This window comes from Myodes glareolus, chromosome 6, assembly GCF_982192425.1.
Source record: "Myodes glareolus chromosome 6, mMyoGla1.1, whole genome shotgun sequence".
NCBI lineage: Eukaryota > Metazoa > Chordata > Mammalia > Rodentia > Cricetidae > Myodes > Myodes glareolus.
Genome location: NC_142031.1, coordinates 42,137,654 through 42,281,832, shown reverse-complemented (window position 1 = coordinate 42,281,832; position 144,179 = coordinate 42,137,654). Strand labels below are relative to the sequence as shown.

The following is a 144,179-nucleotide window of genomic DNA, read 5'->3' as shown; positions in this document are numbered from 1 at the left end:
TGCTTATGCTTGGCAGAAAGTCAAAGTCAGAGCCCAAGATGCAAGGTTGGGTTTCTTGCCTCCACAATGCAGGCAAAGCATACTAATCAAGGCTGGAAGATGAAAACGGAGCCAATCCACAGAGTCCAGGGAACCGGGTCACATCTTGATTTTATAATCCCCTGGAGGTCTTGCTGTCCTTACCTGATAATCTGGGGCTGTGTAGATCCAGTGTTATCTGTGGGCCAACAGCATCAGCACCTCCTGGGAGCTCTCAGAAATGCAGATTCTGGAACCCCACGCCTACTTAGGCAGAATCTGCATTGCACAAGCTCTCTGGGGAATTGGTGTTAACTACTCAAGCTGAAAAAGCAATGGCCAGATTGATTTTATGGCCTGGAGAATCGGTTTTTAACAACCTAATATTCAGTAAAGTCGGAGAACAACTGTTCCAGGAAACAACAGGAAAAAACTTGCTCTGGGCTTTGTACTCTGGCCTCAGGACTCACAATCATCATGCCTCCCTTTGCTCATTATCTCCCTGAGGTAGGTTTCCAGCTCCACCTTTAGCCTGATTAGGGCCTCAAGCAGTCACAGTTATAGTACTAGTCCAAAGATTTGCTATTTTTTTTTGACAGACCATGAATATTAGAATTGTACAATTTCCATATCAGTGTAAGAAGCAAATAACAAAGCAAAGGGATTACAAAATGAACTGTACCCTTTCTCCAAGTTTCATGCATGAACATTTGGCACAACATCTAGTACATTATGTGAGTCCATTAGCATACCACAGAAGTGAATTGAATATTGATAATGTATAATATTTCTTAATTGATACAAATGCTTTCAGGCTGGTCATATCATAAGAGCAAACTACACAATTATGACTTGATGCTTCTGGTCTCAAATGGTGGGGCTCAGAGAAGATGAAATGAGTTGTATTCTAAAGCAGGTAAACCCTTGGTTCTAGGAGAGACACATAACATTTTTTGGACATAATGGCATCCAAGAAATATTCATTGAATCAAATATGTTCTGTTATGCATAAAATAGATTTATTTTATGGTGTCTTTTTTTCTGAGATAGGCTTCTAGAAATACTTGCTGGCTTTGGGCACAGCTGGTTTTCCATTCAAAGTTGGTCAGATCCCATCCAGAAAAGTTGAGATGTGTAACCACGTAGGTGAGTGGTATTGTCTACTTCCTCAAATGTATGTGTATGTCCTTCTGTCTCTCTGGTATTTATATCACAAGGTCTTTTGTAGTCCATAATGAGAGCGATATGAGATTTAAGTGACTGTGTTCTCTTCTATAAACACAATCTGAAATCAGAATTAGAAAGTTAACACTTCACAAGGCACAGAGATACCTAGTGATTGTGTAAAATGAGTAACAGCAAAACCAGTCCGAGTGGCGTGTCACAAGTCACTCTTCAGTTAATCTCTAGATGATATTCAGGGCCAGATGCCCTAAAAGATTCTAAAATGGGTATATTTGAAGGGAAAATCCTGAAAATAAAGAGTGGAACTCTGAGTGGGGAAATGGGAAAGAAGTGAAATTTAGAAAATTAGTAAATGAAATGGGGAGGAAAATGATCTTCATGAGTCTGTGTTTGCAAGCTTCTGTATGGCTAAGCAAATTGCTATAGCCAAGAAAAATTTTTGTAGGGCTGGAAAGATGGCTCAGTGGTTAAAGGTCCTGGCTCCTCTTCCAGCACCCACATGGTGGCTCACAACTATCCGTAATGGGATCTGATTCCCTCTTTTGGTATGCAGACAAACAAGCAGACAAAGCAATCACATACATTAAATAAATAAACAAATCTATGAAAAAGAAAGAAAAGGTAATAATCTTTGTCTCTGTATATATAATGGGTTTTTATTTAGTCCTAAAAAAGAACTGTGATGTTCTAAAGTCCTAGAAAATGAAGCCTGTGATCTGCAGCAGCACAGATGAGCCTAGAAGACCTTGATGTGAATATCATTGGTTAATAAAGAAGCTGTTTTGGGCCTATAGCAGGGCAGAACAGAGGAAGGCGGAGGGGGTGGGGGAACTAAGCTGAATGCTGGGAGAAAGAAGGCAGACTAGAGAGACACCGTGTAGCCCAGCCAAGACAAAAGCTCGGGACAGAACTTTACCTGATAAGCAACAGCCACGTGGCGATACACAGATTAATGGAGATAGGCTAGTTTAGGATATAAGAGTTAGCCAGAAATACGCTTACACTATTGGCCAAACAGTATTGCAAATCATTTGGTTTCTGTGTTATTATTTTGGGGCTGAATAGCTGGGAACAAACAGTCCCATACAACACCTTGTAAGTGAAATAAACCAGGCTCAGAAAGACGGACACTGTAAATTCTGTCTAGACACTGTAAATTCTCACTTCAACTGAAAATGTCAACGCATAGAGAGACAGAATAAAACAGTGGGTACCAATCAGAGTTCAATTCCCTGGAAACAGGACACACATGGAGGTTCACATCCATCTGTAATTCCATTCAGTGCCCTCTTCTGGTCTCTGTGTGCACCAGGTACTCACATGATACACAGATATGAATGCAGGCAAAACACTCATACATACATACACATAAAATACATTTTTCTAAAACGCAAAAGAGAGAAAAATGGCTTTCCCTCCCATGGTAGTCATCAACTGCCTTCAGTTAGGGGAGGGGCCTTGCGAGCCCTCTCCCCATCCGTGCTGGAATGCTGGCTCACCTGATCTACTGTGAGCTCCTGAGTCCAGAAGCCGGGTGATATCCAAAGGACAGCATGGCAGAGCACTCGTCCCCATCCTCTAGCTCTTACACTCTTTCCAGCCCCTCTGCCACAATGTGCCCTGTGCCTTGGAGAGCCTGGTATAGATGCCCCCTTTGAGGGTTGAGCCCACATGAGCCCTAATTCTCCCACTTTGACCAGTTAGGAAGGAGTCTCTGCATTGATTTTTTTCACTGAAAACGAAGCTTCTCTAACCAAGACTTGGCGGGAGGCGGAGGATGGGGGGAAGAGGCACTAACCTATGACTATCAATATAAGTGTTGGATGCAGGTTGACAAGTGACCAATTAGCAAAACAACAATAGTTGATTCCCCCAAGGTGTATGACCTCCCCAGCCATGACCTTTTGCGGCTACAGCAGGAGGCATGAATTCCTTCCTGTGAAGCAGCCCTCAAGTGTTTGGTGTCTGAGACAGAGTTCACTATATAGAAGGAGTTGCCTTGTACCTCAGCCTTCCACATGCTAGAACGATAGGAGTTCGCCACCACACCCAGCTGGGAGGAATAACTTTCATGGTCATAAAGCCCAGAAGGGTAATTATGATTGACAACAACTATTTGTGTATTTCAAAACATGCTAGGATTTTGCAGTTCAATAGGCAGAAATTGAACATTCCTAGCACAAAGAAATGCTAAGTGTTTTCAAGTGGAAGGCATACCAGTTACCTGGATCAGCTCATACACTGTCTGTATGTATGTATGGAAACGTCACACTTTACCCTCTATATGTAAAGTTATTATGACCTTGATGAGCAAAACTTGATGCATAAAAATAAGACACATAGTTCTTTATAAGTCAAGGTCTCATGAATGCCAAGCTGGTTTTAATCTTGCTACATAGGTGAGGATGGTCTTGAACTTCTGACCCTGCCAAGCTGACTTTGATCTTGCTACATAGATGAGGATGGCCTTGAACTTCTGGCCCTAAGTGCTACAGTTATAGGCATGGGCCACCAGGTCCAATTTATATTATGCTAGGAATCTAACTGGGGGACTTGAGCATGCTAGATAAGGTCTTACCCACTGAGCTATGTCCCAAGTCCTGTGAAGACACTTTACATGTTAAAGATATATTCCTGTCCTATCTGTACCCAAAGAGGTCCGGTCACCTGCCCTACCCTCCTTGTCCAGTACACAGTGATACCCTAACTGTTTCCAGCCAGTCTTCCAAACACTGAACGCTGGCTATTTGGCTACCTTCCTGCTACTGACTGGTAGCCAGCTCCTAATCTTTAATTTCTCTGTTGGCCTTCTATGAGTTTTTAATAATTAAACTTAAAACTTCTGGTGTGGAACTTTTGAGAGAAAAAAAAGTTAAGTTTCATGCAAACCGAAGCTGTTTGATGTGTTTAGGACCATGACTGTTCACTTTACACGTCATCTTGACTGGACCAGAAGTAAGGTCAGTTAGGGTTTGGCCTTCATGAAAGTCAGGCTTCCAAGAGGGACAGTGACCCAAGAAGAAAGTCACTTCACAAGATCCAGGAGTCTGGTGGGATGGGCCCAACTCCACAGGCACCTAAGGAGACAGCTAAGCTGCTAAGGCCCTTATAACCATTTGGTGTCAGACACTAGCCTGAGTGTCACTGTGAAAATATATTTTCAATGAGAGTAGTATTTATAGCAGAATGTCTTAAGCAAGCCAGATTAACTATGATATGTTTAAGCTCCATGCAGTGGACGGTCCTGAAGGACTGAGGCTCCTTTTCTTTCCTAAAGAAAAGCCTCAATTTGACCGTAACATCAACTCCTCCTTGAGTTTCATCTCATTCTGCACCTTGCAGGCTTACTAGCCTTAATCATGAAGGTGGGGTGGAGTGGGGGTGGAGGGTGGGGGTGATGTGAATCACCAGATAAGAGGATAGCCACAAAAACTGGACAACCTGAATTCAATCCCCAGAAATAATATAAAAAGTCAAATGAGGTGGGGGCAGTTCTAGAATTCTAGCTCTCCTAAGGAGATATGGGAGGCAGGAAAAAGAGAATCACCCACAAGCTTGTAGGCCAGTTCATGGGCCACTTATTCTGTAGTATAATGTATATCAGAAGAAACAAAGAGAGACCCTGTCTTAAAAAGGTGGAAGGTTAACGTCTACTCCTGAATGTTGCCCTGTGACCACAGATCATGGTACTTGTGTGTCCACACTCATGCATATATGTGCACATATAAAATAAAACCAGCCTAGATGTCCATAAACAGAGGTACAGATAGTAAAAATGTAGCATACATTACAATGGGATTTTATTCAGCTGTAGAGAAAAATGAAAAATTCAGGAAGATGGATAGATCTAGACAGTATAGTATAAACAAGGTGATCTTAACTCAAAACAAACAAACAAACTCATTCTCCTCCCATGTAAAACCTATCCTATAGTGTATATACATAAGCAGAGGTAATCATAAATAAAGTTTAAAATTCTAGAGAGGAGACCAAGAGAAGGTAGTAACAGCTGATGAGAAAGGATGGGGTAGGCCCAAGGATACATAGGACAAGGAAAAGGGAAAGAGACCAGGGACAAACAGGAGGCCCATCGAGAGTGGGAAGGGGTAGGAGATGGGGGAAGGAGAACCACTATAATTTTGTTCAAAAATGTCATAATGATATAAAACTCATTATATGCTAATCAAAAATAAATGCTAAAAAATAATAATCTTGGGAAACAATTATCTAAAACCACGCACATGAGCGCATGTGTACACACACACTCTCACACCATCACCACCCACGAATCCAGCTCTCTCCAGCATCCATACTCAGCGTGCCCATAAGGAATGTAGTAAGAAGGGGAGTTATGATGCATGAGTTGTGCCCTCTCACCCTCTTGGAGACAATACTCTGAATTGAGTCTCCCTGCTGGCGAAAGAGGAGACAACCTGGTACAGTCACCCTGAAGGAGCCCATGAGCAGGCACTGAGGTACAGCAGAAGCCTGCAGGGCAGACTGTGTGAACAGTAGCATCAGGGACAACTGCCTTCTCGGTGCCTCTGTGCCCTAAACCAAAGAAATACATAAAGAAATATATACATAAATAAATATATACATAACCACAAACAGGACTGACTCTATCTTCAGAGTCACAGGAAGTGCCTAGAAGCACAACACTGTCAAACACACTATATATGAATGTTCATATTAGTATCCATAATATCCTGTTAGTAGGGCTTTCTTTTTTTTCACTTGGGTAAAGATTCTTACATGTGTGTAATGTATCCTGATTATATTTATTGACTCATTCCCCACTCTGGCTCCTCCCACCTCCTCTAACATCTCCTATCTCCCTCCCAACTTCATCTCTTTCTCTTTCTTTTTAGAATCCACAAGTCCTCACTGCTGCTCATATGCTCTACATGTGTACTCATCTCTGGGGCATGGAAACTTTCTGATGGCCACAGCCACCAAAGAAATGGTACTGCCTTCCTCAACCTCCATCAGCGACCATTCGCTCCCCTGCTACAGGTGGGACCTCGGGAGTTCTTCCCCCTCCATGTCTGAAATTTTGACTGGGTTGATCTTGTGCAGTCTTGTGCAGATAGCCATGGCAGCTGTAAGCTCATACGTGTAATGGCCATGTCATGGAATGCTTGTGGTACTTTCTAGCACTACTTATGTATGCTGGTTAGATTTGTCTGCCCTTAAACTGAGACCGGTACTGCTGCAGAAAACCAAGCTACCTACGAGCGTATCTCAAAGCTGCCTGTGTTGTTGAAGAAGAGCTTATGAAGTTGACGAGAAGTCGAGAATTAAATTCTCTCTCTCAACCCCCCTAATGCATGTATCAAACTAATGTTTTTTCCTTGTGATTTCTCAGAGACTTGAAAACAACTGTGTTTTGTGGATCACCAAGAGACTCCAAGACTAAAACAGACAGGGTTTCTCAAGCCTATTCGTCCATGGGAATTGTAGAAGGAAGTGGTTTATGGCTGGGTTATGGTCCTTGAGATTCACCAGGAGGAGGACTGACTTCTAAAAGTTGTCCTCTGACTTCCACAGGCATTCAGTGGCATGCACATCAACATGAAGTGTGCATGCAAATACACACACAAATAAATGTTTTTAAAAAGAGATTCTTTTCTTGTTATCCTCCTGCTCCGCTTCTTTAGCTTCTTTTGCTTGGAGAACCAGTCCTTTAGTCTGAGAGTCCCTTTGTGACCTGTCCCTCTCTCTGCAGCTGGATCTCCCACAATCTCTGTTCAGTTGCTGTGCTTCTGCAGCAAGTTTGCCATGTCTGGAGACCAGGGCTGCCTTTCGCAAACAGGAAGTTTTAGTGGCTTGGTTGTGTCTCTGAACACCTGTTTAGATATCCGTTTTGGTGTGTATGACAAAGGGCTGTTGGTTCTGTGAGAGCCTTACAGCTCTAGAAGCTTCTTCCACACTAAGATGCAGGCATAGGACCGGGGTTTTACATTTCAAGGGCTTTTCCTCAAGTTCCCCTCTTCTGGTTAGTTAATCATATGCTTTGGTTATACAAAAGATCAATTACAGATTCCTCCTTTAGCAACCAAAGAGAAATATAAAACAAATGACAACAACCAAAATTTGCGGCTAAGAATGGAGCCCAGTTGACAGAGTGATAGCCTAGCAGGCCTGAAACTTTAGTTTCAAGCCCTGGCATGGCATTAACCAGGCACGGTGGCACACACCTGTAATTCTGTAATTCTAGGACTATAGATGTGGAGGTGGGAAAGAACCAAACAGAAAAGTAAAAGGCCCCCGCAACCCCCAGCACACATTGAGAAACACCCAGATGCCAGTGCAGACTGGTGTGCCGTGGCCAGGGCTGATGAGGAGTTTCGATTGGCTGTGAATACCAGCAGACATTCCTCCATTTGCCATGAGTTCCGGTGCTTCACACTTTCCTCCCAGAGAGGTTTTCTCCCTTAAGAGCCCTTAGCAGCCTTTGACATCTGCCCTCCTGGTCAGGCAGGGGGCTTTCACAGCTCTCAGGGATGTGGGAGGCCAGCACTGTGGGTGAAAAGACCCTTCTTTTGCCTTCTTTTCAGTTCTAAAAGTAGAGCTTTCCTATTCAGTTCTAAAAGTAGAGCAGTTTCCAGCCTCCAAACTAGCCAAGAGTGGTGACTATCCAGGAAAGGGCCAAGGGCGGTGACTATCCAGGATACCACCCTCAGCCTCTCTCTGTTCTCACTTCCCCAGCTCTGCGTGTCCTCCTAGGACAAACTTGAAAATAAAGCAGCGTCCTCTAGCTCCACCCAGGAGCAGTGGCCACAGCCCCACCCTCAGGCATTCCAGAAAACGCGTCCCAGGCTCTGTTAAAGGAAAGGAGCCAAAGTAGTGCTGAGGGTCAGGTGACTGTCACCACACTGAAAACACAGCTTCTAAGCCAATCAGGAGAGTGGATGAGCCGCACACATTTCCTGCTTCTGAGCTGAAAGAAAGCTGTCTTCCAGGCAACAAGGGGAGTCGAGGAGCTGCAGACTGCTAAGGACAGCAAGGGGTGGTGCTGTGTGTGCAAGATCAGTGCTAAGTATAGTCTATGTTTCTCTCTACAGACCAGAGGCTGTCCGCGTCAGCTCAGCCTTCCGTTGGCCACTTCTCTCTGAATGTGGCTGGTACTGAGGTGCTGAGCATGGGGACACAACTGACCTTTACTGAACTCTTTCTCTTCCTGGACATTCTCAATCCTCAGTGTTACAGAAGGGTGGAGGCCCCAGATTCTCATTCCAGAGCAAGTCCAGCCAATACCCTTCGTGCTAGTCATGCATTTATATCATCAAATATTTAATGAGCGTCTACTAAGTGACAGGTGGTGGATGAAAGCCTGGAACCTCCATGTCATCTGCTCCTTTATCTTGCCGGAACAGGATGTGGGCCATACCACGAGACAACTCTGACGCAAAGGGAGGTTTGATCCCCAGTATCACATAAACCAGGTGGTGCAGGGTGCAATCCTAGCTCTCTGAAAGTAGAAGTAGAAAGATCTGAAGTTCAAGGTAATCAGCAGCTATATAGTGAATTCAAGATCAGCCTGAGTATGTGAATGAGACTCTAATAATGTGTGTGTGTGTGTGTGTGTATGAGAGAGGGAGAGGCACACAGAACATACACACACACACACACACACACACACACACACACACACACACACTGTCCAGGGAGTTTGAAATCACCTTTGGGCAGGAAAGAGAGGACAATCATATGTCATGAATTTCTCTAGCCTAGCCATTGTTTCCCAAGCTACACCAACCAGGAAAAAGTCAGTGGTACAGGTTATCCCCACCAGAGTTCTCAGTGATGGACAGCTACCATTTGCCTTTTAAAAATGTTATTTTATTTTGCATATATAAGTGTTTTGCCTGCATGTATGTCTGTGCACCACATGCCGGCCTGGTACCCACAGAGGCCAAAAGAGGTCATTTGTTCCTCTGGGACTGGGGTGACAGATGGTTGTGAACTGCCATGTGGGTGCTGAAAATTGAGTCCCAGACCTCTGGAAGAGCAGCCAGTTCTCTTAACCACTGAGCCATCTCTCTAGCCCTGTCACAGTCTGCCATAGTCATCATCTCACGATTTCCCTGTAGGAGCATGCCTCTCCTTCACCCTTTGTATGTGGTCATGAGAGGGCTGGAATCAATGGGCCCTCCCCTTCCCTCGTTCAAAATACACACATAACCCAAGCTAGGTCTGTTTCCCTCTCTATGGAATCTTTGAAGAGATTGTCCACTAGTTCCTGCTTCCTAGAGTTCTGCAAACCTGACCTGGTTCCTGTACTTCCTATTTAGCATTGGTATCTAATTCCTGTTACTATAGTAATTGTTTGCAACAAAATAATTTATAAAGGAAAATGGTGTGCTAAGCTCACAGTTCTGAAGGTTCAAGAGCATGGCACCAGTGTCTGCTCGGTTCCTTTGAGGTCATTGTGCTGATAAGAGAGCATGCAAGAGGGTGATGTCATGATGCCAGACAGAAACCAGACAATATCTCAAAGGTCAGGCTGAGACTTCTATAGTAATTCACTCTTATGGGAAATAACTCCCTTACTCTTGTCTGAGAGCAATGCCAATGACAATTTAAAATTCCCTTGCTACTTGGGGCTGGAGAGATGGCTCATTAGTTAAGAGCCCTGGTTGTTCTTCAAAAGTAGAGTATCTTGGGTTCAATTCCAGGCACCCATATGGAGGCCCGCAACCATCTATAACTCCATTTCTAGGGGATCTGATGTCTTCTTCTGACCTCCTTGGGCACTACATGCAGACAGTACATAGACCTACTAATGTGGAATTCCCCTCTGTATGTTGTGAATATCATTGGTTAATAAAGGAACTGCTTTAGGCCTATAGCAGAGCTATAGGGGAACAGAGCTAGGTGGAGAAAACTAAATGGAATGCTGGGAGAAAGGAGGTGGAGTCGAAGAGAAGTCATGGAACCGCTGCCAGAGACAGACATGCTGAAGCTTTGTTGGTAGGCCACGACCTCATGGTGATGCACAGATTAATGGAGATGGGTTAAATTAAGATGTAAGAGTTAGCAAATAATAAGCTAGAGCTAATGGGCCAAGCAGTGATTTAAATAATATAATTTCTGGGTGATATTTTGGGGCTGAGCAGCCAGGAACCAACAAGAGGCTTCCTACAACAACCTACACCCAGGCACACACATACATAAAATAAAAGTAAATAAATGAAATGTTTTTAGAGGACATTTAAAAGTCCCACCTGTTATAATCTGCTGGCCTGATCTGTCACCTGGGTACCCTGTCCCTTTAAGAGACAAGCTGCTACCACTCCCAACCTACACACCCCCAGGCAAGCAGATTTCCTGCCTCCTCTCTTCCCTTGCTCTCTCTCTCTCTTTATGTCTGTCCTGAGGAAAGAAGCGGTAACTACTGCCTCTCCCCCCACCCTTACCCTCTCTCTTTCTCTCTCTCTACCTCTCTCTGTTCTCCCCCCCTTTTTTCCACTCCACCTTTCCTTTTCCCTCCATAACTAAATAAACTCTATACCCAAACTCTCTGCATATTTATGAATGATAACACCATCATTTCAGTCACACCACGCTGGGAGCTGGGCTTCCAACTCAGGAGTCCTGGAGAAAGCATGTTACAGCCAAGCCATGGTGCTTTCCCTTTAATTCTGTGAGGGCTCCAGATCCTTGCAACAGCCTTTGAAAATTCTTGGTCTAAAAATGGTATGAGTTGGTTTATGTGGCTCACCACAGGAGAGTCTTGACTAACATGAAGCCTTACAGAAAATTACCCCAGAATACCGTAACTATCACTAGCCACAGAACTAGGATCCCCCTGAAAGAAAGTCCTATTGTTCCCTGTTTGTAATCACCTCCTCCAGCTTGCCAGAAGACATGGGGACCCTGACAAGATAGTGCTGTGTCAGATTGAAAGGATTAAGAAGCATCTAGATTAGTGAGTGCACTCCCTGGTATTTCCAGAAATAAATCACAAAAGGGGAAATCTCTCTGTGAATGTGGGTGGTACCACCTTACAAACTGGGTTCCATGACTGAAAAAAAGAGGAAAACCGAAAAGTCAGTGGTGTCGGCATCATCTGGCTGCTGCCTGCCACCAGGATGGGATCTGCTCTGTCCTCCCTGCTGTGATGGACCACATCTTTCCTCTCTTAGACTCCTCGTGGGCATTTGAGGAGATTGCTCAGTGGGTAGGAACACTCACTGGGCAAGTGCAACACCAGAGTTTGGGTCCCAGAACCCACAGAAAATAGCTTATGTAGCTACATGCACACCAATAATCCCAGCATCCCAGGGAGAGAAATAGGAGAACCACTGAGGCTTCCTGGTTGCTATCCTAGCTCCAGGTTCAGTGAGAGACTGAGTCTCAAGGGAATAATAAGATGGAGTGAGATAGAGCAGGACACCAGATATCCTCTGACCTCTGTACACCCACATACATATACATGAAGGTTAAAAAAAGAAATAGGTGTAACTTAGTTGCTGTTCTGTGATTTTAACAAAAAAAAAAAAAACCAAGGCAACTTATAGAAGGAAGTTTATTTGGTCTTATAGCTTCTGAGAGCTAGAGTACCTTACCATCATGGCAGGAAGCAAGGTACCGGGCAAGCAGGCATGGCACATGGCACTGCAGCAGGAGCTGAGAGCTTCCATCTTCACCCACAAGCAAGGGGCAGAAAGAAAGACTAGAAATGACATGGGCTTTTAAAAACTCAGTGCCTGCCCCCAGTAACATATCATCCAACAAGGCCGCACCTCCTAATCCTTTCCAATCAGTTCTACCAAGCATTCAGCTATATTAGCCTGTGGGGTGCCTGGAGGTTCTGGCCAGAGTAAGCCCTCTCCCAAAAAGGCCACACAGGACACACCACACACTAATTACTCCAGCATCAGACTGTGACAACGTGTGGAATGTTGTCAAGCAGGGAATCTCATCAAAAACTCAGTGTCTAAAGTATTTATTGGAAGCTGGTCCTATAGGTACCCACTGTCTGCACATAACATAAATTAAGGTTTCCAGAATGAAAGCAGATGTGAACTACATTGCCTAGCACCATAATCATCAAGACCATTCTCAACAGTTAGGGAATTTTGGAGGGAACTTTCCTAAAATTAACCAAGGACCAACTTTGAAAGAAAGCCTTTGCAAGGCCTGGTGTGCCAACACTTTTACGCAGATGAATGTTCTGTCTCCCTTTTGCCCTTACAATTATTTGTTTCCTGTGGACTGGGTTTTGCTTAGCCATCCCTGGAGAATGGTATATTCGCTATTTTTGTCAATTTAAAACAAACTAGAGTAACCTGATGTTGGTGGTACCTACCTTTAATCCCGGTACTCGGGAGGTAGAGCCTTGCAGATCTCTATGAGTTAAAGGCCAGCCTGGTCTACAAGAGCAAGCTCCGGGACAGCCAAGGCTTAACAGAGAAACCCTGTCTTGAAAAAAATAACAACAAAACAAAAAACTAGAGTCACCTGGGAACCCTCAATTGAAGGAGTGCCTACATTAGATTTACTTGCGGGCATGTCTAAGGAGATTTGTCTTGGTTGGTGAATGATGTAGGAGGATTATGTCCACCATGGACAGTGCCACCTCTGGAAAGATGGTCCTGGGTTTTATAAGAAGATGTGCTGAGCAAGGCATGGAAAGCAAGCCAGTAAGTAGTGTTCCTCTTTCCTCTGTGGCCCCTGCTTCCGTTCCTGTCTCCAGGTTTCTGCCTTGAGTTCCTGCCTTGGCTTCCCTCAGTGATGGACTATAGAGTGTAAAATGAAACAGATCCTTTCCTCCTTGTGCTGATTTTCATAGGAATGACACCCATAGCCTCATGTGTTTGATTGCTTGGCCCAAAGAGAGTGACACTATTAGGAGGCATGACCTTGTTGAAGTAAATGTGGCCTTGTTGAAGGAAGTGTGTCACTGTGGGGGTGGGCTTTGAGGTCTCATATATGCTCAAGCTATGCCCAGTACGATCTCTCCTCCTACCTGTGGATCAAAATGTACAACTCTCAGCTCCTTCTCCAGCACCATGTCTGCTTGCATTGTACCATGTTTCTTGCCATGACATTAAGAACAAACCTCTGAAACTTTAAACCAGCCTCAATTAAATGCTTTCTTTCATAAGAGTTGTCGTGGTCATGGTATCTCTTCACAGCAATAGATACCCAAATTAAGACAGTTCCTTTTTGTCAGTTTTTTATCTCAGCAACAGACAGCATACTAGAACAAACAGTACAATCTACTTCTCTTCTCTGTATTCCCCATGAGTTCAAAGTTCCATCTATAGGTAGCTTGAGTGGTGGCTATATTTGCTGTCATTGCTCTTCCTGGCAACAAGATGACTTCACAAGTAGTGCTGTGTACCTTGAGATTTGCCACACTGGGCTGTTCCTCTACTGTGATTTCACTGCCTCAGCACTAACTCCCCATCCTCTCAGTGGCAATAGTTTATCATTTCTTATCTATTTGCTATAATAGTCTATAGACACTTCTCTCATTATATTTGACTGCTCAAAGGTAGTTTATGCTTTATTTGCACTTCTCCCCGCACCCATCGAGTTTAAAAACTAATGAAGTCCTCTAGCTACCTCTAAATGTTCATACTTTTGGAATATCATTACACAATTACAGGTTTCACTAACCTATTCCCAGTGTTGCCTACGGTAAGTCTCTGCAGCTTAGACCCAAGTGTTTTTAATTATTATTATTTTATTTTTAGGAGTGTGTGTATATGTGTGTGCACGTGCGTATGTGCACGTGTGTGTGTGCGCATGTGCAACTCTTATAAAGGAAAATATTTAATTGGGTGACTTACAGTTCAGAGGTACGGGGCAGGCGGACATGGTGCTGGAGAGGTAGCTGAAAGCTCTTCATCCTACATAGGCAACAGGATGTGAACTATCTCACTGGGTGTGATTTGAGCACATAGGAGAGCTCAAAACCTGCCTCCACAGTGACACACTTCCTCCAACAAGATCACACCTCCTAACAGTGTCACTCCCTTTTGGGGCCGTTTTCTTTCAAAACACCACAAGTGCTTAACTGTTAATAGGAGAGCTGCTTGTTGGTTTCCCAGCCACTCAGACTTCTGAAATAATCACACCAAAACTGTATTAATTAAATCACAGCTTGTCTCATTAGCTCTAGCTTCTTATTGGCTAACTCTTACATATGAATTTAACCCATTTATATTAATCTGTGTATTGCCACCTGGCAGTGGCTTACTGGTAAAGTTCTGGCATTTGTCTCTGGTGGGGCTCCATGGCTTCTCCCTGACTCCGCCTTCTTTCTCCCAGCATTCAGTTTAGTGTGCCCCCCCAACAACACCTAGCTCTACTCTACCCTATCAGGCCAAGACAGTTTCTTTATTAACCAATAGTATTCACAGCATACAGAAGGGAATCCCACATCACTTAACTTTGTCTACAGTTCCAGAACCTGAGCTCTTTATGTGTGATACTTCTAGTCTTTGTAAATAAACTCTCTTCCTCTTTTTAAGAAAAATTATTTGTTTTTATTTTATGTGCTTTGGTGTTCTTCCTACATGTATGACTGTGTGAGGGTCCAGATCCCCTGAAACTGGAGTTATAGGCAGCTGTGAGGTGCCATGTGGGTGTTGGGAATTGAATCCTGGTCCTCTGGGAGAGTAGCCAATGCCCTTAACCTTTGAGGCATCTCTTCAGCCCCCATTAACTCACTTTCTTAGTTTTTTTGCCTTTGTTTTCTTTTAAGGCAAGTTATCCTGAGACCCCCTTGTGTATTTCTTGTTCAAACCTAGAACAAGTGATTTCTCCAAGAAATTTTTTTTACTTTGAGAGAAAATTGATATTTAGCAATACCACATAGGTTTTTAAAGTACTTAATCTTAGTCAGGCAGTAGTGACCCATACTTTTAATCCCAGTGCTTGAGAGGCAGAGGCAGGCAGATCTCTGTGAGTTTGAGGCCAGGCTGGTCTACAGAGTGAGTTATGGGACAACCAGGACTACATAGAAAAACCCTGTCTATAGGGCTACATAGAGAAACCCTGTTTCTACATAGAGAAACACTGCATAGACTTACCTTTGCATTAATAAAAATATAAAAGTTTAAATTATTTTCACAAATATACTTTCCTCAGCCCAATTTCATATTCCGCTCCTCCTCTCCTTCCTTTCTGCACATACATGCAGTTGCATTTTAAGTTCCATTTACATGCTGCTCTCAAGCCCTACATCCAGTTCTGATCTCTCCTCACTTTCCTTACTTGCTATTCCAGGAGACTACAGCTCTAAAACACTTCAGCCACCACCTTGACCATCAGCCTTCCTGAGACGAAGTGCAATCATGTCTTGTGAAAGTCCTTATTTTCTCACGCTGTTGCGCAGTGTTGTACACGGCTTAGAAGGGCATGCCAGTTGAGTGCAGGGAAGAGATCTTTGGTTCTCTGAGAATAGATGGGATGCTATAGGCTTAGCTGCTGACTGAGTGAGAGACTATTAAAGGCAGAAGACTCAGGGGAAGAGGAGCAGATCAAAGCTCCTTGGCCTCCTGCAATGCAGCCCCCTGCCCCTGGGACCCAGTTATGGAGGCCCAGCACCTGCCTTAAGGAAATCACAGTCTTAGAGGAAGCAGGTAATTAAACAGGTGAGCCAATACCTTATGGTAAGTGCTTGCTAGAGATGAGCAGGGTTGTCTGGAAGCCAAGAAAGGAGCTGCCACTGGTAGGTGGGACCTGAGGCAAGGAAGCCTTCTGGAAAGATGCCCTGAGAGCTCCGCTTTATTTTTAACCTAAACCTATGTGGGAAATGCGAGTTCAGAGTAAAAAGTCAGAATGAGTTAAGAAAAGATGCTGAAGGTAAATAAAAACACCTACAGAAAGCGTTCCGCCTTTTGCTAAATTGGAGGGAGTTAAGAAAGCAATCAAACATCATACTCCCTTGTATTCAGAGCTATCCTGGACTTGCCTGAAAATACTGAAAGAGAGTTATGCGGAATTCACACCCTGCAAAGAACGCAGGAACAAGTGGATCCATGGTCCTGGTCTTTAGAGGAGCTGGCTTCAACCCCCCAGGCTATTGACAAGTTACTAGAACATTGAAAACCTTGAAAGATCCTCCTGTTGGGGTGTGCCTTTGCACCCTATTTTACTTCATCATATCTTTTTATAAACGTTGTATAAGGGGTACAGAATACCTAAGGAAATACACGGTGGGGTTTTTCTTCAAGTACCAATGTCTCTGTTTTATGCCGCCAAGGATGAGAATATTTCCTGAGATGAAATCCCAGTCCCTAACCAGTCAGCTGCACTGTAAGCATATAAATTTTGTTAAAGAATGAATGTATGAAACAAGGGCTATGGGTGCAGTTCTGACTTTGGTCTCTAGCAATATGGACTAGCACAAATACGCCCCACCCCCATCCCCCAACACACACACACACACACACACACACACACACATACACACACACACACACACACACACACACACACACAGGAAAGCGTGGCCTGAGGTTGGCAGATGACACCAAACACTGCCTGCTAGAACCTCTGAGGAGCAAGCTGAGAGAAGCTGTGCTATGAGCTAGGGGACTGTGGGAAAACATTAGTGTTTGTAGCAGAGAAAGAAAGGGAACTTCAAAAAGTAGAGAGAAACCGTCCAGAGTCCTTCGCAGAAGGCTCAGTTTCTTGTGCAAAGTGAGTACAAGCTTAAGATAGAAAACCTGAACATTTGTACTCTTCTTTCAGTACCAGATTTACAGAGCGGAACAAAGGCGAGGGTTGGGGGGTGGGGCAGGGAACAAAGGGAGGGAGAAAGGAAGAAAAAGAGAGAGGGAGGGGAGGAAGGAAGGAAGGGAAGAAGGGAGGAAGAGACAGAGAGACAGACCCAAAGAGCCCGTGGCAGCTGCATATGCTGGCAGAGCCCAAAAGCAAAATAAAAAACAAAACAAAGATTCACAATTTATCCCCCACACTAGATATATCACTGAGTAGATTTGCAGTCCTTCCAGACAGTAATCTTTGGGTCAACAAACAATACACATATCAGGAAATTATCTCCTCCCAGCCTCCGACCAGGGCAACCTCTAGAAGCTGTTTTTAAAAGATCGTTGATGAGTAATTGGCTAGGTGGCTCTAGAGGCAAAGGCGCCTCCTTTGACTACGCTGTGACGGGGCCTGTGTCAAGGGACAGTTCACTGTGTGTTGGCACAGACTGTCTGGCTGAACTATAGATTTAGACTTACTAGTTTCCCAGAAGAGGAAAGGGCAGTTCCGAGTGTTTAAAGTTGCTGGTGTCCAGCATAGGTCAGTGGAGAGTTTTCTGGCAGCCCTTCCTAGTACCCAGAGACTGAAAGACATCTCTGGTTACAGTTCCTAAGGCCCAGCACACAAACAATACCCTATGGCTGAACAAACAACCAAAGGTCAACACAGGAAATGAAATACCACAAAGGTTTTGCTCTGGTCAGAAGCCTCCAACACAAACAGAAAGAGAAGAAAAGGCAAGATGACACAGAGACAGGATCTTTACCTGTGCTGAGGTAGCTGCCAGCACAGAGACAGACACTATTCAATATCTAATTTAATGTGTGAACTGTTTTGTCCTGCACCGCTCTCTCTGTCTCTCTTTACGATGTCTCTACCAGAGGCTGGACTTGGGGCTGGGAGTTTCTCTGATGGCCTCTTGAACGTTGGGCTTGTCTTAGTTTGTGTGATTACATTTCTTTACTTCTTTCTCTTCGTCTGGAACTGCCTTTTCTCCTCTAGCTTTTATTGTTCCTTTTTTTCTATTTATGTTTCCCTTTTTATTTATTTATTTTTATCTGCTGATCTAATACTAATGGATACTCTTACTCAGCTTTTTTTTTTTCTGATTTCTACACTTAGCCACAATTTATTTATTTATTTAGTTATTTTGGAGACGGGGTCTCTCTACATAATCCTGGAGCTTATTATGTAAATTAGATTTACCCTGAACTCACAGAACTTCCTCTGCCTCCTGAGTGCTGGGATTAAAGGTGTGTGCCACCATGCCAGGCACTATTACTGTATTTTCATGGTAGGCCTAGCCACTAGTTATGGTTGCTTTTGAAGTTAGTTTTTCTGTTCTCGGAGTGGTGCAGGAGAGTGTGCCTGATGCCTGAGCTCATGGTCTCCAGGCTTAGCTACTGAGCTACATTTTCAGTTCAGTAAGGAAAGTTTATACTTCCGTCCTACGTCAGCCTAATCCCACTTGAACACTGAAACTATTTCAACTGAGAGAATGCAGGTGATCAAAACTTTCAACAAAAACCATGCAGCCAGATGTGCATGCCTCATTGCAGAAATGCAAGAAAACTGAAACTTAAAGCAACGTGATTCCTCCAAAAATGAGTAGCTCCATAGCAATGAGACTGAATTAGATAGAATCCCTAAGATTGAAAAAGAATAATTATAGGAAATTTCAACACAATAAGGGAACAAATTGACGGGCCATGGTGGCAAATGTCTTTAATTCCAGCACCTGGGAGGCAGAGGCAGAAAGATCTCTTTGAGTTCAAGGCCAGCCTACTCTACAAAGTAAGTTCCAGGACATCCAGGGCTACACAGGGAAACCTTGTCTCAAAAAACCAATCCCCGCAAAAATAAAAGAACAAAAGGGAAATGAGTTAATTCCTGAATGAATTCAAAGAGATTATAAATAAAAATATAGGGGACATAAGGAAACCAGAACAGAATATGAAAGAGAATTTTAATAAAGAGATGAGAAATAATGAAAAAAATCAAACAGATTTTAGAACAAAAACCTCAGTATGTCACAAAAAATTGAAATAAAAATAATCTAAACTCAATGGAAAACCTTCATAATAGACTGGTTCAAGAGAAGTACAGATAGACTATACAGTAATAAGAAAGCATGAACAGTGACTGGAAACGTGGGTGACTGACTAAGGGTGCTTGCTCTTCTTCCAGAGGACACTGGTATGGTGCCCAACATTTGCGATAGGCAGCTCACAACCCCTGTAACTCCTGTTCCAGGACAGTTTCGTTTTGTTTTTGTTTTTGTCTTTTGGGGGTTTGTTTTGGTTGGTTGGTTTGGTTTTTTCGAGACAGGGTTTCTCTGAATAGCAGCCCTGGCTGTCCTGGAGCTTGCTTTGTAGACCAAGTTGGCCTTAAACTCAAAGAGATCCATCTCCCTCTGCTCCCAAGTGCTGGGATTAAAGGCGTGCACCACCACAACCTGGCTCTATGGGGCTCATTTTATGAATCATTGGCATAAAAGAACAAGAAATATAACCTAAAAGCAAAGAAAACAATTTCAATAAAATTTTCTGAGTCTAGGGAAAGTGATGGCTATCCAAACATAGGAGGAATGTTGAATGCTGAAACCGATAAAACCAGAAAAGAATGTCCCCATGTCATACTACAGTTAAGATAGTAAAAACATAGAGAATGTTGAAAACTTCAAGAGAGCATCAAGTCACATATAAAGACAAATCCAGAAAAAAAATAGTAGATTGATAAAAAACTAAACAAAACAAACAACAACCAAACAATGTAAAATCCAGGAGAGCCAAGGAATGGTAGGAAAAGTGTATTTCAGTCTCTAAAAGACAGTAACTGCTGACCCAGATTACCTTATCCAGAAGAACTACCCTTTATAATTGAAGGAGAAATAAATTAAAAACTTACCATGATAAATACAAACTAAAGGACTTCGTGACCCTTAAGCCAGTGCTACAGATGGTACTTGAAGAAATACCACACACTAAAGAAAAAGATAAGCACATCCACAAAGCCAAAAGAAATAATGAACTCACTGGAATGGTAAATAAGCAAACGAGGAATAGGAGAGTGATGAACATCACAGAAACAGCAAAATGCTAGACTCAGACAGCTTCCAATGACACTTCTGAGCATTAAAGGTCTCAGTTCTCCAATAAAAATCCATAACAGATTGGATTTAAGACAGAGCTTTTTGTTTTGATTTTTGGTTGCTTTTTTGTTAAAAATTTTTTTAGATTGGGTTTCTTTGTCTGACCTTGGCTGTCCTAGAACTAGCTCTATAGACCAGGCTGGCTTCAAACTCACAGAGATCTGCCTGCCTCTTTCTCCTTGAGTGCTCAGATTAAAGGCATATGCCATAACTGTCTAGCTAAAATGGACCTTTTTTTAAAAAAATGCCTATAAGAAACACACATCCACAGCAGAGATGAACTAGTGTTCAGGGTGAAGGGACAGAAGCAGTCAAGCAAATGAAAATGAAGGGTAAACAGATGCAGCTGCTCGCATGTCTGACAAGATGGGCATCAAGTCAAAATTAGTCACCCAAGAGAAGGAAAGTTGCTAAACATTGATTAAGGGGCCATCCCATTATATATTATAATAAAAAACATGTGAGCCAAGCATCAACACTACCAGTTTCACAGAGTAAATACACTGGAAATAAATGCACATACTGAACTCAACACATTAATAGTAAATAACTTCACTATCCCTGTTGCATCAATAGATAGGCCGCTCAGACAAAAATCAGCAAAGAAATAGCAAGGTTACATGACATTTTTGACAAAATCGACTCAACAGAACATACATTCTTCTCAGTAGCCCATAGGTTTCTCTAAGATAGATGACATTTTAGGACACAAAACAAGTTATGATGAACATAAGAAAATTAAATAACAATGTCTTCTGTTTATTATGGAATGAAAACTCTAAATCAACAGCAAGAGAAACCACCAAAACTCAAAATAATATTGTTATGAATATTTGTGTAGATAAATATTTATACTTCTGGAATATTTACATAGCGAAAGAATGATTGGATTATATAATAATTCTATATTTAACATTTTTGAGAAGTAATCAAATTGTTTCCCAAAGTTTTCATGTCCTCAGCTGTGTATAAGGCTGAGTTTAATTTGTCGTTTTGATTTTCTGTTAACTTGTTCTGATATCTATATGATCAATTTTACAATTTTGGTTCCCATTTTATCAACAGTTTATGTAAATTGTGAACATTCTGTGTGATGTTTCTTTTTCTAGAGGTTGCTTGTTAGTTTGATCCAGCTAGGGAATTTGGTTCTCTGAGACTGTTAGAGATTCTGAGGCCAATTTAGCTCCCCTTGCCCTTACTGCTATCTGAAGTCCACAGGGGTCTCAGCAAAGCCGAGGTACTCATCAGAGCTGCAGCCCTGTACATGACCCGCACTTCCAGCTTCTCAGTGCAATGAGATTTAGTGCTCTTTTAGTGATTTTCTTGCCTCCGTGTGCTTGGAGCTTTGATCCCGGACTTGCTGGCTTAGGAATCAATACACACTTGGGTAGACTGGTAGGGCTCACCATCCGCCTCGATTCTCAGGGTTTGTCATTTTGCTGCTCTCTTAGCCTTCCAGTCCTGGCTCCCAGACTAGCCCTTAGCTCTACATTCTGTTTCTGCTGCCTCTTGAGACTCTAAAAATCTCTCTGAACTACAGTTTCCTGTGGCCTCTAGATTCTCCCTCCTAATTCATCAAGGGTCCGGAGGAAGAACACAATGGAGATGGTTACCTTGATGTAACGACTTTCTTTTTCTTCGTTTTTATTCCGTCAAGTCCTGGGTGCCTTGGTTCTTGCCTGTTGACTTCAAAGAATTGTTGCTGCAGCCGTTTGAGTATAATTGGATGGTCACAGTCGGTAAGAGGTTTGCTCTAGAGCCAGCTACTCTGTCAGAGCTGCAAGCAGTAGCCCGACAGGTGATGATTTAACGAAGCTCCAGCGCATACACAATGCCGTTAGCTTTCTGCCTGGCTCGCTTACGGAGCCACATGCTGTGTGAGGATTTGATCCTCTCAACATTTTTGTCTTGTTTTGAACCACTGTGGAGTGCTTGCTCTTGGAGGTTGCCAGCATTTGGTATTTATTTAGATGGAATAAATCTTTTTAGTGTAAGAACATAGCTCTTTCTCCTAAGTTGCCTCTGACGGTTCTAACAGTATTACCTCATTGTCAGTTCTTTAGACACAAAGCTTGAGGATGGACTCTCGAATGCCAAAAAGAGGGTTAATCAGATGATCCTGTGATATTTTAAGAGGTTATTATGTAAACGAAAACAGCAAAGCCCCAATCATTTCATTCCATTCTTACAGAGCACTAACACTGGCTGTACTGATGACCCTTGTTTGAGAAATACTCTGTCTACACAGTATTTGGCATATAAAGTGATGCTTGGCACTTATGTTACTTAAATTTTTTAAGAATAAAAAAAATTATGTGTTTACCTGTGTCTGTGAGACATATGTGTCCAGGTGTCCTGTCCATAAGACAGAAGAGGGCACTGGATTTTCTGGAGCTGGGGTTAGAAGGTACCTGCTTGTTGCCCAGTGTAGGTGCCAAGAACTGAACCCAGGTCCTCTGCAAGAGCAGCAAGCACTCTTAACAACTGAGTGTTGCTTATTACTACCTAGATGTTTTGATTTTTCTGATAATAAAACCGTGTCAACCTTTCCTATATAGAAAAGAGAAGTAACACTGTAGAAATATGGAGGAGGAGAACATCCCTGATACAAGTGACCACTGAGACAGCCGGGAACAAGTGGCCTCAGCGTACACCTGATGGAAGCGAACTCTCAGAATCCTGGTGTAAGGGATCAGAAAGGATGTCTAGTAAGACACCAGCAGTACACTGTGAGGGTCAAAGACGAGAGGCAGATGGTCTCTGAGCGCACAGCAAGTCACTTGGCAGTTCCAGGGCTGGTACTCTCCATGGTACCTCCATTTCTTCCTGAAGGAATGAATTGCCCCTTCATCTCTTCAGGTGAAAACTGAAAGCGATGAAGATCTGGGCAGTTTTCTAGGACACACTCAGAGCTGTGCACATTTCAGTATTTGTGATATTTCAAGGAGACCCAGCACCTGGCTGCAATCGTGTTGTTGCAGCTGTGTGTAGTGTTTTTTTTTTCTTATATATACAGACCTACAAATCTCCCACCTAAAGAGCATTTAAGAGGAGAAGAGTGGATAGCACATTTTGGCCCAGGACTTAACTGGACTGTGTAAATTCGGGAGTTGACAGTTCAGTTATTCTTCCGTTGTCAGTGACAAGAGACAGAGTTCTATAGTGCCACCCTCAGTGAGTAGCTCCCTTAATCTTTTCCAGACCTCAACTCAGGCAAACACAGGATTTATGACTTTAACACAGGAAAGAACTTTGGAACCAGCCGTGGAAAGCAGAATTGGGGTTCTCAATGAAGAGTTGTATTTTAGGTGTCCTCGTGGTGACTGCTTAGAGAATTCTTGAAACTTTCTGGGATATTGTAGCTCAATTGGTCTCTGAGGGACTTGTCCCTTCTCTACCTTTGTTCCCCTTTTCCATAACTGAGATTATAGGGCGGTACCAGAGATGCCTTGGATGAGATTACAGTCTGATAGCATGAAACCAGGAAGCACTAGCATTGCACAAAGAGTTTATGACATGGCGTTTTCCAGTTAATGGGTTTTCTGGTGGGATGCCTAGAACATTGTAAGTTTATAGCTGGGGAGGGAGAGAGGTCACAAATGATTGCTAAATGTGCTAGAATTCTTGTTTCCAGAGTGACTAGAGGTCACAACCAACACTCTGAAGTGCGGGGCACAACTACTCATGTTGGATGTGGTAGACTGCATGAGTGTCATGGTCCTCTCCCTGGCTGTAATAGCACTCGTTGTAAAAGTGCGCATCACGCAGCAGTGAGGCATCGTGGTGTGTGGAAGGTGCTCTTCTTCCTTACTGCTAGGACTTGTGTGAGACATTTAATTCGCTGCTAAGGTGCAATCAAAAAGCAGAGATTTGAACTATGTCTATGTGGCTTTGCATGTGTGGCAGGAGTGCCCCATTCCATGTCTGTTGTTGTGAGAACATGCTGGAGGAAGCTCACTCCTTTGAGGATGAGAGATGAGCAGGTAGACTTAGACCCATATTGTTGTGGAACACAGACCCAGCTCACATGCAGAACACCCAAGGAAGGATACACTTTACTGGTAAGCCACAGAGTTCCAGGGCGGAGAGTCAGATCAAACCGATGAAATAATTATGACAATTGTGACAATAGCAAAGACAGTGAGTCCCAAGGTAAAACCAATCCGTGTGAGTAGGAAGGTAAGAAGAAGCAGTCATGCTCAAATAGAGGAGCATGTGTCAGATGGATATACAAGAGTCAGGGGTGGGCATCTGAGTCAATCTCTTACAGTGAGTTTAACTTGGGGGGTCTTTTCTCCTTAATTACACCGACCTCTGAGAGCACTTGGTCTGCACGGAGAGCCTGCCTACATTGAACCTTCCTGTGGCTGGTGTCCAGTTCTGGCTAGTGTCCACAGTGAAGGCTTGCAGCCCACAATCAAGCCACAAGCAGCTGAGATGAACTCCTGACATCAGGAATAATTCTCTAGTACATCATAAAATGAAAACTTAGACATTGGGGAGGGTGTCAGTGTGGATACTAGCAACACTTCAATGGGAAAGATCTCTGGTTAAAGCTACACACATAAATAAATTTTAAATATATCAAAAAAGAATTGCACAGAACCCACACTATGAATTCCAAACTACACATCTACGCAACTTTAGTATGCATTAATGTATCCCAAGGAATGTGCAAAAGCACACATTCCAGCTGGGTGTGGTGGTGCACACCTATATTCCAAGCTTTATGTATGTGGGGGCAACAGGACCAGGAGTTCAAGTTCATCTTCTTTCAAGTTTGAAGCCACCCTGGGCTGCCGGAAAAATCCTTAGAATGCCACTGCACTTGTGAGTAAGTCAGGCTAGGACAACACATTGATAAGTGCTTTGTTATTTGAAAGGCCAGCTCCTCTTCCACAGGCTCTAAATGCCTCTTACACACACTCACACATGCACTCACACACTATGGTGCCCATTTTTAAAGACCAGTCTTGAACTTAAAATTGTCTTACCTCAGCTTCTCAGGTGCTATGATATGAGCAGACTATCACATCCAGCTACCAAGTATCCATTTGAGGGTTGAAACAACTCACCCCAAAATAGACTCCATTAAATTTGAACCTCCTGAATTACGGTTTGCAACTTCACCATCCAAATAACTTTTCAAGATTTCTTGTTTTTGTTTTTGTTTGTTTGTTTTTCAAGACAGGGTATCTCTGTAGCTTTGGGGCTTGTTCTGGAGCTCACTCTGTAGACCAGGCTGGCTTCGAACTCACAGAGATCTGCCTTCTGGGATTAAAGGCATGCGCCACCACTGCCTGGCTTAATAAGAAAGAAGCACTGGGCTGAAGACATCATGTACTTGGGACCCAGGTCAGGGAGGATTCAAGCCAAATCTGACCCAAAAGCCTCCTCTCTGAATGCTAGCTTGCACAGTACTGGAGAGAGCTATTGAAGTTGCCAAGGGAGGGCTAGCCTACTCCTGCCACTTTCTTAAGTCCACTCCAGGGTATCCAATACCCTCTTCTGGTCCCTACAGACTCTTGCACGCATATGGTGAACATAAACTTATGTAGACAGTCACACATATGTATAAATAAATAAATACACTTAAAAGACTTAGGAGTGAGGTTGTATTGTAGGAGGCCGCTTGTCTGTTCCCAGACTCCCAAAATAATCACTCAGAAACCATATTATTTGCAATACTGTTTGGTCAATAGCTTAAGCATATTTCTAGCTAACTCGTATCTTAAATTAACCCATCTCCATTAATCTGTGTATTGCAATGTGACTGTGGCTTACCAGATAAAGTCCCCGCTTCTGTCTCCGATGGGGCTACATGGCTTCTCTCTATTCTGCCTCCTTTCTCCCAGCACAGTTTCATTATTAACCAGATGGTATCCACAGCATACTGAGGGGAATCCCACACCAAGGTTGGATGACTTTGTGTGTTACACTGTAAACTGTTGTACACTTTGCACCTCACACTGGCACTGTGGCAGGCCTCTAATTGTTTCATACCTCACCAGTTCCTGCTATTGTATTTTCTTCTTTCTTATTATCCAGGGCCATTTTCGTGAAAGTATATGATGTACTTTGAGCATGTCCCCACCCCCACTTCCCTCCCCTTTTCAGTTGATACATTTTTTTAAACTTTTTAAAGTAACTATTCACACAAAAGTGGAGTGTAATCTCATTGTGTGTTTTTTATTCTCCTTCTTCTCCTCTTCCTACTCCTCCTTTCCTTTGAGCCAGGGTCTCATAACCACAGCTCTGACTGTCCAAGGACTCCCTGTGTAGACCAGGCTCCATGCCCAGCTGTGTGTGTTGCTCCTAAAGAGTTCATGCTACTCCACCATCTACAATATTTCTCAAAAAAAAAGACATAGTGGCACATGCATTTTTTTATTGATTCTTTGGGAATTTCACATCATGTACTCCAATCCCACTCGTTTCCCAGTCCCTTTGTATCTGTCCTTCACCCTTATAGCGTACCCCCAAAGGAAAACTAAAAAAGAAATAGTAAAAAAAAATAAGAATAAGAATACTAATTAAAAAACAAACAAAATATAACAAAAAGCAAACAAGAAAAAAGAAGCACTTCACTCCTCCGTCTTTCCCTGTCTCTCTATTACCTCTTCATTCATCTTGGTGACATTGGGAGCTTTTGTGTATCATGCAGTATACCTTTTTGACCACACAGCTTTATTTTCAAATGTTCATTGTTTAATATGTGGTTGGTCAGGATCAAGGCCTCTGGTTTCTGGTATCCCATCTATACTGGGCCCTCACCAGTCCTCTCAGACATCTTATAGTTGTCCTGAGTCATGGAGATCCTGTAGCTATGATTCTATAGGACCAGTTTCTTCACATGCACCAGCAGGGGTAGATGTTGGGGAGTGATCTGGATGTATGTCTGTGGCTGCTGGGTTATTCTGACTGGGTTGCTGGGACCACACAGCACTCAAAAAGCAGAGGCAAGAGAATCTCTGTGAGTTCGAGGCCAGTTTGGTCTGTATAGTCAGTTCCAATACAGTCAGGGCTATGTAGTAGGAACCTGTCTCAAGAAATTAAAAACAAAAAAGATTTGCATCCTTGATAAACTCTTTGAAGAATCATTTTACAAAACATATGCAATGTCCAACAAATACACCAAAAGGTGCTCAAAATCATTATCACTGAAGAAGTGCAAGTCAAACCCACAGTGAGGGAGTTGAAGAGATGACTCTTTGGTTAAGAGCACTTGCTGCTCTTCCAGAGAACCAGTTTCAATTCTCAACACCTATATGATAGTTCACAACTGTCTGTAACTCTAGCCTCAGCATTCCTATGTCCTCTTTGGCCTCCAAGGATACCAGGTACACACATGATGCACAGAAATACAGGTAGTCAAAACACCCATTCACATAAACATAATTGAAAATAAGTCTTTTTTTTTTTTGCAGTGTATTTTCATCATGGTTTCCCTTCTTCTCCTCCCAGATCCTCCCTCTACCTCCTCACCCTTTCTATACCTTCTCTCTCTCTCTTTAGAAAACAAACAGGCAAATAAAACAAACAAGAATAAAACTATTTTTAATCCTTGGTAATCAGATAGGGTGCAGCATTTTACCTCAGTTTTCTTATATCTTTTGAGAGTTTCTTTGTGTCCAAGTATGTGACCAGTTTTGGAGAAAGTCCCATGAGCTGCTGAAAAGAAGGTATATTCTTTTGTGTTTGGGCAAACTGTTTACACACACACACACGCACACACACACATGCACGTGCTAGGTCCATTGGATTTTATGATGCTATTTATCACCAACAATTCTCTGTTCAGTTTTTGTATGGATGATCTGTGTATTGAGAAGAAGGGAATATTGAAGTCATTCACTACCACTGTGTGGGCATCTATCTATATGTGAATTTAGCTGTAATAGTGTTTCTTTTATGAAAGTAGATGCCCTTGTGCTTGATGCATAAATGTTAAAAATTGTAATATCCTCTTGGTGGATTTTTTCTTAGATGAGTATGTAGTGTCCTTCCCTATCTCTTCTGAGTTTTGGTGAGAAATCTATTTTGTCAGATATTAAGATGGCTACACTGGCTCGTTTCTTGAGTTTATTTGTTTGGAATATCTTTTCCTTCCTCTTACCTTGAGGTGATGTCTATCCTTGGATGCAACAGAAGGATGGATCCTGCTTTTCTAATCCAGTCTGTTAGCCTTTATCTTTTCATTGGGGAACTGAGTCCATTAATATAGAGAGTTATCCATTAGCCATTTTTATTGGTTCCTGTTATTTTGTTGTTATGGTGTGGGTTTTCCCCCATATTTTGATTTGCTGGTCTAGTATTATTTATTTCTTTTGTTTTCTTGGGTGTGGTTCCTTCTAGAGCCTTCTGTAGAGCTAGGTTGGTACATAGTTATTGCTTAAATTTGGTTTTATTCATCTATTGAGATGAAAGTTTTTCTGGATAAACTAGTCTGGTCTGAGGTCTTGAAGAGTTTTAGAACACCTGTCCAGGCACTTCTTGCTTTTAGAGTCTCCATTGAGAAGCCAGGTGTTACTCTAATGAGTCTGCCTTTATGTGTTACTTGATCTTTACGCTTTGCAGCTTTTAATAGTCTTTCTTTGTTCTGTACCTTACTGTTTTGATTATTATGTGTTGTTGGAATTTTTTTCTGGTCCAGACTATTTGGTATTCTGTACACTTCTTGTATCTTGACAGACTCCTTCTTCTTTAGGTTAGGAAATTTTCTTCTATGATTTTGTTAAACATATTGTCTGTACCTTTGACCTGAGACGCTTCTCCTTTCTCTATAATAATTATTTGTAAATTTGGTATTTCTATAATGTCCCAGACTTCCTGGCTGTTTTGTGATCCAGATTTTTTTTTTTTAGATTTGTTTTCTTTGACTGAGGTATTCAATTCTTCTACCTTGTTTTAATGCCTGAGATTCTCTCTCCTGTGTCTTGTATTTTGTTGGTGAAGTCTCTCTGAGGTTTGTGTTTGGCTTTCTAACTTTTTCATTTTCATTTTTATCTTGGTTTGGGTTTTCTTTTATGATTCTACTCATACTTTTATGTCTTGAGTTGTTTTCATTATTTCATTCCATTATTTGTATTTTCACAGACTTCATTAAGGGACTTATCCATCCACACCCTGTTTAAGGTCCTGAAACATACTAATGTTCTTGAACATATCTTGACGTCATCGTCTCATGTTTCCGCTATACTGCATTTCTCAGGGCCTATTATGGTAGGGCTACTGGGTTCTGGTGGAGCCATACTGTCTTGGCTGTTAATTATTGCATTTTTGTGCTGGTGTCTAGGCATTCAGGGTAAGAATAATTGAGGTGATTCGAAGTGTTAGTATCTGGCCTTGTTTTTGTAGCGTACATGTTCCACTCCTTGGTCTCTGTGGCTCTCTCTGGATCTTAGGAAGGTGCAGTGGGTGTGGCTTGCCTTGTAAGGAGTGCTTCTGAGTCCCTGGCCGGTGTGGCCCCTAAGTTGTCATGTATATAGTATTTGTCAAGGTTTACTTGCCTTCGAAGAAAAAACATAGTGAGATACTATGTCATATACGCTACAATGACTCAAATTAAAAAGATGAACAATGACCAAACACTGGTAAGGATAAGAACTGCTGGAACAGTCACACACCACTAGGAATATGGTACATGGTACAGCCACTTTAGAAAAATGATTGCCAGATTATCACAAACATAAACATACATTTACATATGAACCAACATTCTATCTGGGTACTTAACAAAGAGAAATGCAAATTTCTTTCTCTACAAATCCTAGTATGTGAGTACTTATAATAGTTATATCACAAATGTGCATCTATAAGTTATTGGAAAAATAAACATGACTCATCTGTAATGGAACGCCACCTAAGAGTAGAAAGAAATGAATTATTACTACATACAACAGACATGGGTTCAAAATATTGAGCAAGAGAAGCTACATAGTAAAGTATATGCTCTGTGATTAATTTATTAAAGATTCTAGAAATTTTACATTAGTCAGTTGTGACAGGAAACAGTCATTGATTATATGGGAGGAGGGTAGAAGGAAAATCTGACCAAAAGAACTTTACCCAGCCCTGAATGCTTTTAATCCCAGCATTCAGGAGGCAGAGGTAGGCAGAGGTAAGTGAAACTCTCCAAGTTTAAAGCCAGCCTGCTGATCTACATAGTAGAGACTTCATCTCAAAGAAAAGAAAAAAAGAAAAGAAAGAAGTTGACCACAGGGTGCCTGAAGACACACTTGGGATTGCTGTGTATCATTTAAAACATTTATTACATTTTTTAACTTATTTAATGCATGTATGTGTGTGTGCATGTGTGTATGTATGCACAAGTGCAGAGCCATGCATATGGAGGTCAGAGGAAAACTTGCAGAAATCTGTTTTTTTGTTTGTTTGTTTGTTTTTTGTTTTTGTTTTTTTGGTTTTTTTTTTCCTGCCACGTGGTCCCATGGACCAAATTCAGGCTTGGGCCTTATCTGCTGAGCCATTTTATCAATCCCAAATTCTCTGTATTTTTTTTGGGGGGGGGGGGTTGTTTCAAGACAAGGTTTCTCTGTAGCTTTGGTGCCTGACCTGAAACTAGCTCTTGTACATGAGGCTGGCCTCGAACTCACAGAGATCCGCCTGTCTCTGCCTCCCGAGTGCTGGGAGTAAAGGCATGCGCCACCATCTTGACTGTAGTGTGTGCTACCGAAATTCACAGAGGTGTTTACTTTCAACAGTTACAGTATAATGTACTGCGTTGACTTTAGCAGCACCAGTTACAGTTTCCCCTCCACTCTCAGGAGAGGAACTCTGTGCTTATTTGGAGTGGCAGTGTGCTTCCCTTGCAGCTTGGGGTGGCCGTTGGGAATGGTCTGATCATTGACATGCAAATACGAATTCCCTCACTGGGCTTCTATTCTTGGAAAAGAGCAAATTTAGTTAGCCATGTGCTCTTGGCCTTTCCCTTTTCCTTACCAGAAGTAAAGAATTGGTGCTGGAGTTGCCATCCAGAGATGGTGAGGTGGCAAGCAGGATGCCATGCAGGAAGGAGGGGAAAGAAGGATTACAGGTCCATATCGTTGTGGGACTGTTGTGCTGTGGAGAACAATAAACCCCCTACTTAGTCACTGCTTGAAAGGCTCTTGTTATTTATACCCAGACATGATGTCAAAGACTCAGACTCCTCTCTCTCCTTTGAAGGACTGAGTCTGCAGTTTCTGAGTCTCAGATCCATCTCACGGACCCTCTAGACAAAGCTTGTTTCCAATCTTAATCGTTCAGAGCAGCCCTGGCTCAGGCCACTTCAGAGCCAGGCGCCTTTTCCTGACCTGGCCTCCCTGACCAGCTGTCATGCCTAGTCCCCGCTTCCTTTCACTTCCCCAAGACACTCAGACTCAGGTTCAATGCCTCTATCTATCACTATGATGTGCTCTCCTGTCCGAAAGCTGGCAGGCTTCCTCTCCTGCCCTTCAAGCTATTAGTCCAGTCAGCTGCTTCTGAGTCATGACTGTTTTCTTTTTCCAAAGTGGAAAGATTTGCTTGTCATTTTCCTGAGTAAAGGAAATGATCCTTATTAGCCTTTTCCATCACTGTTCTTTTATGGCTCTTTTTTTTTTAAATCCATCTGAGCACTTATCCTTGTTTTTATAAATAAATAAAGCATAGTCATTAGTGTATGTCTCCCTACCTGGACAGTTAAGCTTCAGAAGAACAAGGACTGCAACTATTGTGGTCACATTCTTATTAATTACTGCATTCAGGTGCCATGAGATACTCCATAACTTCTCAAGAAACAAATCCATGAACAAAACATGTACATAATTTACAGATAACAAGCAGACTCCCAATTAATTAGCATACATTAATAGCCTTTTCTGTGCCATGATCACTTTGTGAAAAATTTAGAAAATCATTAAGACTCTTTTCAACAATATATGCAGCAGCTAATTTAAAATAGGCTGTTACAAGTTGCTAAGAATCATTTTTTATATGATGCTAATTTTCTGGCAACTCCCTCAAATCATGTATTCTAATCTATCACTTGTGGTTTCTGAGTGAATAACTGCTCAACTTGTTTGAGATTTTTCTTTTTTCTTTCTGTATGTTTCAAAATAATTTATTCTCCAGGGATGTCTCCTAATCTCTGAATTCAAAATGGAAAGCAGGGCTGTTCCTGTGTCCTCAGACATCTAGAATATTGCTTCCAGCTTCCTCCAGCAGGAGCAACAGCACTCTCTTTTTAGCCACTTGTTTCTTTCCTTTCCAACCTGGAGTATTTATTTATAATTTATTTATAATATAAATATTTATTAAATGCTTACTAGCCACCTGAGCTTTGTTAGGCACGTCAAAATTCATCCATGCGCAAATGATCAAAGACCTCGCATACAAGCAGATTACACAGGCAACACAGATGAAAAATAGTATTATAGCATTTATTGACTGAGAGAAATAAAGCGCAAAAAAAACAGGCAGTAAGGTCCTAAGGGCTTCTGTTTTAAATAAGGTGGATAGGAGACCTAATTGGGAAGGTAATAAAACTTTGAAGAAAGTGAAAGAACACATCTGCTGGTATCCAGATGTTATGTACTGAACTATGCCCCACCCCCAATCTGTATGTTGTAATCCTAGCCAATAGAATCCCAGAATATAATTTGGAGATAAAAAATCTTCCAGGAGGTGATTAGTTAAAATGAAGCCCCTGTGTGGAACTCTAATCCAGTATAGCTGAAGTCCTTCCAAGAATAAAAAGAAAGTCTGGAGAAATTTCTAAGTGTTTAAAACCATGTATGACTCTTGCATTGGGCAGTAATTTGGTTTTCAGCATTCACATCAAACAGCTCAGAAACCCCTGTAACTCCAGCTCCAAGGGATCCTATGCCTTCTTCTGGCCTCTACAGGCACTGCATTCATATGTACAAACCTATACTCAGAGACCCACATATACACATAATTAAAAATAATTAAAGTAAAAAAATTACATTAAAATTATTAATTTTTTCAAACAATATATAGTTTTATGATTTTTTCCACTTCACTCCCCTCCCTACTCACCCAGCTTCACGATTTTTCTTGATAACACAAAAACAAATATTAGTGGGCAGAGGCAACCAAAAATCAAAGCAGACAAGCAAGCTGAAAAAGAAAAATTCACCAAAACAAAACAAAACAACATGTGTTTTGCCTAACCAACTAACTACTCGTAGGCATGGGGTCCGCCCTGGAGTGTGGTTGATATACTCAGTGAGACTCCACTGAGAAAATGCCTTTCCTTTCCCAAGCAGAAAAGAGCTTCAAGCTAGGGGTGGGACTTTGTGTCCACTTTCCCTTGTTAGTCCTGGGTCCTGGGATGTCTCCTGGTTTGAGCCTGTGCAGGTCTTTTGCTTGCTGTCAGTTTCTGTGAGTCCATATATGCAACAGAGCCACAAATGTTATAACAGTAGCCAACCACTTTTTGATTGGATTTTAGACCCATCAAAGTGACAAAGTGTTTCAGAGAGGAAGGACTGAGTTCCAAAGTCGAAGAGAGCTGGGATGAAAACAAGACTCTCCTTCAGATCCATCAAAAACAGGCCCAGTCTGAGCAATTTGGGTGGAGTTGAGGGGTACTAGCCGGGCAGTGTGTGTGAGATGGGAGAAGAAAGACAGAGTGTTTAGAGATTTGTTGCACAGACAAGCAAAGGAATGTGTTAAGAACTAAAGGGAGAAGTGAGTTTACATAAACAGCGGCTGAGAAGAATTTGAGAATCTTTGTGTGCAGATGGACACCAGTGTACACAAGCTGACAGCATCTTTAAAAATCCTCTTCCCGGCTCCTTGACTGCTGTTCTGAATACACTGCGAAAGGATGCAACTTCTTACTATCCCACACACCTGCTCCGAAATCTGCAGGATGTTCTCAACTGCATTAAGAGAATTTTAGCTGCTTTAGTTAAACGTTCAAACCTTTTCCACTTTGGCCGTTTGTAGTTCTATTTCTCCTGAGGGCAGTGCAAAGTATGCCAACCCAATCAGAAATAAAGTCACGTTTCTGTGACTATGGACCTTGGGCAGATCACTTAAGAGCGCCAGGCCTGGGTCCCTCATTTATAACGAGGTAAAAGGCGTTTATGGTGCACTGGGTTATCTGTTCTACAGGTCACTGTCATCTCTATCAAAGCTGTTATTGTAATTCTTAGTACCGTGCCGGCCACTAATTGGACAACTCCTGAACTCTCTTCTCTTCCATCCACTTCTACGGGCACCCGACCTGTGCGGTCACTTCCCCCACCCCTCTTCTTTCAAAACAGATACGGCTTGGGAAGAGCAAAAGCATCTGTCCCTTTAAGGTCGGCCGCCTCCCGGCCACCTGGGACTCACTCCCACTCTCCCTTTCACTGGGGACCGTCCTCTTCACAGTCAGAATCGGCCACGTACTAAGTGCCGCTTCCAACCAATCAAGATGCAGTTATCTCGGGCCTTTGAGGGGCATGCACTTGCACCAATGATCTCCAAGCCTTCTCCAGCGCCTCACTCTGGGAGGCGGGTCCAATCACAGGACGGGCCAATCTGTTCCAGAGAAGGCATTCGGGAACCGGAAAAGCTCACCAATCAGTTAAGAGAACTCTGGGGAGGGACATTTCTCATTGGTCATCGCTTCCGGAAAAGGGCAGGGCTTCCACGCCCAAAACTACAATTTGATTGGTAGGCATGATGTTGACAACTGGGAATGCGCCCGCCTAGCTCGGAGTGGCAGGGCGCGCGGCCAATCGCAGAGCAGAAGCGCGGACCGCTCGCTCAATGGGCGATGTCCGCACAAGGCTGTCACTCAGGTGGCGGTGGCTGAGACGTGGCCGGGCAGCCCTGCTGCTGCGGCGCGAAGTCGGGAGGCGGCGGGGTCCGGGGCGCGCGTTCGTGGTGCTCCGAGTGGCGGGACAGGCGGTCGCCGACGGCCGGGTCTCCATGCCCGCGCGTGGGGCGGGCCGCTGATGGAGCGCGCCACCCGGGCCGGGCCGCGCGCGCTGTTGCTGCTGCTGCTGCTGCTGCTGGGCTGCGCGACGGGGATCTTGGCGGCCACGCGCGCCCGCAGCCTGCCCGCGCCCACGGCGGACGCGGCGTTCGGCTTGGGGGCAGCGGCCGCCCCGACTTCGGCCGCGCGGGTGCCTGCGGTGGCTACGGCTGAAGTGACCGTGGAGGACGCCGAGGCGCTGCCGGCCGCCGCTGGCGAACATGAGTCACGCGCGACCGAGCCCGACGACGACGTGGAGCTGCGGCCGCGCGGCAGGTGAGAGGTTGCGGACCGGGATCCGGGTGCCTCTCACATGGATGCGAGTGACTGCGGACAAGCAAAAAGCCGCCGCGACACCTTCCTGCGTCGTTCAGAGTGCCTGTTTGGTCTTGGCTGTGGGAGGGCAACAGCATCCTCAGAGGAGGATGAGGGATGCTTGGAGAACCCAACACCCGGCTTAGAGAGGAAAGCCCACTTCCTCGCTTTCATTGTTTCCGGGTTTGACCATCCTTCTGGTCCTTTCTACACTCTCACTCCCAAATATGTGACTCGTTCTATTCCAGCGCCTTTGCGACAGCTGTTTAGAGAAAGGACTTTGAAAAGAGATGTCTACATGTAGCCTTCAAATACAAATACGTTGTGGCTCCTAGTCAAGAGTTTTGATTTTCCGTTTCTCTAATTGAGATCTGCTGGAACACCTGCATCAGAATTGCCTGGGGGCTGCTGGTTTAATGGACAGTTTTCTTGGCTCCGCCCCGGTTTCACTGAACCAGACCTTTTCTGGGTAAAAACCTGAAAACTGCATGTTGAACAAGCTCCCCCATCTGCTCTTGAACACACTAAAGTTTAAGCGCTCTGGTTAGGTTCTTGTATACCGGCAGTTCTTTGATAGTTACAGGGGGTAACTAGCATAGTTTATTTCAGTTGGGTTTCTTAGCCTTATAAGCATACAAATTCAAGAGACGAATTTTGAAACAATTTTCAAAGTCTACATGGAATGTAAAACACTTTAATGATAAAGTATTTTCAGACAGCACATGTGGAGAAAGTGGCACTATTTAACAAAAGGAGTGATAAAAGCATTAGGTAAAGCAAGACAGGAGAACCATATCTAAATTAGAAAGTATTTTAAGTTTATAACGTAGTAATTACTAAGTTCTGATAAGTATCAGAACCTTGAACTATGTACCCAGCGACTACTAGAAATAACCCGAGTCCTAAGATTATCCAAAAACATTTGGATAAACATCATGGAGCTGCTGTAAATTACAAGTAGTAATTTACCAGAATAAATTGCAAGAAATAGAGTGAACTATTTTTTTTTTCCTGAGAACACACACCCACAGCAGCAGGGCCTTACTAAACTCATCAGAGCCCAAGATTCACTGGCGGTCCCGAGGTTGAGCAGGTAGCCCTTGGTAGGAGTGTGCAGTCCAGTGGTCAGGGAGAAGCCGTGAAATTGAGTGTTATGGGTGATCCAAGGCTTTTGTGGTTTTCACTGTGTAGGGAGAAGGGGTGAGGTAGGTTCGCAGGCAAGAAATTGCTGGGACAGGGTTGGAAATGGGTAGAATGCAGACAGTAGTGCACTTCAGGCAGCAAGAGGCATGGGGGCTGGAAATTATGCTGAGATCATTTGTCATACGTGTGTGTGCGTGCGTGCTTGCGTGCATGCGTGTGTGTGTGTGTGCGCGCGCGCGCACGCACCTGTGCCTACCTTAACAATATTGCTTGAAAACATGTTGTTAGACCTCCAGAGTCAGGCACCACCCAACCTACTGACTAAGCCATCTATATTGTAAAAGACCTTGTGATTAAATGCACATTAGTTTGAGAAATATTATCTTGACTGGCAGGCCTGAGCAAAAGTTATGCTGAAACCTTTCTCTAATAACAGGGTTTACTGAACCCTGAGGTAAGGATACTAAAAGAACATCCTTGCTAGCCCCATAATGGCTCCCACAATCAAGCTATGTCTTTCCTTGCTCTCCCTCTCTGTCCTTTCCCCATCTTGACCATCCCATTCCCTCATGTTCTCCTCCTCCCTCCCTTTCTATTCTCCCTCTTCCTTCTACTTTCCTTTCCCCCTCCCAATTTTATAGTGGGTGAGTAGATGGGGGCGAGGGAACACCTGCATAGGACCAACTAGGCCCCCTGAATGTGGGTGACAGTTGTTTGCCTGGAGCAGACTGTGGAACCCTTGACAGTGGAACCAGGATTTATCTCTAGTACTTGAACTGGCGTTTTGGAGCCCATTCTCTTTGGAGGGTGCCTTACTCAGCCTAAATATTGGAGGGAGGGCCTTGGTCCTGCCTCAAAATGATGTGTCAGACTATGTTGACTCTCCATGAGAAGCCTTGCCTTCTCTGAGGAATGAATGGGGGCAGGGGTGAGGGGAAGGTTGGGAGAAAACGAAGAGAGGAGGGCATGGGAACTGGGATAGGCATGTACAATGAGAAAAGATTGGTTTTTTTTAAATAAAAATAAAATTAATTAATTAATTAATTAAAAAAAGAAAATGAAAGGAATAAAGGTGGCTCTTTATTTGAGGTGGCTCTTGCTTAGAATTAATTGCAGCACCTGGGAGGCAGAGGTGGGAGGACTGCTGTGAGTTCTGGATTACAGAATGCAGGACCACTTTCTTCCTTACTCAGAAACAAGGGTGAAACTAGAAGAAATCCTCCTGGAAGAGAGTATGTGATCTCTGGCCGATAGGACTGCACAGTAGTGTGAAGTTAGCATAGTGTAAATGGGTGAGAAGCCACGGGTGAGTTGGATCAGCTGGAGGTACATATTCAAAGTTAAAGAAAAGGTTTTTTCTAAGTGCTATTTACAAGTTAAAAATAAAAAAAGTCTGAAGACATCAGTTCCATAATAATAATAGAATGATATCCTGTTTGTTTCAAGGGGAGGGTTGGAGGGACAGAGCTAAGTTAACCAAGCGTTGATTGCAGACAGCTGTGAAGAACTCTGGCACTTGCAGAACAGGGGGAGGTGAGGAATCAAGGGCTGTGTTTTTGTGTCTTGTCTTTTGATGCATAGCAAGACGGGACCTATTGAGATTCATTTTCCCCTTTGATAGGCATTCATCGTCTTTACCCAGTGGCACGCGATATGTTCAGCCTGCATCTCAGGCATGTGACTTACTGAATCAATATTCCTGTTTCCCAAAAATGTAAACTTGTTTTTCTATTTTCTAGTAGCAGTCTCCCAAAGTTTTCTTCTAAGCTTTAGACTGATAAATGATATGCCCCCCAGAGAGAGAGAGCGAGATAGAGAGAGAGTTGGGAAGATCATCTCAATCACACACTTAACTGTTGGGCTTTAAGGATACTGGCAGAGTTTATATTACCAGCTCTAATTCTAACCTGTAACGAATTGCCAAGTGTTACTTGGTCCCTGCAGTGGGTTGGGCCTACACTGTTGCTTAGTTCCTGCAGTGGGTTGGGCCTGCAGAGAGTTACTTGGTTCCTGCAGGGGTTTGGTCATTTCACACCAAAGACATTCTGACATTGTAAGGAACTAATTTAATCTTGATTGTCACACTCATTGCAAAATGTATTTCCTTTTGCGTTGCTTGTTCTCCCTACTTCCTAACACAAGTATTACTGAACTTAACATTTCTTCCTGGTGTCTCTGTACACTGTTCACCTGCTAAGGGAAGTTTTTGGATTAAATGAGATAACATCAAATATTTTGCAAATGTAAGATGATTTAATTCCTCTTTATTTCTCTTTTGACTCTGTCTTTTCCTAGACTGACTGGATAAGAAGCAAAGGTGCAGAAATCTGGCCTTCCTTAGATTTTCAAATTCACAGTCATAGTATTTTGTTTGTTGTTTTAAATCCCCTTTAGGTCATTAATAAACAGTATCTCTGACTACTGTGTTGAAAGAGAACATTGTCAATCATGTAGGCCTGTCAATGTTCACTTTCCCACTCCAGACTCTGGACATTAACCAAAATCACATTTAAAGAAGTTTACATGTAACTTGTCAAACAAGTTGTAAGCCAAACTAAACATGCTTTGGACCAATACATGGACTGTCTTTTCTCTCTACAATTGCCTTCAACTTCAATGATGCCTAGTACTCTGTGACAGGTAGGTACTAGGCTAGTCTTCATTTGAACCCAGCTCTGTGTGTTCATTTTACAAAAGGGACCTGTCTGTCAGTTGCTTTGAACAGTAGATAGAACTTGGCTCTTCGGCACCAATTGCCTGAGGTCCCCACCTGCCTCTTTCCTTTTCTTTTTAGTGAAAGTGGCTGTTTATATAAATTGTTCTAAAACGCTTTGAGGGACCCTGGGTGTAGCTCCTTAATAGACAAATACTTAATGTGAGTGAGGTCCAGGGCTTAATCGGGAACATCAAAAGCAAGAGGGCAAACAAACAAACAAGTTTGTGGGGTGAATGTAAGGGGAGGAAATTAGATATGCCGTGTTTTTAAATCCCTGTTCTATTTGTGAGTAACCATTTTGAGTAAAATTGCTTACTTGTATAAATTAGAGATACGTTTTTATTTTCCTCAAGTAGCCCAGGCTGATTTTGAACTCATGATCCTCTGGCCTCCACGAGCTAAATGCTGGGTTGTTTCGTTGTTGTTGATGTTTAGACAGAGTGTTATAATATAGCCCAGGCTGGCCTCAAGTTTATGATCCTCCAGATTCCCTTGTGCTAGGATTATAGGCATGAAGCATCATATCTTGCCTAGAAAAAGTTTCTGCCTTCAAAAGAACTCTCTGCTACTCTTGTGTTACATGTAGATTTGCTTAAGCGTCCTCAAGGTCTAGCTGATATATAAAAACATTTAAGCATAGTTGTTTTAGGTATTATATTTGTTTATTAGAAGTCTAACTGTTCTTATGATATGTTTAAATATAGAAAGCTTGATTGGAAGGTTCACTTAGTACAGGAGGACTAAGGACTCATCTAGTCAGTATTAATTTGGTTTTTTTTTTGTATGAAAACACATGTTTCTTTTACTGAATGTATGTGTTAGTGGAAGATTCTTGGTCCTATCGAAGATATATACATACATGTATATATGTTTTTCCAGTCGAATCATATTATTAGGTTTGTAAAGTATATTCACTAGAAGAAGAGAAATAGAAAATATTAAAGTAAGCAGGGTGCTTGTTTGTTTTCTAGACAGGGTTTCTCTGTGTAACAGTCCTGACTATCCTGGAACTCACTCTATAGACCAGGCTGGCCTTGAACTCACAGAGATCTGCCTGCCTCTGCTTCCCAAGTGCTGAGAGTAAAGGCATGTACCACTACCACTAGGCAGAAAGTAAATAGTTGCTAATATGTAAATGATTTAATCCAGATAATGCTTTCTGTCACCTGCTGGGAAGTCTGTAGGAGTTAAGACTCCTTTGAGATGACTTTATGAAGGAGTTTAGCGTCTACCAGAATCCAGCAAACTTAACTGTCAGTAGACAGATGGTCTGAGCAGCTTAAGTCAGAGTCAAGGGTTCTTTAAAATTAAGTCAGACCCAGCGCAGTCTGTGTATTCATTTAGCCTGAAGTCATTTCTTCTAAATTGAGGACATAATCAGAATGGTTACAAGATAAATGACACTTTGATGACATTTCCTGAAACAGGAAGGAAGGAAGGAAGGGAGGGAAGGAGGGAGGGAGGGAAGGAGGGAAGGAAGGAAGGAGGAAGGAAGAAAGGAGGGAAGGAAGGAAGGAAGAGAAAAAGCGCATATTACAGTAACATAACAGTCATTTGGGCAGATTTGGAGCTGATAAACTAACAAGTGGGAAAACTGTATTCCCCAGCCCTGTCCTAAACTTAATTATGAGTGGTTCTAGGCAAGTTCCATTTCTTTGCATCTTTCTCAACCTCTCTGTCTTTTTGATGTGGGTAATGTCTTTACATCATGTAATTAATTTGTATAATAAATATTTCCTTATTTTGCTAGGCTAGGCACTGCCAGGCACTGAGAGTGGAGAGAGCTCAGAATCTGGCAGAAATAACTTTGTTTACAGAATTAACCAAATTGTAGTCGATAGGCATCCTTATAATGGCATTAGACTGAAGAGAATGGAAAGGTCACTGTCATATTATCAAATCCTTGAATATAAGAAGTGTCAGGGTAGGAGCTGGAGAGGTGTCTCTGGTTGAGAACACTTGCTGCTCTTGCAGAGGACCCAAGTTTGGTTTCAGCACCTATATAGTGGCTCACAACCATCTATTACCCCAGTTACAGGTGATCTTGTATCCTCTTTTGAGCTCCACGGGCACCAGGCATACACATGGTACACATACATACTTGCAAGTAAAACACTCATACACATAAAATAATACATCTTTCAAAGAAACATCAAGGGCCAGAGAAATAGTTCAGTGGACAAAATGATTTCCATGAAGCCCAATGACTTCATCTGATCACCGGAATCCAGGTGACTGGCATATCTATAATCCCAACTCTCCTATGTCAAGATGGGAGGCAGACAGGAGAGTCATTAGATACTTGCAGGTCAGCTAGTCTGGGATACACAGTGTCTTGGCAGAAACAAAGGAGACCCTGCTCCAAAAGTAAGAGGGAAGGAAAGACCTGACTCCCCCAAACTGTGATATCCATATGCATACATGCATGCATTTACACATACACACATGCGTGCATGTGTGTGCATGCACATGCAAATAATAATAAATAAAATTTTAATTTTAAAAAAGAAATTCTCTTGGTCAGAATAGGCAATGGAATCACACAAGCAAGGGCACAGTGGGGGGTTTACAGTGATTTTAGCAGGACTTTTAAGCCTGAGTTCCCAGATCACTGTGAATCTATATAGGGGATCTTTGAGATCCGGTGTAAATCCATGGACTATAGATTTTTTAAAATAATGGAATGGAATGAAATATTTCATAAGGAAAACACTAATTAAAAAGTCAAGCCAGGTGTGGTGACACATACCTGTAATCCCAGCAGCACTTAGAGACAGAAGGACCAGGTCTTCAGGGTTATCCTCTGCTACATACACAGTGTATCTGAGGTCTTCAGGGCCATCCTCTGCTACATACACAGTGTATCTGAGGCTATAAAACATCCTGTCTCAACAAACAAACACAAAAGAGTGAACTTTGTGCTTTGAGCTCAAATTATGTCAAACCTTCGATAATACTTCTTTTTTTCCAGAAACCATGCCTATTTAGGCTAGTTTTAAATATTTCCTTTAAAGCTGGGGCAATGTAGGTTACCAAGATGGGTCAGCAGATGAAGGAGCTTGCCACCAACCCTAGTAACATGATCTCTATCCCTAGGACCCACTTGGGAAATGAGAGAACCAACTCCTCTACGTTGTTCTCTGACATCCACATTTCAGGTTGTGGCACATGTATGCTCCCCCATACAAACAAAATAAATGTAAAAACATTATTGGAGTATTAAGCACTTGGCAAATGAAATGTTTGAAGACTGAGTGAAAATTGAATAAACGAAGGAACCTGTTGAAAAGGCTGGAAACCCCTGGAGGGGGGTGTTGTCACAGGTTGAGAGGTGTGAGGAGAAGGGATTAATTCCGCAGCAGAGACAGAAAATGAGGTTGGCAAAGTACACAGGCGCTAATTTGTGAAAGTGTTCTGTCCCTTACAAAGCAGTGGGCACAGCAGAGGTTAGTCCGAGCTCTACTGTGGACTCAGACTCATCAGAAAAGGGAAGAAATGGTCCTGAGGCCAGAAAATATGTCAGGTTTTTACAATGTTTTGATGAAAATGATCTTAATGTCAAAAGGGTGAGAGAATAGGTAGGGGTGAGGTCTATATTACATGTTAGGGTATAGTGTAAAGAGAGGAAGAAGAGGGAGGGAAAACTGGGTGAAAGGTTTAATTTTCCGTATGTGACATCCTGATAAAGGGTAGAACCTACCTGCTGAGTTGTCATAAAACAGATGGTGAACCGCAAATACCACATAGGTTTGTTCAGGGCTGTCATTTTCCCAAGAGAGAAAACTGGGCCTTGGCTTTTCAGGAAGAGCATGCAGTACAAACAGAGAAAGTGCCTGCTGGGAAGAGATGTGGGAATGGCAGGGGAGAGTCTGTGGGAAGCAGAGGCCCCTGTGGGACACTTGTAAAGGGGGTAGATCACCGAAACCCTTCCTGCAGTAGCTGGAAAGGGTTGGAGTGGTGCTTGCTGGGAACCCGAACAGATGCTCTGCTACACTAAGGACCTAGGGCTTGCAGAAGTAGTTGCAGATCATGTTCTAATGAGTCGTGAATTCTTTGCTATAAATTGAGACTGCTTTTTCGTTCTCAGCTGTCCAGACCCCAATAATCATATAGAAACTGTATTAATTACAATATCGTTTGGCCAATAGCTTAGGCATATTCCTAGCTAGCTCTTACATCTTAAATTAACCCATTTGTATTATTTTATTTTTTACCGTAAGGTTTGTGGTTTGCCGGTAAGGTTCTTGCATCTTTCTCCTTCAGCAGCTACATGGTGTCTCCCTAACTTCGCCTTCTTTCTCCCTGCATTCAGTTTAGTTTTTCCTCCTACCTATATTCTGCCCTGCCATAGACCAAAGCAGCTTCATTATTAACCAATGGTAGTAAAACATATTCCTAGCATACAGAGGAGAATCCCACATCACTTTTCCTTTTCTGTTGCAAATCAGTTGGCACAGTCGAGCTTAGCATGAAATTCACCCGGGATGTCATGATTCATTGTCTTGTGAACCTTTAATAGTTTGTAATAATTTTATGATCAGACAATTTGGGTTATATTGAGCTAAGTGAAATAGCTCTACTTTATCTATTAAAAAAAGGCAAGTGGATAAGGTACTTGCTGCTCAAAACTCCTTCCCCCTCCCCAAGCAAACTAACTAGACTAGAGGGAATTGGTAAGCTCTGGGTTCCAAAAGAGATTCTGTCTCAATGAATAAAGTAGAGCTGCAGGAAAAATAGCTCAGCATTCAAGAATACTTGTTACTCTTCCAGAGGACCCAATTTGGTTCCCAGCACCTATGTCAGGCAGCTCACAATTGCCAGTAACTCCAGCTCCAGGGGATCCAACACCTTCTTTTGACTCCACAAGCACCTGCAAACATGACCAGCACATGCAAAATGTACAGATGCACATACTACATATAAATGAAAATAAAAGGTTTGTGGGGGCCAGAAAGAGGGGAAGGAAGTCTGGGTCTCTGTATATTGGCTGGCCTGGAACTCACGATGTAGATCTGGCTGATCTGGAACACAACAGAAATCTGACTGCCTCCCAAGTGCTAGGATTAAAGGCATGCACCACCAGCCCAGCTAAAAATAAATCTTGTTTTAAAAACAAACAAAAAAAAACCTTTAAATAAAATTGAGTGAAACTGAGGAAGTCACCAGCTGTCCCCATTAGGCATGAAATACATATACATTGCAAAATAAATACATAAATAAAAAATTATAAAAACCCCAACTGAGTGAACTTTGAGGAGATTCAAGGCAGAGCCATGGAGATGTGTACCAGGTCTGACTTCCAGGCCCTACCTGTGAATTCTTTGATCCTTGAATAAGTTCAGGGTTTTCATCTTGTTTGAAATAGCGCCTTTCTGCTGGCCCTCTTTTCATCTCTGTTCTGGTGCCTGTGGCACCTCTGTCCTTTTGTTATTCCTGTACCTCTTTGGTTTTCAGCAAAGTCTGGCTTCATGCTGCTTTCCCAGTCAGTGGTGGTGAGCATCCATCTCTGTCAGTAATTAGGAGAGCTTCTCGGGTCTGCATTGTCCTGCTTGTGCTGCTGATTCCCGCTATGGCACGAGGGACCCTCCCTTGAGATGCTATAGGAAGGAGCCAAAGTGAACACTCTTAGTCTGTTCCTGCCAACTTGTCATACACCCTGGCCTGTAACACGAGAGCTAGAGGATTTTATAGCATTTGTTTTGTTTTATTTTTCTAACACTCGGCAGAGCTGGGGGTGAGAATCTCTTGACCTCAGGCCAGTTCCAGCAACAGGTAGAAAGTTTAAAAGGAATTGGGCTTGTCTTTTTCTTTGGTTTGTCAACTAAAGTTATGTGACAAAATTTTTATTTTCACAAATAAGATAAAGGGTTACTACTTTAAAGCCCAAAACAAGAAAAGTAATGAATAATTTGGCAATTTATATTATGTATGTGTTTTTTTTTTAAGACAGGGTTTACGGGGGCTGGAGAGATGGCTCAATGGTTAAGAGCATTGCCTGCTCTTCCAAGGGTCCTGAGTTCAATTCTCAGCAACCACATGGTGGCTCACAACAATCTGTAATGAGGTCTTGTGCCCTCTTCTGGCCTGCAGACATATACACAGACAGAATATTGTATACATAATAAATAAATATAAATAATAATAATAATAAAGACAGGGTTTTACTATGTAGTCCAGGCTGGCCTTAAATTTGCTATGTTGCCCAGGCTGGCTTGCTGGAGATCCTTCTGTCTCCTGAGTGCTGGGATCGTGGGGTTTACCACAACACCTCACAAATTGTGCTTTGAGAGACTTCAAATGAGTTTATATGAACTTATTTCCTTGATTAACTTATAGCTTTACTTTGTGCATATTGTACATCAAATGCAATGCAAGGAGCGCAATTGTGCCTTCTAATCCTAACCAGGAACATAGAGATGCATATTTGGAATCTGTGTGGTCTTTTTTTTTTTTTTTTTTTTTTTTTTTTTTTCCTTTGAGACAGGGTTTCTCTGTAGCTTTGGAGCCTGTCCTGGAACTAGCTCTCGTAGACCAGTCTGTCCTCGAACTCACAGATTCTCCTACCTCTGCCTCCTGAATTAAAGGCTGGGATTAAAGGCGTACGCCACCACCACTTGGCCTATGTGGTCTTTTAAAAAGATGTGAATTTTTATTTGTTGTTTGTTTTGTATGTATATTTTTTCTCCTGCTATGTGTGCTTCAGCACACACATTTGAAGATCAGTGGACAACCTTCAGGAGTTAACTCTCCATGTCTACCAAGGAATCAAACTCAGGCTGTTGCACCTTTACCAGCTGAGTCCTCACCCCTGACTCCTGTGTGGTCATTAAAGCAGGAAAATAAGCCCAGCAAATTCCTGGTGTTTAACTAGGAGTTGAAAGCAGTTCAGATGAAACCCGTGTTCATCCCTTTCTTTCATCCAGTGTGAAATTTGCAGTCTGCTGTGTTTCTGGGATGTATGTCCCATGCAAAGAAAGATAATAACAGTAAGAAAAATTATACTGTTTGAGGGATTCTCAGGGTAGTCTTGACTTTGGACATGTCAACTTTGATATGCCAAGAAGCCTGCTAGGGAACTTTATGATAGTATTCAGACATGCGTGTCCTGACCTCAGGGGAGAGGCCTAGAGCCAGAGACAGAAATTTTGGAATTTCCAGCACAGAGGTGTGTTTAAAGCTGTGAGACTGGCTGAGATCACCAAGATAGTTAAACAGAGGAGAGACTATTTTAAGAGGCAAGAAAGATGAAGAGGAACCAGAAAATGGAACTGAGAAAGAAGATCATAGAATTAAGTGAAAAAAATAATTGTTATATTTTTTATTTTCAAAATTAAAATATAATTACATAATCTCCCTATTCCCTTTCCTCCCTTCAATCATTCTCACTTACCTCCCTTCTCTCAAATTCATGGCCTTTTTTCTTTAATTGTTCGTTCTCTCTCTCTCTTAAATATATACATATATTTAAGATACAACCTGTTCAGCTCATATAAAGTTACTTCTGTGTTTCAGGACTGACCACTTGGTGCTAGATAATCAATTGCGAGGGGTGGGGGAGCCCCTTTCCCTAAGGAAGACTTTCTCCCACTCCCAGTATTTCCTAGAGCTGCTAGTTTTTTATTTAGGGTTGAGGCCCTATGAGCTTTCGCCCTTCCAAAGTTACCATGTCCATTGATGTTGTTATTGTTCAGGTCTTGTTTGGACAGCCATCTTAATGAAAATTCAGGGATGTAGCTTCTCCGACACTTCTAGGAGACACAGTCTCACAGCAAACTTCCTGTTCCTCTTATTCTTACAAACTTTCCACTCCCTCTTCTGAAAGGATCCCTGAGCCTTAGGAGTTATGCTGTAGATGTAGTAGTTGGGACTGAGTACCACATGATCTCATAATCTCTTGTCTTCTGCATTTAATTGGTTGTGGTATTTTGCAGTAGTCTCTGTCTGTTTCAGGGAAAAGAATATTAGAAAAATATCTAGGAATGGTGTTTGAGCCTAGTCTACATAATGACATCCTGGACAGCCAGGGCGTGTGCTGTCCCCCCTCCCCGTCTCTGTCTCTGTCTCTGTCCCTGTCTCTCTGTCTCTCTCTCTCTCAATCTGTGTGTGTGTGTGTGTATGGATGGATGGATGGATGGATGGATGGATGGGCTGGCTCCGGAAAAATAAATAAATAAGTGCATAAATCAGGAAAATATGGTATCTTAGAAGCTACATAAAGAGTATGTTTCCCAGCCAGGTGGTGGTGGCACACGCTTTTAATCCCAGCACTGTACTCAGGAGGCAGAGGCAGGCAGATCTCTGTGAGTTCTGGTCTACAAGAGCTAGTTCCAGGACACGTTCCAAAGCTATAGAGAAACTCTGTTTCGATATGTTTCCCAAAGTGCAAGAGTCTACTTGGCTGTAAGTATTTGTCATTGCGAAGGTCAGTAGTGACTCCAGAGAGAACTGCTTTGGTACATGGGAGTTTTGTTATAGAAAGGCACATGAAAGGAATGAGGCTAGAAGTAAGAGTGCTTAGTATTTAGACTCTCAGGGTTTTTCAAGAGGGGCCTATGAGACAAGGTCTTTCTGTGTAGCCCAAGTTGGCCTGAAGGTCTTAATTTTTCTGCCTCAACCTCCCAGATGCTGAGAACATCTACCAGGACTAGCTGGTTCTGATTTTACATTGGGAATTATAGGAGATTGGAATCCTATTCTTGTGCGTTCAGGCTGCCTTAGACTGGGAGGCTAGAAACAACAGAAATGTTTTTCTCACAGTTGTGAACAAGAGAGAGAGGTGAGGGCAAGATGGTAGTAAGGGTTGTAGGGTCAGTGACTTACACCTTCTGGCGGGGTTAGAGGTTTGTCAGAATCAAAGAAGAGGGAGTGAACAGTAAAGAGAAGACCTGGGCCTGCGGTGAGATGCCTGAAATGTGGTCTTGAAAAACTCAGGGATCTGACGGGAGAGGCTGACGCAAGGTAGACCCAGTAAAATCCCAGAGAACTGAGCAGAAGAAATGTCGGATAGTGAGTCCCCAGCAGCTAAACTCTAGAAGAAATAAGGGTCAGTGCAGGACCATAGAAGGGGTGATGGATGGAACAGTCTGATCCCAAGAATTTTGAGGGAGAAGGAGGAAATGAGCCAGAAGTAGCAAGGAGATAAAAAAACCTGGTAGTCAAAAGTTGTGGTAGGAGGATGTCTTCTCTTCAGTAGGGAATCAGTGTTCTTAGGGAATCAGCCCTGGGGAAGCAGAGACAGAAGACCCCTGGGATACACACACATACACACACACACCAAGTTTGCAAGTTTGGGGAGGAATGTGTTGTAAATGGATCTCTGGAGGTGGGGAAAAAGAAGAGGAGAGAACAGCCAGGGATGTTGAGATCTTCATGGTGATGAGGATGTGGAGGAAGGGAGACCTCGGAATTGAGGGCTTTTCATGGGAGACTTGAGCAGATAGAGGCCGTGGTGAAGTTAGTGTCTTGCTGCAGAGACAGATAGGTGACAGGACCTTAAAGACTGAGGGACAGTGGTCTCCCCTCTTCTTACTGATGGGATTACTTTCCTTTCATGTGAGAGGGTAAGTGCGCATTGTCTTAGATTGCTTTCCAAAGTTTGTTCTCTTTATTTTTCATTTACAGATCCTTAGTAATTATCAGCACTTTAGATGGAAGAATTGCTGCCCTGGATGCTGAGAATCACGGTAAAAAGCAGTGGGATTTGGACGTGGGCTCTGGTTCCTTGGTTTCATCTAGCCTCAGCAAGCCAGAGGTAAGAAACTCAAGTTGTGGTGAGAATCATTGGTGTGTCTCCTTGTGACGCTTGAGCTCAGAGCCTTTGCCTGGGTTAGAGATGTCAAGCAGTCACTGCACATTTCTGTAAAATGGTGTGAATGATAGCACCCATTTCTTAGGATTGCTGCAGGCATTCAATGTGTTAGTCTTAGAAGTAACCAAAGAACTGTGTCTGCTATATCCATATAGCATGTTACCTGGTTGGTCACATGATCAATAATTGAGATTTTCTAGTTAGAAATCCATGCTACAGAACCCTGTGCTTTGTTACTCTCTACATTTTTTTCTTAAGTGTTGTACATCCTAATTCTTTTTTTTTTATATGCTCCAAATCAGGTCACTTAAAAATATATATAATTAGAGTGGGGAGGCGGATGGAGAGAGAGGACCCAGGCACACAGGCACACACATGCCATATTGCACACATGGAGTGGAAGTTCTCTCCTTCCACTGTGGGTTCCAGGGATGGAACTCCAGTTGTCAGGCCTATATTGCAAACACTTCTACCCACTGAGCCAGCCCGAAATGCACCACATTTCATCTAATTTTATCAATAGAAAATGTGTACTTCCTAGTTCTGAGCTCTGTAATATAGAGAGCAACAAACAGATTTAGATCATGCTTCCCCAACTGCTCCAGCTCCCCCCCTTACTGGGTTAGTTCCCCATCAGTGAGGAACTGCCCAGGGGGTGGTGCCATGGGGAGGATTAGAGGAGAGAAGTTTATTTTCCAGTATTTAATCTTGACTCCGGGTTTCTCCTTCTGAGCTGTTGTTTAAGTCATCTTGAGTAAGTCCGTCTTTAGAGTCGTGGCAGCTGACATGCAATCAGTTGCCTGTTAAATGCTCTCAGTCTCCTCCCACATCGAGTCATTCCTGACTGTGGACACCCCCACCGTAATCTTTCCTTTCAAAAGCTTCCTAGCTGGTATCAAGTTGAGAAGAGACAGAAGCTGACATGAGGGCCTTAAGAATGACCCTACTAACACTGATGGAGCTTTGTGATCGGAACTTGCTACCAGCCTCCTTTCTGTGAGTCATCCTAGTGGCTGTTATATCCTAGTGTAAATACAGTGCTTAGTCACATAAGAGGCGGGTTAGTGAAGTGGGCAGGAAGAATCGGCATGGACATATGGGACATGTCTTCCCAGTGACAATAAATAGATGTGTGACTCCACCTGGATCCTCCTGTGTTGGATGCTTGGTTTCTCTCAGCTCTGTCTGTTTGCCATATATGGCCAGACACAGGTGCACAACTGTAATCTCTGAATTCCAAAGACTGAAGCAGGAGAATAATGATTTCTATACCAGCGTGGGTCATACAGTGAGAACCAGTCTCAAAAGACACAGATAAAGCTGGGCACATGGTGCATGTCATCAACCCAAGCACTTGAGGCAGGACTGGGGAGAAATGAGGGTTCAAGATCATTTTTGGCTACATAGTGACTTCAAAGTCAGCTTGGATTCCATGAACCCTTGTGTAAAAAAAAAAAAAAAAAAAAAAAAAAAAAGACAAAAAGAAGCTTGTATAAGCTGGCAAGGTAAAGTGCTTGCTGTGTAACTGTGAGTACTTGGGATCCCCCAGCACCCAGGTGATAGTTGTATGTAATGATAAAATCTTATAATCCCAGTGCTGGGGAAGTGAAGACTGGAGGACCCCAGACTTTCTGGTCAGCTACTTTGGCTGAATCAGTGACTGAAGAAGATACTCAAGGTTGGCCTCTGGCCTCCACTTGCACATGCCCACATGTGTATACCCCCCAGCATCCCAGGTACATACATGCACATAACCCATATGCACACACACTATTTTTTCATTAAAAGTACAAATTCATTACTTATTATCATGCTAGGTTCAGATCTCATTGCATTCTGGCTTGTTCTGATGACATGAACTCTTTCTATTCCAAAGGGTCTATAAACTAGTGTGTTGTTTTATTGTTTAGTGTGTTTTATTGTGTAGTGTATTGCTTTATTGCTGTTTTGACTATGTCAGTGAAATTCCTGGTGTACAAAGGAGAGTGATAGCTCCACTAGGAGCAAATATTTTGTATCATATTTAGAAATTACATGTGGCAGGAAGGCTGAGGTGTCATGGGTTACACATCTCATTTGCACTCTTTCCTGTTTACAAGGCACCTACAAAACTTCCTCAAAAGAATGTCAATACGAAACCAACCTACAACTGTGCCTCTGAGTGTATATTAGGGTGACTGGGGAGCCTGGATTCACTCTGGGGGCTTTAACAGATTACACTCACTATTTTTTGGACAGCCAGTAGCTGACATGTGTTTTAACTTTTCAGAAGGACCTCCTGATATGAAATCTGATTTGCTTTTCCTCTGGTAATTTAAATATAGGCTCAACCTTTAAAAAGTGTGGAGATCTAGCTATGATGCCTCACTGATTGTCCTAAAGTTTTATTTTAATAAATAATAATTTGTTCTGTAGGAAAATTTTTTTGAGGTCTCTGGGCACTTTTGGGCCACACAAACCTAAATAGACTAGAACTGCCAAGGTGGCTTAGTTGGTAAAGGGACTTGCTGCTAAGCCTGAGGACCTGGCTTTGATCCAAACCCATATGGTGAAAGAGAAAACCTCAAGTTGTCCTCTGTCCTCCACCACCCTCATGCCATGGCATGTGCATGCACACACAGACACACGCACTTTAAATGAATGTAAGTAAAAAACAAAGTTTCAGTTGATGGGTTGGGCATGGTGGCACACACTTTTCTTCAATCCTAGCACTCAGGAAACAGAAGCAAGTAAGAAATCTGTGAGTTCAGAGCTAGCCTGGTCTACATAATGAGTTCCAGGCCAGCCAGGGCTACATAATGAGATCCTGTCTCAATCACTCAATTAACCAACCAAACAAATTTTAATAGACTAAATGTTTTTGAGCTCTTATTTCTCTGTGTCTTGGGGCACTTCTATAACTACCCAGTGAGTCCTTACTTTTATTGAAGATGCCTTTATGAAGAATGTTCCAAATATGTATATGTACATATGTGCAATTGACTTGAGCTTACTTAGATGACTATTTTTATCTTTTTTTACCTAGATTTTTACCTTTTTACTTAGACTTTAGACATATCATATTGTTTTCTGTTTTTGCACTTTGCCCCCCTCTTTCCTCCTAAGAAGAACAAGCAACTCTATTGTTAGTCTATACTTGTTAGAATTCAGAGTTTTACTTTATTTTAGACATGATTTTTCCCAGGTGACGAGCCTTTCTGCTTCAAACAGGTGCATAAACAGACAGAGACATAAACAGACAGCAATGACATGGTGCTCTTGGGGAAGAGACGGTGTTTTACCAACCCTCCTTCACCCTGTCTGGCACAGGGGCTTCCTGCCGCTGCCATCACAGTACTGGATTACAGGCATGCACCACCACACTGCTTGGGTGGAATACCTTTGAGAAGATGCACCTAGAGTTGAGCATGGTGGCACACACCTATAATCCAAGTACTTGATAATCCCAGCTCTTAAGAGGCTGAGGCAGGAGGATAATGAGTTTGAAACCAGCATGATTGAGATCTGTCACAAACATCATGAAACACCAAGATAAATAATGCATCTTTCATAGTTACTAATTATGATTTATTCAGAAATCATCCATAGAAACTGAATATTATTTTATTAGAACTCAGTTAGGATAGGTGGTGCATGTCTGTTATCTCAGATTTTGGTTCAAGGCCAACCCCAGCTGCAAAGTGAGACACTGTCTTAACCTCCACCCCATTTCCCCTCAGAAAAAGAAGACAACCTGCTCTTCTCTCTCTCCCCCTTTCTTTCCCCCCTCTTCCCCCCCACCATGTAATGCTGGAGATTGAACTTAGGTCTTGTGCTAGCTGGCTTTTTGTCAGCTTGATACAAACCTAGATATATCTGAGAAGCAGGAACCACAGTTTTGAAAATACATCCATAAGATGGTCTATAGGCAAACCTGTAGGCACTTTCTTAGTAATTGATATGGGAGGACTCAGCCCATTGTGGGTGGTACCACGTCTAAGCAAGTGGTCCTAAGCAAGCCAGTAAAAAGTGTTCTTTGTGTCCTGTGCTTCAGCCCTGCCTACATGTCCCACCAGTAATGGAGTATGATCTGAGAGTTGAAATAAACTTCTCCAAGTTGTTTTTGATAATGGTGATTCATCATAGCAATGGGGAAATAACTAAGACAAGCCTTATGAACTCTAGGCAAGAGCTCTACTACTGAGTCCTTTGCAATCTCTGAAAGATTGCCTAGTTTAGGGCTAGAGAGAGAGCTCAGCAGTTAGAACACTTGCTGCTCTTGCAGAGGGACCAGGGTTTGGTTCCTAACACCAGCATAGCAGCTCACAGCCATTTGTAACGCTAGTTCCAGGATATCTGTCACCCTTTCCTGGTTTCCATGGGCAACAGGCACACATACATACATGCAAATATTCATACACTTAAAATAAAAATAAACAAATCTTTGAAGATTGTCTAATTCATCTAAAAGTTGACAAGTTCTTTAAAAAGATTGATTGATTGATTTTGTGTATGTGTATTGAGAGAGAGAGAGAAAGAGACAGAAGATAGGCAGAGAGAGAGAGAGAGAGAGAGAGAGAGAGAGAGAGAAATAGACACAGGATCTCACTCTGCTGGCCTGGAACATAGTATTCCAGGCTGCCCGCCACTTCTTCTCAGTCTTCCCAGTCTTGGGGTTACAGGCATGCACCCATGTCCCTGACCCACATTTATTTTGATTTGAACATTAAAAGGTGCTTTTCAAATGACCTAAGTCATCAGCTATGAAGTTCATTTTGAAGAGTTAATTATGCAGCAAGCCAATATCTAAATGCTTAATTGCTTTTAATTATAGAAATGAAACTGTTTTCATTTAATTTTTATTAAGCTCTTAGTGTGGCTGAAAGCAATTCTGTGAACTAAACTAATTTATTCTAGCACACATGCTGCCAAATGAGAAATTGAGATTACCTTCCAGATATTGTTTAGGAAACGGGCTTTTCCTGTGTATTGCTTTTCTAAATGTCAATTAGTCAGGGTGAAAACAGAATCGGTTATTAGAATCGCTGTTCTTTCATCAAGAGTGAGACAGGTATGCTTAAATAGATATTGTACTCATTTTCCTTGTGACATTTTATCGGTCTGTTCTTGAGATTAATTCACAATTTTGAAGATAATAAACACCAAATCATTTCTAGAGTGTTTTATCTCTACATTTTAGTTTTTGATTTTTACCAGCGGTAGTGTGTGTGTGTGTGTGTGTGTGTGTGTGTGTGTGTGTGTGTGAGAGAGAGAGAGAGAGAGAGAGAGAGAGAGAGAGAGATGTGGGGAGGTCACATGGCCACAGCACTAGTGTAGAGGTAGAGTCAGTTCTCTCCGTTCACTTTTATATGGGTTCCAGGCTTGAAGTCTGGTTGTCAGGCTTGCCGGGCAGTTGTTTTCCCTGCCGAGCCCTTCCCTGGGCTCCTTTTCTACATTTTCTTTTGAGCATGTAACTTTGGGTGTGTCCTAATAACTGGATGTGCCCCAGAAGTTCTCATAACCCCTCCTGCTGGACTTCCAGCTCTTGTTAGCTTTGAAGCCTCTCCATCATCTGGGAGGCACAACCTCTAGGAATTCCTTAGCAATCTTATTTTTATTTCCCTATCATAGTGATTTTGGTGTGTAAGGGGAAGTAAAGACAGTATTTCTATAATATAATAATAATTTCTATAATACATAATAATAATACAATACATCTATCTGTCTGTCTATCTGTCTATCTATCTACTTATCTATTGGTTTTTTGAGACAGGGTTTCTCTGTGTAACATCCCTGGCTGTCCTGGAACTCATCCTGTAGACCAGGCTAGCCTTGAACTGAGAGATCTGCTTACCTCTGGCTCCCAAGAGCTGGAATTAAAGGTGTGTGCCTCCACTGCATTCTTGGGGCTTCTTCCTATTAAGTCACAAATTCTAAAGTGGCAGTGTTGTCAATGGTTCATTTTAGTTAAGTAAGAGTTGCCACTTTTGGTTGAGGATATAGCTTAGTTGGTAAAGTGCAAAAGTCCCCGGGTTCAGTCACCACCTCTGCATAAACAGGTGTGGTGGCACAGGCCTGTGATCTCAGCAGTCTAAAGATGGAAGCAGGAGGATCAAAGTTCAGTATCATCTTTGACCACATAGGGGGCTCAAGGCCAGTCTAGGCTGCATGAGACCCTGTCTCAAAATTTTTAAAAGTTACCATTTTATGTCCTATGCATAGCACATCATCTTTAAAGAATTGAAATATTAGAAATATAACTTCTCGGTTCCAGAGAGATGGCTCAGTGGAATGCTCTTCTGGAGGACCTAGGTTTGAGTCCCAGAACTAACATCACAGCCATCTGTAACTCAAGGAAGTTTAGAGCTTTGTCTGTTGCTGTGGAGCCAGAGCAGCCCAAAGGCTTGCTGCAGTTCCTTTCTTCTTTTCAATATTTCATACAGTTTCAAATACATTGCACCTGTAATCCCAGCATGGGACAGGGGGCGCTCAGGCAGAAAGACTGCTGTGAGTTCAAGGCAAGCCAGCTACATAAGAAAAACTTGTCTCTAGATAAATAAATATTTCAGTCTTCTTGTTTATTCTTTTCCCTCTTTCCAAAATCATGTAGCCTTTTAAAAAGATATCCCAAGGGTTATGAATATATCTGTGTATATGAATATAGTATATTGAGTGCAGTAACTGCCGAAGACAGGATAGAGCAGTAAGAGGACATAGAGCAAGCATGGCTGCTCACCAGGTCTGGTGGTCAGAGAAGGCGTCTCAGAATTAAATGATGAAGAGAAACTGCTCAGCAGAAGGGTAGAAAGGGGAGGGAAAGGACTGCCCTGGAAGAGGAATGAGGGTTATGGTGGTGAGGGCTGTAACATGCTTAGGAGACCAAAACAATTGAAGTAACAGTAAGGGAGAGCAACAGAGATGAGTTTATGAGTGGGGTGGGTACGCTAGGTCTAGCAAATTACCTGAGGTCCAAGTACTAACTGGACCTGCTTAGCTTCTGAGATCAGATGAGATCTTGGTATTCAGAGTTGTGTGAATGTAGACTGTTAGGCCTTTGTGTTTCATCTGGAACTTAAGGGAACCACTGAAGGAATTTAGGTGAGAAAGTAATTTAATTGGAGAGGAAGGACTAGACCAAGCTCAGAAGCAAGCTGGACCAGTTGAGGTTACACTAGATGAGGACGGTAATTTGGACTCTTGTGACAATGATAGAAATTGATTGGTGAATTCATGAGAAGTTTAAAGAGGGGCCTTTTATGAACGCACAGGCCAAAAGGGGATTTAGTAGGGAATTAAGAAGAGAAGTAGAGCTGGGAGTGTGGTGTATTTCTGTGGTCCTAGCCTTTCAGAGGCAATAGTAAGAAAATCCAGGAATCAAGGTTAGCCTGGGTACCCTAGTGAAACCATGTCTCTAAAAGGAAGAACAGGAGAAGGGAAGGGAAGAAAGGACTGAGTTACGTAGTTCACTTGCAGGGTACTTGCTGAGTTCTCATAGCAGTAATACCCCTCTCCTTATAAGATGCTAAGGAAGCGTTTGACTGTACCGGTCTTATACTCCCAGGGGTGAGCTCAGAGCTGCACACAGAGCAGTGTTAGTGTCCTGGGAACCAAGAGCATTGGTTGCATTGAGGAGAACAAGAACATCAGCAAGACCAGACTTTTAGAATCCAGTTTCTTAAAATTGAGATGGAGATCTGGAGAGATAACAATATTTCAGAGATAGGCTGGTTTTATGGTTTTACAGATTTTTCTGCATTCCTTCCAATTTCTCTACTGCTACTTGGTGCTAATACATATTGTTTTAAACTTTATTTTTTTATATTTTTTGAACTGGTCTCATGTATTCCAGGCAGCCTTGAACTCAGTGTGCTGATGAAGAAAGCCTTGAACACCTAATCCTGCTGCCTCTACTTCCTGAATGGTGGGATTACCCAGTTTTCTGCAGCCCTGGGGACAGAACCCATGCTGGGAAAGCATTCTACCAATTGAACTATATTCTCATCCCCTACTTTAAATACTTTAAATATAAATATTTCACAACTAGAAATAGCTGGCGAATCATTGCCAAATGCCTCTCTTGTAGACAGCCCCTGATTCATGAATCTCTAGAATTCTCTCAGCAAAAAGAGTATCAAAAATCCTTTCCATTTTGATTGTAGAGGATTTTGGAAAGCTTGAAGAGGAGACGTGAGCAAGCCTATTTATTAGATAGCCAAAGTGAAACATTCATCAGTAATTTAGGGACCAAGAGAGGTCTATCTTTCTAAAATAGTTGTGGGAGGGCTGGCAGGATGGCTCAACTGGTAAAGAGATCTGAACACCAAGCCTGACGCCCTGAGCTTGATTCCTGGAGTCCACATAGTAGAAGAGACCTGGTTCCTACAGGTTGACTTCTGACCTCATTCATGGTGGCACATATATCCCCTTACACTAAACATTGATTTTTTTAGATAAATAAAGTAGTTGTGGAGTAATTACAGAAATTACCTGAAATAAGTCAGGTAAGGAATGTAAAACATCGAAGTGTCAGTTTTTATCCGTGGTCTCCCAGCGAGTGTGTAGTGATGTGAGGGACTTGAGGAGTGAGACTGGGTGAGGTGCAGAACATTCTGTCGTGAGCCCTGGCTTCAGGTGAAGCAAGCGGTGTGACCAGTAAAGCAGTTGCTCTGGGTAAGCAGAGTGTCCAGCTTAGTGCTTTGGATGAGTGCCATCTACCAGTCTGCCCCTTTCAGTATTAATGAGTTCTCAGTCTTTGTTGTTACTATAGAGTGCTATAGATGCCCCTGTCGTGGTGGGGGTGGGCAGGAGTGTGTTCCCCTGTGGTAGGTGCTCCAAGGTAACGGTCTTTCCCAGCTGTTTCCATTGCTCTCTCTGTTGGTTCCTCCTTGTTGAAACAGCATGTGATAGTTTTCATCCTTACCCCACTTCCTCTTCACCTTTTCCTTCTTCATTCTTTCTCTACCAAGCTGCATCTGGAACCTGACTTCTGTAACTGCCCCAGTCAGTGTATTTCCTTTTGGGTTACAGAGTAGACTGGTACCAGTAAGTCCCAGGAGCCATTTTCAATTTTTAGTCATGCTGTGCATGAATTACTACTGGATACTATTTTGAAGATTTGGTGATGGTTAATGTCTCAGTCACTTACTGACAATTAGCTGTGTATGCACATCTGGCTTCCAAAGCAGGGTGAATGGAAATTCATTATAGAAAAAAAAATAGCTGATAAGTACAGAATAAGCAATAGAATTAGAAATCACTATTTTATTTTGTTTAGTTGAGTAATAGAATCATCAACCAGTACTAGAATGAAAAACTGATGCGACATTTTTAAGTGGGGAAAGTTAGCTGACTTCCTAGAACTCACTGGTTGGTAACAACTTTACCAAAAGTGGAGTAGGCAAATGTTGTTCACCCTATAGCGTGACATAACCCAGGAGTCACCATGCTTTTTATGTGAAGGTCCAGATAGTAAATATCTTAGGCACGGGGGAACACATGGCCTCTGTTGCTATTATGATGATTAGTGTAAATGTAGTGAATGTAGTGGAGCTCAGGAGCAACCATGGATAATATGCCAGTGAAAGAATATATAACTGGGTTATGATAAGACTTTCCTTAATGAAACTGATTGGGCAAGACTCAGCTTGCGCAGTTCACAGACTCCTCACATTATAGAAAATAAACCAGTTATGAAATACGTGTTCCAGGAAATGCATAGGTTAAAAGAAGAAGCTAAAGAATGTGGGAAGTTCTGACTGTGGGACCTTCAAAAGTACATGGAATATTTTCTCGAAAAAGGAGTAATAGAAAGAGGGTTCGGGAGCTACTCTGGCAGAGGACCCAGGTTCAGTCCCCAGCACTCACATGGTGCCACACAACTGTCTGTCACTCCAAGGCCAGGGGTTCCGATGTCCTCTTCTACGTCATCAGCCACCAAGCACACATGTGGTACATAGACACATGTTCAGGTAAAATGCCCATAAATGTAGAGTAAAATGGAAAATATTTTTTTTTTTTTAAATTTTCAGGAAAAGAGGATTGAAAGAGGCTCTTACTGGAGTGTGGGGACTCAGGTAGGATGTAGAAATATGGGATTCCTCATGGTAAAGTTTATCTTTGGGACAGTCTGGGAAATGTGAATCCTGATGCTTTTATGAACTTCCTGACAGAGTACCAGTAATTACTGGAAACTAATGCATGCGGGTTGAAATTTTTCACAGTAAGTTTGCATTGAATACTTGGCCACATAGAAAACAAGGAAGAACTAAGTAAGAAACAGTCCTAGGCAGCTGGATTTTTTTTTTTTTCTGGTGTTCATTTTAATGTTTTTTTCTCTCTCTCTTCTTCAACCAAGGTTCCTTTTCCCAGGGACAGTCAGAGTTCTTATGTCCTCCATAGTCTTTTAGACAGCAGTTCTGGCTACATGTGTACCTGTGTGTGCTTAGCGTTATGTTCAGTAACAGAAGTCAGATTACTTTGCTCAGCTGTTAATTCTTGGTAATTACTTAGAAAAAGACTCTAGATCTTTTCTGAGCTTGCTAGCCAATGTGACAGATCTTTTGTTTTAAAATTATGAACAGGGGAAAACAAATAGAGGAAATAAATACAAAGCAGCAAGGATTTAAATGACCAAAGGGAAATGCAGGTCCCATAATTAGCTTGATCTGCAGAGCGGCGGATCGAAACAGATAGTTGCTCACGGTGACAGATGGGTGGAATGCGCTTGTGCATCAGCTGGCACCGCAACCTACATTTTTTTCCATCAAGAGGTTCAGAGCTGACTATCGGAGTGACTCATTCCTTTGCTTAGAGGATGAGGTAATGCTATTGTGAGGGGTGATGTCATCTCTACCTGAACTGCATGCATATAGATCTGCTCAGGCTCTCCAGGAAAAGCACCATCTGCTTTCATATCCACAGCCTGAAAGGCTTTGAAGAGATTGGTGCAAAGGTCACCAGCCTCAAGTATGACTCATAGGGAGCCAATCAGCAAAGAGCGGGTACTGAAAAATAAACTTCTACAATCATAATCCAGAAGTGTGACAGAATGATTCAATACTGAATCCCAATTCCTCCGTCTTATGCTTTGTGTTGGCTGAGTTACCACTGTTGAGGGTTTAACTCCTAAAATAAAGCCATTTTCTCACTGTGGTCAGTTATCTCAAACCATCTTTATTGTTTAAAACATTTGTTTTAACTGGAGATTAATTTTCTGTTGCTTTGGAGATGCTTAGGTCGTTTTTGAATTTCAGTTCGCATTAGTTTGACAGCTGCCTTTTGCTGTTAGGAGCCTGTGCATTCATTCCCTAAGAACCAGCTGCTACTGTAGGGAAGAGAGTTGCTAGTGGGAGAAACGTGCCAAAGGAGATGCTCACTGCTGGTGGCAGACCCGGTGATTCTTCCTTTGGTGCCAGTGGTCCCCCAACCCCTTTGAATTTACTGGAATCTGAATCTGCCATTCTGTTGTGTAGAATGTCAAATTCCTAACATAGAATGGAAGGTAAACAGCAGTAAATACTTGATTTTTTAAGTTGTATCTTAAAATGGCATAGTATCTACATATTATATTGCATCGCATCTTTATCACAGCAAAAATTTGTTTTAATGACAACTTTAAGTCAGACATTCTAGAAATATAAAGTTAATTGTTTTAAGTACAATATGATGTTATCAAGAAATATAAGGAAAAGGGCTGGAGAAATGGCTCAGTGGTTAAGAGCACTGAGTGTTCTTCTAGAGGACCTGGGCTCAATTCTCAGCAGCTCACAACTGCCTGTAATTCACACATGTAATGCACAGATATATACGCAGGCAAGAAACCAATACACATAAAATACATAAAGTTTAAGAGAAAGAGAGAGAAATAGATATAAGGAAGCAGAGAATAAATAGTAATTTTAAACTAAGTAATATCAGGTGGCATATTCCAATGTCTTTGGAGAGCTTATTAAAAAAAATAAGGTATTAGCTAGATATGATGGCACATGCCTGGTAATCACAGCACTTGGAAAACATGCAGAAGAGTTTGCTCTAAGTTTGAGGCCAGCCTGGGCTACATAGTGAGTTCTAGGGCAGCCTGGGCTACAATATGAAAACTGTTTCAAAACTACAACAGAAAAACCATGTAAATATCCTTGTCAAAATTTCTGCCTAGAATTAACACTGATAATTCTTATCTGATCTAAACTTTACTTTCATGATTACAAAATGATACTGTTACCAAATTCCAACCTTCCTGTTTTTATTTTTCATTAGTACTTATTTTTTTATTGGTCTGAATTCAGGAATTCCTCTTTTTTTTAAATAGCATTTACTTTATAATAGTCACTGGATACAAACAAATTGTAAACATTTCTATGCCTGGTAAACAGTTTTGAGAACATAATAGAGTCTTGGCTTTAGTTCCCAGAGGAAGTGAAGCACAGGGCTGAGACTGATACAGTCCAGTGGCAGAGCACTCACCTAATGTGCTAGAGGCACTGGGTCACTCCTATCCCAGCAAAAGTGGATACAAAGGGAGCTAGAGAGAACTCAGTGTACTAGGTGGTGATGGCGCAGGCCTTTGATCCCAGCTCTCGGGAGACAGAGGCAGGAGGATCTCTGTGAGTTCAAGGCCAGCCTGGACAGCCAGGGCTATACTGTAAAACTCTGTCTCAAAAATAAAAGATAAATAAATAAAGCGCTGACTGCTCTTGCAAAAGGCCTGAGTTCAGGTTCAGGTGCCCCATGGAAACTCACAACTGTCTGTAACTCCAGCTCCAAGGGGTCCAACACCCTCTTCTGACCAACATGGCACTGAATATACGTGGTATACACACACACACAGGCAAAACACATAAAATGAATAAATCTTAAGAAAACAGATATGAAAGCAGAGGAGCTGGAGAGTAGGGCACTAGCCCATTGCCTGGGTGCCTGAGACCTTTGTTTCAGTCCCTAGCATCTAAAAAAAAGTACAGTCTATAGGATGGAAAATTGTCTGTCTACAAGTGTCCACTGCCGGTATTTTCTTAGATTTTGAAACAGATCAGTGATACCAGGTAGAAGGCCAGGTAAGGTTTTAGTGGGCAGGTGTGTAAGGTGTTTTGGGGAGAAATACACGCTGCCAATGAATTGGTGAATGGTAACAGGATTGGTAATTGTTTAAGTAACCATGCCAGATTTCTGCCCACCACAGGGAAAGGGACAGAGACAAGTGACAGAAAGGTTGCTAGAGGTCACACAGGACTTTGTCCTCTACAGTACTTCAAGTCCTTAGGATTTGGGGTCTTTACTAAGAAGATAATAAAGAGCCATTGAAGATTTTTCAATATTGTCATAACAAGCTTAATGGGGCCAGAGTGATTAATCTAAAAGATATATCTGCTTAGACTGAAGGAAAGGGTATTATAATAGCTCAGGTCAGACGCAGTAAGGATCTGAACTACATACAGTATGAAAGCAGTGAATTAGGACACTGTCTCCACCTGTCTTTCAGACCCCCAAAGTTTAAGGCAGAGATTCGGGAAGCATAAGAGTGAGTTTAATGCCAACCTAGAACTACTGAAAGCGAGCCTGCTACTTCAGAAACAAGGGCATCCAGGAGAATTCTGTGTTAAAGCAGTGAGACTGGTTTGTTTGAAGGGTTTGTTTGCTGTCTGTAACTCTTTCATATTCTCTCTTCCCAAAGTTTTAAGCCTGATTGATCAAGATAGGAATTGTGTCATTAATTGGAATTGGTGACATTTTATTTTTAATGCCAGCAGGTGAATGCCATGAAAATCTGTACTAAAATTCCTAACACATTCATGGCCAGAGACCTTGGATCATGCCCCGATTTCCTTTCTTCTGCTCATGCTGCCCAGCGAAGCCACCACTGAAACCTCCCTGTTTCCACTGTTCTGACAACTTCCTCACTTCCTTCAGTGCTAAGTAGTCTTTGTCTTGTGCCTGCTAGCTGTGCCTCCACTGTTGTCCCCAGCCTGTGCACTTTCTTCCTGGTGCCTCACTAGTGACCAGGTCATTTCTACCCAGAGACTTTTGCAAGTATGTTCGCCACATGTCAACATGATCCTCTATCTCATGTTGTGAGCTTTGCCCTGCTGTTATTAACATTCCCAGCAGGATCTGCCATGAGTGCTTTATTGACGTTTCCTTCTCACTCAACCCACATTTTCCTCTGCCCCTTTATCTTTAATTCTACGTTCCCCATAATGATCTCTGTTACCAACATACTATATATCATTTACTTATGATGTTTTTGTCCCTAGACACCAGAATTCAAGCTCCATATGGCAGTGATTTTTGTTTGTCTGCTTGCCTTTCCTGGGTCGTTCATCAAGATTTTGTTTAACTGGGTGTGGTGGCCCACACCTTTAATCCCAACACTTTGAGGAGACAGAGGCAGGTGAATCTCAAGGCCAGCCGGTCTGCAAAGAGAGTTCCAGGACAGCCAGGGCAACAAGGATAAACCCTGTCTCAAAAAACAAACAAATAAAATAATAGATTTTGTTTAAAGAAGGAAGGGTGGCTGCACATATAAAACATTTAGGAGGCCTGGTTATGAGCCGTCCAACTCAGCAGATTTGAGAAAGTAAATGAAGAGAATTTACCCTGATTGATTAGCATCCCTCACCCTATCTATGTTCCTTTGATCGGACTGTAAGAACATAGGTTTAAAATTAATGCATGTTCTACTAGAAAATCATACCATTCCATATTAATGCCTACAAAAATAAACACCTTTTTTTTCTTACTTCACTGGATCCCCAGGCTCTTTTGGCAACCTACTCATCAGAATGAAACTTTCTTGACCTGTAGCAGAGTTTGAGAAAAACCCTTACTGGACTGCCAGGCCAGGGGACTGCAGGCCTGCGAAGTGATGGGCAGCTCTTTCCCGTTACTTCTGGTTGATAGATTGTGTCTTATGTGTTGCTCAGAACCCTAGACCTTAGTTACCACTCTTCAGATTTGAGGATTTTAAGAGTCAGCTTTTGTTTTAGGTGTTTGGGAATAAGATGATAATTCCTTCCCTGGACGGAGACCTCTTCCAATGGGACCGTGACCGAGAGAGCATGGAGACCGTTCCTTTCACTGTGGAGTCCCTTCTCGAATCGTCATATAAATTTGGAGACGATGTCGTTTTGGTTGGAGGAAAATCTCTTACTACGTATGGACTCAGTGCATATAGTGGAAAGGTGAGTAACAATGCATGTGTGTGGGGTGTTGGAAGAAACAGAGTTTCACTGTGTAGTTAACTGGCCTAAGCTTGCTGTATAGACCAGGCTGGCCTCGAACTCGCCAAGATTTCCAGTTGGCAGTACTAGGCATTTTATAGTGTGATTTTTTTTAAATATTTGTAATATTCCTAAGTATCATGCGTTATATTCACATCTTTACAGGTGAAGAACCCTTAAAAGAGTAATAATAATTCTGATGATCAGAGTAATTGCTGCTTGTTTATCTGGTTCAGTCCCTATAAAATTACCTGAGGAGAAAGCCAGTACCCACAGAACAGATAAGGAATTGAGACTTTAGCAGATTCGGAAGCTCCAAGGTCAGAGTTGCCTTAGAACAGACTGATGGCAAAGTCATTAGTGACCTAGATTCTCTCCAGCAAGAGCTCTAGCATAAATTCAGAATCAGCCTGCCTCTGAGATCAGGTGTGTAAGGTAAATCCATTGTTAGAAGTAATTAATTTAAACCGTCATTTTTAAAACCCACCTTAAGCCCTGGGTATATAAACATTTTCTGTGTAGATTTACACTCAGAAAAGGAAGGATGAGGATGTGACTTTTTAGGTCGCCACAGCTCAGCAGTTCCTCATCCAGGTGCTGGGCCCGTCACTCACCTCTTGGACATGCTTCTGTGTGGGGGCTGAGGAGTCCCTGCTATCCAGGCTGGCCACTGTAGCTTTAGTCTGCAGTCTTCTTTTATGCGAGTTTCTCTTTTTTTCTTAAGCCTAAAGGTATTAGAAAAGGTTCAGATTTTTCAAAACTGTATACTTAATGCTAGATGGAAATATTGAGACTGATTGGATTTTTTTTTTCAGCTCATCTGGAATTTTTGTAATGACATTTTTGCAAAGATACCATTTGTTATTCATTTCTTCTTGTATATCCCATGAATATATATATTCATGTATATATTCTTCTTGTATATTCCCCCAAAATAGGGCTCCAATTATATAAATCCTAAAATCAACTGAAATAAATACTGTTGGAACTTTCATGGTTCTAAAAAACTCATTTCAGAATTTAGTAATCTAACTGATGCTCGTTACTTAGGTACTTCTTTTGTACTTTTAAATTACTTTTTAAAAATTATAAACATGGTGGTGCTTGCCTTTAGTTCCAGCGTTAGGGAGGCAGAGGCAGGCAATCTCTGAGTTTAAGGTCAGCCTGCAAAGCAAGTTCTAGGATAGCCAGGGCTAGTACACAGAGAAACCTTGTCTCAAAACAAACAAACAAACAAAAAACCAGAAAGAGATCTTGTTCTGGGCATAGTAACACACACCTTAATCCCAGTATCTAGGAGGCAGGGGCAGGTGGATCTCTGTGAATTCAAAACCAGCTTTAGCTACATGAGCCAGTTCTAGGCCAGCCAGGGCTACAGAGAGGTGTGCATGTATGTTGCTTCCTTGATTCGTTTTATATCTGTTTTCAGCTGAGGTATATCTGTTCTGCCTTGGGGTGTCGCCGATGGGATAGCGATGAAATGGAAGAAGAGGAGGACATCTTACTTCTGCAACGCACGCAGAAGACGGTGCGAGCTGTTGGGCCGCGCAGTGGCAGTGAGAAGTGGGTATCAGAATATCAGTAAAGGCATTATGTAGAAGTTTGGTAGCTGGGCATGGTAGCACACACCTTTAATCCCAACACAGGCAGGTAGATCTCCGAGTTCCAGCTATGCAGGGAAACGCTGGGAGATGTCTGGAAGGAAGACTTCTTTAAAGTCAACATTTCTCACAAACTTTCCTTTGTAGAGTTTCTGTGAAGTATTTGTTAACCTAAAAGGACAAAGTACTTTTAAGAGAAATAAATGCCTTCCTGTGTTAATCCCAAAGATGCAAGGAGAAAGACCCAACCCAAATCATCGTGGCACAATTAATTAAAGCAAGCTTTTTTATTTGTATATACAGACTGTCTCCCCCTAAGGTGGGGTTCAAGAAGTCTGCATTGGACTTAAGAAAGACAAGATTTTTATAGCTCAGGGGTAAGGGGGTTTCCAAATGGGGAGTTTGGTGTACAAAATAGGTGGGGTTACAGGAGCAGAACATAAACATAACAAGTTAGTCAAAATGACCTCCTGAAACAAAGACATGATTGCAAAGTGGTAATAACAAGGTAGCCATAACAATAGATCATCATAACAAGGTAGTCATAGCAACTTTGAAAAAGAGGTAGGGTTGCAAGATGGTTATAAAAACTTTAGAGAAAAAAAAACTTTAGAAACAAAGACATGGTTGCCATTTCCTGGGAGAGGCACTACAGAACCATTTATAGTTGAGGTTACAGGTAAGGGATAGCCCAATCCTTGAGAAACATAGTTAATCATTAACAGGAATGGACCTAGTTTGTTTTTACTATAAGATGGCTTTTGAGCCTAAGATGGAGGCAGGCTAGTTTTATTGCTTATATGTTGACATATGATATCAAGCAGCTTCACATTGTGTGCTTCAAGGTGTAGTACCCTGGAGTGCTGTGGAGTGAATGTATTTTGGCTTGGTCTTAGGTCAGTGACACTTGTCATAGTAAAATGAATGAGAAAAATTTCATGGCAAGAAGCTCTTAAGACAAAGTTAATTTGTACTATTTGAATGTCTACTGGGTAGTTTCATAGTTTGTCTCATTAGCCCTATTTTATTTTACTTATCTTCATTTTTGTAATGCTGAGAATCCAACCCAGCTCTTTGCACATGCTAGGCAATGTCCCATCACTGAGTTGCAGTCCCAGCTTCTAGTTTTATAAGAATCATTTACTCTGCTTTCTTTAAAAGTACTAGCCATTCATTTGATGTAATACTTTTTGTTTCTCCAAATAATGAACCCCTTATGTAGTTTCTCCACTAAAATATTCAAATGTTAGCTGTGCTGATCCTTTGTCATGCCCAGACTTTTTCAGCCTGATACACTAAGCTCTGAGTGTCTGTGTAGTTAAAAAAAAAAAAAAAAAAAAATTTTGGATCCCATATTGATCTTCTGAAGACTTGCAGATTTTGTCATCTGATGAAATAGAATTCAGGTGTCTCTCCTGAAATTTGTTTTTTCAAACCTGATTTAAGAATGCATTTCTTCTTTCTGTTTTTATGGCCTGTGACTAGAGCTTTGCATTTCGTGCTGCTCTTTATCCTGCTGAGACTGTTAAATCTGAGAGCTCAGTGGGAGCTCGGCCACCCGGGAGCGGAAGTGCAGCTTAGCAGATTTGTGAGTTACCAGAACTGGAAGAGTGTGGGGTTCTAAACTCTGGACTCCTTAACAGTGTGTGACTTCTAGGCTCTATGTTCCTGAAACATGAACATATATGTATATGTATTTATACATATATGTATACATATGTGTGTGTGCATTACTAAATTTCAGAATTCTTATGTAGACCATTTTCTTTCTAAGTGACATACCATGATAGTTAAGTCAATAGCTAGGTAGCTTTCCTGTTTCATAACTGTAGAGGAAACGTTGCTGCTTTATGGATAAGAATACGGACCTAGGACAGAGCGAATGACCACCCTATTTTGGTTAATAGAGATCTGACAGTAGACTTTAGGTGACTGAAAAAGGTGAAGTTGTTCTGCAAGGTTATCTTTTCATTAGAATCTAAAATTGATGCACATACCTTGCCTTTTATATTGTTTGTTTGTTTTATTGCACTTGAATGTAATGTGCTCAGGTAATTAAGAAATTAAGGCAGACTGCATGTCACTTGATTTTAAGCTGGTTTTGTTGTGCTCTATGTGATGTGTTAAATTTTGAGAGAACATCTGGCCTTAGGTGGTTCCAGTCCACAATCTCAGAATGGTTGTTTACAAAGGATCAGCCATGGTTCTTTCATGCCCTCTTGTGGTGGAAATCAGCATTGCGTGCCTTTCCAAAAAGTTATGGTGACTTCTCTCATCACAAAATCGTTTTGTTTTCTTCTTCAGTCTAAAAACAGTGCGTATTATTTGGTCCGTTTGTTAAAATATAAGATTCTAAAACACACCTTTGTAAATTTAAGGTGGAATTTCAGTGTTGGCCACTTTGAACTTCGGTATATTCCAGACATGGAAACTAGAGCCGGATTTATTGAAAGCACCTTTAAACCCGGTGGAAACAAAGAAGACTCTAAAATTATTTCAGATGTGGAAGAACAAGAAGGTTCCATGCTGGACACGGTGATAAAGGTCTCCGTTGCTGATTGGAAGGTCATTGCGTTTAATAAGAAGGGAGGCCACCTGGAATGGGAGTATCAGGTATTGAGACCCCGGACTCGGTAACTGTGACCCCCCAGTCCCTGTTTGATCAAACACTTTGCTAAGGAGGTAACTTTGGATCCTCAACTCTTCTCTACTTTAAAACTGTGATTTTAAGAGACATTTTGTGGAGCCGGCAAGGTGGTTCAATGAGTAATTACTTGCTGTGCAAGCATGAGAACCCACGTTCACATCCCTAGCACCAGAATGAAAAGCCAGGCCTGCAGATCCAGGTCAGTAACTAGCTCTGGGAAGGCAAAAAAGGGGCAGATGGATGGAGCTCGCTGGAGCTCGCTGGAGCTCACTGGAGCTCACTGGCTGGCCATCCATCCTAGCCTAAACAGTTAGTTCCTGGAGTTGGTGAGAGACGCTGTATCAGAGTAAGATGGGGGAGCTGAGAAGCAGGGGCTCAGTGGATAAGAGCGGTTGCTGCTCTTACAGAGGACACACGTGAGATCTCTAGCACCCATGTGGCTACTCACAACTGCCTATAACTCCATTTGTTAGATCCAACACCTCTGACCCAAATCCAGCCACAGATCCCAGGGTTGCATGTGGTGCACAAACACTTATACACGCACAACACCCATGTTCATAAAATAGGAATAAATAAATAAAAGCGGCTGAAGAAGACAGCCAGCATCAACATCTAGCTTCCACATGCATGTGCATACTCACACCACACATACAGAAAGAAATAATAAATAAGTAACCAACATTTACAAGTTGGAACCTCTTAAATACCGCTTTTGTTACCGTTTTCCCCTCTTGTCTAGTTCTGCACTCCAATCGCATCTGCCTGGTTGGTCAGGGATGGCAAAGTCATCCCCATCAGTCTGTTTGATGACACAAGTTACACGGCTAATGAAGAAGTTTTGGGAGATGACGAAGACATTGTAGAGGCTGCTCGAGGAGCCACAGAGAACAGCGTGTACTTAGGTGGGTAGATGTGGCTGGTGAATGGTCCACTGATGCCTAGAGCCCAGAGCACTTCATTTCGGAGCCTTCCTTAACATCTCTGCCTTGATTTGTACTCCTGAAATTTTTCCACCTGTCCAGTTCTGCAGTCTTAATTAGTATAGTGTATTCTGCAACTTACGTTAGAAATGCGTAGAAATGCTCTACTATGTAGATATAAAATCCTTCCCTCGCATCTGTATAGGTTTGCTCCCCTTACAGGCTGTAATTTGCTTATTTCATGGCATCTTTATAGCTTTCCTGAGAAACAGAAACAAAGTTCTTTGCTTCTGGACTACTGAGCTTGTCATATAAATACATTTTGAAGTTTTTGCATATGTTTGGACTAGTTTGAGTTTTAAGTTGTCACAAAATTATATAAACTCTGTGGCACCCATACCTCAATCCAGTCTCCATGAAAAACTGTAATCTGAATGTGTTTGGCAACATGAATAAATCAAATATATATTTAAATAATATATCCATGTAAGTAAAGAATGCCCTCCTTTTTTGTAAAATAAAATAACATACATGTGTTGCAATAGCAGTTAGCCAATCTGCTAGTCATGGCCCAGGAATTACAGCTGTTTGCATAACTTCCCTTACAGAGACAGTCATTTCATCTCTTTGAAACACAGGGAGTTTTGTTTGTTTGTTTGTTTTAATATTTTGGTTAGAATGGTTTTCTGTTATTGAAAAGGTCTATTTATTTCGTGAGGAACATTATAGAGGCCTTATAGTAGCCATATATTTGTAAAACAATGTAGTAGATCTTTAAATGGCCAGCTCTCAAATAATGACACAGGACTTCTTATTAAGTATGAAAGCTTGGTCTTAGCTTAGGCTTGTTCCCAACTAGGTTTTGAAACTTAAATTAACCCATTTATATTATTATATGTTCTGGCATGTGGTTTATTACCTCTCCTCTATATTGTGCATCCCATTTCCTCTGTGTCTGGCTGGAGAATCTCTTACACTTCATCTTCCTCCCAGAGTTCCCCTCTCTCCCTGGAAGTTCCATCTGTCCTCTCCCTCCTGACTGTTGGCCATTCAACTCTTTATTAAACCAATCAGAAGGTTCCCTGGCAAAGACATCTTCCCTGTGTACAGAAAGATCATCCACAACCTAACAGTGTAGAGGCCTTATGTATCTTGGTTTTTGTTGAGTCAGATGTAAATGCTTTGAACATCTTTCTTCTCTGGAAAGAACTGTGTAGTAGGCAAAGAAGTAAGTAGAATTCATCTAAGTGCCATAAGTCAAAGTGAACTTTTAAGAACACCGTCTCATGACTGATGTGTTTTTGTTGTTGACCCAGGGATGTACAGAGGCCAGCTTTACCTGCAGTCATCCGTCAGAGTCTCAGAAAAGTTCCCTACAAGCCCAAAGGCCTTGGAGTCTGTCAATAGCGAAAATGCAATTATTCCTCTGCCGACGATCAAATGGAAGCCCTTAATCCGTAAGTCACCTAGAAACTTTACAAATACCACTGAAGTGTCTAGGTAAGCCATGTGTGGTAGCACACACCTGCAACCTCCCAGCGTTTGGAAGGTGGAAGCAGGAGGTTCAGAGGAGTTCAGGGTCCTGTTTATCTGCCAAGTGAGTCTGAGGTCAGTCTGGGTTACAAGAGACCCTATCTCAAGAAAAGAACAAGCACACCTTTAATCCAAGCACTTGGGGGGCAGAAGCAGTTCAAGCTCTGAGTTTGAGGCCAGCCTGGTCTGCACAGTGAGTTCCAGCCAATCAGGGCTACACAGTCAGACCCTGTCTCCAAAACAAACAATAATAGCTTTTAGAAAAAGAAAGAAAGAAAAGTATATGCCAGGTGGTGGTGGTGCAGAGGTAGGCAGATCTCTGAGTTTGAGACCAGCCTAGTTTACAGAGCAAATTTGAGGACAGCCAGGACTATGCAGTAAGACCCTGTCTCAGAAAAAAAAAAAAAAAAAAAGAATAAGTGAAAAAGTTACATGATTATCACATCATATTTTTGTGAAAAATAAATGAATTGAAGTACTGGGATAATCCTTTAGTTTAATTTTTTCACATGTTTTGTTTGTTTGTTTTTTTACTGTAAATGTTATATTTGAATTACTTTTTTAAAAACTTTTAGTTTAATTTTATTATGGGAAATGCATGCCCTGGGCACATGAGTCCCCATGTGCTGTGGACAGCTGTGGAGTAATTCTATGCCTACACTTTCATATAGGTTCCAAGATCAGACTCAAATTTGAGGCGTCTATGGAAATGCCTCTACCCAGTTAACTGACCTGCTGATTAAGTGATTTTTTTTTGTATGACTTTCTGCATCTATTGTTTTAAGATATGATCTGTGTTGCCTAGGTTCATCTCCAACTCCTGAGCTCAGATACCTCCTTCTCTCCAAGAGCTTGCACTGCAGGTGTGGGCCATCTTCCTAGTTTTGTGCTCTATGTCGGACTACTTAATTCTCAGCAGCAAGGATGTTGGGCTCTTTGACCTGTGTTCTTGAACTAAGCTGTAGATGAACATCAGCTAAGCGAGTAAATGAGCCTAGGCTTCCATTAAAGTCACTTGGTTAATTGTTTACATCCTTTTTAGATTCTCCTTCTAGGACTCCCGTCTTGGTTGGGTCTGATGAGTTTGACAAATGCCTAAGTAATGATAAGTTTTCCCATGAAGAATACAGTAATGGTGCACTTTCCATCCTACAGTATCCATATGGTAAGTGTCATTACTCAATTGTCTCATTCGGTTACTTGAAATTAATTAGTAGAATTCAGATGAAGGTAAGTTGATTGACACATAGAAAAATAAAACAATAAATCTAGGAGGCAATAAGCAGTACAAGCTTCACAGCTAGACTGTAAGGGTTTCAGGACAGTCAGGGCTACACAGAGAACCCCTGTCTTGAAAAAAAAAGATGGGTAGGACTATTATACTTGTCTTAACAGGAAAACCCTTTTGATTGCTCTCTCAGACAATGGTTACTATCTGCCGTATTACAAGAGAGAGAGGAATAAACGGAGCACACAGATCACAGTCAGATTCCTGGAGAACCCACACTACGGCAAGAGCATCCGCAAGAAGGACCCCGTCCTCCTTCTGCACTGGTGGAAGGAAATATTTGGAACGATATTGCTTTGCATCGTAGCCACAACCTTTATTGTGCGCAGGCTTTTCCATCCTCAGCCCCACAGGGTAAGATGCTCTTTCAACAATGTGCTTCAAAGTATCTGCTATATAGAAAGCTCACGGTAGGAGAGGTTAATGTATTCTGATTTTACAATAGGATCACTTATGCTTATATAGTCGTCCATTAGCCAAGAAGGTACATTCTGGGAAATGTGTCACTGTGCAAAGGTACTAGAGTGTACTTCCACTCTAAACGGCCAAGGCTGTTGCATGCTAGACATTATGACAGAGCCTGCTACTGCTAGGCTGCAGTCTTACACCGTGTGTGCTTACAACACAGTGTTAAGTGTCTGTGCATCTGAAATAGATAATGCCCAATTAAAAAAGCATACTAGCCACAATTGGTTTTTAACTCTATTCTATTACGGGAGGGCTGGAGAGGTGGTTCCCTGGTTAGGAGCACTTGCTGCTCTTGTGTGCCCACATCAGACAGCTCTCAACTGCCTGTAACTCCAACTACAGGGGATCTGACAGCCTCTTCTGTTCTCCATATTCTGGCATAGAGTCATATACACACATACACATATATAAAATTAAAATGTTTTTCAGTTATTATAATAATATGTGTAGAGCATACTGTTGGCTGTGTACTGTGGAGGCCTGAATGGCTGTGATGCGAGGCATGGCTGCACCCATGTCTGCTTCCTTGTCTGCACTTGGTCCTCTGGCCTTTGCACTTTGGCTTTCATTCCTGAAACTCACAAAGCCGGCCTTGACCAGAGCTCTAGATGATCCTTTGTTGACACAGTGGACAGTTTTGGAAAACTGTCCCCAGCCGAGCCTCTGTGATGACACTTTTGGATGCTTCTCTTTGACTTTTCTTGTCTGACTTACTTGGCGCCAAGCATCTTAGAGACCCTCCAAATCCCACCCACCTCCCTCTTTTTTGTTTTTATAGAAAGGGGCTTACCCCGTAACCCATGTTGAACAGAACTGACGGTAGTCTGCCTGCGTCAACTTCCTGGTTTGCTCCCAGATCCAAATCGTTTCTCTGGAGCAACTGTCTAGCTAGAACTATACAATTAGCTCAAATGAGCCATACCTCACACTGTGCTCGTCCGTCCCTCCCGTCCCATCCCACCCCCAGCCTGTCTCGCTGGCATTTTCTGTCTCAGACCACGGTGTTCTGCTCTCTCACCTGCTCTCTGTTCTCTCCTGCACCAGTCACCAGTTCTGTCAAGGTCTTCTTCCTAAATACCTTCAGTTTTCATTTCCTCGGTACAGATAACCATTACTCGCTCATCTTCTGATCGCTGAAATATCCTCTAACTGGGCCCATGCCTCTCGTCCACTCCCTGTCTACAAGCCATTCTCCATCCCCACTCCATTTTAACTCATTTCCTAGCACTCTAATAACTGACTTCACGTTTTTGATAGAATAAAGTTCGTCCTTCAAAAACGCAAGGGTTCTCAGTGAGTCATGCCCCACCTGCTCTGTACTCAACTTTCCCCACACCTGGATCCTTAGATTCCTGAGTTAGGTTCTCTGCTTATGTCAGAAACACCCTCAGGCTGAAGAGATGGCTCAGAAGTTAAGGGCGCTGGCTGCTCTTCCAGAGATCCTGAGTTCACTTCCCAGCAAACAGTCACATGGTGGCTCACAATCATCTATAACATGATCTGATATCCTCTTCTGGTATGCAGGCGTACATGCAGACATAATACATTTACATAATTAATAAATAAATACACCCTCTTCCCCTTGCTAATACATTTAATAGAGACTGTCTTGTTTCTCTCTGCTTGCAGATGACATTCTGGAACAAGTTAGTTACTTGTCCAGCTCTCCAGTCCCTTACGTAGCACCTAGCAAGACAAGAATTAGTTATAGAACAGATGAGCCCTGATTATCTCTGCTAATATTTAATATTCTCTAGAAAGTCTTTCTGAGGTTGGTAAAGAGACATTGCCAAGTTCAATTTCCTGTTGTCAGAATATTTTTAAAAGCATCTACAAGGGGTGGAGAGATGGCTCAGAGGTGAAGATCACTTCTCTTGACGAGGACTCAGGTTCAGTTCCCAGTACCCACAGAGCATCTCACAGCCATCTGTAATCGTATTTCTAGGGTATCTGACATGCTCTTCTGGCCAGCGTGGGCAGTTGCACACATATATACATAGGGTGCATACACGTACATGGAGGCAAACATTCATACACATAAAATAAAATATTTTCAAAAAGAGTAAAGAAGCAAAAATCCATTTACTGACAATAGGGCTGGCAATGGGAATGTGAGCCTATTGAGATACAGTAAAGGGAATTGCTTTCTTGTGTATATGCTTTTCATTTTTTCCCAGCGCTGTTTGTTTTTCAGTGTTATCTCTTGAACTGAGATGATCAGCTGACTGCCGTTCAGCTTTGTAGTAACAGTAAGTAACTGCTTTCTACCTTTTCAGCAAAGGAAGGAGTCTGAAACTCAATGTCAGACTGAAAACAAATACGATTCTGCGAGTGCTGATGCCAGTGACAGTAGCTGGAGCGACGTTAAACACTCTGGCTACGTGTCCCGGTGAGTGTCTCGGGAAATGATGCGTACAAATAGCCTCTGGTGTGTCAACTGTGAGTTCAGATCCCAGCTCTGTCATCCTCCAACTGAGACGCTAGCAAAATGAGACTTAGTTATGTCTTATATCACGTATGAGATGTCACTCTTTAGAAGATAGGAAGGTGGTACCATCAGTCCTGGAACTGTTGAGGGCTTTTGCATTTGAGGAGGTGAATTTGTACTGAGTTCTTTGACTTGCTATTTTTGGGAATTCAGATGATTGCTCTTCCTTCTCTGTGAAGGTAATTGGCCCAGGGAGGGTTGGCCTCGATTATGTCTTCTTCTTAGCTGGTCTCTGAACAGCTGAGGCAACTACTAAATTAACGTGTGTGCAAGTCATAGCTTACTTCATAAGAACGACTCCTTAGAACAGCTGAGTCTCCATCCGTGGGATGCATTCATTAATCCTCACAGTAACTCAGCAGACATTTGATAGACCTTTGATTTGCCAGCTAGTATCCAGATTCTAGAAAGACAAAAAGAAACAAAAGTTTTTGCCCACATTTATGGTCCCCATACTGCAGCCATGCTGAGACACATGAGCTTCATTGTAACTGCAAAAGAAAGTATTCTCTACACTATGTCGACAGTGTAATGGAGCAGTTAAACAGCTGAGATCAGAAGGAAGGAGGGTGAGGTTTCATTAAGTGCAAAGAAGCAGCTATCCAGGAGAGTGCATGGCCGTAACAAGAAGCCTCAACCTGAGAGAGCACGATGCACAGCATAGGCCGGACCCCATCTCCTGTGTTCTCATTACAGTACACAGAATACACAGCTTAGAATTTATGGCATTAATTCCAGCATGGGGAACACAACTCAAATGTGAACTGGTTTTAGAGTGAGAAATACAATCATGAGACACACTTTCCCCTCTGAATCTGAAGAAACTGAAGAGAGCCAGTCATGGTGGCTCATGGCAGTAATTCAGACAGTAGGGAGGCTGGAGCACGAGGACTGCCGTGAGGCACCACGGGGAGGCTGCAGGTGACAGTGACAGGCACAGGTGACTGACAGTGGGGAACTGAACCACCCTGGACACTGCGGTGGGTGTACTGACTGGTGAGGCCACCCTACCAGAGTCAGCTTTCGTACCTACTCAGAGTTCCAGCTAACAGTGTACTTAAAGGTAATGAGATCAATTAACTTTCCTAAGAAAAAATTTACAAGCAATGAAATAGCATGAAAGAGCATCTTTAGCAGAGTCAGAAATGCCGAAGAAAACAAAAGCTTAGAGAATGGAGAAGGTAAGAGTGTGATCGCTGATGGAAAGTATCGAACAGATTGCTGGTACAGTTACTGTAAGGACAAGTGATGGCCAACTAAGCAAAGCATTTATTATTTATGTGTGTGGAATTTATAAGTATGTATGTGTGGTTGCTTATTTATGCACACAGGTGAACCTAGAATACGGCTAGTAAAATTCAAGCTGTGCTTTTTGTGAAAAACATTCTGAGAGTTTACAGAGTTCACGCATTTATGTATGATGATACAATATTGAAGTGTTTCTGTTTCATATTGAAATATTATAACATTTAAAACTACTTCAAACTTTTAAAATTTTGTATGTATTTCTTTAAAGATATCTAACAGATTTTGAGCCAATTCAGTGCATGGGTCGTGGTGGCTTTGGAGTTGTCTTTGAAGCTAAAAACAAAGTAGATGATTGCAATTATGCTATCAAGAGGATCCGTCTCCCCAATAGGTAATGAATGATGCATTTAGTAAATTGGATCTCATCTCATAGGCAAAATGTCTTCCTTGTGCTCCGTAGTCACAATGTAGCTTCTTCTTCCAACTTTGTGGTTCTAAATGCTGCCAAGTCACAAGTGGTCTTAAAGCTGTGAGCTGTAGATCTGTGGATTGTTTTAAAGTGTGGTTTTTAGACGGAGAGAGATGACGTGGAGGGTAACACACTGGCTGCACAAGCATGAAGACAGAGTTCGGATCCCACCACCCAAATAAAGAGCTGGGCATCCTGCACACACCTGTAACCCCAGTGCCAAATAGGATGGACACAGAAGGGGTGCTGAGGCTTCCTGGTTTCTAACCTAGATTTAAGAAAGAAGAAGAAAAGAAAAGAAAACAAAGCAAGCTCGAGGTTCGGAAAGACCCTGCCATAACAGGGATATGATGGAGAGTGAGAGTGATAAAGGAGGTGCCCAGCGCCTTCCTCTGGCCTTTGTGTGACCATGCACACACATGAGCATTTACCGCCATCACACAACATACGTACACAGACATATATGTGAATTCTTAAGATTTCCCCACAGGCAAGTCTAAGAACTGTAGTCACAGCATTTCAGAATATTTTTGCTATAATGTATTGGTTGGCTTTTCACTAATATAACAAGAAACCAGATAATTTCACTTTAGAGCTGCTCGTTTGGGATCGTTGTTCCTGGGGTGTCAGTTGATGAGTTGGCCTGTGACAAGGGAGAGAACGTGTGGTGGGGAAAACAGCTTACAGTTCACCTCATGGCTAGGAAGAAAGGAGGAGACTTGAACTCAGCAGATCCCCTTCAATGGCACACCCCCAGTGGGCCATAGCATAAAGTTGCCATCACCTCCCTGTGGCTCCAGGGATGTTCCATATCCAAACTACAGCTTCTGGCTTACCACTATTAAAACAAGAGCTGTCCTGGACCTGGCGGTACATGCCTATAACCCCAGTACTCAAGAGGCTGAGGTGGGAGGGTCCTGTTTCTCACTGCTGTAACAAATGCCTGACAAGGCAGCTTAAGAAGGGAGGGTTTCTTTTGCCTCAGTCCGGGAGCACAGGGAATGGACGCTGCTGCAGTCGGGGAGCACAGGGAAATGGACGTTGCTGCTGCTGCAGTCGGGGAGCGCAGGGAGATGGACGCTGCTGCTGTAGTCGGGGAGCACAGGGAGATGGACGCTGCTGCTGCAGTCAGGGAACACGGAGATGGACGCTGCTGCTGCAGTTGGGGAGCACAGGGAGATGCACGCTGTTGCAGTCGGGGAGCACAGGGAGATGGACGCTGCTGCTGCAGTCGGGGAGCACAGGGAGATCAACGCTGCTGCTCAACTTCCATCCTTTTTTCTGTCTGACAGTTGACAGGTCTGTCTGTCTCTACATAGATCATCCCGCACTGCATGTCTGGTGACTTGCATCTCCTAGGTGACTCTTTGCTCTCATGAACCAACAGACATTTAAGAGTCACTAGTGATTTTCATTTGGCTAAGTAAGTTTATTTACATGAGGAAGTAGGTTTGTCTGTAGCCATTATTTCCAGAAAGGCACAAAAACAAAACAAAACACTAAAATCCACTTTCTGTTTTGTTTGTAATTTAGTACTTAATATGTACCTAAGGCTAACTCATACTCTTCATTTTATATTCGGTGACTTCTATTGTATACTTCAGTTTTCACCATTGGACATCAAATACTTCAGATACGGACAAACTGTCCCATTTTCTGTGTTTCAGGGAATTGGCACGGGAGAAGGTGATGCGTGAAGTCAAGGCCCTGGCTAAGCTGGAACACCCAGGCATTGTGAGGTATTTCAATGCCTGGCTGGAAACACCGCCAGAGAAGTGGCAAGAGAAGATGGATGAAATCTGGCTAAAAGACGAAAGGTAACTCGGTTAGACTTATGTGTCTCCTAGGCTGGTGCTTTGCTGTGAACATGGTGTCATTTAGTAGCCTGGAAAAGAAAGTGGTAGCATCTGTCCTATGACATCAGGTTATTTCTTGCTGCTTGTTAAGTGCCTGAGATTTTATTTTAGCTTTCTCAACATGCTTTTTCTTAGTGTGAATAATATTCAAGGGACCGACAATGACTTTTCTCAATATAAAATGCTTCTGTGTTTATCCATTTTTCCCTTTTTTTTTTAATGAGGTTTTTCTCTTGGCAGTTGACAGTTTATAACTCCATCTTAAGTAGGTTTGGGCGATTTCAGGTGTTTTTTTTATTATTGATTTTTTTATTGAACTGAACATTTTTTTCTGCTCCCCTCCCTGCCTCTCCACTCCCCTTCAACCCCTCCCAAGGTCCCCATGCTCCCAATTTACTTAGGAGATCTTGTCTTTTTCTACTTCCCACGTAGATTAGATCTATGTAAGTCTCTCTTAGGGTCCTCATTGTTGTCTAGATTCTCTGGGATTGTGACTTGTAGAATGGTATTCTTTGCTTTATGTTTAAAAACCACTTATGAGTGAGTAATATGATAATTGTCTTACTGTGTCTGGGTTACCTCACTCAAAATGATGTTTTCTGGCTCTGTTCATTTGCCTGCAAGATTAAAGATGTCATTTTTTTCTGCTGTGTAGTACTCCATTGTATAAATGTACCACATTTTCCTTATCCATTCTTTGGTTGAGGGGCACTTAGGTTATTTCCAGGTTCTGGCTCTGACAAACAAAGCTGCATAAAAATAGTTGAGCACAGTCCTTGTGGCACGATTGAGCATCCTTTGGATATATACCCAAAAATGGTATTATTGGGTCTTGAGTAAGGTTGTTTCCTAATTTTCTGAGAAATTGCCACACAGACATCAAAATGAGCTGTACCAGCTTGTATTCCCAACAGCAATGCAGAAGTGTTCCCTTTTCCCCACAACCTCTCCAGCATAAGTTGTTATCAGTGTTTTTTGATTGTGGCCACTCTTACAGGTGTAAGATGGAATCTCAGAGTTGTTTTGATTTGCATTTCTCTGATGACTAAGGATGTTGAACATTTCCTTAAGTATCTTTCAGCCATTTTAGATTCCTCTGTTGAGAGTTCTCTGTTTAGGTCTGTACTCCATTTTTTTTTATTATTGGATTATTTGTTCTTTTGATGACCAGTTTCTTGTGTTCTTTGTATATTTTGGAGATCAGATCTCTGTCTGATGTGGGGTTGGTGAAGATCTTTTCTCATTCTGTAGGCTGTCATTTTGTCTTGTTGACCATGTCCTTTGCTTTAAAGAAGCTTTTCAGTTTCAGGAGATCCCATTTATTAATTGTTTCTCTCAGTGTCTGTGCTGCTGGGGTCATATTTAGGAAGTGGTCTCCTGTGCCAATGCATTCAAGTGTACTTCCCACTTTCTTTTCTATAAGGTTCAGTGTAGCTGGCTTTATGTTGAGGTCTTTGATTCATTTGGTCTTGAGTTTTGTGCATGGTGATAGATATAGATCTATTTTCTTTCTTCTACATGTTGATATCCAGTTATGCCAGCACAATTTGTTAAATATGCTTTCTTTTTTCTATTTGATATTTTTAGCTTCTTTGTCAGAAATCAGTTGTTCGAAAGTGTGTGTATTAATATCCAGGTCTTCAATTCAGTTCCATTGGTCCTCCTGTCTGTTTTTATGCCAATACCAGACTGTTTTCAGTACTGTAGCTCTGTAGTAGAGTTTGAAGTCAGGGTTTGTGTTGCCTCCAGAAATTCTTTTACTGTACAGGATTGTTTTGGCTATCCTAGATTTTTTTGCTTTTCCATTGAAGTTGAGTACCATTCTTTCAAGTTCTGTGAAGAATTTTGCTGGGATTTTGATGGGAATTGCATTGAATTTGTAGATTGGTTTTGGTAAAATTGACATTTTTACTGTGTTAATTCTGCCTACCCAAGAGCATGGGAGATCTTTCCACTTTCTGGTGTCTTCAATTTCTTTCTTCAAAGATTTAAAGTTCTTCTCATACAAGTCTTCCACTTGTTTGGTTAGAGTTACTCAGAGATATTTTATTTTATTTATGGCTACTGTGAAGGGTGATATTTCAATCATTTTTTCTCAGCCCATTTATCATATGAGGGCTACTGAATTTTTTTAGTTGATTTTGTATCCTGCTACAATACTGAAAGTGTTTGTGAGTTGTAGAAGTTCCTTGGTAGAATTTTTGGGATCACTTATGTAAACTATCATATATATCATCAGCAAATAGTGAGAGTTTGACTTCTTTTCCGATTTGTATCCCCTTGATCTCCTTTTGGTGTCTTATTTCTCTAGCCAGGACCTCAAGAACTATATTGAATAGATATGAAGAGAGTGGACAACCTTGTCTTGTTCCTGATTTCAGTGGAATCGCTGGGAGTTTCTCTCCATTTAGTTTGATGTTGACTGTTAGCTTGCTGTATTTTGCCTTTATTGTGTTTAGGTATTTTCCTTGTATTCCTGCTCTCTCCAAGACCTTTATCATGAAGGGATGTTGTATTTTGTCGAAAGCTGTTTCAGCATCTAATGTGGTTTTTATTTTTCAGTTTGTTTATATGGTGGATTACATTGACAGATTTGCGTATGTTGAACCATCCCTGCATCTCTGGAATGAAGCCTACTTGATCATGGTGGATAATGGTTCTGATATGTTCTTGGATTCGATTTGCCAGTATTTTATTTAGTATTTTTACATCCATGTTCATGAGTGAGATTGGTCTGTAATTCTCTTTCTTAGTAATGTCTTTCTGTGGTTTGGGTATCAGGGTAATTGTGGCCTCATAAAAAGTGTTTGGCAATGTTCCTTCTGTTTCTATTGTGTGGAACAATTTGAGGACTATTGGTATTAGTTCTTCTTTGAAAGTCTTGTAGAATTCTGAGCTGAAACCATCTGGTCCTGGGCCTTTTTTGGTTGGGGGACTTTTGATGACTGTTTCTATTTCTTCAGCAGTTATAAGTCTGTTTGATTTGCTTAAGTGGTCTTGATTTAGTTTTGGTAAGTGATATTTATCCAGAAAGTTGTCCATTTCCTTTAGGTTTTCCAATTTTGTGGAGTACAGGTTTTCGAAATATGGCCTGATGATTCTCTGTATTTCCTCCGTGTCTGTTGTTATATCCCCCTTTTCATTTCTGATTTTGTTAATTTAGATATTCTCTCTCTGCCTTTTGATTAGTTTGGATAAAGATTTGTCTATTTTGTTGATTTTTCTCAAAGAACCAACTTTTTGTCTCGTTGATTCTTTGTATTGTTTTCTTTGCTTCTATTTTATTGATTTCAGCTGTCAGTTTGATTATTTCCTGATGTCTAGTTCTCTTGGATGAGTTTTCTTCTTTTTGTTCTAAAGTTTTTAAATGTTCTGTTTATTCACTAGTGTGGGATTTTTCCAGCTTCTTTTTGTTTCCAGCTTCTTTATGTAGGCATTTAGTGCTATGAACTTCCCTCTTAACACTGCTTTCATTGTGTCCCATAAATTTGGGTATGTTGTATAGTCATTTTCATTGAATTTTAGAAAGTCTTTACTTTCTCCCTTTATTTCTTCCTTGACCCATTGATGATTCAGGTGAGCATTGTTTAGTTTCCATGTGTTTGTGAGCTTTCTGGAATTAGTATTGCTGTTGAATTCTAATTTTAAGCCATGGTGATCTCATAAAGTACATCGGGTTATTCCAATTTTTTTTGTATCTGTTGAGGTTTGTTTTGTTACTGAGTATGTGGTCAATTTTTGAAAAGGTTCCATGAGGTGCTGAGAAGAAGGTATATTCTTTTATGTTTGGATGGGATAGTCTACAGATGTCTGTTAAGTCCATTTGAGTCATAACATCTGTTAGTTTCCTTATTTCTCTGTTAATTTTTTTGTCTGACCGACCTGTCCAGTGGTGAGAGGGGAGCGTTGAAGTCTCTCACTATTAGTGTGTGGGGTTTAATGTATGATTTAAGCTTTAGAAGTATTTCTTTTACATGGGGTGCACTTGTATTTGGGGCATAGATGTTCAGTATTGAGATTTTCTCTCGATGGATTTTTTCCTGTGATCAATATGAAATGACCTTGTCTCTTTTCACTGATTTTAGCTTGACAGCTTGACATCTGTTTTGTTAGATATTAGGATGGCTGCACCCGTTTGTTTTTTAGGTCCATTTGATTGGTATATTTTTTCCTAACCCTTTAAGATGATGATGTCTTTGAGGCTGAGATGTGTTTCTTATATGCAGAAGAAGGATACATTCTGTTTTCATATCCAATCTGTTAGCCTGTGCCTTTTCATAGGTGAGTTGAATCCATTTACATTAAGGGATATTAATGACCAGTGATTGCTAACTCCTGTTAATTTAGTTTTCATTGTTAGTGATGTTATTGTGTGTGTTTTTCCCTTCTTTGGGATTTGCTGCTATGAGACCATCAGTTGTCTGCGTTTTTGTGTAGCCAACTTCCTTGGGTTGGGATTTTTCTTCTAATATTTTGTGTAGGGCTGGGTTTGTGGCTAGGTATTGGTTAAACTGGTTTTGTCATGGAATATCTTTTTTTATTATTATTTATATAGTGTTCTGGGCACGAGATCTCATCATAGGTGGGTGTGAGCCATCATGTGGCTACTGGGAATTGAACTCAGGAGCTCCAGAACAACAGTCAGTTCTCTTAACCTCTGAGCCATCTCTCCAGCCCCATGGAATATGTTTTTTGTCCTTCTATGGTAATTTAAAGTTTTTCTGGGTATAATAGTCGGTGTTGTTGGGGTTTCTGTCCTGCCCGGTTCCCGCAGTTGTTAAGTCTCAAAGAAATCACACAGAGTTCTACATTAGTTATAAACTGATTGGCCCATTAGCTCAGTGTTACATGTGCAGGCCTGCTTTTTGGGGTTTTCTGTCCTGCCCAGTTCCCCATAGTTGTTAGATACCAAAGAAAATCAATCACACAGGAGATCTCTATAAATTATAAAGCTGATTGGCCCATTAGCTCTAGTTTCTTACTAGCTCTTATGACTTATATTAACCCATTATTCTGATCTATGTTAGCCATGTGGCTCAGTACCTTTTTCAGTGGGGCAGATCACATCCTGCTGCTTCAGTGATCTGGGCAGGAGTGGGAGGAATCAACTTCCTCCTCCCCAGAATTCTCCTGCTCTCCTTGCATCATTTCTACTTCCTGTCTGGTTTTCCCACCCACACCTCCTGCCTGGCCAATCAGCGTTTATTTAAAACATGATTGACAATACAGACAATTCTCCCACACAACTTCCCCCTCTTTTTTTTTTTTTAAAAAAAGGAAAATATCCATAGTCCATTTGTTATAGTATAGGTGGGTCAACCAGACAGGAAGTAGAGGCAGGGCAATGAGAACAGGAGAAGGCTAGGAAGGAGGAAACTCCCTCCGCCATTCCTGCCCAGACCACAGAGAAGCAAGATGTAACCTGCCCCACTGGAAAAGGTACTGAGCCACATGGCTAACACAGACAAGAATTATGGGTTACCGTAAGATATAAGAATTAGTTAATAAGAAGACTGAGCTAATGGGCCAATCAGTTTATAACCTAATGTAGACTCTGTGTGATTTTCTTTGGGGCTTGCCAACTTGTTGGGGTACCGGGAGGAACAGAAACCCCAACAAGCAGGCCCCTTCATGTTACAGCTCAGGCTTCTTATTAACTTTTTTTAAAAATATTTATTATTTATTTATTTATTTATTTATTATGTATGCGATATTCTGTCTGTGTGTATGTCTACAGGCCAGAAGAGGGCACCAGACCTCATTACAGATGGTTGTGAGCCACCATGTGGTTGCCGGGAATTGAACTCAGGACCTTTGGAAGAGCAGGCAATGCTCTTAACAAGCAATGCTCTTAACCACTTAGCCATCTCTCCAGCCCCTTCTTATTAACTCTTATGACTTATATTAACCCATTATTCTTGTCTGTTGTATGGAGAGAGGGCTGCATCCCACCGCCCAGCTAGCTTAGCACCCAAAATAATCACACAGAGAATGTATTAATTAAATCACTGCCTAGCCATTAGCTCTAGCCTCCTATTGACTAATTCTCACATCTTGATTAATTCATCTCCATTAATGTGTATCGCCATTTGACTGTGGCTTACCAGCATGAGTCTAACCCGTGTCTGTCTTGGGCAGGAGAACCATGGTGTCTGCTTGTCTCTGCTTTCTTCGTTCCAGAATTCTGTTCTGTCTTCCCTGCCTACCTGAGTTCTGCCCTATCAACTAGGCCAAGGCAGTTTTTTTAGTAACCAATGAAAGCAACACAAATACAGAAGGGCCTCCTACACCACTTGTCTATGTTAGCCATATGGCTCGGTACCTCATTTGGTGAGGCAGTCACATCTTGCTTCTTCTGTGGCTGGATCAGGACTGCAGAAAAAGCTTTCCTCTCCCCAGAATTCTCCTGTTCTTGCTGCCCCCGCCTATACTTCCTGCCTGGCTACTGGCCAATCAGCATTTTATTAAAATACAATTGACAAAGTACAAACCATTGTCCCATAGCAGTAGTCTGGGCTGGCATCCGTAGGCTCTTAATGTCTGCATAACGTTTGACCACAACCTTCTGGTTTTCATTGTCTCCAATGAGAAGTCAGGTGTAATTCTGATAGGTCTGCCTTTATATGTTACTTGGCCTTTTTCCTTTACAGTTCTTGATATTCTTTCTTTATTCTGTATATTTAGTGTTTTAATTATTATGTGGCAAGGGAACTTTTTTTTGGATCCAGTCTATTTGGTGTTCTGTAAGCTTCTTGTATCTTCATAGGCATATCTTTCTTTAGATTGGGAAAGTTTTCTTCTATGATTTTTGTTAAATATATTTTCTGTGCTTTTGAGTTGAACTTCTTCTCCTTCTATACTTATTATTCTTAGGTTTGGTCTTTTCATGGTATCCCATATTTCCTGGATATTTTGTTAGAGTTAATGTTTTCTTTGATTGATGAGTCTATTTCCTCTATTGTATCTTCAGTGCTTGAGATTCTCTCTTCTCTCTCCTGTATTCTGCTGTTTATGTTTGCATTTGTGGTTCCTGACCGTTTTCTCATGACTTCTGTTTCTATAATTCCCTTGGCTTGTGTTTTCTTTATTGTCTTTATTTCAGTTTTCAAGTCTTGAATAGTTTCTTTCATATGTTTGATTGCTTTTTCTTGGTCTTCTTTAAGGGATTTGGTGAAGTCTTCCAATTTTTTGTTTGTCTTTTCTCCATTTCTTTGAGCGAATTTCTCATTTCTTCTTTAAGAGTCTCAGACATCTCCTGAAGTTATTTTTTAGGTCATTTTCTTCTGGTTCGTCCATATTTGGTTGTTCAAGTCTTGCTATTGTAGGGTCTCTGTCTTTTACTGGTGTCATCTTGCTCTTTGTGGTGTTGCATATATTCTTACCTTGTCTACTCATCTTTTCCTCTAGTTAGGGTGGTTGGGTCTGTGACTCTGGTGATTAATCTTCTAGGTGCCAATGGATCCAAGGTTCAGATGGTTGCTCCTTGTGGTGCAGTCAGTGCCAGGGTTCCAGTTACCCCATTGTTCACTCCATGTTCCTGGAGGTCACTCAGCGCTCCTGGGCTTTGCTCTGCTCCTGAGGAGTTTGCTGTCTCAGGCCTGCTCTGGTCTAGATTGCCAGCTCAGACCTGTTTCTATAAATGTCCCTGGTCTGGATCAGCTCCTGTGAAGGTCCCTGACTTGGGGCCAGTCCTGCAAAGGTCTCTGGCTCTATCTTCTCCCTCAGAGGTCTCAGACTCGGGTGCTCCCAGACCCGTAGAGGTCTTGGCTCAGACCTACTCCCTCAGAGGTCCCAGACTCATACCTGGACCCACAGAGGTTTCTGGTTCCTGCCTACTCCCTCGGAGGTCCCAGACCAACGCCCAGACCTGCAGAGGTCCTGTCTCAGACCTACTCCCTCAGAGGTCCCAGACTCATGCCCAGACCTGCAGAGGTCTTGGCTCAGGCCTAGTTCCTTGGAGGTCCCAGACTTACACCCAGACCCACAGGGGTCCTGGCTCAGGTCTACTCTCTAGAAGGTCCAGATTCACTCCTGGACATGAGGCAATCTCTCGCTTAGGACCACTTGCTCGGCAGTTGCTCCCCTGTACCTGCTCCTGTAGAGTTTGTTGTCTCAGGTCTGCTCCGTCCCAGGCCACTGGCTCAGTCCTGCCTCTGCAAATGTCCCTGTTCTGGATCTGTTCCCACTCTGTGGAGCTTGCCATTGTCTCAGGCCTGCTCTGTCCTAGGTCGCTGGCTCAATCCTGCTCCAGCAGGATTTCAGGGTTTTTGATTTTAGTTTGTTGTTTTTCAACATACAGTTTGTCTATGTTACTCTGACTGAACGTCCTGAAAGTCTCTGTAGACCAGACTGGCCTCCAACTCAGAAATCCACCTGCCTCTGCCTCCTAAGTGCTGGGATTAAAGGCCTGCACAACCACTGCCTGGATGGCTGTTTCAGTTTTTGAGAGTTTATATGCTTAGGTAGCCTGCAAATACCTCCATATGATGTGTTGTAGGAAGGAAACCCCTCAAAAGCCACGGTGAAGTATAGCAAAGCAACACACCTGCAGAGCATTCAGTCCCTGGAGGTGTCTTGTTATGTAATGCCTGTTATAGACTCCAGGATGAAGGGAAGTGGCCTCTTATCAAAGCATGTGAGCTGCTGTAGGTTGCACAGGGACTTCAGAATTGTGACCATCAGGAAACCCTGATGGTGTTGCTCTGCTATTGTACATTTTTGTGCAAAAGACTGACACACAGACAACTATTTTGAGTATATAATTAAGCTCTGAGGGCTGGAGAGATGGCTCAGCGGTTAAGAGCACTTGCTGCTCTTGCAGGGAACTTTGGTTCAGTTCCCAGCCCCCACATCAGGAGGCTCACAACTGCCTGAGGCTCACAAATGCCTGTAACTCCAGTTCAAGGGAATCCAGTGCTCTCTTCTGGCCTCTGCAGGCACAGCACACATGAGTTGAACATGCAGACATGAAGGTACACACACAAATACACAGTTTAAAACAAAATTAAGCTTTCAAATAAAAATTTTGTAAAGAAATAGATGGGGTAAGATGTTCTTGTCCTACATGGCAGGTTTTATTTCCCGTATGTGTTTTGGTAAGTATATTATTAATACTTAAAACATTTAAAACTAATGTACAGATCTCATAACTTAATGCATATTCATTTAGTTCTTTGTATTTCTCCCACTTTTAGCACAGACTGGCCGCTCAGCTCTCCTAGCCCAATGGATGCACCATCCGTTAAGATCCGCAGAATGGATCCTTTCTCTACAAAAGAACATATTGAAGTCATAGCTCCTTCACCTCAAAGAAGTCGGTCTTTCTCAGTGGGCATTTCCTGTGGCCAGACAAGTTCCTCTGAGAGCCAGTTCTCCCCACTGGAGTTCTCAGGAACAGACTGTGGTGACAACAGCGAGTCAGTGGATGCTGCCCACCACCTCCAGGACAGTTGCCTGACAGAGTGTGACGTGGAAGATGGTACTGTGGACGGCAATGATGAGGGGCACTCCTTTGAACTTTGTCCTTCTGAAGCTTCTCCCTACACAAGGTCAAGGGAGGGAACGTCCTCTTCCATAGTGTTTGAAGACTCTGGCTGTGACAATGCGTCCAGTAAGGAAGACCCCAGAACGCGGCCGCACAATGGCAGCCACTATGTTAATAAGCTAACTGAGTTCAAGTGCTCTGGCAGCAGATCCTCTTCCGAAGCCACTTTATCTACCTCTCCTACCAGACCTACCACTCTAAGTTTAGACTTCACCAAGAACACTGTGGACCAGCTCCAGCCCAGCTCCCCGAAGGTGTACCTGTACATTCAGATGCAGCTGTGCAGAAAGGAGAACCTTAAAGACTGGATGAACCGACGCTGCAGCATGGAGGAGAGGGGCCACAGTGTGTGTCTGCACATCTTTCTGCAGATTGCAGAGGCCGTGGAGTTTCTGCACAGCAAGGGACTCATGCACAGGGACCTCAAGGTGTGTAGTCAGAGAACGTTACACCAGGTCCGGGGTGTGACATCTGTGGTTCAGAGCAGGATTACAATTGTCAGTCTTTAACCAAAGCACTGGCATAGTGGAGTAACGTAAAAACTTCAGAGAACTGCAGTCCAGGAAGGAAACACGAGAGGAAGAGGTCTCATGTTTGGAAGGTTCAAACCGTGCATTTTCCCTTATAGCCCGTTCATTTCTGTGTTTCCAGTAGTCTTGATAGGGAAGAGTCTCCAACTAAAGTCCACTATGAGCAGTTATGCTACATAATTCCTGTGCTTAAAAAATATTTTTATGGGGCTGGAGAGATGGCTCAGCGATTAAGAGCACTGGCTGCTCTTCCAGAAGTCCTAAGTTTAATTCCCACATGGTAGCTCACAACCATCTGAATGAGATTTGGTGCCCTCTTCTGGCGTCCAAGCATACATGCAGGCATAACACTGTATACATAATTAATAAAGATTTATTTTTAAAAAAAAGGAAATAATACTTCTACATCACCTGGCAGTGGTGGCACATACCTTTAATATCAGTACTTGGAAGGCAGAGGCAGGTGGATCTCTTGAGTTGGAGGCCAACCTGGTCTGCAGAGTGAGTTTCAGGACAGCCAAGGCCACACAGAGAAATCCTATCTAGAAAAAAAAACATATATATGTATGTGTGTGTGTGTGTGTGTGTGTGTGTGTAAGTGTGTATATATTTAGTTCATTATTATGTTTTTATTTAATTACAGTTATTTAGAGTGCACACTCTTATGTATGCTTGGTATATGTGTGAAGGCTAAAGGAGAATTTATGAGAGTCAGTTCTCTTCTTTCACTGTGTGGACACCAGGGATTGAACTCAAGTTGTCAATCTTGGCAGCAAGCACCTTTATCCGCTATGAGGCATCTTTTTAGCCTCAAACTTGTTATGGCTTTGAATAGCCTTGACACAGGTACCCCTGGGTCTCTACAGCACATGGTGAGAGAGCCTGAGTGGAAAGGGAGATGAGTCTGCTCACTACCCAGCTCTGATTTGGGGCAGCAGAGTCCATGTTTTTACCCCATTGCTGATTGTATGGGCTTTGAGGGAGAAGTCAACTGGAGAAAGGTGGCAAATGCAACGCAGTGGCTGTGAAGCTTCAACCCTGTTCTCAGAGTATGCAATGTTGAACAGTGCAGCAGTACCATGCGCTAAATTGCATAAAATTTCAAATCCAAGTGGTAGTGCACTCCTGTAATCCCAGCACTTAGGAGGCTGAGGCAGGAGGATTGATGTGAGTTCAAGGCTAACCTGGGCCACAGAGTGAGAGAGAGCCTATCTAATGAGTACATATGCATAGAGTTTCCAGAGTGTACATTTCTAAAACCAAGTGTACAGGACTGTAAATAGTTTGCTGATTCTGTTGAACTTTTAACTCTTTCTTGCCATGATCCTCATGCTTCTGATAGCCTCCAGTAGGTGTGTATGGAACCTATAAACATTTTCTGAGAGAAGTGACTTAGATGTTTGGCATATTTGGCTTTGTTTAAAATATTTTAAGTTTCATTTTATGTAACCACAAACTTTTGCTCCAGTTACTAAAGTAGCTATAACAGGAGCTGGTGTCTGGGTCTAGGAGTGTATCTCCACTTGAATACTCTTGGTAGAGTGCTTGCCTAGCATGCAGTGAGGCCCTGGGTTCCATTCCTACAGTTGGTCACTGGCCTTTCAGCCTAGCCTGGACTACATAAGACCATTATCTTTAAAATAAATAAAAAGTTACGTTCGGGGCTAGAGGGGTAGCTCAGAGGTTAAGAGCATTAGCTGCTCTTCCAGAGGTCCTGAGTTCAATTCCAGCAACCACATGGTGGTTCACTACCATCTATAATGAGTTCTTGTGCCCTCTTCTGGCCTACAGGCAAAACACTGCATATGTAATAAATAAATAAGTCTTTAAAAAAAAAAAAACCATGACCAAAATTTAAAAAAAAAAAAGGTTACTTCTAAAATCAAAATATTTTAAAATGTTTTAATGTGTTTTAGAGTTTGGGGAGAAAATAGGAATAAGAACTGGAAAGACCCCGTATGCTCTGATGTAACTACCACTTGTTATAAATGCTCTCTGTGCATCGGAAGTTTGGAGTGGGTCCAAGCTGGGTGCCAGGAATTGTTCCACACAAAATAAAAAGTTTAGAGGTGATTCCTTTGGTTGGAATGCAGAGGATGTCCTACAGCACAGAGACCCAAAGCTTGAGATGGGTGATACCAGCTGTTGAGGTGTGGGTATGGCCAACCTTCCTCATGTGTGGGCACATTCCCCGTGGGCTTCCGCCTGTCATACAGAAGCAACAAGATGGTGAAAGGCAAAGCCAGTGCCTTCGCTACAGTAATATTCTGCTGCTTTTATAATGTGAGCAAGACGTAGGTGAAAGGTCTGCTCAACACTACCCTGTCGTATAAACATTCTTCTCTGTTTATATATGGACCAGAAAAATTTCCGAACTAAAGTTAATTTTCCCTTTTGTTTTTCTAAGAACGATTTATTCCTTTGGAAAGGCAGTCATTTCAAAGATGTCTAGTATGCTGACAGAAATACCACCATGAATTTTTCCACAGCTGAGAAGCCTGGACCTTAAGCTGTGTTCTGACCCAAGGCTTCCAGATCAATGTTAAATCTCCTAGGCTTTCCTTCCTCACACTTCTGTCATCAGCACCGCTGACACTGTCTCTCCAGCCCTTCTGTTTGCCTTTGAGCTTTTCTCAATGTTTCCTCAGAGAACCTGTTTCTCCTTTGTCAGCCTCATCACACCTAGGTCGTTTGTCCTCTAGTTTCCATGGTGGCCCAAGCCATGCCTTGTCCCCTCATCCCGGCCTCAGACGAATGCCTGGCATGTTCTGAACTCTTGCTTCATTTTATGTTGGATTTCCCTGTGCCTACCATCAAAAGCATTAGCACCAACTGAGCCCTCAGGAGCTCTGTCAGCCATTCAACAAAACTCTTGGGGATTCAGCCAGGATCAGACATTTGGTGAGCAAATCTTCTCCTTATCTCTTCTTTCTACTTTGGCCAGGCTTTCCTGTCACAGAATCAAGATGGCAACCAGTGACTCTTGGACCTATTTGTCTTTTAAGTTTTCTGGAGGACTTTCGGTAGGAGGTGATAGGAGAAGTATTTCTTTCCCCAAGTTGGCTAGAAATCCTAGGACTTGTTCTCAGTAAACCAAGGACCATAGCCTATCCCTCCACCGGACTGACTCCTTGACAGAAAAGGGATTAGGCCAGCATGGGGCTGCCACAAACCCAGGAAGTCAGGATGCTTCAGGGAGAAGCACTGGAGAGAGATGCTAGAGAGACAAACACTGTCTTTTAGGGGTTCAGTCAGTAGTTGCTGTCGGAAAATGGGCGCGGGACACTGGGGATGTAGCTCGGTTGTAGCACCACATAAAATGGAAGGGTGAGGAGAACACCGGAATGTTAAAGTCGTCCTCGGCTGTATAGTGAGGTTAAGTTCCAGCATAGGACTGCTTTATAGTAGCTTTTATGTAGTCATGGGCCTGGGGTTGGATCTGTAGCCCAACAGGGGAAAGGAGGAGAAAGAGGAAGAAAGATGGTGTCATTTATTGCTTCTGATATGGGGCCGTTGGTTGGGAACGTTCTAGCTTATTAGTATAGATGTCAGTTACAGTAACCTCATTGCTTCCAAGTCAGAATTTTATAATGGCGTCTTAGTCAAAGGAAGTATCTGTCCAGGCGTGTTGGGCATGTTGCACTAAAAGGCTTGATTTCCTGGGTTAAGTGGCTCTTCGTTCGCTGCTTCACCAGCTCTCTCACTGGTCTCTCTGCTGTCTTGGGGAAAGTGGTGGATTTCATGTAGGGGACCTGGAGTTGGAGGAGCTCATGTGGCATGTGGTTTGCTGCATTTAATATGCAAATTCAAGTGGGAATTTAGAACTCAGGGCAGAGGCCTAAGTGTGGCTCTGGCATCAGGAGCATATGGGATTTAGAAAATGCTATAACTGCAGTCACGAGTTCTGATTCCCTGGATAGGCTGTTTCCCCTCGGACAGATAGGTGTGTTACATTTGTTAAGTGGTCGGATGATGATCATCTGCCATAGAGTAAGGCATGCAGGATACGGCAGCAGAGCCACAGCCAGGCTGCCTGAGTTCAGTTCCTGACCCTCCCACGTGCTGACTGGGGCTTTGGTTTCCATATCTAGAAAGCGGGGGACAAACAGTGACTTTCAAAGGGTTGTACTATATGAGTTAGTAGTAAACTGACCGGACCAGCACTTTATTGTCTTCCTCTTTTTAACATATAGTTTGATCATATTCTTCCCCTCCCCCAGCTCCTCCCAGAGCATCTCCACCTCCCTACCCACTCAACTTGGTTTGTTTTGTTTTTAGCGACAAGGTTTCTCTGTGTAGCCTTGGCTGTTCTAGAACTCTCTCTGTGGGCCAGGCTGGCCTTGAACTCAGAGATCTGCCTGCATCTGCATTGGAACCAAACATCAGCATTGGAATTAAAGATATGCGCCACCACCATCTGGTCTTTCTCTTAATAGCAAAACAAATCTCAAAAACCATGGAATATAATTTGTGTTGGCCAGGTGCTCCTCTACACGGGGACAGTGACTCATTTTAAAGAGTCATATACTTTAGAATATATTTATTTCTTTGATTTCTTTTCTAAAATCATAAAATTCTTTTGACTTCTTTTCCTTCTCTTATATTCTCTCTGTGATTTTTTTTTTCCCCCAGCCTTCCAACATATTCTTCACCATGGATGATGTGGTCAAAGTTGGGGACTTTGGACTAGTGACTGCCATGGACCAGGATGAAGAAGAACAGACTGTTCTGACTCCAATGCCAGCCTATGCCACACACACAGGACAAGTGGGGACCAAGCTTTACATGAGCCCTGAGCAGGTGAGTGTTGTGGTTAGCCAGGCAGTGGGATAGCTGTGCCTAATGGGTCTTCTCCATGTCCTTCAGACAGTGCCCAGTAATACACAGCCTAAAGGGGGCACAAGAGTGAGAAATGACAGACACATCTTCACCTCTGAACAAGAACCTGGAGAGAGACTTAGAGAGCCAGGCATGGTGACTCATGGCAGTAATCCAAGCAGTTGGGAGGCTGGAGCAGGAGGATTGGCATGAGTTCAAATCCAGTCTAGGTTACAGAATGAGACTTGTCTCAAAAACCCAAAGAGAGAGAGCAGGAGTGTGGAGAAGAGGACAGACAGACAGATGAGATGGAGTGTGGACAAGAGGACAGACAGACAGGTGTGGTAATGTATGCCTATAATTCCAAAACTCAGGACACTGAAGCAGGGTTGCGAATTCAAGTCTAGCCTAGGTTACCTAGCAAGTTCAGGCCAGCCTGGATGATAAAACAAGAATATGTGACAAAGACAGAAGCGGGAGGGGACTAAGAAGACAAAACTACAAATTAGGTTAGCTGTAGAAACTATATTATGCAGTGCACAGCATTTAAAATGCAACCAGGATTCCCAGTGTCCCAGTCCCCATCTCAACCTGAGAGTCTGGGTTCTCGCTTATGTTTGCTTTTTTAAAAAGTTCAGCTCTGTAAGCCTTCAAAAGAAAATTTGCTAACTGGGAAGTGTTATGATTCTCTTCAAATACAGTATCAGGTAATACTTAGTTGTTGCCCAACCTGCTGCCCTCTTGTGGTATGTACTCAATAAACTGTTCTTCAAAGAGCTATTCAAATAATAGTTCAAGCTCCACAAATTCATATAATTCAAATAAATATATACAAAAAAATTTAAGTCTTAAAAACTTTGTAATCCAGTAATGGGTTAATAATGCTTTTTTCTCTTTATTATGCATCTGTCTTCTATATAGGGAATGTGGAAAATATAGGAAGAAAGATATAATAAAGAAAAGGGCATTTACTAAAAGTATGTATATAATATTGTCATTTCCAGCTATGTGCACATACACTTACCTTATATAAAACAAAAAAAAAAGTTTTATTGGAAACCAAAATTGGGATTCTATTCCTAAAATATGGCATTCATGTGTTTCTGGCCACTTTAAAAACACCCTTGTCTGTGAAGCAGTCACTCAGTTCAGATTGCTCAATGTTCAGTGTCAGTTTTGCTGTTAGGCTTGTCACAGCATCTCTGTCACATGTCATGAACTGAATTGGATGGGATCAAACACCAGCTGTCCAGGCACTTCCACTGAATAAGTCAGTTTTACACCATCCAAATAGTATCTGCAGGTATCTTTCTTCCCTGTACCGCTGTGGGCAATGTCCTCGAACACATTTTCTTTGAACCTTTCGGAGGTGGGGGACAGGTAAGGGACAGTGCAGATAGATTGCTATAGTCACTTTAGAAGGAAGGAGGGTGACACCGCTGATACAGCCACTGGAATTTTCCTCCTGCTGTTTTGTGAGCAGAAGCAAGCCATCTGCCTCCTGCGTAGAAGGAACCAGGGAGGCAGATACCTAGAGTGGTATAGAGGAGGTGATGGCCTCAGTCCTGCCGGCTGCTCTGCCACCTTTCCCCTCTCCCTCCCCTAGTCCAACCTAGTGAGGTGAGCCAGGCCCAGAGCTGTTTACCTGGAGTTAAGTAACTGGCCTAAGGAACTGTTCATAAATAAAAGGTCTCTCCTGAGGCACCAGGACTTCGCTTTGCATTTGAATGGGGCTTTTCCTTAGTGGAGCAGATCGGTTGTGATGCATTGCTTCATGGTATCAGGAATTTATTGAGGACCTGCTCTATACTTAGCCCAGTGCTGAATGATGGGAAAGGAACACAAAAGCAGCAGATCTCTTCCCTGCCAGGACTGGGAAAGAACAAGAAATATGCACATGAAAAATGGAGCTATGCATACAAAGCAGTCTGCAATTAAGTGCATAATGAAGGCTCACGGGTTGATTAGTGGCTTGGAGTAATGACCATCTTCAGGAGTCTGCAGGACTATGGTGATTAGAAATGAGATTGGCTTGAGATAGTGTCGCTTTGAAAAGCTTCACCTCAGGGGGGCCAGAGCAACCCTTACAGACTCGGCACACAAGGCTCCAAGTTTCTGCCGATTTTGCTGATGCATATCTCAGCCTTACCTGGGCTTTCCCTCTGTAATGCTGAGTGGTGTAATTACACCTGCCCACAGTGGAAGAGGGCAGGAGAGTGCCTTAGCAGTTAACTCTTTGCTAACACTTTTACACAGACACTTCTACCCAGAGGTACTACTAGGTCAACTCTGGGGTTCGCAGATGCTGTCATAGCCACTGGACCATCTGTGTTGTTGCTGCTGTGAGGATGTGCTCTCTCTGGGATGATTTCTTACATAGTTGTATGTTATTTCAGATTCATGGAAACAACTACTCTCATAAAGTGGACATCTTCTCTTTGGGCTTGATTCTGTTTGAATTGCTTTACCCATTCAGCACTCAGATGGAACGAATCAGGGTAAGTACATCTTGCTCCCAAAGGATAAGGTTAGAAAGAGAAAATTATTTAAAACTTAACAAGAGTTATGTTTTTATTTTGTTTAATGTTTTAAACTCTGTGTGTGTGTGTGTGTGTGTTACCTGGGAGCAGAAGGGATCATGTGAACAACAGGGCTGTTCTTAGATGTTCCTTTTGCATGAATTCATCATAATCGTCACAGTGTTTTGCATTTGGTACCTTTGTGATCAGTGAGAGCCAGAGGGGGCGGCAAGGGTGCCATGAGTGGGGAAGGAACTGGTGGTGACAGGTGACTGGAGGACACTGGTACAGAGGACAAGTGGCCATCACTCATAGACTTCAATACTGGCAAATGACAAATGACACATGGCTAGGTTTTTCCTTCTCAGAACAAATCACAGCCATGGGTTTTCAGGCACACAGTACTAAATGGGTGTGGTAGCACAGCACTTGGGAGGCAGAGACAGGCAGATCTCTGGGTGTTTTAGGTTGGCGAGATCTACGTAGTAAAATTTCAGGACGGTCAGGGCTACTACACTAGCTACCTAGTGAGCTCTGTCTAAATGAAACAAAAAAGATAGCCAACTAAATAAAGAATCAAGAGTTATCAGTTCATCAAAGACACTATTGAGAAAGTGGAGAGTGTGGGCTGGAGAGGTTGAAAGCCTTTCACAAACACAGATATCTGCATACACATAGTGCACATAGACACATACATTAATAAAAATAAAAAGTGAAAAGACAGGCTGGAGTGTTATCAGTGGGGAGTATGTTAAAAGATTAAACAGTGTTTTTCTTTCTTTTTAGACCTTAACTGATGTAAGAAATCTGAAGTTTCCACCGCTGTTTACTCAGAAATATCCTCAAGAGGTATGGATAGTTCTCAGCGTCTTTCTCCGAAATTGTGTTCTTAAAGACACCCTTAATATCAAGGGTCCTTAGTCAACTGGTCAGCTTCCCCTTTTCAGATGAGACAGTTGACCTTCTAGAGCAGGGTTCTCAGGGCCCCTTTGAACTCAAAGGCCCCTTTCACAGTGGTGGCCTAAGACCACAAGAAAACATAGATATTTACATTGTGATACATAACAATAGCAAATTACAGTTATGAAGTGTCAATAAAGGTTATTTTATGGTTGGGATCACCACAGCACAAGGGATTATGTCAAAGGGTCACAGCATTAGGAAGGTTGAGAACCACTGTGCTACAGGGCCAGTTTGTCAGGACTGCCCTCCACTCAGTGACCTGCAGGGGTCATGCCTGAGACAGTCGTGTTACATTAACTCTTTCTTTGGTGAGTTGGCCAGCCATCTCTAAAAACGGCTTAATCTTGGGGGCTGGAGAGATGGCTCAGCTGTTGAGAGCACTGACTGCTCTTGTAGAGGACCCAGGTTCAATTCCTAGCACTCACGTGGCAGCTCCCAACTGTCCGTAACTACAATTCCAGGGGACTCAACACCCTTCCATGGGTAAAACAGGTACCAGTATAAAAAAATAAAAATTAAAAATAATAATTTTAGAATGGCTTCTCTTAAACAAAAGTCCCCAGTTACTATTGATTCCAGGTATGGGAGCTAGTCAGGCCACACAGGAAGCTGTTTAGAAGATTAGGGGAAGATTAAGCTAATCCTCATATTAAAAATAAGCTCTAAAGTTGTCTTCTTCTTTTTGTAACTTTTTTTCCATAGTGCGTTTGGGTCAACAAGCTTATTGCTTTAATATTTACACATTGATAAATCCTGACTTTTAAAATGCTTTATCAAGATTATTGTAGATTGTTGTGTATTCATAAGATGAGTTTATTTTAACATCAGGTGACATCGCACCTCAAGGGTGTAATTCTAAAACCTTTTCTTTCGTTGTAAAACACCATTTACACCCAGAAAGTCTCTGTACATTTGCAGCAGGGCTGATAGGCGAAATCCAGCCTGCTGCCTATTTGTAATGTGTGTGTGTGTGTGTGTGTGTGTGTGTGTGTGTGTGTGTGTGTGTGTGTTTACACGTGCACAAGTATGGAAGTTAGAGGACAGCTTTTGGGGTTTAGTTCTCTACCATGTGGGTCCTAAGTAGCCAACTCAAGTCATCAGGCTTGGCAGCAAGGGCCATGGAAATGGCTCAGTGGGTAAGAGTGCTTTTTGAGGACCCAACTTGGAATCCCAGCAACCACATACAAAGTTGGACGTGCCTACACACACATTTTTAACCTAGCATTGTAGAGGGCAGAGGCCTCTGGGGCTTGCTGGTTGCCATCCTGGCTCCAGGTTCAGCAAGAGACACTGTTTGAAGGGATAAAGGCAGAGAGTAGAGCAGGATCCTGACATCCTCCCCTGGTGTCTGCAGGGGCTCAAGTGCACTCACCACCTGCACACACGTGTGCACACAGTGATGGAACCCAGTCATGCTCTTTAGATATTCTCTATGACTACTTTGGGGCTTCTGTGACAGATGACTAATCAGATGAGGTTCACACACTTAAAACAGAGTAGTTTTCCTGAAGCTGAGGCTATAGCTAAATAAAGACCGTTTACCTACCACCTGCAGAGAGAGCCCTGGGCTCCAGCTGCTGTACTGCGGATGGGGACAGTGTGTGTGTGTGTGTGTGTGTGTGTGTGTGTGTGTGTCTGTATCTGTGTCTCTGTCTCTGTCTGTGTGTGCATATCTGTGAGTATATGCGTATTTATTTATGTTTGTTATTTTCCATAACTTAAAGGACTGCTTAATAATCTAAATCCAGAACTTTTAACACAAAGCCATTTATGTTTCAGCATATGATGGTTCAAGACATGCTATCTCCATCCCCCACGGAGCGGCCTGAAGCCACAAACATCATTGAAAATGCTGTGTTTGAGGACTTGGAGTTTCCCGGGAAAACGGTTCTGAGACAGCGGTCCCGCTCCATGAGTTCATCTGGAACAAAGCATTCCAGACAGCCCAGCTGCTCACATAGCCCACTGCCTGGCAACTAGCTTTCAGCTGTGCCAGCAACCCTCGCAGGTGGCAAGGAGCAGACAGCGTGAGGGATGTGGCTCTCCACAGCGGTGGACTCAGAGTTTATGCTTTGATCAATTTGATTTGGGACCCGTTTTTCTAAGTCAGACTGGATTGTGGTCCTAATCCAGTTTCCTCTTAACTGAACTTCAAGGGAAGGGCTATGTAAATGACATGTGGACTTGTTTCTTGTTGGTGTCCCAAAGCTAGATCGGGGTTTAGAACCCTCACTTTTTGCCAGGAGATAGAAGCAATCCCGGAAGTGATCTGAACTGAAAGTATCTCTATAGCACAAAAGAATAAAAGACCCTCCCACGTGGTGACTACCCGCTCTAGAAATACGCTTTCTAGAGATACAAGGGTGGCTTGGGAAGTGATTGTTACAAAGCTGACTCCATTTGTGTCCCTGGTGGGCACTTGCCGCATCTGCACTATTTGGAAGGCACATAGCACAAGCTGGATCCAGGGTCATGTCAGTAGTGTCATAGTCTGTCCGCAGTTTTGGATAACTTCATTCCTTAGGTGGTTACAGGGAGTGTCATGAGCTTTTAGTACTTTTTACCTCCAATAATGGGGAAATGAAGCTTTCTAGGTATTGTTCTAAGGTTCTGATCTGAGGTTTTTAAAAAAGAAACTATGATAAGAAATGGATCATCTATTACAACTAACTTCTTCAATTATGTATTTTATCCTAATAGAGACTATCTTCTCTGTAATACTACAAGTGGGTACATCCCCAAAACTGATTATAGATAAGTTTAATCATCTCAACTTGCTAACATGTTTTTATTTTTCCTGTAAATATGTTTATTTTTTATTTATAAAAATTCTGAAATCAATCCATTTGGGTTGGTGGTGTACAGAACACACGTGAGTGTGTTAACTATTATGACTTCTTTCAAGTCTAAATGATTTAATAAAACTTTTTTAAATTATATTTACAGTTGACTCTTATTTTAGAGAGTTTGCAGGTGATTTTCTAACTTACAGAATGGGATCAAAAAGAAAAGCTCTGGAAGGTTATACCCCTTCCTCCAAGACAATGTATTCCTTTTAATTTTTACATTTTGTTAATGTATGAGTATATATCAGCCCCAGGTGCCCAGATGCCAGCAGAGGCTAGATGAGGATGTCAGATCCCTGAGCTGGTTGTGAGACATCTGATGTGGTGCTGGGTACTGACTCAGGTCCTCTGGAAGAGTAGCAAATGCTCTTAACAGCTGAGCCCTCTCCAACTCTATGAAAACTTGTCTGTCTGTCTTTCTTTCTTTCTTTCTTTTTTTTTTGTGATAGAGTTTCTCTGAGTAACAACCCCAGCTGTCCTGGAACCAGGCTGGCCTCAAACTCACAGATCCACCTGCCTCTGCCTCCTGAATGCTGGGATTAAAGGCGTGTACCACCACCACCACCTGGCAAAAACTTATTCTTATACTCTTATACTTGGGAAGTATATTCTTATACTTCCCCAGTTCACAGGATTCATAATCAAAGATAGGTTTTCTGCCCCACTCCATGCTAAGGACTGGAGTATAAAGGACCACGCCCCAACGTGCGAGCTCGAAAAGGAAAGGAAGGTGGTATTAGTAGTTATGCCCATCAGTGTGCGCCTGATTCCCAACTGTGCCTGTCTTTTCCAGTTGCTGAGATAAAAACACTCAAGGAAAAACTGGCCCTCAGTCCCAAGGTACAGTCCGTCATAAGAGGAAAGTCAGTTCATTAGGAGTGTGAGGTAGCTAGTCACAACACATCTACATCAGAAAGGAAAAAATACATGAATCCTGGTGCCCAGCTTGCTATCCCTATTTTATTACTGTGTGTGTGTGTGTGTGTGGACAAGGAAAGGGAGTCTCCCGATGCATGGGTAAGGGTGAAAGAGTCTTGGCAACCTCAGATACTGAGAATGCCAGCCACGAGGAAGTTTCATAACCCCTTTAAACCTGAATAAAGAATCCTGAAATCTGCAGCAATTCACGTTACCTTACATCGGTGGCCCGGAGTCTTCTTGGGACTTTGTGTCTCAATTTGAATTGATCTAGGAGTCAGTCCTGCCCATTCCCATCTTTGAGACCCCACCCCCAACTTCCAGGCCTTCTACTTCCCTGGTTGAATTGCTGACTGGTTCAGGTGCCAGAATCACCCAGCTGTAGTGACTGGCACAGGCCTGCTGAGAAGTACTTTCCATAGGGAGCAGATTTTGCAATAGAGAAGTTGTGCAGGGCGCCTGCCATCCTCAAGAATTGGATCAGGGAGACTGCCCTTCAAGACCAGGGGGGTGATGGAACACAGAGGCTCACACTGGTCCCATGGTTTCCCACGTCTCCCAGGCACCTGTCACTAGCAATTTTGTATACAAAGAACTGTATATACTGTTGTCCACTCCCACACAGGCCCCTCATGTGGTACCTGGGGAGACATAGGAGAGACACTTTCATGTAATAAAGCCAATGTCAACAATGACTGAAAAAATCCCCGTCAGCCAATAGGAGCCAGTGCTCTCATTATAGGCATGTCCACACAAATAAATGTACCTCGTGCATTCTGCTCTGTGAACCACACCAGTCACTCTTGTTTTTATTTATTTATTTAGGGTTTTCAAGACTGGGTTTCTGTGGAGCCCTGACTGTCCTGGAACTTGCTCTGTGTCAGACTGGCCTCAACCTCACAAAAATTGGCCTGCCTCTGCCCCCTGAGTGTTGGGATTAAAGGATTAAAGGTGTGTGCTACACCCCCCGCTGAACAATTTTTTTTTCTTGGTTTTCCAAGACATGGTTTCTCTGTGTAGCTTTGAAACCTATCCTAGAACTCACTCTGTAGACCAGGCTGGCCTCGACCTCTCAGAGATCCGCCTGCCTCTGCCTCCCAAGTGCTAGGAAAGGCCAGAGAGGAGCAGAATGACGTGAGAACAGCTACTGAGGTCTGCACACTAGATATGACCACACGTGAGGAGAACATGGGGCCCGAATTTCTAGCATAAGATTTTCCCGAGGAGGGTGTCGTTTTGAAATAAACATCACTGACTCCTCACGTGGGCCCGCACGGTCACTAAAAGTGGAATGGAAGTCAGGCTTCTCTCTCTGCCTTCACTCTGCGTGCTTTGGCTGAAGGCACAGAAATAAATCACCATCAAATCACTCTCCTCAGCCTTGCCTTTGGGTCCCTTTGAATTCTAGAAAGAACAGCACTAGCAAGGACAACCCCTCCAGTGTACCCCACACTTGAGGAAAATAGTGAGACATTGTCTAAAACTTAAACCTCACAGACTTGGGGGTCACTGGACATTTGTCTCCTCCACCCAATGTTACTACGGTGAATAAGTCTCTTTTCTCTACTTCTCCCTTCACTGTTTTTGTTGTTGTTATTGTTGTTTTGATGTTGGAGCAGGGAGGTATACATGCCACAGGCACATTTGGAGGCCAGAGGACAACTTGCAGCAATCACTCCTTTTACCATGTGGCTCCCAAAAATCAAATTCGATTATTGGGCTTGGTGGCAAGCACCTTTACCGGCCCATTACTATCTCTTTAATTGACATATTGGGATTGTGGTCTGAGTTCCAACCTCTTGGAACTGCCCCAGGCTTCTATACTAAAAATACCAGTGACTGCTTGTGGGCCGAAAGAATAGTAAATGTTTTGAGGCAGAGTCTTCCCTACAGCCCCAACTGGCCTCGAACTTTCGGTCTTCCTCTCTCGGCTTCTGACATACCAGGATTACAGGTACGCATTGTTATTCTTTTGGTCTGGTCCCTTTAAGGGGCAAGCCACGCCCACTCCCAGCCACTTCTGACCTCTCTGTTGCCATCTTAACCTTCCTTCTGTTTCCTCTCTCGGCGTGTGCACACGTGTTTTCCTTTTCCTCTTCCTTTTTCTATTTCTGCCTTTCTTTCTCTCCTTTTTCTTTAAGTAATAAAAGTTTATCTTTATGTTTAGCCTTATGTCTACTTACTATGTCCTGTACGCCTTTTGTCCGCTGACTCCACCTGCCAGCTCTGCCGCTCGCGGCAGGGAACCTGCTCTGCTCTAGCCGTCTCTGCCTGGACTAGCTAGCGGCTGTGGTCACCCCAACATTATATTTTTAAAGAACAAAACGCATGTCACGCCTGACCAGGCAACCTTGTAGTAAGAGACAGACTCAGATTCTCTGGGGGCAGGTTGGGATGTCATCAGCAGACGAGAAGCTGTCTGACGTTTCTGGGCTGGAGACTGCAGGGGGAGCAGTTTTAAGGTCACGATGATGAATGAAGAAGGGAGAAAGAGCTCTGGACAGGAAGGCAGAGACCACAACCTTAAACTGCTCCTTAAACTGCTTAAAGCAAGCCTAAGGCAGGAGATCCTAAACCAGGGAGCAGGAGCTGAAAGACATTGCTGTCCAAGAGCTAAGAGAGTGACACCCCAGTAACCCTAAGCTGGGCCCTGTTACCCCTCTCCATTCTTCAGCTGTGAGGGAGGGACTTCATGGGATGTTATGGTGGCTGGGTTGAGTGGCTTGCCATTTTGGAAGTACTCATTGCCTTCCTAAATAATATTAACTTTGAATTTTTTTTTTTTTACTTATTGGACTGGCAAGATGACTCAGTGGGAAAAGGCACCTGCTACCTAGCTTGGTGACTTGAGTTTGATCCCTGGCCCAAAGAAGGAGAAATCCACTTCCACCTAGCTATCTTCTGACCTTCATACACACCCCGTGGCATGTGCCCACCCCTTACCCACCCCAAAATAAATAGAATTTTAAAATATATTTTTAAATAAATTTTTAAATACATACATTTTGTGTGTGCGTATGTGTATGTGTGGGGGCGAATGGACGGCACAGCAGGCACGCGGCAGCTCTCTCCTCCCGCTATCATCAGGCTGGCATCAAGCACTCTAGGTCCTGAGCTATCTCATCACGGGCTCAAAAATCTGCCCAAAGTTAGCTTTAAAATTGTGTCATGAGACACTGTCATAAGAGATGACAGCAACTTTGTCCTTCCTGTCCATCTCAGGAGCCCAGATAGGAACTGCAGCTACGCAATGTAGACAGGCACAGCTCTCGGGCCTCCGAGCAGGAACCCTAGACAATGTCCACTGCTCAGAATTGTGGGCTGAAGGGGAGAGAGGCGACCCTGAGATGTAGTGAAGGAGAAGAGGTGGTCATCGCTTCAAGGATCTTCTAAAGAATTACTCAACTAGTCGGCTAAAGGGAGAGCCATTCACACTGTGGATAATGTGCTCAGTGAGTCAACAGCAGAAGTGGAATTGGTAGATGGTCTTTTGGGAAACAAACGGCAAATTGCAGAGAGAGAGAAATTATGGTAGCAACCACCCAAAATAGTTCCCTACAGACGAAACTGTTTTTGTGGGTATAGAGTGTTTCTAGAGTCATGTGCCAACATCAGCTTGGGGTGACCTTCTTCAAGGATATGACAATTTTGTGTTCCACCACTGCCAACCATGTCAAATAAATGACATAACCAGAACCACCTGAGCATTTGGGAAGTGGAGGCAGAATTTTCAGAACTTATTTATTTATTTGTTTGTTTGTTTGTTTATGGGGCTTTTAGTTCTCCTAATCTCCTAAGTCTCCTTGGCTCTCCTGGAAGGCAATATGTAGACCGGGCTGACCTCAAACTTGCAGATCCCCCTTCTCTGCCTGCGCTACTGGCAGGAGGCTCAAAAATGTAAAGCCAGTTTTGGTTCTATAAAAAATTTTGAGGCCAGTCAGGGTTACCTGAGACTCTGTTTCAAAAAACACAAACACCAAAGAAAGGAGGGAAGGAAGAGAAGGAGGAAAGGAGGGAGGAAACACGTATAATATCTTAAGTAATCTTGGATTTGTGCTGTTTTATACAATTTGGCATGACCTCTAATTTTACTAGGTCCTTGGTAAAAACATTTTCCGGCACTGTTTTACATGCCAGGGGGAAACCACATAGCTAACAGAGCTACAGCAGCAACTGTAGCTTGTAATAACCCTCTTGACACCGCTCCATCCATATTTGCATAACAATTCCCCTTCTTGCTTCTCTGAAACCCTGGGGGCATTTTTTTCAGGAGGAACAGGTGCCGGGACACCAGTCTCTTGGAATCACAGCCTCTGGCTCCTTGTTTACAGCTGTCCTTCAGCTCTCTAATCTACTTCGCAAATAACAGCGGGGTTGAAAAAGAGAACGATCTTTACTGCAGGATCTGATAAAGACCCGGGGTTCAGTAGGGACTCAGAGTGAAGTCAGAGTTCACGTCCCTCAGTCGGAAATGCTGTATGGAGATTGGATGGCTAAACTGTAGATCCAAACAACAAACTGCGCGCACACACATGCAGAATGATGTGAGCTCCTGTCTTGTGGGATAGAAAGGTAGAAAACGAACTCCTGGCTTTTCCCTTTGATTATTCTCAGATGGAAAGGACAAAAATGACAACTGAAGGGAGGAAAAGGGAAGCACACAGACCTGTAAAGGCCAGATGACTTTTGTGGGCAAGGCTTTAACCCCAGCACTCGGGAAAGCAGGGTCCAGCCAATCTCTATAAATGCCAGGCCAGTCTACTCTATATAGTGAGTTTCCAGCCAGCAAGAGCTACGCAGTGAGACCCTGTCTCAACAAACAAACAAACAAACAAAACCCAGCCTACTTAAACCTGCCACCTAGAAAACCAGGTGACGAGTGGGAAAGATGCACTTGAGCACAGGCAGGCATCAGGACTAGGTGAAGACAACCTGTCCTGTTACAGGTGGGATTGCTACTGAAGTAGTAGAGAACGACCCTTGCTTGAAGAAAGGTGGGGGGAGAGGGTAAGGGAGTGGGAGAGAGAAATAGGGAAAGAGTGAGGGAGAGGAATTGGGCTTTCCCTTCGGTTCCTATTAGATAGATGAGGGGTGGGGGTTGGGAAGGGGTTGGGATGAGTTGGGAGGGTGGGGGAAAGGATTGGGAGTGCCTCTTTCGAGGACCTTGAGGAGCACCACCACCCCAGGGACACCCCGTCCACCTGACTATGCCTGGAGTGGGGGTGGGGGCACAGCATGGCCTCCAAGTTTGCAGAAGTCTAAAATACAGGGATGCTATATCGATTCTCCCAGTTGTGCCGGGAATCTGGCTCCAGCTCAGCCAGGAGTGGCGCCAGGAATTGTTGGTGTTAAGACTCCATGCAGGAAAAGGACAGACTCAGACTGGCACCCTAGGGACGACAGACTCAGGGGAAAGGCTGGGACAATGCGAGTTGGGGCGCCGTCGGGTTGAGGAAACTCACTCTGGCAAACAGGAGCGCAATGTGACCATTGGAGAAACAGATGCCAGAGGGTGGTGTGAGAGCCTGGGAGGGGGACGTGGAGAGCAGGTAGTGAATGTAGCAGTCAGCTCCTTCCATTAATTACCACCCTGCCTTGGGTTGAATGATTCTATCCGAGACACACACCTGCGGCGCTGCCAGTGGGTGGGCTCCTGGGTGGGTTTCTGTCTGGTATGTGTGCTGCATACCAAATCCCATCCTAAGATACTAAGGTGGCTGGATGGACCGGCGGACTGACCAGACAGGTAGAGACAGATAATAGATAAGTAACATTTGTCAAATCAACGTCTAGTCTCCCTGACAACGTCGATGACTCCCGTTAAGAAGCAGCACACAGGTGTATCATGTCAAAGAATGTACCCGCAATGGGCACAAAGAAGAACCGGACAGGGTCCGGGGGGGGGGGGGTGGGGAAGGACCAGGAACGAAACAATAGTAATAAAAGGGATAACAGAAAGGAACTTTCAAACGCAGGGGTCAAGAGGGCTGCTAGGGCTGATGACTCAAACCAGCAAGTTTGTTTTTTTATTCCCCTCAGATGGGGAAACAGAAAACCAGCAAAGGGCATGGCATCAGGCAGCAGAATACAGGGAGCTCAGAATATCTCAAGATCTCCCTTAGCAATGTACATTCTGGGATGTCAGAGTATTTCACATCCCAGGGCCTGGAACATTTGACCACACATATACGGGGGAAAGACAAGTGTAAGTTCCCAGAACTTACAGACAATGTCCCAGGTTCTGGCTCCAGTCCATAACCAGCCTTGTGAGGCATGATTCTGGCCAGGTGAGGGCAAAATGCCCACATCCCGTCATCAGGGCCTCCGGACAGTCCAGTCTGCAACCCAGCCTATCCTCCAAATGTGCGCGTGTGTGTGTGTGTGTGTGTGTGTGTGTGTGTGTGTGTGTGTGTGTGTGTGTTTGGTGCACTCGCACTCATTCACAAAGAAACAGGTGAAAAGAACAATGAGATCCTATTTTCCTACTATTACACAGCAGAAGTTTTAAAGATTAACTCACTGCTTCAAAAATCTTTTCCCTCTCGTGAACTTCTTTGTGGTCTCATACATATAAACTACACACATAATTTTCAGTGTATGTTTTGCATGTAAGAGAAAGCTTGCTGTTTGTCTACCTTATTCCATTCAGCATGGTGATCTCTAGCAGCATCTCTTTTTCTTCAAATGTCATTTTATTTTTCTCTGGAGATGTGTAAAATTCCACTCTGTACCGCCATTTTTGTTGTTTTCTCCCCAGCCCCCCAAATCCCAGGATGACTTGGAACTCATTTTGTAGCTGAGAAGAACCTTGAAATCCTGATCCTCCTGCCTCTACCTCCTGAATGCTTGGGTTCCAGGCACGTGTCATCATGTCTGCTCTCTGAAATGCTGAGGCTCGAACCCAGGATCTTCTGCATGCAGGTGAGCAGCCTGCTGACTGAGCAGCATCCTCAGCTGTCCCGCAGTGTCTTCCTCCGTTCATCTATTTACTAAGAGAACCAGAGGCTGCCTCCATTTCTTAACGATTGCTTATAGCACAGCAATAAAAACAGATGGGCAAGTATATTGGTGTTGAGTTGACTTAGAGTCCATAAGTTACATACCCAGCGGGGGGAACGGGAGGAGGTGGGAGGAGAGGAGGGAGAGGAAACTGCAGTCCAGATGTAAAATAAATGAATAAATTTCACTAATAATAAATAAATAAAGATATATACCCAAGAATACATAGCTGGATTATGTGGTAACTCTATTGATATTTAAGGGACCTCCACACTGATTTCCATTGTGGAAATCCACATTCCCACCAGCGGTAAATAGGATTCCTCTTTCTCCCACATCCTCACCAGCATTTCCTTTTCTTCTGTTTACACAGGGTCTCCCTACATAGCTCTGGCTCACTACGTAGATCAGGCTGGCCTCAAACACAGAGATCAGCCTGCCTTTGCCTCCAGCAGCATCGTTTTCTCGCTGACAGTCAGCTGACTGGGGTGAGATGGAATCTCCTCAGCAGTTGTTACTCGCATTTCTCTAAAGCTGACGGTTCAAGTATTTTCAACTTCTGCTTCCTATTTTGCAAACTGTGCGTTCAGTTCTTTAGCCCATCCAGGGACTGGATGATTTGTTCTCTTGGTGTTCAGTGTTTCCAGTTATCTCTTCTAACCCTTGTCAGCGCATTAGAGGACTGGGTCTTCAAGAAACACCCACTCTCCACCTCCAGCTCCAGCTTGTAAATCCTTTCTGCCCTCCCTTCCTCAGTGTCCCCTAACCCTTGAGGAGGGGTGGGATATGTATGTCCCGCGTAGGCATGAGCATTCAATGGTCATTTATTGTCAGTGTGTCTCGGCAGTTCCACTGCCCATTGGAGGGGGGAAAGAGCTTCCAGCAGCACTAATTTATAGATATCAACATTATTTGGAATTTGACTGGCATGGCATGATCATTTAACAACAAACAACAGCAGTAGCCGCCTTCCTAGGGCCAACCGAGAACTCCCCAGACATTTTCCAGTAGCAGATCAGGATTCTTTCCCATGGATCAAGCCTCAAACCTAATCACAGTGGTTGGTTATCCCCACTTGCTGCTCTTACACCAGTGTGTGCTTGCCTAGTCTGGTGATAGTCCTGCACACGGGCTTCAAAGCTGTGCAAGACAAGCTGGAGTGTTGACAAAAGTGTCTTCCAGTCACAGCTAGTGATAATTTGACTCTAGTTTTCTGAGTAGCCCTTCCCAAAACTGTGAGGGGTCACCGCTAGTTCTTAGAAGCTGACTCGTTATTAGATTCACTGCCAAAGGGTCCCAGTAGTTTTGTTCAGCTAACATTAATTATACTTAATGAGTCTAAATGTGTGTGAGACCACGGTGCGGACAACTGGCATAGGATGCCAAAGGATTGGCTCACATCCCAGGTAGAACAGAAAGGGATTTCATCATGATATTTAAAGTAGTATTAAACAAAAACAATATATTTGGATATAAACAGAATTTTTATTTGATATTTTTGGGCCACCGTTGACTATAGGCAATGAAAATAAAGCACAAGCTTGGAAAAGAGGGAGACTATTGGATATCTCAAGCTGCTATTTTCCATACTACAAATACCATGTTGGTCCAAATCATCACCCCTTCTTGCCTGTACTGGTCTCTTCTTCTACTGCTCTCCACTTTATTCTTGGGAGCAGGGCTCTTTCTTGATCCTGGAGCTTGCCATTTAAACTAGACTGAATGGCTGCTGAGCCCCCAGGATCTGTCCACATCTGCCCCAAGTGCAGGGTTACAGGGGCACCCTGCCATGCTGGGCTTTACACAGGTGCTAGTATTTGAACTTAGGCCCTCATGCTTGTTCAGAAAACACTTCGCCAGTACATCTATCACCCAGCTCACCTCTAGCACTTCTTAATTTTCCGTACCTGAAATGTACCTGTCTTAGTTACTGTTCCATTACTATGATAAGACACCGTGAGCAAGGCAACTTATAAAAGAAAGGGTTTAATTGGTGGCTTGCTTACAGTTCCAAACGGTCATCAAGATCATCATGGCAGGGATGCTGGCAAGGAGGCTCAGTGCTGGAGAAGTAGCTGAGAGCTCACATCTGGTCCTGAAGTTGCAGGCCATGAGAGGAAAACACTGAGCCTGGTGTGGGTGGAATTTTGAAACCTCAAAGCCCACCCCAGTGACACACTTTCTTCAACAAGGCCATACCTCCTAATCCTTCCCAAACAGTTCCGCTGACTGGGGACCAAGCTTTCAAACATAGGATCCTATGGAGGTCACTCTACAGCACCACATTGCCTATCAAACAATCCCTATTCTTGCTGAAGTTTAACAGCAGCAGGAAGGAAAGTCACACCATACAACAGAATTCACATGGGAGGGGAAGGGGGCGAACAGCAAAGACAGCCCCTGGGGGTAAGAACAGAGAAAAAGAGAGAGAGAGAGAGAGAGAGAGAGAGAGAGAGAGAGAGAGAGATAGCACACAGGGGACAGGGGGTGGGAGGGGCTTGCCTTTTATAAAGGGATGTAGCACATGCATATAGGGAGAGCTCTACCCTGACTATAGAGAAATGAGAAGGAGATATGGGCCCCAACAGTCCATCAAGACCAAGTAAATGACCCCAGTGTCCAGGAGGAAGGAGATGGACTGCCCCGATACTGTAATGACTAATTGGGGCTCCCTGTTAGAGATAACAGTGGTGGAGCCAAAGGAACCCGGTCCCCTTCAGTCATCCATGGCCAGGATGGCTGGAGGTTGGCTGGAGGGTGGTGTGTGCATCTGATGTTTCCATGCCACAAGGGGCACAGGGACAGTGTAACATGAGGAGCCTGCTTGTTGGGGTTTCTGTCCCGCCTGGTGCCCCACAACCGGCAAGCCCCAAAGAAAACCACACAGAGATCTTCATAAGTTATAAAACTGATTGGCCCATTAACTCAGGCTACTTATTAGCTCTTATAATTTATGTTAGCCCATTATTTTTATCTATGTTAGCCACACGGCTCAGTACCTTTTTCAGCTGGGCAGGTTACACCTTGCCTTTCCGGTGATCTGGGCAGAACTGGAGGAATGGGCTTTCTCCTTCCTAACCTTCTCCTGTTTTCATCGCCCTGCCTATACTTCCTGCCTGGCCAATCAGCGTTTTATTAAAATACATGATTGACAGAATACAGATAATTCTCCCTCACCAGGACAGTCAACAATTCACTGTCCCTCTTGGTGACACCTTGGATGTGGTCCAGGTAGCCTGCAGGGATTAGGACAGGCCTGGACCCAGTGACCCTCCTGACCTCATTTGAAGCAGGAACCTAATGGTGCTTGAGTACTAGGAGGCAAAGGAGCCCAGGGAGTCACCAAAACCGGTTGAATGACCTTGGCCAGCATTTGGTATTTCTGTTTACAGGCTTTTTCTTCTCTCCCATGGTCCACCTTAAAGGGCAGCACTAAGACTTCTGCCAGTGGGGTTAGGCATCCTCTCTTCAAACATTAAAGCTTGGTGCTAATGTTGGGGAAGCTCTGGGAAAAGAAATAGGCCATAAGGAGTTGTCTGCCCTCTGGATTTTCAGATTCTAGATTGGTTTACTGTAAGAGAGTCTTTGTGAGGAGTTCTAGGAACTGAGACAGGTTTTCCTGTTTGTCCCGGACAACTTCTTGGAGTTTTTTCGTAGTTAACTGGTTTAAGGGTAGCCTTTTGGAAACCAGTCAGGAGGCTGTAAACTGATCTCTAGCAGAATGCCACCTGGGGTATTACAGTCCCACCTGGTGTGCTACATTAGTTTGGTGGGTTTGATCTGCATGCGCTCTAGCCTGCTCTCAAACTCACCTGTGTCCCTCAGGGAGTAGGTTGTTATACACACACACACACACACACACACACACACACACATATACACACACATATATATCATGGAAGTAAGGCTATACAATTGGGTGGTACATTGGAACTCTTTAATGAAAAAAGCATTTCAAACAAAAGGTTTTTTGTTTGTTTTCTATTTGAGAGAGTTCACTTAACGAAAAGGGGACATGTGGGCTGGAGAGATGGCTCAGTAGTTAAGAGCACTGGCTACTTTTTCAGAGGTCCTGAATTCAATTTCCAGCAACCGCATGGTGGCACACAACCATCTGTAATGATATCTGGTGCCCTCTTCTGGCCTGCAGGCATACATGCACACAGAACATTGTATATATAAATAAACCTTTAAAAAAGAAGAAGAAGAAGAAAAAGAAAAGTTGGCATGTACCTTAACCAGTCCATCCACACCGGCCACTTCTCACAAAAGGAGAACTGTGGCCAGGGTTGGGCTGGGTAGAGAGATATGGAGAGGGTCTCATAGCAGAGTGGGGACCAATAATGGGAGTTTAAGTGGGTGCCAGAGTTTGACAGTTAGAATGGCCTGTTACTTGGGAGGATGAAGGGGCTGAAGGAGATGAAGAAGGAGCAGTTGTGTGTTGGGGTCGGTTGAGTGGAGGCTCATTAACAGGGTCGAGAGCAGAGGAGGGTTCCTCTAACCCAGACTTCATAGCTAGGAGAAGCTGAGTTGAGGGACAGGAAGGACAGAGAGAAGGTTTGGAGCTAAGGTAAGAAAAGGCTTGGATATAAGTGTACCTCCATCCACTTACCTAATCTCTGGCAAAAGTTGCAAATGTCCTGTATAATATTGGGATCCATGCTGTTGGTAAGACGTATTGGGGTCAGACTTAACTGCAAAGGCTGATAAGTCTGTGCTAAGTGTAGAAGTCCAAGGTTTTTCCAAGAGACATTCCAGAAGGGAGCTTGGAGGTGTGTCGGAAGATGCAATTCCCGTGAGTGAGGCAGAGAAATAAGTCCAAAGGCCTGAAATTCCTAGCATCTCAGGAATCCAGGAAGGGTTGGATTGAGTAGGCACAAGCTGTTCAGTACATAATCACGCAAAGAATAGAGGCCAAGGGCTGAGTAGGCACAAACTGTTCAGTAAGTCATCACAGAAGAAATGAGGGATCTGAGAGAGATGTTGTTGCCTGATATCAGGCCTTGTGGGCGGGACCAAAAGGCGAGAAACCATGCTCAAGAGAGAGTAAGCCTCACTCCATTTTGAAAAATGGCCAAAGGTGAGTATCGGCGAAGAGAATCAACCATAGCCTTAAAGACTGTGGTTGGAGATTCCTCTGCCTCCAAGAATACCGGAGCAGTGCCGATGCACAACTGCTATTCCCAGGGATCTGGGGGAGTATTTACACTACAGGAAGAAGGGAAACTTTTCAATCATACATGTGTTGGGTAGAGGACCCATAGAACCGTTAGGTGGAAAGTGAGCCTGTTGCAGGTAGACTGGGAACAGGATCCGGGCATGCCTCAGACTGAGGGCAGGAGCCACCGCCAGGAGAGCCTGCTGGCACCAATGTCGTCATTTAAAGGGCAGAGGAAGGGAAGGAAAGTCACACCATGCAACAGAACTCAAGTGGAAGGTTTATTAGGTGGGGGATGGCTTGATGAAGAGATGGTCCCTGGGGGAGAGAGTGGAGGGATAAAAGAGAGAGAGAGAGAGAGAGAGAGAGAGAGAGAGAGAGAGAGGTGGGAGGGGCTTAACTTTTATGAGGGGATATAGCTTTTGGGCACAAGGACAGGTTTTGTAACTGCTGCAGCTGAGGACATATTCTCTCAGGACCCTGAGAGCAGGCCAGTGTAAATGCCTGAATGCTAACAATTCTTCCCTCCCCTCAACACATGGCAGCCTTCATATTTCCTGTGAAACTGACTCTTTTTTAGATTGATTTATTGTTTTGTGTAGAAGGCCGCAGCCACATTTTCCTTCATCAAGATGGCGCTGACATCCGGCTTCACCAGGTGAACGCACACGTGTTGGTATCTTTCCACTTCTGTGTCCCCGCCTACTCCCGAGGCATCACCTGGGACTGGGAGCAGCGGACCAATCCAAGAGTGACACGTCCGAAGCAGGGTCTGTTTCCTTTATAAGGGATGGGTTCCATCTTATCTGGGTCTCCGCCATGTTGGCTGATGCTCGCTCTCCCAAGGGGCATTAAAGCTATTTCTGCAGAAGTGTCCTATGTGTCCTGCGTGGTTCTTGCAGGCGAGACGGTAGCGCGGGACAGTTTTGACTGCATGTATATCTGTTCACCACATGCACACTGTGTCCTTGGAGGCTAGAAGAAATTATTAGATCCCCTAGAACTGGAGTTACAGATGGTTGTGAGTCACCATGTGGGTGCTAGGACTTGAACCTGGGTCCTGTAGAAGACTCAATGTGTCGGTGCTCTTAGCCACTGAGCCATTTCTCCAGCCCTGAGTTTGACCTCTATTCCCCCCCCACCCCGCCAAGACAGAGTTTTCCAGTAGCTATGGAACTTGCTCTGTAAACCAGGCTGGCCTCGAACTCACAGAAATTCACCTGCCTCACCTCCCAAATGCTGGGATTAAAGGGTGTGGCCCCATCACCTGCGGAGTTGGACTTCTTTAGGTAGGTACTTTAAGTGAAATACACATACCGTATTGGGGTTTCTATCTTTATTGAAGAGACACAATGACCATAACAACTCTTATAAAGGAAAACATTTAATTGGGGTGGCTAGGTTACAGTTCAGAGGTTCAGTCCATTATCATCATAGTAGGACATAACAGCATGCAAGCAGACATGATACTGGCAAAGGATCTGAGAGTCCTACATCTCGTAGGCAACGGGAAGTGGTCTGAGACACTAGGCAGTATCTTGAGCATGTATGAGACCTCAAAGCCCACCTCCACAGTGGCACACTTCCTCCAATACCTACTCCAATAAGGTCACATTTCCTAATAATACCACTCCCTTTGGGGGTAATTTTCTTTCAAATCACCACACATACGTGTGTGTGTGTGTGTATGTGTGTGTACAACCTCTCTAACCTTGTTCTCCACTAAAATAATGGAAAAAAGTGTGTATTCATTTTATATATATATATATACACACACACACACACACACACACACACACACACACATATCACATCTGGAGATTAATGGGCACATTCTGGAATGCAGCTCCACCTGAATGGTTTCACATATTTCAACACAGACCTCCAAACCCTTATCTATTCATCCAGCCCATCACACCATTATATTTGTCTCTAGGAGAGCCTGCGTGCTGTTCCCTTTTCCCAGGAGCTCAGTGCCTAATTCTTCTGCTTCTCCCATACAGCTCCAGCCACTCCGCCTCCTCTGAACTGGATACACACATGAGTCCCACAAACTGGCTCCAGACCCTACAGTGTCCATCTGGACCTGGTGTCCATATTTTCTCAAGGAGCCCAGGGATCTTCCTTAGGCAGGCACTCTCAGAAGTGCTCACCAGTGGAGAGGGTGGGTTAGTGTTCACCGGAAGCCTTGCCACAAACAGAAATCTGAATCCACAGTGCAAATCCCTGTGCAGCTACTTGGTTGGTCTCTTGTCCTTTCTGTGAAATGGGCATGAAAACTCCCAAGCCTGGGGGAAAATGAGCACGAAGAAAGTTAGTACCTGTGGCTATGCTTCGTAAAGCTTGGCAAATATTCATATTCCAGGACTGTTGGCCACACCTCCAAGTCCAGCCCTGTTTCCGCCACTGTTTTCAAGGGTTTCTCCCTATTGCTGACTATTGTGGGACCAGCCCTGTCAGCACTAGGCTATGCAAAGAAAATCCATGAATGAGGCAGGGCTACTTTCTATCTGAGGGGTAAATAAGGAAACACGCTTTCTGCTGGTAACCTAAAAAAGGGGTGGGGGAACAAACACACTTTCCTGATGGTAACCTTTTCCTTTACTTTAACTTAGTCCCTCTTTCTTGACAATCTCTCGTTATATGCAAATATTTCTCTCCTGCCCAGTTACATGTTTCAATACTCACTTACAACATCTCTTCTCACGTGACTACACATCTTCCTTTTGCATCCATTTCTCCTCTATAGCTCTTTTCCATACAGCTCATTTTCCTTGCCCCCCTCCCCGTTCCAAATCTCCACACAGCCACAGCTATCCATCTCATTTGCATATCCTCTCACCGTATGGCTGCGTTTTACACAATTCCTAGGCACAGCTCCTCTGTGCGGCAGCAGCTTTCACACAGCTCTTTCTCACACTCATTCACACACACGTACTTGTCTATCAGTCATTCATTCTTTACTCACTCTCACTCACTCATTCTCTCATGCTTCTTCTTCTTTATCTCCCCACTCCTCTCTCCCACAGCCATCTTCTCCCAGCACCTCTGCTCCTCTCGGCCGCCCCTGACTCCTCTTTGCTCTGCTGCCTCTTGCCCTTCGCTCTCTGCCTCCCTGCATCTCTGCCCTCTGCTGCCTCTGCCTTCTCTTCCCCGCCGTCTCTCTTCTTACAAAGTCTAGACAATTATAGGTTGTTTTACAGGGCTCTACCCAAACTCCAAACGTAAGTTAAGTCACGTAGTTTCTCTCGGGCCAGGATTCTCACAATCACCCATGCACGTAGGTCTAAGTTGGTGAGGGTTCCCAGGCAGAAAATGACATTGGAAATCAAGACTTAACATAACAGCTAGCTGGACCTTGAGCCTGAGACTGGGACTACGTGCCGACTAAGGTTGTTTCAAACAACAAAACAACACCTGGGAGAATGGCCTTGTGCTTTAGTCTCCAGGGGTAACCAGATGATGTCTGTAGGGGCAATCAGCCTGCTTTGACTCTGCTGAGGTCTTGGCTAAATGTGTAAAAGATTACTTTAGTAGCTGAGAAATCTATGCCAGTCTGAGTTATGAAAAATATCCTAGTAGTATTTCTGTTCTTCGGTGTTATATAACAAACCAATCATCCTCTAGGTCATCCTTAGCTGTGTGTGTGCCCACTAGATGAAATATATGCATGAGATAAACACACAAGTAATGGGAATACACCCAAAGCTGTTATTAGGGAAGAAATGAAGTTCTTAGGGAAGAAATGAAGTCAGAGAAGTTACAAACAGAAGCAACTGGCTTCCACAGCTAGTGACCCCACGGCTTTTCCAAGGGCTCCCCGCCAGGAAATCAACGCGTCTGATGGGCCGACCTGTTGAACACTAATTGTCATCTGTGTATACTGTTGCTGTCATGGCAGCTCTCCCAGGGCCAAAAAATGATGAGGAATGACAGTCTATATGGTACAAGATTGGAAGAGGCTGTTTCCCTTTGTTATAGCATGGTGGAGGGCATTATGTGGGGAAATGGGGAAGGATGCCAGCTGAGGTCTCTCTTTCCTCCTCTTCCTCCTCTTCCTCCTCCTCCTTCTTTTTTGAGACATAGCTTCTCTGTAGCTTTGGGGGCTATCCTGGAACATGCTTTATAGACCAAGCTGGCCTCAAACTCACAAAGATTCTCCTGTATCTGCCTCCTGGTATTAAAAGCGTATGCCACCATTGCCTGGCTATTTCTTTTTTTCTTCCTTCTTATTTATTCTTCCTTCTCCTCTTCTTCTTCTTCCTCCTCCTCCTCCTTCTTCCTCCTTTTTCCTCCCTTCTTCTCTTCTTCTTTTCCCCTTCTTCTTCTTTTTCTTCTTCTACAATAAATGTGGTTGGAAAGATGGCTCAGTGGTTAATGATGGATCACTGGCTGCTCTTCCAAACGATTCAGGTTTGATTCTCAGCACCCACATGAAGGTTCACAACCATCTGTAACTCCAGGATCTGACACCCTCTTATGGCCTCTGAAGGAACCAGGTATGCACATGGTCCACAGATAAGCAAGCAAAACATCCATTCACATACCAAAATAAAACCGAATAAAAATAAAGACACAAAATCATTATGGTCACCCTTCATCATCACCTCCTCCAATTCTAATTATCTCCCAAACACCTCACTTCCAAATGCCAGCGTCCTACGTCCTTGGAAGTTAATGTCAAGCACCCAAGCACTCTGGAAAGACATTCGAATCATATCTGTCAGAAAAATGCCTAAAACAGTGGGACTTCACAGCAGGGCTGTTTCTGCGGCTGGGACTTCACAGCAGGGCTGCTTCTGCGGCTCTTTTCAGTTTATTGCGCGTTGACTTCCGTAGTCCCAGCTAAAAGTGTGACCCTAGGTGGATTGGGCAGTTTATGCGACCACTGGCCGTGGGTACAGGAACTATCCCTAGTACATGAACTGGCTTTTTGGATCCCATTTCCTATGGAGAGATACCTTGCTCAGCCTAGACACAGTGGGGAGGGCCGTGATCAGGCCTCAGTGCAATGATGGGACAGACTTTGCTGACTCAGAGAGGCCATACCCTCCCTGAGGAGCAGATGGGAATGGGGTGAGGGGAAGGCGGATAGGAGTGGGACGGGGCTAGAGAGGGAGAGCTGGGATTGATATGTGAAATGTAAAAAAAGTGCAACCCTCACGTAATTGCACTTAGAGATTGTTAAACTTCTGGCATAGGACAGAAGGGGAGCTCAACTCATTACAAAGAATGACTTCAGTATAAAAGAATATGACCTAGTGTCTCCTGCCTGTCATCCCATGAGCTTGGAAAGCCAAAATGGAACATCTCATAAGATTCAAGGCCAGCTGGGCTCTAGAATGAGACCCTGTTTCAAAACTCCTCACCAAGGGCCAGTGAGATGGCTCAGCAGGTAAGGGCACTTGCTGCCAAGCCTGATGACCCGAGTTCAAACCCCTACCCCCAGGACTCATGTGATGGCAGCAGAGGCCTGACTCTCACAAATTGTCCTCTGACCTCCACAAGCACACAGTGGTACAACTCTTCTGTCCCTGCCCTCCACCAAAATAAATATAAAAAAAAAAGGAAAGAAAAAACCCCACTCCCACCAAAAATAAAAAAAAAAATAGGATGGGCTGGGGAGATGGCTCAGGGCATAAAACACTTGTTGTGCAAGCATGAGTTTGAATCCCAGAACCCATGTGAAGCCAGGGGCAATAGCACATCTTTAATCCCAGGGCTTCCATGACCAAACGGGAAAGCAGGGACAGGAGACATGTGTGTCCCCTAGAAGCTCGTGATCAGCTAGCCTAGGGTAAGCAGTAGCAAGCAACAGAACTGACACCTGAGATTGTTTTCTGACCTCCACATGTGCACCAAAGCGTTCAAGTGCCACCACTCCCACACATACACATGCATTCGACATACACACCCCCAAAAAGCTATAAAAAATAAAAATAGCATTGATTCCAGTTCAGCACACACACACACACACACACACACACAAACACTCAGATTTTCCCTCCTAATTCCCTTCCCTCCCACTCCCTGCACTGGGGTTATTATGATGACACACCCATCATAAGGAATATCTTCCCAGGTTTATTTTTGGTGCCTTCTCTGTGAGCGCCGGCATGGAATTTCTTCATGCATTGAAACAACAGGTGTACCACACTTCTACTGGTAAAATGGCATCAAGGGGCCCCACCTATTCAAGATGGGGACCTTAACTCTCTGCTGAGAAAGACAGGGACAGCCAGGGAGTAGAATGTAGCCTTTGCCCACTTCTGGAGCAGGCTGCCGCTCAGGCTCCATGAGGCACGGGAAGTCTGTCCTCTGGTGAAGCAAGTAGGGCTCATACTGGGCCAGGTACAGAGCCAAGGAAGCTGGGTATGCAAAACGGCAGGTGGTGGTGAACCGGCCATCATCCTTCACAGGGGTTGTCCGTTTCTGTGGTGGGAAGAAGCCAGGGACTCCCAAGTCTTTTGCAGTCATGTATGGTCTTTTGAAGGCGGGGTACCCATCCTCCAACTTGGGGTTGGGGTTGGGCATGGGCCAGTAAAACTCCTTGTTCCGGAGCTGAGTGTCAAGCTTGGCCTGCTGTAGAAACAAAAAGAAGACTGAGAAAGGTCACCGAGGCAGTGTCCCTCAAAACATGCCAGACAAAATGCACACTGCTTTAAAAAATGCGAAGTTCGGAGAGATGACTTGACTACTGAGAGCACCGGCTGCTCTTGCAAACGACTGAGGTGCCATTCCCAGGACCCATGCGGTGGCTCACAAACATCTCCAGCTCCAGTTCCCGAGGATCTGACACTCCTGTGGCCTCTGTGGGCTCCAGGAATGCATGTGGTGCATAGACATATATTCAGGCAAAGACCCATAGACATAAAATATTTATTTATTTATTTATTTAGGTTTCACTGTGTAGCCTTGGTTGTACTAGAACTCACTCCGTAGACCAGGCTGGCCTCAGACTCACAGAGATTCACCTGCTTCTCTTTCCCCAGCACTGGGATTAAAGGCAATGCTGCACCACAACCTGGACAGTTTTGATTTTTTTTAATAGTACTTTATTGTGTGTTTTTGGTTGTGCATCTGTGTAGTTGTTCAGTGTATATGTATGTGTGGGCATTCTGGCATACATGTACTTACACACATACAAACATAAGTAATATGAAATTTCAAAAGGAAAAAGGCAGGCAATGGGGCACACACTTCTAATCCCAGCACTTGGGAGGGAGAAGCAGGTGGGACTCTGAGTTCTAGGCCAGCCTGGGCTATAAAGCCAGTTCCAACAAAGCCAGGGCTCCATAGACAGACAATCCTCAAAAAGGAAAACAAAACAAAAATGTAAAAAAAAAAAAATTATGGCCGCACACTATATGATTCCATACTCATGGAATTTGTAGACCTTTCAAGCTGCGCAAGACAACGGTGTCACCGTGGCCACCCACCTCTAGGAATGGTAGGAACCAGAGTAAGCTTTTCGGGGAAATTGGGTTGCCCTGACACTTGAGAATTAGCAACCCCACTCCTGGCAGGAGAAACTCTGGCACGTTAGGATGTGCTTCCTCTTCACAGAAACATCCAAGTGGGGCAAAAACAGCTCAAGTGTCCCCCAAGGGAAGGAACATCCGCATTGTGAAGAGTTCATAGAGCGTAAAACTACACAGAGAATGGGTCATACCCACAATGCTTAGCAATAGGGAAAGCTACAGAAGGGTATGAATAATGGGGCTGGAGAGATGGCTCACTGGTTATTAGCACTTGCTGCTCCTGCAAAGGATTGGAGTTTGGGTCCCAGCACCTATGTGGCAGCTTAAAACCAGATAACTACAATACCAAAAGATCTGACACCCTCCTCTGGCCTCCAGGGACTCTAGGTATACATATGATGCACATACATGTATGCAGGTCAACATACACATGAATCTGTTTTCATTGCATAGTACATTTTATTTGTGTGTGTGTGTGTGTGTGTGTGTGTGTGTGTGTGTGCGCGCATACTCTCTCAAGACACAGGGTAGGGTTGTGTGCACGTCTGTACAAGCACATGTGGAAGTCAGAGATTAACCTCATAGGTTGTTTCTTAGGGACCATCCACCCACCTTGTCTTTTGAGACAGGGTTTCTCACTGGTGCCCATCTGGCTAGACTACGTAACCAATGAGCTCCAGGGATCTGCCTGTCTCTGTGTTCCTAGGACTGGGATTATAAGTACATGTCACTTTGGCTGGCTTTTCAAGTGGATTTTAGGGATCAAACTCAGATTCTTGTGCTTGTACAGAGAGTAGTTTACCAAATGAGTAATCTCCCCAGCTCAAGTAATTCCATCTTTAAAATGAAAGAAGAGGAGAGAAAGAAGAGAAGGGCTAGGTCTGGGTGTATAGCTCATTGATAGAGTGCCTGTCTGTTCTGAGTTCAGTCCCCAGCACCACTTCTTGTGCACATGCCTGTCTTCTCAGTACTCAAGAGGAGGAAGCAGGTGTATTAGAAATTCAAGTTCAAGTGCATCCTTGGCTATATAACAAGCTTAAGGTTATACCACATGAGACCTTATTTCAAAATAAAAAACATTAAAAATTAAAGGAGTTCTACAAACACATTAAGTTAACATCCAGAATATGGAAGTAAGCAAAGGAATGCTTTTACACATGCCATGCTTAAGCTGGTTAATAATGGGTACATTAGTGCTGGTTCTATCAGTGTTAAATTTTTGTTGCATTTAGTTATTTATTGCATATGCATGTATACACACCATGGTGTATGCGGAGGTATACACACATGCCATGGTGGATGTGGAATTCAGAAAACAACTGTGAGAGTTCGTTCACTGCCTCTACCATGTGGGTTCTAGGAAATGAACTCAGGCTTGGTGGCAAGCACCTCTACCTGCTGAGCCATCTCAGTGGCCCTTATCAGTGTTATTTAAACTATAAATGTGTAATACTTCCAGTTTTACGTGTGCTATACATTTTGGCATATCACATGCATGCATGTGTACACACATACAAGCATGCAAAACCTCTAAGTGAAGTCCCCTGACACTGACTATTTTAAAAGCCACAATGTCCACACTAAAGTAAAAATCATGGGCCTGGAGAAACGGTTCAGTGGTTAAGAGCATTTGCTGCACTTGTTCAGGACCAGGGTTCAGTCACCAGCACTGGCTTGGTGACTCATAACCATCCAGCATTCTGGTTCCAAAGGATCCAACACTTTCTTCTGACTTCTTGGGGCACTGTGTGCTTGTAGCACAGACACACACACATCAGGAGAAACACATACAAAATAAAATAATAAAGATCATCCCAGGGAATCATAGATTGGATAAGAGACCTGCAACTCTCCCTACCTCTTGTGGTGTAACTCTGGAGTATTTGTGCTTCCCGAAGGGCTGATAGTCGACCATGTACGAGCTTTTGTATATGTCTAGGTCCACGTAGTTCTAGAGGACAAGAGAGAAAATAAAACAAGAGCCAGGCCCTGTCATTCTTCAGCTTAAAGCTCTTTCGAGACTTATTGGCTATAAAATAACAGCCAGCTTGGGGGCCTAGCATCCTTCCATGGTCACAGGAGCCTGGCACACGCTTACTGCCTGATCAAAACAAAACTGTTATTCTTGCCAATGGGCAAACTCCTATGCATATTCTAAGACCCAGATCAAACGTCACTTTCCCCAGTCAGCCTCCCACCTCCTTATGCCCCAGTTTTCAAAAACGAAAATCTTCCTCCTTTACCCTTTGCTCCAGTAACATGCCTGGCAGGTGTTCTTCCAAGAGACCAAAGTTTGATTCCCAAGACCCTCATGAGGCAGTCACAATTACCTGTAGCTCTAGGGAGATCTGAGGGCACCTGCATTCATACATGCATGTGCGCACGCACACACACACACACACACACACACACACACACACACACAGGCAATAATAAATCTTTTTTTTTAATATTTATTTATTTATTTATTTATTTAGTATACAATATTCTGTCTGTGTGTATGTCTGCAGACCAGAAGAGGGCACCAGACCTGATTACAGATGGTTGTGAGCCACCGTGTGGTTGCTGGGAATTGAACTCAGGACCTTTGGAAGAACAGGCAATGCTCTTAACCACTGAGCCATCTCTCCAGCCCCGGCAATAATAAATCTTTTTTTTTTAAATATTTATTTATTTATTTATTATGCATACAATATTCTGTCTGTGTGTATGTCTGCAGGCCAGAAGAGGGCACCAGACCTCATTACAGATGGTTGTGAGCCACCATGTGGTTGCCGGGAATTGAACTCAGGACCTTTGGAAGAGCAGGCAATGCTCTTAACCACTGAGCCATCTCTCCAGCCCCCAATAATAAATCTTAAAAAAATAATTTAATGAAGTATCTGGGTATGGTGGTACACACCTATAAAACAGCACTTTTTTTTTGGAAGGTAGAAGCAAGAAATTCAAGATTACAAGGCACATGGGCCACAGAAGAAACTGGCTACTAGCCAGGCGTGGTGGTGCATACCTCTAATCCCAGCATTTGGGAGACAGAGACAAGTGATCTCTGTGAGTTCAAGGCCAGCCTAATCTACATAGTGAGTTCCAGGACAGCCAAGACTATGGAAAGAAATCTTGTCTTAAAAACAAAAACATTGATGCCAAAGAACAAAAATCACCAAAGAATAAGCAAGCTGTGACAGAAAGATGGGCCAACTGTTAAGAGCACTTGCTGATCTTGTAGAGAACCTGGGTTCAGTTCCCAGTACCCGTACAGAGGCTCACAGTCAGACATAACTTCAGTTCCAGGGTATTCAATGCCTTCTTCTGGCTTCTGTGAGTGCCAGGCACACACATACATATGGATAAATGCAAAACACATACACACACAAAAATAAATAAATAAAAATAAACAAATCTTTTCTTTTAAGGTAAACAAAAAGAATTTAGCCAAGTGTGGTGGTTCAATTGAGGGGGCAGAAACAGGTGGCTTTCTGTGAGTTTGAGCAATGTGGGATTCCCCTCTGTATGCTGTGAATACATTGGTTAATTAAGTAACTGCTTTGGACCTATAGCAGAGCTATAGAGGACAGAGCTAGGTGGGGAAAACTAAACAGAATGCTGGGAGAAAGAAGGGCGGAATCAGAGAGAAACCGCTGCCGGAAACAGATGCTGGGAATTTTACCAGGTAAGCCACTGCCACATGGCAATACACAGATTAATGGAGATGGGTTAAATTAAGATGTAAGAGCTAGCCAATCACTGCTAATGGGCCAAGCAGTGATTTAAATAGTATGGTTTCTGTGTGACTATTTAGGGGCTAAGTGGCCAGGAACAAAACAAGCAGCCTCCCTCCAACATGTTAGCGGGGACAAAAACCTATATTGCTCACCTTTTTGGGGTTCACCACACGTGCCATGGCCATGGACCTAGAAAGACATATCAGTTAGCCCTGCTCTGTTTCAAGCAGGGGCAATATCCCACTATTTCCACAGCTATGCAAGCAAGCAGGACTCCTCTGGTCCCCTTAGTCCATCCCTCTCCACCTTCCCTAAGATTCTGCCTTACATACTCCCTGGAGCCAGTGGAGGCCCAAGGGATGAGTGTATGGTGTCCTGTGACAAAGGGACTATAAGCAGGATTCAGAGGAATTAGAATTCACTCAAAATATCATCTCTGCCTCTCCAAAAGGTGCATCAAACAGCCAAAGCCAGTTTGATAACCAGTTTTTGAAAGAACAGAAGCCATGACTTTACAGCATCCGCCAATCCCTAGGCTGTAAATCCCCCAGCATGGCCATTCTGAGCGTCTAACACATCACTCACTGACGCTGTGTTGCAGAGACACACACAGAGTGGGATCTTCCCATCCAGTGTGAACCTACCATCCCGTCACCCTACCTGGAGGAGGCAAAGCCCAGGCCTGGGGCTCCAGCTCCCCAGGTCAGAAGCAGGATGTCCAAGATAAAGAAAGTTGTGAGGCATTCACATGTGAAGGATGAGCATGAAGGTCTAGTCCTGTCCCCTGTGCCCAGTCTTGAAGCCTTAAGGGAAGCCATGTTGTGGGTCTCTCTGTCTCTGTGTCTGTGTCTGTGTGTATGTATGTATGTATGTTTGGTTTTTTTTTCTCTCTCTCTGTGTCTCTCTCACACCTTTCTGACAGGGTTTCATGAAGCCCAGGCTGGCCTCAAACCTCTGTGTAGTTGAGAATTACCTCAAACTCCTGATCATCCTATGTCAACCTCAAGTTCCAGGTATTACAAGTATATACCACATACCTTTAGTCTTAGCATACAGGAGGCAGAGTCAGGTGGATCTCTGTGTGTCCAAGACTAGCCTGGTCTAAATAGTGAATTATAGTCCAGCCAGGGCTAGGGCTACAGAGAGAGATCTTATCTCAAAGACAAAAAGAAAGAAAGAAAGAAAGAAAGAAAGAAAGAAAGAAAGAAAGAAAGAAAGAAAGAAAGAAAGAAAAAGAAAAAGAAAAAGAAAGAAAAGAAAAGAATAAAGAAGCCAAAAAGCAAGAGTGCACCACCATGTCTGGTTTATGTGGTTCTATGAACCGAACTCAGAGCCCCAAGTATACTAGATAAGCCACCAGCTGAGCACATCCCCAGCAAACACTCCTGCATTTCACATCCCCAGTTTCACCCTCAGCAACTCTCTGCCCAGAGCTCCAAGCTGATCAGCTGATCAGGCAGCTGTGATCTGGCCAGCTACTGACCAGACCTTAGCTGATACTCCACGTTTCTGCCTTCCTGAATGCAGACAGCTTCTACCCTGAGAGAGGGTCTGTTTTAGTTCAGAGCCTACCTTACCTTTTGACAAGATTCAGTGTTCCTGCCCTTCCAACCCCAGGTGTCCCTGCTGTATGGAGAATCCTGTTGGCACTGTCTCGCTAACACACCCGCCCCTGAGATCAGCCCTGACCTACACAATTGAACCTGCTTTGGTCATTGACCCTGGTCATTGTGACCTGGGTAGTTAGTCATTCCTCCTGAATGTCAGTTCCCCTGTTCCTGGCTTACCCCAGTTCCCCTGTTCCTGGCTTACCCTTTCTGAATGGAGTCTCAGTACATCTGGATCAACTTGGCCAGAATAAACCTGATTGGATGGTACTGGAGGGGAGATGCTTTTCAATACTCTACAGATCAGGCTATTGCCAGGAGAGGTAGTTGGTTGATAACATCAGTCTGGGCTTAGCTAAAACATGCCCCTGTAGGTTTCTATTGCCTTAGAACCAGGCTCACCTATTTGTCAAAATCTTAACTCTCTTTTGCAAGTATTAGTAGGCTATTTAAAAACAACCAGCCAGCTGGTGGTGATGCACGCCTTTAATCACAGCACTTGGGAGGCAGAGGCAGGCAGATCTCTGTGAGTTCGAGGCCAGCCTGGTCTACAGAGAAACTTAGACCAGAGTGACTTTCACGACAGGTTCCAAAAAGCTACACAGAGAAACCCTGTCTTGAAAACAATCATCAATCAATCAATATAAAACAAACAACCCAAAGCAGAAAGTACCAAGTATTTCTGCGGATTCAGAGAGTAAAGCTCTCATTTGCTGTTGGTGGTGATGTAAAATGGCGTATCTAGTGAAAATAGGTTGGAAGCTTCTCAAAAGTTAAGCACAGGGGCCTACAAGATGGCTGGCTCAGCAAGGAAAGATTCTTGCCACCAAGTGGTACTACCTATGTTTGAACCTGGCATTTATGTGGTGAAGACAGAGAGCCAACTCCTGAAAGCTGCCCTCTGACTACCGCATGCACATGGAAATATAAATGTTTAAAAAGTACACGGGGGGGGGGGGGGGGGGGCGAGTGGTGGTAGTGCACGCCTTTAATCCCAGCAGAGACAGGCGGATCTCTGTGAGTTTGAGGCCAACCTGGTCTACAGAGCAAGTTCCAAAATAGCCAGTACTGTACACAGAGAAACCACATCTCTAAAAACAAACAAGCAAAAATAAAGCAAAGCAAAACAAAAACACAGAAAAGAACCATGTGATCTGGAAATTTCACTTTTAGTCATAAATCCAAAGGAATTAAAGGCAGGAAATCAGAGATAATGGTTACCACTGCCATAGCAGCAGAATTCATGATACCTAAATGGCCACTAGCAGTTGAATGGCTCACCCAAATGTGGTGCAGACTCACTGTGCCTATTAGTCAGAAAGTTCTGACCCATGCTACAGGGGGATGAAACTTGAAAACATTATGCTCAATTCAAAAACTAGTCACAAAAAGGCAAATGAGATTGCCAAGTGCATAGAGACAGGACACAAACATATCCTTATTTGGCACTTGACAGAGCAGCCTGCGGGAGAAACTGATGCAGCCTGGCGGGTAACCCCACTCCAGGGAGTCCTTTGCTGGAGACTGAAATCCCGTGTTGTTCCCAGTCCAGTCTTTCTACCACAGACTACAACACGGACCATCACATCATCCTAAATTTAACTTTTTACAATGCAATACAACATGTTCCTTTGTGTATGTGTGGTATTTATGTATCTGTGTGCACCTCCCTGTGTGTGTGTGTGTGTGTGCATATGTGTGCATCACTTCCCGCCTTAGCTTTGGAGACAGGATGTCACCTAATTTGGGTAGTGCTAGGATTCAGGCATTATGCTGACCTGACAGGATTAATGACCCAGGCATTATCCTAGCCAGTCCAGGGTCCTACGGCTGCTATACCACTCTGCAGGTGCGAAGGTCCCTTTAAGAGATAAGCTCTGCTACTCTGCTCTCTTCTTCCTGATGCTCTTCTGAAGGGGCAGGCCTGACTTTTTTTGTCTTCTCTCTCTCTCTCTCTCTCTCTCTCTCTCTCTCTCTCTCTCTCTCTTTTCTCTCTCTCTTCTCTTCCCCTCTCACTTCCCTTCCCCCAATAAAACTTTCCACTTAAGTTCTATCTCCCTGGCCTCATCTTGGGCTCCCCTACCAGGGTCCCCCTCATGCAGTTTTATAACAGGTAGACTAGTTGGCCAGTGAGCTGGAGGGATTCACTTCTCTCAGTCCAGAGCATCGAGAGCACAGATATGTTCTAGGCCCGTTCTTTTTTATGTGGGTGGGGGGATCTGAACTCAGGTCCTCACGCTAGTGTGGTAAACACTGTACCAACTAACTGAGCCATCTCAAAAGTCCTCACTGCTCTCGCTCTCTCTCTCTCTCTCTCTCTCTCTCTCTCTCTCTTGTTTTTTAGAGACAGGGTTTCTCTTTGTAGCCTTGGCTATCCTGGAATTCACTCTATAGACCAGGCTGGTCTCCAGTTCACAGACATCCACCTGCCCCTGCCTTCTGTTTGCTGGGATAAAAGACTTGCACCACCACCATCCAGAGTTATATACCTCTCAAGTATTTCCTTTAGTAACATGCAAACATATGTTTTCTACATTTGTAAGGGAAGGGAAATAAGCTGAAATGTAAACATAGGGAGACTATGTGGACAGAATCTAATAACCAGGATCATGGGAACAACCAAGGCTCCCAGGAACACCATTTGTTCTGCAGTCCTCCCATCCCTCCTCCAGAGAATAACCAGCTCCTCGTTGACAAAACCCTTGTCCAATCGCACACTTACAGGGTTGACTGTGAAAAGCAAAGGGGGTGATGGACATTTAGCTTCTTCATTCCAGGTCTAGTATGTATACAGTAGGGGTTTAATTATTACTGCACAATGCCCCCAAAACCCTTCTTAGCATAAATCACATTTCAGCTCCTGTACCCTGAAGGGAGAGCCCCCAAATTTCTGCCTATGCCTATTCAGTCTGTTAGTATTGTTAGATCACAGGAGGAAATTCTCCCAAGTCAGAAGCCCCTGATTCCTCCAGGCTTCTATTAAAGGGATTACAATCTGCTTCCTTCCTAACAGGGTTAATACACCATGGGAAGCCCCCAGGCCAGGGATTAAAGCATTTACGCCTTTAATTAGGAGCAGCTTTTCCCTAAACTCCAGAAACACAAACAGTCAGGCCACATTACAAAGTAGCAGGCCCTCTCCTAGGGCCTGGGGGCGGGGCAGGAGGCTCTATTACCAAACAGGCATTTTCCCTCACCACAAATTAAGCCCCCTTCCCTTCAAAAACAACCAGCCAGATAAGGTAGATGTTCTTTGGCACAACGGAACAGGAGGAAGCTACCTGGCTAAAGACGCCCCGTGAGATTGCCACATCTCTAGGAGGGGCTGTGCTATCTAGTGAGGATGCTGTGCCATTTCAAAGCAGTGGGTCATTAGCATTCAAGGAGACAGCTCTGGAAACGACAGAGTTAGTTTAGCGAGATCTGTCGCCACGCGATGCTGCTGCACCAGGGACGCACGAGCTCTGTCCTTTCCCCATCCGTGGGGCCCTGAAGACTAGGTTTCTCCAGGAGCAGCCAAGTGACCTCTATTTCACAGCTGCCTGAGATTCATGGTATTGGCCTGCTGTCGTCACCTTTCTCTTTCCCCAACCCTAGAATAATCTACTCAGACGCGCTTCTCCAACAAGTCTGTAGTCTTAAAATTGAAACAGGAAACGAAGCTGTTACGGTCGCCCCCTACTGTTCTTAGAGGAGAGAGCTGGGACTTAGAGCTTGCCAGGAGCTTGGACTATGCAGGGCAGGGGGCTCACTGCTCAGGAGAAAATACTATCAACAGCCACTGAAATTATTAAAGAGACCTAAGAATTCAGGGCCTCTCACTTTGTTGTTCAGTAAAATGTCTAGCAGGTACATCCCAAGACCCCAATGGAGGCCTGAAGTACTGAGCACTATACCCTAAATACAGTCCCCTTTTCCTGGACACACCTCTGATAAAAGTATAATCTATAAACGGGGCATCGTATACCACTAAGGAAAGCACCTAACAATAAAATATAGACTATAACAGACTATAACAAAATTTATTTGAAGCTCACACCCTGAGAAATACTCTCAGTCTACAGTATGAAGTGCTACTCTATCTGGACACACCTTCAGAGACAAACCCCCCAAATAATGCATTACTAGCTGGACAACCTTAGCCTATTTAGATTGAATTAGCCACAGTGGATGGCTAGCTAGTTCAGCGTCACTTGCCTTCCACAGGTAAGCTACGTGTTTCCGTATTTTCTTTCTGAGCATAACTAATCTCACAGACTATCTATATCAGAACCAGACCTGGTTAGGTAAGCTTGTGATCCCAACTACCAAAGACTAAGGCAGGAGGATCACAAGTTCAAGGACAGTCTGGGCCACACAACGAGTTCAAGGCCAGACAGGGCAATCCTGTCTTAAAGGAAAAAGGAAAAAAAAGTCACACTTGGGAGGCAGAGGCAGGCAGACCTCTACGAGTTCGAGGCCAGCCTGGTCTATAGAGTGAGTTCCAGGACACAGAGAAACCCTGTCTCAAAAAACAAGCAAACAAAAAAGGTAAAAAGAATGCTGGGGGATGAGTTCTTGCTTAGTGTGCATGAGACTTTCAATTCAATATCAGGTAATGCAAATAAAATAAAATAGATGCCCTATGTATGTATACTGTATTGTGTGCCTCGTGCCCAAAGACCCCTGGAACTAGAGTTATGGATGGTTGTGAATCACCATGTAGGTGCTGGAACTGAACTCATGACCTCTGTAAGAGCAACAAATGCTCTTAACCACTGAGCGATCTTTCTAGCCCATCAAGGACATTGTTTAAGGCAGACACACAAATGAACCAAGTATCTTCCTATTCTACTAATGGAGATTGCTGTGTCCTTATGTTTAGCTTACTCCTCCTGCCTGATGGTTATGTTATTAAGATATCCAGTCACAGGGCCAGTGAGAGGATTCTGGGTAAAGGCATTTGCTGCCAAGCCTGAGAACCTGAGTTTGATACCCAGAACGCCTATGGTGGGAAAACCGACTTTTGAAAGTTGTTCTCTGACCACACAGGTGAGCAAATACTCAACAACACACACACACACACACACACACACACACACACACACACACCAATATATAAGCTACTACTAATAAAATAAATTTTATTTTATTTTAAGATTTATTTATTTATTATACATGTTCTGCCTGCATGTATGCCTGCAGGCCAGAAGATGATACCAGATCTCATTACAGGTGGTTGTGAGCCACCTTGTGGTTGCTGGGAATTGAATTCAGGACTTTTGGAAGAGCAGCCAGGACTCTTAACCTCTGAGCCATTTCTCCAGCCCCTAAGAGATTTTAAAAGGGCTATCCATCCAAAGAAGCTAGGAGTGTTGGTGCATGCTTGTAATTTCAGCTCTTGAGAGGTAGAGGCAGCACGATTAGGAATTCCAGGACATCCTCATCTATGAAGTGAGTTTTGGGTCAACCTGGGCTATATGAAACTTTGTCTCAAATAAAGTATTAAATCCAAGTTACGCCTACTTCCAGTATATATATCCAGTATTGAAATGGAAAAAAAAAAAAGCCTGTTGCCTCCTCTTCCCTTATTGTTAGGTGTCTTAACTGACATAACCTTTGAAGGTGATTGGTGATATTTGCTCAAAAGCCAAGAGCTCAAATCAAGTTTTTAACCTAGCAAATGCCTTCCTAGATATGATCTTACAGCAACAATTGATTCCCCTATGCAAAGAGAGGCATATTATGGTTCTTTATGACGTGAAATCACAAGAACCTGCATGTACCTAGATCTACATTAACAGAAACTGGTAAAAATAACTTAGATGCAAAACAATGCAAAGTATTAATGATAGTTAAAGAAAGTAAGATAGTTCATCAGAAGGACTGCTATGGAGGAAGAAAACCATTTTGCGAAGATATTAAAATGTCATTGTGATATCCTTGAAGATAGATGGGTAAGGCCTCTCTCTCTGCCTAAAAGCTTGGAAAAGGAATGGGCAATGATAGGTGTCAGGATGAGTAGGATGTGTCCTGTGGGTGGTCAGTAAGGACCTGTTGCTGCTGATGATGGCAGAGATAACACGGAGGGGAGTTTGTGCCACAAAGAGCTGAAAGCACCTTAGAGACCTTTCTTAGCCCCACAATTACTGCAACATATTAGCTGAGTTATTTTTCCTCCTGATTCCTCTGTCAACTTTTCTAAATTCTTTCCAGTGCTTTTTGAGCCACGTGTCCAGGTCAGTGCTGGGTCAGGCCATTTAGATGTTGAAAGGGCAAGGTGATCAGTAAGTCACACCTCCATTCTCTGGGTGCTCTCCCTGGCTCTGGACATGTAATCTGGGAGAGCATCTCCCTTTATGCCATCACATTGGAATAAGGCAGAGAGAGGAGCATCTTCCTGGGGTGGTGTTGACAGACCAGCCAGTCACTTTGGGGTCAGCCTGCCTGCTTGCTCCTCAGGACGCAGAGCTGGCAACAGAAAGCTGAGGAAAAGGCACTGAATCACAGAAACTTTGGAGGTGAGGGAGGATCTGTGCCCCTTTGGTGATGGCAGAATATAGACTCTCTTGCCCTAGCCCAGATCTTCCAAAACAGAATTTTATAGGGAAGGCATGGAAATTAACTTTATGTTTGTTTGTCGCTTTTTTGAGACAGGTTTTCTCTGTGTAGCCCTGGCTATTCTGGAACTCCTTCTGTAGACCAGAATGGCCTCTGACTCAGAGATCTGCCTTCCTCTACCTGCTAAGTGCTTGTATTAAAGGCATAAACCACCATGCCCAACTGGAAATCAGTGAGATTTTTCAGGAATTCTTCTAAACACTGAAGTGGAAGGCAACCTTGGTGGTATCTGCCATGGTCCTATCTTTCAGGATGCATTGTCTGATGAAACGTTTGATAGGCAAACAAGAAACTCTAGATCTGCTCCACTACATTGGAATACAAAGTAACTAGAAGAAGCCAGGGGTGGTAGCCCACACCTGTAATCCCAGTGTTTGGGAGGCAAAGGCAGATCATTGAACCCACATTGTCACGCACACTAAACAAACACGCTACTAACTGAGCTTCACCTCCAGCCCCTGAATCACCTTTTAATTTTCTTTATTCTTGAGAACTTTATGTAGTTATACAAAGAAATATAATCATACCTACCCTGTATTTTTCCCTTTTAATTTCCCTCATGCTCCACGCAACATATTTCCCTCCCAACTACATGTCTTTTTTTCTTTTTTTAATAATTCATTAAGTTCCTTTAGTGCTATTGATATGTGTATGAGAACCAATGGCCCTACAACCTTGAATAAAAAGGATTCTCTCTCTTCCAGCTGTCTTTTTAAAGGCAGGAAAAAGGTTAGAACAGGGCTTTGATTCCCTACTTTCTTTAGGGGACACCTCTTTGTCAGCTAGTATACAAGACTCCTGTAGGCCTGACTCCTGTCCTATTCTTGCTATCTTTGATCACCTGGTTAGCCTAGCATGGTGATACACACCTTTAATCCCAGCGCTCAGAAGGCAGAGAGGCAAGTAGATCTTTGTGAATTCGAGGCCAGACTGATTTACAAAGTGAGTTCCAGGACAGTCAGAGTTGTATTATAGAGAAACCCTGTCTTGAAAAGCAAAAACAGAAAAAAAGAAAAGATAAAGGTGGGGCAGGTGACAAAGGCCAGGAGGCTGAGGCAAGAAAATCACAAATTTGAGGGCATCCTGGGAAAAACTTTAGTAAGACCCTGTTCCCAGGATAAAAAGTGGAGGGGGCTCAGTGTTTAAGAGTGCTGTTGCTCTCCCAGAGGATCCCAGTTCATCGCCAATGCCTGCCCTGGTTGGCTCACCACACCTGTACCTTCAGTTCCAAGTGATCAGATGCCCTTTTCAGGCTTCTGTGGACACGCGAACACATGGGCATATGCACACATACACAAAAATAAAACTGAGTCTGTTGCTATTGTTTTAAGATGGGGTCTCACTATGTAGATAGACCAGGCTGACCTTGAACTCACAAAGATCTGCCTGCCTCTGCCTCATGAGTGCTGGCGGTAAGGATATTAAAAGGAAAATAAACAAATTAACAGGGCTAGGAAATTGAAGGTGGTGGCATGCTACTGTACTCCTAAATCATGGGTGACTGAGGCAGGGGCATCAGGAGTTGAACATCCTTGGTTACTTAGTGAGTTTGGCTTGTCTGGGTGACATGAAATCTTACCTAAAGAAAAGTAAAAACAGGATAGCCGCTGCTGTGGCTCCTCTTCTTCCTGCCCCCTCCGGTTTTCTTTCTCTCTCTCTCTGCCTCTCTCTGCTCTTCTCCCTTCTCCCCTTCTCCCGTTTCCCTTCTATAACCACTAAATAAATACCCAACCTCACTCTGCATGGCATGCCTGTCTGTCATGGTCTCTCACCCACCACACGGCTCGCTGCCTGGGACTGGCTGCCTTCGCGGCCCGCTGTGGTCTCAGGCCCTGCGGCCTACTGCTGCCTCTCGGGGACCTGCAGTGCTTCACTTTTACCATTACGTGGCTCACTTTCATTCTTTCAGCATTACTAATTATATATATATAATATATATATAGTGTGTGTGTGTACTATATATATGTATGTATGTATATATAGTACACATGTACTCCCATGATTTAGGAGTACAGTAGCATATATATATATATATATAATGTATGTGTGTGTGTGTGTGTGTGTGTGTGTGTGTGTGTGTGCGCACGCGCGTGTGTTTAAGTATGCACCCACTTACCACAGCAAAGAACTCGTGGAAGTTAGGGGACAACTCGAAGATGTCAGTTTTCTCCTCCTCTCCTGTGGAATCCCGAGGATCAAGCTCAGGTCATCAGGTCACCAGGACTGGCACAAGCTCCATTACTGTCTTGTTGCTCTGACATCACTTATTTTTTTCTTAACTTTAAAAAAGTTAGGGTGATGGTAGCGCACACCTTTAATTCCAGCACTCAGGAGGCAGAGACAGGCGGATCTCTGAGTTCGAGACCAGTCTAGTCTATAGAGAGAGTTCCAGGACAACCAGGATTACACAGACAAAACCTGTTTCAAAAAACAAAAATTTTATTTCATATGTATAGACGTTTTGTCTGCATGCATATCTATGTACCATGTATGTGCCTGGTGTCTTTGGAAGTCACAAGAGGATAGAGGACCCTCTGAAACTGGAATTACAGATAATTGTGAACCCCCACGTGAGTGCTGGAAATTGAACCCAGGTTTTCTGAAGAGCAACCAGTGCTATTAACCACTGAGACATCTCCCCAGTCCCTGCTGTCACTCTTGATCATGTATCTACCTCTTCTATGCTTTCCTTTGAATAATTATTTCTTGTTAACTTTTGGGAAAACACACACACACACACACACACAATCACAGTAGCCATCTTTAAACAATTTTTTTTAGATTTATTTTATTTTCATGTGAGTGTTTTGCCTTGCCCAGATGTATGTCTATATACCATGTGCATGCCTGCAGAGGTCAGAAGAGGGTATCAGCTTCCATAGAACTGGAGTTCCAAATGGTTGTGACCATGTGGGTGTTGGGAACTGAACCAGCTCCTCAGCAAGAACAGCCAGTGCTGTTAAATGCTAGCCATCCATCTCTCCAGCCCCTGTGGTAGCCATCTTAATCACTAAGGACAATGCCCATCATGGCCATCTCTCCACTATTCATGCCATCTTTCCATCATGGCATAGCTTGTATAGTTAGGTAGAGCAGTTAACAGCACCACCCTGACTCCATAGCAGTTGGTACTTGACTGGTCCAAGAGTAAATTACAGTGTGCATCACCAATTTGCTAGGCTCTACACTCAGCTAGGAATCAGTGACCGAACCTATGGACTTCTACTTCTAGCAAATTCCCAAGCGAGGCTGCTTTGGCAACAGTTGACCTGGCAACCACACCAGGCACTGAGCTAATTGTTCTATAGCAATAGGCTATCTATGCCTTCTGCTTCCTGTGGAGTCAGTGGGTGCATGGGTTACCCCCCACACAACATTAGACTGCGGCTGTAGATATTGCTGGCAGCCAGCAGCACTTTGAACAAAAAAGAAATCAGCTCTTCCTGAACCAGAATGAATGCCCTGAAGAGGGAAGGTTCAAGAGAATCACAGAGATGAATCAGAGTCCTGGCTGAGGGTGCAGGAAGCACCAGAACCTTGTCTAGATGACGGCGTAAGTTCCTTTATTGTGTACTTAGTTTAGGTTGAGTCTTCTGTTATTTGCTACAAAACTACTCCACATGCATCATTACCAGCATGGGAAAGTAAGGACCACATTTGTTATCAATATTCTATGCTGCCTCCAAGGACGACACAACAGATACGTGCCTATCGATTTCATGAAAGGATGCCCATTCACTTCTCACAGGACCCAGAGATGGCCTTAACCAGGCTCACAAGTCGCCTGGGCTCACTTCTGATATTTTTTTAAGTTTATGTATATATGTGCATATCTTTGAGTTTCTGCCTTGCGTGTGCTTGTAGAGGCCAGAAGAGGGCACTGAATCCCTTGAAACTGGAATTACAGGCAGGTCTGAACTGCACAACCTGGGAGCTGGGAACTGAACTCCAGTCTTCGGGAAGAACAGGAAACACTAAGAGCTCTTAACCACTGAACCTCCTCTCTAGCACCCTCCCGCCCCCAGCCAACATCTCTCTCAAGACAAAGTCTCATTGTGTAGCCTTAAGCTGGCCTCGAACTCGCTATGTAAAGGCTGTCTCTGAACTCATGGCAGTTACTTTTGCCTCTGCCTTTGCAGTACTGATGTCACAGGTGTGTGCCCCCACTTCTGGGTGGATCTACTTCTTGCCTGGACCCTGGCCCACCACTTCCTACTGTTCTAGGCTGAAATGAGTCCAGCTTGTTTCAAGTCCCCAGTATGACAATCTTAGGCTACTGGCTCACAAATGCTGCACATTTTCTTCTAGTTATAAAGAGATTATGCAGTAATTCGTTCATAAGTTAGTTCATAAGGATTTTAATATGTAACCCAGACTGATCTCCAATGTGTGGCTAATCTCTAACTGTTTAGACTCTAGGAAGTTAGGTTGCAGGCACAAGCCACCACACCTGGGCAGTAATGAATCTTGATCATCTGAGCGTCCTTAGATATTTCACTTCACAAAACGAGGCTGCATACTTCAGCAATTAAAGAGTGAGTGTGTATATTCTCCACACTATGCCACATTCAGCTATCCTAGGTGTTGAGTCTCAGAGCCATTACATTTATTTTTTCTGTCAAATCCAGTTCCTATGTATAGTGCAATGGTTCAAGCAGGAAAAGGTCCTCAAGGCACACCTGTGAGTTCAAGGTGGTTGGCAAGAGGTAGAAGGTCAAGAATTCAGGTCTAAACAGGGAGATCTTGTCTCATAAACCAGAAAACACAGACCTCAGCCGGGCAGTGGTTGTGCATGCTCTTAATCCCAGTACTCAAAGAGGCAGAGGCAGGCAGAACTTTATGAGTTCAAGGTCAAGCCTGGCCTACAAGAGCTAGTTCTAGGACAGCTAGGGCTGTTACACACAGAAACCCTGTCTCCAAAAACAACAACAAAAGAAAACACAGACCTCCTGGTGGTATGTGACTGTATTATAAGATTTTTTCCAAGATTTGTTTATTTTTATGTGCATTGGTGTCTTGCCTGCATATATGCCTGTGTGAGGGTGCCAGATCCCCTGCAACTGGAGTTACAGACAGTTGTGAGCTGCCATGTGGGTGCTGGAAATCTAACCATCTGGAAGAGCAGTCAGTGCTCTTAACCGCTGAGCCATCTCTCCAGCCCTCGTATCAGACTCCTGAAAGGCTGGAGTAGGAAGATCACAGGTTGGATCCTATTTGACTCCAGAGTGAACTCAAGGACAGCTAGGACCTGTATCAAAATAAGAAGCGAAAAAGGAGCCAGTTGTGGTGGTGCAATGCTTTAATCTCAGCACCCAGGAGGCTGAAGCAGGCAGATCTTGGGCTTGAGGACAGCCTGGTCTAAATAGTGAGAACCTGTCTCTAAACAAGTACATTAAAAGAGGGTTTGAGCTGTAGCTTATTGGTAAGGCAGAATGCCTAATACGTTAGAAGCCCTTATTCAACACTCAGCACCACACACAAACACACAATAAAACTAAACAAAAATTCATGTGGAGTGGGTCATCTTAGCTCGCTTCCCAGGGTGACAGGAACATTATTACTACAGGTGTCGAAATCTAAAACCACAGAAAATGTGTTCAGACACAGTCCTGCAGTCTGGAAGTCTAAGTCCAAGGTGTGCCACATCCAGGGTCTGGAGTCCCCAAGTGTCCCTTGGTGTGTGAGGGCAGAGCTGCCTTCTCTGCCCAGCGTGGCTGTCTTCACGTGGCTGTCCTCTATGTGCCCCTCTGTCCTTTCCTGTCTTCTGTGATGATGTTCCGGTTTTGTTTATGGCCTGTCCTCAGCTTGCATGACCTCAGCTTGGTTCTTACCTTACTTACAGCTCTGTAAAAGTCCCATTTCCAAAGAAAGTTACCATCTGAGGTGCTGAGTGAACATAGAATGGGGGGGGGGGGCGCTTATTCCACCACACCTCTCTGAAAAGGGGGTTTTGCTGAAGACACCCTCCTGCTGCCCTGAGCGATTTCCCTGAATACTCCCTGCCTACCAGGCCCTGCTGGACTATAGAGGATTCAGTACCAAGTACTTCCTGAAGCCGCCCAGTAAAGCAGTGACATTAAGAAGCACCAAGGAACAACAGTTTGGCATGGTAGTGCAGGCCTGTGATCCCACCCAGCTCTGGAGTGGAGCAGGCAGAGGATCCTGAAGTCAAGGACTCCTCATTTCGAAAGAGCAAGTTCAAGGCCATTATGGTGAGATCAGAGAATATAGGGCAGCAGGTGGGGCTGGGGTGGTGTCAGGGGGAGATAGTAGAAAAGCACCCTTGATAAAATGACTTTACTGGAAAAGAAGGCCCTGATTGATCATGTGCCCTGCGTTACATGAGACCTGGCCTTAAAATAATAATAATTTAATTTAATCGAGAGAAGTAATAGCAGCCCAGGGAATAAGGTGTGCAGGGAATAAGGTGTCTCAGAGAGACTCATTCAGAAGCAGTGTGGAGAGGCAGAGGAGAGTGGAAGGTTGGAGGGGCGGATTGCATGCCTGAGGGAATCTGAGTGCCAGGCAGGGAGAGGGGCCTGCCTCTCACATGTTCTCAGCAGGTGAGTCACTCTGCTGAAACATTCAGTTCCCTGGAGGCTTCCTTTGATATTCATTTGAACCGGGATTTAACTGATAAGCAAAGGTTGTGGGGTCCTCTGAGGCCTGGATTCCAATCCTTGATTATCTAGAAGGGTGGGTTTGGTAGGAAGGCCCCAGGCCCTTGGCTGTGCACTCACTTTCTTGGCCCTGCCTGTTTGCAACTGTGTCTCCTTGGGCAGTTCAATTAGCCGGCTAGTAGGAAGAAGCAACAGGGTAGGTGGGTACATGGGGGCGTTCATGAATAGTTGGGCCCTGTTTCCTCCGTGACACAAGCTTCTATAGAACAAAGAGACTTTTTTTTTTTTTAATGTTATTTTCCTAGGTCTGACCATAATAGATTTTCAGGGGAAAAAAAATAACACGGAAATAAAAATATTAAGGGAAACAAATAAAAATGCTTATGGGGAACAAGAAAGGATAATGGAATATAGGGGTCCTGAAAGCAGATAGAAGGACTATTCAGGAAAGGGAATGAAGCATCAAGAGTGCAGGAGGGGGAGCAGATGAGAACGAGGTATAATGTGAAATGCACACGTGCATGCATGCGTGTGTGTGCGTGTGCTTGTGTGCGTGTGTGTGAGTGTGTGAGAGAGAGAGAAGGGAGGGAGGGAGAAAGAGATCTTTCTGTGAATATGAAAGATACTATTTTGTATGTTAACTAGAAATGTTTTTTAAAGAAGAGACAGGCATGGTGGCACATAACTATATTCTAGCATTGAGAAGGCAGGAGTAAGAGAATCTCTACAAGTCAGAGATTAGTCTATGATTAACTGTCATAGGAAGTTCAAGGCCAGCCTGAGCCACAAAGTGAGACAGTGAGACAACGTCTTGAAAAATTTCATGCTAGATTTTTTTTGTTAGATTTTTTTTTTCAATTCTTAGGAACAGGATTAACTTTCCAGATCCAACAGAGTTTATGTTAATTTTATAGACTTGACAAATCTATAAGCCACGGGACTCTGTATATCTTGTTTTCCCCATGTCCTTCTACATCTTTTGCTGACTGCTGTGAGCAGGGAGGACACCTAGCAGTCTGGCCAGCCCTCCACCATATAGATTGGTAAACCCTCTTCAGCCTTCTTCCTATTTTTATCTTTTCTTCCTTATTTTTCTTTGTGTTGTCTGTATTTTTGCAAGCCACCCTGAATTCCCCTGTGAAATCAGATTTGCGCACGTCAGAACAACACTATTCACTCCTCTGTCGGCACAGTGGTCACCATGCTAGAGGCAAGGGTGACCAACACCACCAGTTAAAGAAAGAGAGGAAATTCATACCAGGCAGCATTAGTACAATGAATAAAATAAGTATTTTATATAAAATAGTATGAAGAAGGAAGACCTCTCGGAGGAGGTGGCATTTAACCAGGAACCCTGAGTGCGACGCGCTCCCTGACCAGCAGGAATGGACGGTCACAAAATCAAGAATCCTTCTCAATCACAATTTATTAGAGCTCCTTGCTTGAAAGGGGGAATGGGGAACAGGGATGACGAGAGAGAGTGAAAAATCCAAAGACAGCCGCTTTTCTAGGGTGAGAGGCTCGAATGCTGATTGGTTGATGCCATTCTACTAGGATCCAAGGCCACGGGACAGGTCAGGAGACCGAGTCTCTTGAAATGCAAAACAAGGCTCCAGCACACCGGCCTAAGGCGGCAACATCAAAGGATATGTATACCTCCAGGCTGTAGGAGTGCTGGCACTATCTGGCCAAGGCCACATCCAGGCGGCTCCCTACAGCTCCTCCTTTTATTGTCTTTTAGAGCAATAAGGCAAAACTATTTTCCAATCTGGTCCCCACCTCATGATGTGTGGACTGATTAAAGAAAAGAAAAGCAAGACACACCCTTCCCGTGCAATGGGACAATTACTTCCCTGGGAGTGCTAGGGCTGTGTCTGCACACCCTCCGCCTATGCATACCTTCCTCTGTGCCGTGGGACTATCTGGTCCCTAGAGGGTGCAAAGGCTATGCATGGCTAATTGCCTGTGAGCTCTTTTGAGGCTGAGAGCCAAACCTGGGGTGAGGATACACATTCCAAGACTGCCAAGGCTTGTGCCACAAAGACCTTGTCCCTCCTCACTTGGGCTAGCAGGTAGCACACCAATCAAAGACATACAGCACTTCCACCTAGACACAGCATGCCAAGGATATCTCTGCTCCCACCCATCCCCAAGGAGGGAGAAAGGCAGAATAGAGTCAGTCAGAAAATTGTTAAGAGATAAGAGGTTGCACAGGGTGCTGCTCAAGGTGATAACGTGAAACAGTTGCTCTTGACACCGCCCAGAGGGTCATCACTGGCACGAATCTTCCACAGCAGGACACTCAGCATCCACTGGATCATCTTTCTTCTTTATTTCTCTTGTCAGTCTCGTTGGCACCCAGATTGGATCTTCACGATTCTGAGGGAAAATGCAAATTGCTCCCCTGGATCTGGTAATTACCTGATCCGGTCCACACCATTTATTAATCAATACATCCTTCCACATGACCAAATCTCGCTCTGTAGAGCTTTCAAACAGGGCATGCCTGTCTGCTGCTGTTTTTCCAGCAATATTTTGAATTAAAAAATTAAGTGTAAAGAGTGCAAGAGAAATCCTTTCTCTGGGGGAAGCTGCTATAGCTATTCCCCCTTTTTGCTTTCGCAAAATTTCCTTTAAATTTCTATTTGCTCTTTCTACGATACCCTGGCTTTGAGGATTGTATGGTAGGCCAGTGGTATGTTCAACTTGTAATTGCTTGCAAAAGGCTTTAAAGCCCTGTGAGGCATATGCTGGGCCATTGTCGGTTTTTAAACGACTTGGCTTTCCCCAAGCTGCCCAGGCCTCTAAGCAATGCATTTTTACATGAGTTACCTTTTCCCCTGCCAGTGGGGTGGCATGAATTATTCCAGAGCATGTGTCCACCGACACATGAACATACTTTTGTCTGCCAAACTCCGAGATGTGAGTCACATCCATTTGCCAGAGTGAGTTTGGCTTTAACCCCCTGGGATTTACCCCAATATGTGGGGGATGTAACATGGTCACGCAGGAGGGACAGGCTTTTACTATCCTCCTGGCATTTTCCCTAGAGATCTTAAACTTTAAGCGAAGTGTATTCGCTGGAACATGATAAAGCTGATGGAAATCTCTAGCTAGCTGGAGTGAATTTGTAGCCACAAGGGCGAGTGCTCGAGTAGCACCATCAGCTTGAGCATTAGCCTCTGCCATAGGTCCTGGCAAGAGAGAATGGGCTCGAATATGAGCAACATAAAAGGGATTTTCTCTTTTTAAAATATGTTTTTGTATTTGTAAAAGAATATTAGACACTGTACTTGAGCTGCGAATTGAGGCTGCAACCTCAAGAGAGGCCACAGCATTGACCACATATTGTGAATCTGAAATTAAATTAAATGGCTCAAGAAATCTCTGAAACACCTCCAAAACCACCAAGCACTCAGTGACTTGGGGGGAATCAGGCCGAAATTGAAAGACCACAGGTTTAGCATTTCCTGCCACCAGAGCCCCTTTTCCGGTCTTTGAGCCATCTGTATAGATAGTTAAGGCTCCTTCTAATGGGTGGGGTGAGGTAATCCTGGGAAAATACACCAAATTTTTCTCCACAAAATTTATTAAGGGGTGCCTTGGCACATGATTGTCAATAACATTAGGGAATGCACAAAGCAGGATAGCCCAGCCATCTACTGTGGCTGTCAAAACTTCTACCTGTTCCCTCGTATAGGGAATTATCAACTTGTCAGGCATTCTCGCAAAGTGGGCTAAGCAAAGCTTTATTCCCATTAATGCTTGGCCAGCCACCAATTCTGGATAATATTGAACAGATCTTGCTCCTATGGAATTTCCATGCATCCACCAGAGGGGTCCATCTTGCCATAACACTCCAGTGGGATAATTTTTTGTTTTGAGAATGCATAGCAAAATTGGTAAGGATGGATTCACTCGCTGTAATTGAGCTGTAGTAATAGCAGATTCTACCCTCTTAAGGGTCTGCATTGCAGCCGGGGTCATGGCTCTAGGTGAACAGATATCAGGATTGCCTTCTAAGATGGAAAATAAAGGCAAGAGCTCAGATCGAGGTATATTTAGATATCCTCTAATCCAATTTATATCTCCCAGCAACTGCTGGAAATCATTAAGAGTTTTAAGGTGATGGGTGCGAATAAGCACTTTCTGAGGCCTGATGCTTTCAGGGGTGATTATAGTCCCCAAAAATTTCACCATGGAAGATGTTTGTACTTTATTTGAGGCTATGTGGAGTCCTTGCTCCTCCAAAAGGGATGTAACCTTTTGGAAAACTTCCTTCAGGGTCTCCTGATGTGGGGCAGATAATAATAAATCATCCATGTAGTGAACAATTTTTACCGTAGGAAATTGTCTCCTAACAGGACTCAATGCTGCATCTACATATAACTGACATATGAGGGCGCTATTGGCCATTCCCTGAGGCAAAGTTTTCCATTGAAACCGAGCATTGGGTTGCTCATTGTTAACAGATGGAAGAGTAAATGCAAACCTTTCCCGGTCCTGGGGACACACGGGAATTGAAAAGAAACAGTCCTTGATGTCCAAGGAAATTACAGGCCAATTCTTTGGTATTGCTGAAAGCAATGGAAGACCCTGCTGGGCTGGGCCCATGACCTGCATCTGAGCATTGACTGCCCTAAGGTCATGCAGTAACCTCCAACCTCCAGAAGCCTTTTTAATCACAAAAATAGGCGTATTCCAACGCGATACAGAATGTTCTAAATGTCCTAGTTCTAACTGTTCTTGTACTAATTGTCTTGCAGCTTCCAGCTTTTCCAAGGAAAGGGGCCACTGAGGGACCCATACCGGCTTATCTACTAGCCAAGGGATGGGCAATGTCTTTTGTGTGGAAGCTACAGCTTCAGTGGCCCCTATGAAAAACCCAAGCCTTTTCTATCTAACTTGGAGACAGTCTCAATAGGATTCTGTCTACCTTGGAGACATTTACCAAGTCCCTTATTGGGAACATAGCCCTGACGTGCCATCATTTGCTTACTGGTATCAGAATAATCATTTGTAAGTCTCAATCTCATTTGAGACTGCACATCCCTACCCCATAGGTTGATGGGCAAATCAACCACAAAAGGCTGAAAA

General features: G+C 43.4%; 2 protein-coding genes across 4 annotated transcripts; one reads left to right on the top strand and one right to left on the bottom strand.

The window, feature by feature from the left end:
• The first annotated feature begins 34,874 nt into the window (after positions 1 to 34,874).
• On the top strand, positions 34,875 to 100,070 carry Eif2ak3 (eukaryotic translation initiation factor 2 alpha kinase 3). 2 transcript variants are annotated; one of them, XM_085690716.2, is made up of 18 exons: positions 34,875 to 35,336; positions 48,856 to 48,985; positions 59,050 to 59,094; positions 64,003 to 64,197; positions 65,666 to 65,799; positions 68,216 to 68,450; positions 69,227 to 69,389; positions 70,724 to 70,864; positions 71,983 to 72,105; positions 72,362 to 72,582; positions 74,973 to 75,085; positions 76,701 to 76,823; positions 78,569 to 78,718; positions 87,952 to 88,729; positions 93,464 to 93,631; positions 96,046 to 96,147; positions 96,955 to 97,017; positions 98,911 to 100,070. In XM_085690716.2, exons 1-18 carry the CDS (start codon positions 35,041 to 35,043, stop codon positions 99,109 to 99,111), a joined length of 3,381 nt encoding a protein of 1,126 aa, XP_085546842.2. In that variant the 5' UTR covers positions 34,875 to 35,040; the 3' UTR covers positions 99,112 to 100,070. The 2 variants fall into 2 exon arrangements, with proteins under 2 accessions (XP_085546842.2, XP_048289132.3); XM_048433175.3 differs by lacking the exon at positions 59,050 to 59,094.
• A 19,046-nt stretch (positions 100,071 to 119,116) lies between these two features.
• Positions 119,117 to 125,938, bottom strand: Spmip9 (sperm microtubule inner protein 9). Of its 2 annotated transcripts, XM_048449436.1 has the most exons (4): positions 125,833 to 125,938; positions 124,408 to 124,444; positions 122,392 to 122,484; positions 119,117 to 119,634 (listed from the first exon to the last, which is right to left on the bottom strand). In XM_048449436.1, the coding sequence occupies exons 2-4, from the start codon at positions 124,438 to 124,440 to the stop codon at positions 119,212 to 119,214; spliced, it is 549 nt and encodes a 182-aa protein (XP_048305393.1). In that variant the 5' UTR covers positions 124,441 to 124,444; positions 125,833 to 125,938; the 3' UTR covers positions 119,117 to 119,211. The 2 variants fall into 2 exon arrangements, with proteins under 2 accessions (XP_048305393.1, XP_048305479.1); XM_048449522.1 differs by lacking the exon at positions 122,392 to 122,484.
• Positions 125,939 to 144,179: the final 18,241 nt, after the last annotated feature.

What these genes read in the sequence shown, in the direction of transcription:
- Spmip9 (XM_048449436.1), bottom strand. Translation starts at nt 124,440, where the DNA reads ATGGCCATGGCACGTGTGGTGAACCCCAAAAAG. An exon ending in GTGTGGTGAACCCCAAAAAG is followed by an intron (nt 122,485 to 124,407) that starts GTGAGCAATATA and finishes CTTGTCCTCTAG; the next exon opens with AACTACGTGGACCTAGACAT. An exon ending in CCAGAGTTACACCACAAGAG is followed by an intron (nt 119,635 to 122,391) that starts GTAGGGAGAGTT and finishes TTGTTTCTACAG; the next exon opens with CAGGCCAAGCTTGACACTCA.
- Eif2ak3 (XM_085690716.2), top strand. Translation starts at nt 35,041, where the DNA reads ATGGAGCGCGCCACCCGGGCCGGGCCGCGCGCGCTGTTGCTGCTGCTG. An exon ending in CCGCGCAGTGGCAGTGAGAA is followed by an intron (nt 65,800 to 68,215) that starts GTGGGTATCAGA and finishes TGTAAATTTAAG; the next exon opens with GTGGAATTTCAGTGTTGGCC. An exon ending in ATCTGGCTAAAAGACGAAAG is followed by an intron (nt 78,719 to 87,951) that starts GTAACTCGGTTA and finishes TCCCACTTTTAG; the next exon opens with CACAGACTGGCCGCTCAGCT.